The 141,812-nt window shown below is 44.2% G+C and overlaps 4 protein-coding genes across 22 annotated transcripts; 3 read left to right on the top strand and 1 right to left on the bottom strand.

Moving 5' to 3' along the window:
* Window positions 1-31,820: 31,820 nt before the first annotated feature.
* On the top strand, window positions 31,821-79,241 carry LOC115339998 (ubiquitin-conjugating enzyme E2 E1). 5 transcript variants are annotated; one of them, XM_030010749.1, is made up of 7 exons: window positions 31,821-31,876; window positions 32,434-32,578; window positions 34,810-34,898; window positions 37,044-37,094; window positions 70,881-71,013; window positions 77,145-77,292; window positions 78,319-79,241. In XM_030010749.1, the coding sequence occupies exons 1-7, from the start codon at window positions 31,836-31,838 to the stop codon at window positions 78,414-78,416; spliced, it is 705 nt and encodes a 234-aa protein (XP_029866609.1). In that variant the 5' UTR covers window positions 31,821-31,835; the 3' UTR covers window positions 78,417-79,241. The 5 variants fall into 5 exon arrangements, with proteins under 5 accessions (XP_029866609.1, XP_029866608.2, XP_040978341.1 ...); XM_041122407.1 differs by lacking the exon at window positions 31,821-31,876 and adding an exon at window positions 33,252-33,336 and having other exon boundaries at window positions 32,457-32,578; XM_030010748.2 differs by lacking the exon at window positions 31,821-31,876 and having other exon boundaries at window positions 32,384-32,578; window positions 34,720-34,898.
* A 3,694-nt stretch (window positions 79,242-82,935) lies between these two features.
* On the bottom strand, window positions 82,936-95,716 carry NKIRAS1 (NFKB inhibitor interacting Ras like 1). Of its 13 annotated transcripts, XM_041122410.1 has the most exons (6): window positions 95,610-95,716; window positions 95,349-95,428; window positions 94,999-95,114; window positions 94,528-94,654; window positions 86,134-86,375; window positions 82,936-83,304 (listed from the first exon to the last, which is right to left on the bottom strand). In XM_041122410.1, exons 4-6 carry the CDS (start codon window positions 94,619-94,621, stop codon window positions 83,065-83,067), a joined length of 576 nt encoding a protein of 191 aa, XP_040978344.1. In that variant the 5' UTR covers window positions 94,622-94,654; window positions 94,999-95,114; window positions 95,349-95,428; window positions 95,610-95,716; the 3' UTR covers window positions 82,936-83,064. The 13 variants fall into 13 exon arrangements, with proteins under 13 accessions (XP_040978344.1, XP_040978342.1, XP_029866621.1 ...); XM_041122408.1 differs by having other exon boundaries at window positions 94,999-95,428; XM_030010761.2 differs by lacking the exon at window positions 94,999-95,114.
* A 58-nt stretch (window positions 95,717-95,774) lies between these two features.
* RPL15 (ribosomal protein L15) lies at window positions 95,775-100,723 on the top strand. Of its 2 annotated transcripts, none has more exons than XM_030010766.2 (4): window positions 95,775-95,861; window positions 96,860-97,041; window positions 98,090-98,226; window positions 100,368-100,723. In XM_030010766.2, the coding sequence occupies exons 2-4, from the start codon at window positions 96,870-96,872 to the stop codon at window positions 100,671-100,673; spliced, it is 615 nt and encodes a 204-aa protein (XP_029866626.1). In that variant the 5' UTR covers window positions 95,775-95,861; window positions 96,860-96,869; the 3' UTR covers window positions 100,674-100,723. The 2 variants fall into 2 exon arrangements, with proteins under 2 accessions (XP_029866626.1, XP_029866625.1); XM_030010765.2 differs by having other exon boundaries at window positions 95,782-95,861; window positions 96,857-97,041.
* A 15,764-nt stretch (window positions 100,724-116,487) lies between these two features.
* NR1D2 (nuclear receptor subfamily 1 group D member 2) lies at window positions 116,488-141,355 on the top strand. Of its 2 annotated transcripts, none has more exons than XM_030008052.2 (8): window positions 116,488-116,797; window positions 120,201-120,461; window positions 122,476-122,564; window positions 123,514-123,658; window positions 125,294-125,910; window positions 129,493-129,678; window positions 133,525-133,735; window positions 138,250-141,355. In XM_030008052.2, the coding sequence occupies exons 1-8, from the start codon at window positions 116,782-116,784 to the stop codon at window positions 138,444-138,446; spliced, it is 1,722 nt and encodes a 573-aa protein (XP_029863912.1). In that variant the 5' UTR covers window positions 116,488-116,781; the 3' UTR covers window positions 138,447-141,355. The 2 variants fall into 2 exon arrangements, with proteins under 2 accessions (XP_029863912.1, XP_029863911.1); XM_030008051.2 differs by lacking the exon at window positions 116,488-116,797 and adding an exon at window positions 119,013-119,321.
* Window positions 141,356-141,812: the final 457 nt, after the last annotated feature.

The following is a 141,812-nucleotide window of genomic DNA, read 5'->3' as shown; positions in this document are numbered from 1 at the left end:
AGGTAGCAGATAAGTGACTTCCTGGAGAGGCTGGGTGCTGCCATGCGTGGCTGTGTCCTTGTGTTAAGCTGCCATCTGCTCAGGACAGGAGAGCCCTCACTGAGCCCCAGGGCTGGCACTGCCACAGTTCATAGCATAGCACTGTTTAGCCCTCATCATCTACATCTTCTTACCTGCAGGCTGCCCATAAACTACTGGAGAAGCAATCTTACTATTTTTCTCCTAAAATTGCTCCCTGAAAGGGCTCTTCTTATGACACTTTCCCAAAAAACTCAGTCCAAACTCGTTTGTGGTTGAGCTGCTGCAGCACCAATACTGCTCCTTGCTGCTTGTGACACCATCTATCCTTCTTTTAAACTTCTTCAGCCAAAAGGCACCCTTTTCTTCCTCTTTTTCCTTTTGTTTTCTGTTCACATGTTACCTAGCAGAGTTATATTCTGTAGTAGAGTGGGACTGGCACACAAGCTTTGTGGTAATGAGAATAGCATTATTATTTTTTAGATGGAGCTTCTTTTTCATTCTGTGGTAAGGCAGCAAGAGCAACCACAGCCATGAGTTACTTCATGTCTCTATGCTAAGTTGCTTGTGACTGAAGTTAGTTGGTTTGTTACTTGTGCCCTTTAACGGGAAGAAGTATTCTCCCCAAAACTGTGTTGGCATAACTGAAATTCTCTGTGGTGCCTTCTTGCTTTTGGATCACCGGGCTTTCAGCAAGAAATCAGGTTCCTTCAGAAAACAGGAGCAGGAGGGACCGTCTTACAGGGAATGCAGAAAGCAAGTCTGCTGCAGACACTGCATGGCTCTTTTTTGATCACTACTACACCACCTGATGCAGACACAGCGTTGCTGCTGGGGATGTGTGATACCTGTCTCCATCTCATTACTGCTTTCTGGGACTTTCCCTGACCCTTTGCCTCAGTACCTGCATTTGGAGGGCCTGTCCTCCACTGCATCTCAAAGCCACTGGCTTTAAGACCTTGTTTGTGCATTTTGACTATAGGAGCTCATTAAATGAGCTGATTAAAGCCTAGATCCTCCAAGGTATTTAGGCACCTAAATCTGGTTAAGCCTATTTGATTCTGAGTGGGGTTAGGTATCCCCATGTTTTTAGGGAGCTGGGTGTAGTGTCCTGGTTTTGGGGGAGGAGGAAGAGGGGGCAAGGAGCAAGAGGCATTTTTCTGTAAAATGTGCATAAAAGGACTGAATACTGGAAACAAAGGATGTTAGACCCAGAATTACAGACCTGAAGGTTATAGAACTAATAAAGAATAAATAGTGGCAAGAAAATTAATGTTTCCCGCATTTCTTCCAGCTTCTCAGAATATACTGGGGCAAACCACACACTTTCCAACTCTCACATGCCTTTTTCTTCTGTCTTATTTGTTCCTTTTCCTCACTGCTAGTCTGCCACTGGCCATCAGCCCCTTCAGGCAAGGACTATGCTGTCCTTCATGTCCGGAAAGTGTTTGGCAGACCCTGGGCAGTAAGAACGTGCCTTTCAAAACCGGCCAGGCGGTGCAAGGATTTACGCTGCTCTGAAGCCCCACACAATAGGAAGAGCACAGTGTGTTGACTCTTTGGTATTTGTTATTGTTGGTCTTATGTGCTGGTAAGCTGGTCTCAGCTCGTTTTCCTGACGACTGCTGTGGAATAATCCAGCTTCAGTTGTGATAGGCCCTGATGAACATCTGAATTTCAGGGGGAATGCTGTGGCTGTGCCCGGGCATGACTCCTACACCAGAGTTCATTTCTTCATGTATGAACCAGGCTACTTCCCAGGCACAATCACATGTTAGAAAACCACTTCTCTTGTCGGGAAGGAGCTGAGCCGCTAATGGTGGTGGTTTGTCCCCAGGACCCCTTCGCTGCAGTTCAGAGGGCTGCTGGTGCTGGCCGCTGGAGGACGCAGCGCGGTGTGTGTTTGTGCTGGGAGCTGTCGCTCACCTGCATGGCTGGACGCCTACACAGCCTCCCCGTGCAATCGCTCTGACAAAGCTCAGCGGTTAAGAGGGTGCATAGTATACCTCTGGCAGACATAAGTATGTGCCGGTGCTTATCTTTTATGAAAACAAATGAACAGAGATATCTGTTGCTGCAGCCTCTGAGTGTGCATGGAAGTGAAGTCTGCAGGCAGAAACAACTGCTTCCAGCTCCCTGCAGACACGTTTCCTCCCTTTGCCAGGCCATGTCTGACCAAAACCAGCCTCTCGCCCTCCGCTATGAGAAGGCAAGGCAGTGTCCACGGAGCCTGTTGAAGAGGAGCCGGAGGAAGGACTGATTAAGATGTAAGCGAGGAAGCTCTGCTCACGAGGCATTCCCGGCAGGGGTGCCGGTGGGACGTCTGCCTGCGAACCCCGCGGCAGCAGCCCCCTTCCCCGGACCTCCGGAGACACTGGGAGAATTTCCTCTTCAGCTATTTTCAGGCGGCATCTGCGTCTCTCACCAGCCATGGATGCCACAAGGCATGGTGCCAAAAAATCAGCAGCTTGGCAGCTTCTCTACATGGACTCAAGAAATATATTCTGGATTATCTGTACCATCTGTCTCTCACAGGTGTTCATCTGGGAGGAGGGGGGAGGAGAAGGGCACCTGAGGGCACCAGAATTGAACAGAAAGTGTTTTATAGGGCAATATGCATTGTAGCAGCTGGTGCTGATGGAGGTGGAAGAAGAAGGAAGAACAGATACTAATTCTTACCTTGAAAGGATTAATGAAGTTTACTGCACGGTTTCACTGAAACTGGGCAAACCTCTGAGTCCTTACCCCTTGGTCTGCCAGGGGGACAGGGGAGGTTCAGGGTAAGAATCCCCAGGTTTATGTACTTGAGGGGGGAGGCAATTTTCTGGGTAAGTTTGGAGAGGAACTATGTGGTGCGTGCCTTGTTTGTGGGTAAGCGGAAGTTTGGAGTAAGCATCCACAGGCCATGGGCTTGGGTTTTTTGTCAGCTATGGCAAAATACTGCTATCTCTCAGCAGACACCAGAAAGGTCTCATCCTACTTTACTTATTCATGGTTAATCATTAATATTTTCCTGAAAGTGAAACTTTACCGGTTCTCACAGAACTACAAAGCCACATTTATGAACAAAGCTCTTATTTGCGAGAAGATGAAACCCTGACTGGCAGTGAATGATTTGCTTTCCACTGCGCTACAGAAATGCCGTTTCCTGCCCCTCCCATGAAAAGAATTTGCTGCGGCGGTCCCAGCACAGACTGCACACCTACAGAAACCACGGGCTGCCCACGCTGGCAGCACCGGCCCCTGCCACTCACCTCACCTCCAGCAACAGCCGCAGGGCAGCAGAAGCTGGAGCTGCTACACCTGCGAGGCTCCTGCTGAAGGAGGGCGACTGGCCTGCGTTACATCTTCTTTTAATCATCTGCTGCAATGAATTGATTTGTCTCCACGCTAAAGCAGGAAAACTGAGGCAGGAGTGTATTTCTGCTATTTGGAGACAACCTTGGACCAACGCTAGGTAGACCTGGCCCACATCTTGCCTGGTAGGTGCTCCTGCTGTCACCCTTGCTGTGGGTCTTGGAGAAGTCGTGAAATAACTGGGGAAGGCTGTCACCACTCCTTTCTCTGCCCCTTATGTAACCATTGGTCCAGCATCTCCTTTAAAGCCTACAGAAGGTGCAGGGCACCTCCACTCCCGTTGCCTTCAGAAGTGTTCATGGGAATGGACCAACTTTGCAGCTACTTTTCAAGACAAAAGGCTCTGCACATCGTGAAAGAGTTGCACGGAGGGGAAGAAAAATAAAACGACTCTCAGTCTCTCATCTGCAAGCTGTTGCTGCACAAGAAGGCAGTGCAGCGCTGGTGTGAGGAAAGAGATTGTTGTTTCATGTGGTTTCCAGATAACCACTGATAACATATATGATTGCAGCTGACCTTGTGATACCATATTGCTACTTGTATTTTGTTTAAAAGTACAAAGAGCTGTGTTCCCTAATGCAAATGAGACTGATGGTGGAGAAACAAGCTCACAGCACCTCTGGTAGCAAGGCTGATGACTAGAGTATCACCTTTCAGCCACAGCTCTCCTCTTGTCTTCCTGTTGTGTCCATCATCATCTGGAGCACATACTGTCTATGTCATTTGGCTGTAAAATACGGCCCTTCATCATTAGCCACACAGTTTTCTAATCCCCTGGCCTGAACCACTGGGCTTTCTTTTGCTTCGCAACACTCCTGCTACCACGCAGGCTCTCAGGAGGTGTACAATGCCCGCCTTTTTGGTGGTTCCCTACCACCATGCTTCAGGCCTAATGGCAAGTTAGAGCTTCTCCATCAATGGCACTGCAAACAAACCAGAGTTCTGATCCAAGCAATTTTAATTGAATACTCATGGGAATAAAGATAAGTAATAAGAGAAAAGGAAGTTTTGCTCCTTCCAACTAGACCAGGAAAACCCTGACTGAGCTCAGGGAGGCTCACAATGTACTCTTGGTACATCAGCTATCCATATTGTATAGGGCTCCAAAGAGTTCTGGTTTTATTCAATATACTAAACAACATCAGCGTTTATTTCCTAGTGTGGATTTTCTATTTTTATCACTACATTTTTGTTCTCAAGCGCAGAATAAAAATACCCCAGATGCCAATGGCTGTTTATCGGGAATGTAGAAAGTGGGGAAACTGAGACTCAGAAATAAAATTGCAATCACTTATAGATAGGACAGGGCAACAGATATTGTCATTTGCCTATGAGTACTGCTCGTATGTCTTATGGAGTGTATAAAGTTTCATAAAGGCATTGATGTCTTTGGGCACCTTGTCACTTTTAATGTTAAATTTTTGTGTCACTTGTTTTGGGGATGAAGGAGAGAGAGACCAAACATGATATTAGTCCTTGTGAAAAGTGCCAGACTGACAGCCCTGAAAACAAGTACTTAGTACCTCTCTGTGTCAAGCAGTACAGAGGCAGAAAAAGCCACCCAAGGTGTACTGAGAGGAGCTGCACAAGACTTCTTGCCTATGGGAAGAGAGAGCTACCTGAATGCTCCCCTGGTCTTGCCTGCTTCGGATGCTGGAGAGGGTCCTAGTGTAACATAGGAGAGTCTGACTCAGTTGCAGCATGAGCCAGTGCTAGCTACTGCAAGCATCCCAAGACCATATAAGCCACAGTCCTGGCTGACTCCCCAAACATTTGTATCAATACCTTGTGTCCTCAGGTATTTTAAGGTAAGCTGTGCCTGATCTTCAGGAGCACCTCTAAGTTCAATTGCTACAGAGCTGAATGTTACAGAAGTTTTATGAATACCTTTTATAAATGAGATTTGCCCTTTATTATGTTTGCACGTATCAGACAATAAATTGCATAGCTGCTGTGCTGGTCATTAGCAGATGTCTCCCCAAGGTTGCTGGGTCACCACGTGATGTACAGACTGGTTGGGCTGATTTCAATCCCCGGGGAAAAAAGAAAAGAGAAAAAGAAAGTGATGTCACAAGGTTCAATTAATAATAAATTGGAGGACCAAAATATAATTATTGCCAGTCAGCAGATGTTGCGGAAAAAAGGTCAAACAACCTGAATGTATTACATCTACATAGTTATTTTTACCAGCTGATACGTTTGACATAGTACTTCATGCTGTTTTGTTTGCATTTAGCACTATAGAATTTACACAGAGTATGCCTACAGTGGACCGGAAAACACATTACCAAGCTTTCAAAAAGTAGTAGTAACTGTATGACATGGTACGGGGGGGCTTCTACCGGGTTTCTGTAAGCATCAACAGAAGGATCAAGGGCATTCAATATCTCAAATGAATGCCCTGGAAATGAATATAAAATCACTGCTAATAAAATTTGCAGATGACATAAAGACAATGATGAGGACACAGCACCCATACAAACTGACCAGGAGCTTAGCAATACTGGATCATTCTAACAAAATGTGTTTTTATGCAGTGAAATGTAAAGTAATTCATTTAGCAGCATGGAATCAAGCCAAAGTTACAGACTTCATCCTGTTGAAGAATGGATCTGAAAAAACTTATAGCAGAAAAGCAATTCAACATGGACTCCAAAGGCGATTCTGTGATAAAACATGAGCAGTCTTACCCTGGGACTTCTAAACTGATGATTAGTAAGTAAGAGTAAGGAAGTGATTTTACTGGGTAGAACACTGCGGCAAGTTATATTGGAATACAACATCTGGTCTCAGTGTCCACATGTTTAAAGGATATTTGAAACAGGAAAGAGCCACCAAAAGGAGAGAAATCTTTGCAGCAAGACATGCAAGAGCTTAGTACTTGTGCCTATCAAAAAGCATGTTGAAGGGACTGAATTATAGCACAGAAGTACCTTTGTTGTAGGCAGAAAATAGAAGAGCTCCCCAGCCTAGTGGAGAAAACTGTAATAAGGACTAATGGCTGGAAACTAAGGCCAGGCAAATTCAAATTAAAAAACTGAGGATTTTTTTTTTTTTTTTTTTTTTTTTTTTTAATACTGAAGGTGATCAGCCACTGGAACACATGACCAAAGGAACAAGTCATTCTCCATCTCATGGCATCTTCAATTCAGACTGTGCCTTAGCCAAATGCAGATTATTGGCTTCATTACAGACATAACTGCAAGGAATTATTGGCCTGTGATGCACAGGAGGCTATACCAGATTATCTAACCATCCCTTTTCACCTTAATCTCTGTGCATCAATGCATAAAAGGAATGAATTCTGATACTATAAAGAGATATTGTCAACTGGAAAAGGATGAACTGGTGCTTTTGGCATCCAGAGAGGAGTGGAGCGTGCTTCTAACAACCAGAAGCTTGTTACTTTAGTTACTTTAGTTTACTCCTTAGTAACATTGTTAGAGGGCAAGAAATTAATTTATTTCTGTGGGGATTCCCATTACTAAATTCTTTCTTACCAGCAGGCTTGGAAAACAAAATTTCTTTATTTCCTTCCCTCTAAATTTATGCTTTCAGTACATTCATTTAAGCAAATGCATGTCTTCATTTGCTAAGCAAATGAAGCAAATCATGTGGAGGTTCCTATTATTATCTGTAACAAATAGTTAATACTAAGCCCAATCCAAAAACCATTGAAATTAAAGGGAGTGTCCACAGAGTTTTCCGGCGGAAGCTTTATCAGGTTCACTGACTTTCAGACAGTCATTATGCAGTTTTCTGGTATCCACATCCAGTCAGCAGAATAGACTTCAGCTACATTGGAGTAGATCTGGATGCACACCTGCGGAGCCCATCTTCATTGGTTCAAACTTCACACTCTGTAGGCTTCCACCCCCCCCCCCCCCCCCCCCCCCCCCATAAAACCACCCAGAATCTTCTTAAAATGACATAAAAGATTCTGTTACTCATTTCTGGACCAAATTATATTTTGCCAAGATTCAGGTTATTCTGTAGATGTAGTACCTTTTCCACAAGTAGGAGACTGTTGACTTCCATCATAAGGTTCAGTTTCACAATATCAGTAATAATAATTTGGTTTCTGAACTTCCCTGTTTCCCCCAAAAGCAAGGGACAATATTCTAGAAGACCTGAAGGGAATTCACCCCAATAGTTTTCATTTAGCTCCTACAATAAAAGCACCCATTTCTGAAACGTTTGGTTTTGTCTGTCATACTTGCCTCTCTGCTTCATGAAACCTCCTTGAAAACTTGGTCTTTATGTGTATTTGAAAAAAATGTGTTTAAGCAAAGATCTTGGATGTGGAATGTTAGAGCCAGCTCTTCTACTTCTGATTTCACTGGGAACTGTCAGTCAAATTTTCTATTACTATCAGTAAGAATTTTTTCAATGTAAATAGCAGCAATACTGAATACTGTACATTAAATGAGATAGAAAACATATAATAAGGCCCTATTGTAGCAGTGCTACATATCAAGGTGCCGCGATTAGATCACTGGTCGGCCTGGACCAGGGAAGAGACAGATAACACACATGGTGTGAGTGCCAACTCCGTCCTTTATTGCGCAGTTAATTCCTTTTATACTAACAACGGTAGGTGGGATTACTGATATGTCATAGGGAGGCGACGACTAGCCTTCTACCTTTCCGTGACATCGCGAGATCTTCCGAACGGTGTTCCCTACACCCTATTCCTCAGCAGTTGTTTTCTATTACCTGGCTGTTTTTATTATGATGTTCTTGCCTATAGCTTATGTGTAAAAAGATGTATCTACTGTTCTACGTACATTACTCCAGCACAGTGCAGGTTCATACTTATGTCTCCTAGCCAGCACATTATTATTATTATTATTATTATTATTATTATTATTATTATTATTATTAATTATTATTATTATCACATTAATAATAACACTTGATATACTCCACAGGCAGAAGAATATGTACCAGTGTTAAGATGAAGAAGGGATTTACCTAACAGGAGGTTAACTGTCTGACAAGAAAAGAGAATAAGATGAGAACAGGTGGATCCAGGGCACTTGGAGACTGTATATTATAATAAAGTCTCTAGATAAAAATGTTTTAAATATTTAACTGGTTTATGAAATTATACATACCTATATATATTTTTAATACACATGGAAACTTTGCCCATTCAGAAAGCCTGACACTACTTATTTTATTCTGCGATTAAGAAAATCCTGTAATATTGCTATGTTCAGATCCATTGTAAGTAGACCAGCTATGCTTTTGTTCTCTGTCTCCAAAAAAAAAGAAAGACCTATAGAAATGCATCACTGATGCACTAACTCCTACTGGAAATATTTTCTCAGCTGGGAATGACGAAATGTCAGTAGAGAGTAGATACGTTGGCGGGGGGGTGGAGATGCAGCGGAAAGGAAGGAGAGTCCACGAAGTGGGAAGCTCCTCATGAATTAGAAAACCTGTGATGGGCTCCCTGTCCTGCCACTGATACCTCTGTGCGTTGAGGCCACGCAGAGAATGTCTCTTCAGTGTCTCTGGTCCCTCTCTGGTAGTTGTTCACCACACGGCCATGTTGTGAGTCTCTCAGATCTGATTGTACTGAGGAACCATATTGAGAGCGAGCTGAGTTAGCTATGAGAGGCAGCGGGATAATATCTGCCTTTATTAGGGGACAGATACTGCCTTGAAAAGCCAGAACATGGATCCCTGCCGTTAGGATATGAACACAAGGATTATTAAATGAATGGGTGTCATAACAGAAATAATAACACTGACCTCTAGTTTTCATCAGTCTTAATGTTGTTCCCTCATTATAACAAACTATTTACCCTTTGGCCTCATTTTATGCACATGGGAATCAGTATTGCCTCATAAAACAAAGGAGCAGTGAGATTATCACTTAAGTAATGGCCCCAAACATACTGTTAGCACAGTGTCACGGACCGTGTCTGCACAGCAGAGTAGCGCAACTCCTTTCTTTAGGGCTCAGTCCCCGTGACACGGGCAGGGGAGCAGGTAGAAATGTCACCGGCCAAGCGAGCACAGCGTCCCGTTCACCCCCAGAGCAGTCAATCCCCAGAATTTTTATCCCTGCGACTTGTTAAACCTCAGAAAGCTCATCCCCATTTCGAAGTGATAGCTGCTGCCTCCCTGCCAAATTGCTTTATCAGTTTCAGATAGCCCATCTTCCCCCCCTCCCCCCAGTTTTTGCTGATAAAATGTTTGCACACTGTTAGATAGGGGAAATACAGAGCACTGGGGGAGGGGGGGGGCAGGGGGGAAGGCCTTGATAATTTAAGAGCTGGCATTTCAGAACGAGAATGTCAAGCAGTTTAGATCTTGTTGACGTTGAACCCTGGGGTTCTTCCTCCTTCCTTCTTTTTCGTCGCGTTTAAAGCAGGCAGAGTGATCCTGCGTTAAGGACTGGTAGTGGGATACCTCTGCTGGGGATTCTTCCGACCGGCCTCAAGCACACAGCGGTGACTGAAGTCTGGGGAGACAAGGATCTGTGGATATAATGCCGGCATTGTCTACACTTTCATTTCTGCTGCACGCTGGCCTCTCTCCTCCTCTGCATTCATTGTCGCTATTACATTTATCTTGGGAGAGAGGCCATCGTAGGCTGCATATTTATTAATCATTCTTACCTGCTTCCCTTTTTGTTCTTTGCTCTTGTTCTTTCCTGTACAGGGAGACAGAGAGGCAGTAGCATATCATAGCAGAAGTACTTACACAGCACTTTTTCTATTCACAGATCTGAAAGTGCTCTACAAAGGTAAGTGCTAATAAAACAATTATCATCCCTGTTTGTCAAATCAGAGAAACGAGGCTAAGAGAGAAACCCAAGGGCACACAGCAGGCCAGTGATACAGGGTGGAAGGGACCTTGCAGCTTCCATACAGCATGTTGGGGTTTATGCTATGTGCTTCTTAAGCCAAGTAGCCTGGTGGAAAGGCCTCTCTTGTCCATAATCAGAGACATTTTGACCAGCAGAAGACATCCTTGTAAACAGCAGTTCTGAGAGCTGCAGTGCTGCATGTTTTAGCGGCAAAGCCAGTGCAGTGTAATATTATCTGCACTGTAGCAATAGAGTTACCTTCGGCTCAGGACTCCGGAAAACTCCTTCCCAACCACTGCTTCCCATAGAGATTACTACACTGGCTGGGTAAGCAGGCTGCAAAGGGTGCGTAGGGATCAGGAAATGAATATATGCACCAGGAGATTTAGCAGAGGTGGCTAAACCCCTGATTATTAGCAGCTACCTCTAAACACCCCTCCCTCCCGGAGCCAGAGTCCGACCACCCTAGGTAGGCAGAGCTTTCCCCGATTACACAGACACAGCAGCAAAATTTTGATTTCCCTGAAAGCAATGGTGTCTGCATAATATCACACTGCTGATTTTTGTATCTTGATTTCAGCTTTGTTTATCTTCTGAGAACAGTTATAAAAATAAAATCCAGATTTATTTTTTTTAAGTGCTGATGAGGATGGGAGTCTGGATGTCTCAGGGATTAGGTAATGGGAGAGACAGTCTTTGGCTTGAAGTCACCCATTCAGCTGTGGTCAGGTCAGCCGTGTGTTAGCATTTATATTGTCCTCTATCCCAAGTACTGAGAAGTTGGTGGTCTTATTCTGATGTGTAGCTCAAAAGGAACATTTTACTTGCAATGTGAAGAGGATTTATTAGCAGCAAGGCTGAGGAGTACATACATGAGCATGGAAAATTAAGCTGACCTGAAACTTCTGGCCTGTGTCAGGATTTCAGTACACTGGGAGTGCTGTGGATAATGCTGACCATACTGCACATCTCTTGCAGGTAATGGATCTAGGGAAAAGCCTTCAGTGCAATCAATCCAGCACCTTCTCTAAGGTGGTATCATCACTTTAAAAGAGGCTGAACATTAGTATTGTTTTCCTTTGATAATTGAAAGTTTCAGCAGATTCAAGATTTAACTGACCCCTTTTTGGCTCATACCAGCATATGAACTCCATGTAATTTTGTATATTATTATCTCCACTGAAAATATTCTGTGGTTTCTTTTTCCCTCCTGGTACAAGTACAATATCTATAACGCAGTACTTGCAGCCACTGCCAGGGCCTTGGACAGTTGTGGGGGGAAACGTGAATTAAATGTGGATTTGAAAAAAAAAATCCCTTCCTTAATGGTACCTTTGTAACTGATTAGATTTGGTAATGGACTTGCAAATGAAGTTTAAACATTAATCTAAGAGCTCAATTAGGTAAGATATTATGGTGCAGCAGAGATTTCCTCCATTCCCCAAGCAAGTGAAAAAAACCTTGGAAATTAAGACAAAATCAGCTTCTTTTCTTTCTTGTCTTTTGAGAGGTTTAGCAGAGGTTGTTACTGAATTAATGAAATACTATTGATTCATATATCCTTTCTAATAAGTGAAACAGAAAGCGATATCACTTACGTTTCCCTGCAGCAGTTTCATACGGCAACTGGCAACACCATCGAACCCCCATAGGCCTGAAAATCCCAAAGGAAATCAGACCTCTCTGGGGGTCACCTGCTGACTGGAGATACATTAGCAAGCCATCTGACTTTTTTGAATAAACTCTTAAGATTTTATTTTGCACTGGGAGTCATAAAGTACACTTTTCAGTATGACCAAGTTACTGGACCCATAGTGTTTGCTCACAAAGGTTCAAACTCAAAGTCACACTTAACTGCATGTTTACATGGGAATTAAGCATATTATTACAGTTAAGTGTGTGCTTAAGTACTGCTCTAAATAGAAATGCTTTCCTGAATCCGGAATAGCAGCAAAGAGTAATTCCCTCCACTGCAGGCCTTGCAGAGTGGAATGCCATAACCTACATTATGCAGGAGGTCAGACGGGATGGTTGGCTGTAGTTGTTCTGTTTGGACCTCCAGTCTGTGAATAGGACACATCGTTGATCAAATACCAACTTTCCAACTGGACTATGTCCAGCACAAGCGAACCATGTTTAGAATTATAAGAAGGAAATAAAGACAGGCTGGGGTAATTAAACACAGGGGAGATATTTTCCATTCACAAGCCCCAGCCATCGGTGTTTTGGATAACTTGTTCTATTAAAAAGCTATCTTGCTACAATGTATTTGAACAATCCTTTATTCTGCTCATTCTATTAAGGTTGCTCTAAAATTATTCCACTGAGTATTGCCAGCAGCTTTGAGACCTTTAGCACACAGCATTAAGTAGAAATGAATAAAGACTTGGCTAAAATAACACATGGCGACTCACTTAAAAGGTACTGTCAAGACATTTTATACACTTTTCCTTTTACTCTGCTTTGTTTATAATATTCCTCTGAGAAGCCTGAAAATATTTGATTCTTCCCACTGGCATTTGGTCCCTTACATTGTGCAAATAGAGGTTGTCTTCAATGGCAGTGTGAGTGAGCCTGGCTCTTTCCTCTTAAGAGTCTCAGTTTGCATAGTCCACTGCTCTGCTGAACCATCTTCCTTGTGGATCAACAGTAGAGGTGTCCCAATAATTGCTCCTAAGCAGCCATGTGATGAAGGGAGCATCTGAAATGCAGAACTGGTAGTCCATATAAACTAATGACCGCGAGACTTTTAAATAGAAACTCTTGGCAAGTAATACCTAATACTTGCATTCAGGCATAAAAACATCCTCACAGTACACAAACCCAGGAGATGCTGAGTTTGATAAGGAACTCAGCAGTCCACTGTGGTTTCCCACCACAAGAGCCATGTTCAGTGAGGGACACTCACCCCACATGTACCTAGTGATGCCTTACAACAACAGACGTCCCTTCAGCTACTGCAGGGAGGACAACCTGAGCGGGAGAACAATTCTGCTGGCTGGGACCGTTCATCAGTGGGATGACAGCACTGACGATGCCTCAGGTATTATAAGCCTCATAGTGTCAGCTGGGGTCATGTAGTGGGGTGAGCACTGAGCAACTCAGTGTAGCCATCCAAACCATCTCCTTCAGAGGTGGACTGACAGCCTCAGCTGCACCACTTTGTGTGAGCTAGAAGTCTTCTCTTGGTAGTGCTTTGAAGCAGGGAATTGCTTGCCTCTTCCCCCATCTTCTTGTGCTCTGGTGCTTTTGCAACAGATTCGTCACAGTTCTTCCCTTCCCCTCTCACTGTCATTTGGCTGCCTCAGGAGCAGCAGGAACGTGGAGCCAAGTGACTGCGTACCGATTCAGTTCTCTCCGAGGTAGCACCAGCGCTCTGCCAGCTTTAATTACACACAAAAAATTGTTCAGAATTGTGGGGGCTTTTTATAAGCCCTAAGGTCAGATTCTTTTCTCATCTATGCTGGCGTCAGTCAGGAGGATGTCAACAAGAGCCAGTGAGATCAGATTTAAAGTACAGTCTTAATTCCTTTCCAAGTATCCTAACAGAGTGTAGATGCCACTACAGAACTGTTGCCTGTTGGCAGCCAAACAAAACCATGCAGGAAGTAGTTGGTAGGACCAGCTATTAAAAAGCTGCTTCCATTAGTCCAAGGGCTATCTCCTCTCCTGCCATCCTCTTTCCTGTTTCTCCACTGCCTCCTCACCCAGACCTGGAACCATCCAAATTGACAGTCATTGGTGACGGCACCCATCTCTGTGAGAAAAATACTAAAATACAGCCCAGGAACATCCCAGGGAACAAAACTGGAATTTCTTGAATTCAGGAAGAAAAACCATCCAGGGCAACTAAGATTTCACAGTATTGTGAGGTGGGGGTGAAGGGGATATCCATCACACTTCATGGATCTACTGAGAGCAAGGCTCTCTACCAGCGTTACTTCATCTGTCTTTAAGGAGGAAGGCAACAGCTGTTTAATAGCACTGTGTAACACTTCCTGACAGCTTATGACAAAATGGGAAGTGGAAATTGGACCTTTTTTTCAAAGATCATTGCCACTACTTTACCCACCAATTCTCTCTAACGAATTGTGTGGATACAGCCCCAAAAGACCTTGCCTGAAGAACAGTTCTCCCAAAGAAAGCTACTGTGAAAGCCCTTTTTGACAGATTTTTCCTGATTTGACAATTTCCTTGGCATGAGACCCCCTCCCTCACCCTTTCACAAACCCATGCATGAGTATTGCTTGCTCTCTACTTTTCTTTCACCCTCTTTCCATGAGAATTAAAATAGTCTGTGCAAAGATTTCTCTGGAAGTTTTTTACCTCAAACACAGTCCTACTAAGATGAATATTCAGGGTAAGCCTGACTTTTGCAATCTTTGTCCCTTAGTTGCATTTTGAAGTGCTCATTGAATCTGACCTGTAGCAGGTAACAGACATTTAAAGAGAAGAGAGCCCGTGTTTCACTAAGGCTCTGGGTTCTCAAAGTACATCAGCCCTTGTCTTGAGCTGGTGCAAATTTCCATTTTGATATACTTACAGTGACTTGGCCCCACGAGGGTCTTGTCCTTTATGTTTCCTTTGAATTAGACTCGTGTCAGCTCTTTCGCTCAGAAATAGAGCTCAGACACCTGCCTGCATTATGGGACCCGACAAATAGCCACCCATGAGATGGGAGATTGTGCCCATCCCTTGGCCCATGGTAAAAGGGAGGTAGCACGTCTGACAAGTCAGATACTTCAAGTAAGGTATTACAGAGCAGCTGATGCATGGCACGTTGCTAGCGGGGTCAAACGTGTCTGAGCACTTTTCTATTTATGGCATGCTTTTGAGACAACGTAGCAGAGATTTATTTTAGCATATTTGATTCAGGGCACACTTATGGAGTTGAATTTTGTCTCCATACCTGTATTGTTTATGTGCGTGTGCGCCTGTGTATTTTTATACGTGTATATATATATTGTAGGCACATTGCTTTGGTTGGCTGCTCCGCAGATTCAGTACACAAAAAATCAACAGTTTCATAATTGACTACTAACATTCACAGACCTTTCCAGCCTCCTAAACCATAACTGCTCTCTATGTTTTGTAAGATCAGACGACAAGGACCACTGCCTCGTAATGGTGCCTCATAACAGTGAGTATTGAAGTCGGACATCGCATTACACTGCAAAATTGCAGCCAATAATCACGGCTCAAAGCATATCTCCGACATAAGCATAAATATTGCTCATTAAATATTATGGGAGAGGAATATAAAAATCTTACTTGGTCTCTCATTGAAGCAGTAAACAGCACAGCCAAAGCACCTGCTACAAACAGCTCTGTAAATCTTTCTATAAGGTATGGCATCCAGCATTGAAGAATTAGTTTGTCATCATGTTCATCTACATTTTGAGGAAAGAAATAGGTTCCTGGGGAACCACATCTAAACCTTCCTGGAGTTGCTCAGCCATGGGAACCTCAGCACCGTGTTTGAGACCTCAGTAATTCTCCATATGACTGGAAAGCACAGCTGCTTCCAGTAGCCAACTTAGTGATATAAAACATGACACCTCCATCCTTTCCGAGGCAAATCCACTGCTAAAGACAATGAGAATTTGGCATTTGTACCAGCAGTCAGTTTGGCCCTTCAAAATAAAGTATCGGTATGCAGTTTTCAAGTCAGTTGCCAGCAGGGATTTGCTTCTGTGGGAGATGTCCTTGGATTAAAAAAAAAATAAATCATGCTAGCACTTTTGTTAGTTACATCAGTACAAAACCTGTGTGTGGACCAAGCCAAAGGTTTAGGATTCAAAATATTCCTATTGGATGGTGTTAGTTTGCTGGAAGCAAATTAATATATTAAAAACTCTAGTCCAGGCAAGATAAACTGTACTTTAGCACTCACTAAGCTGATGAAACTGAAGCCTTGCAGGCACAGCTAGGCTTCAGTTCAGGATTCGTCTCCATGAAAGAGGGCAGACAGTCATGTGCGGCTCTGCCTGCGCTCCAAGCCAGCCAGATGTGAGGCAGCCAAGAAGTCCTAGTGAAGCATGTGTATTGGATCCAGTGTGTCATATGTACTCTTGATTAGTTTTCCATTTCCAGCCTTGGAAGACATCCTTATCCGTATGTGGATTAATTGTGTCACATGTTCCTTTTGCAATCAAGAAGTAATACCAGCATTTTCCTGCAGCTACAGAAACACCTTAACATTGAAGGTCTTGTAGGTTGGCATCTTTTCCGACAGCTAAGTTGGAAAGGTAGGGGAAAGGGTGAGGAGAAATAAACTTACTAGAAATGTTTCTTAGATTTAATTTTCTTACTGTGAGCTATGGACTTACATTTAAAATAATTAAACCAAAAATACACCATAGGTAGCTCACGCGGGGCACCTAATTTTATACTGACCACATAAAAATGACCAGGTAGTAAGAGATGCTAAGTATCTACTACAGCTCAGTACTCAGCACTTTTGAAAATCAGGCCACTTGATTTAGGCAGCTAAGCAGGCACACTGGAAGTGGTTTGCCTTAATTAGTTCCCCAAAGTTACATAGATTATTAGAAAAATAACTAAAGAAGCATTTTTATTCAGGAGGCAAAATATAATGCAGTGTTAAACTATTAAGCGTAATTTGCATGAAACGTGGTGTGCACACACAACTCCCTCTATTTGAACTTTACAGCCTTTCTATATAATATACCAGTAATAATTTTCCCCTTGTAATACTCAGTAGGTTTCTCTTGCTTTGGGGGATATTAGGTGAACTCTTTTGTAGGTAAAATGACAACTGCAAATGAATGGTAAGATTGTGTAGCTGAGTGGATAAAATACTTTAAATTATGGCACTATGATAAAGACACCTCTGCAAAGGTTGCAAATCATTTTTCATTTTAAGGTCAGTGTTCATGCTTCCACTAACATTTTTAGATGGGTTTAAGAACGAGGTTCATTCTGTTTAAATGTATCACGGGGCTGTATCTGTAGAAAGCTTTCTGTGCCTGCAGAGAACCCTGCTCCTATTCCATAGCAAGGGAAGATACAACCCTCTATCATGGAGAGCTCCTCAAGAAATTCTTCAATTTGGCACTAAATATTTTGAATCCAATCTAGATTTTTTCTCCTCCAGCTCAAGTGGTAGGCTTTTTTTTCCTAATCATAGGCCCAGCTCGCACTAATAATGAGGGTCACGAGCTTACACATAGGGAGGAGGATACTTTACTTTAGAAAGATATCTCATGAGAGATTTCTGGATTTCAAATTTGGTAATTTTCATGGAATTTATAGAGAAGAGTTATGCAAGCACTTAGGGGACTGTAAAATAAATCTCTCTCAAATGTATCACTACAATATTAGGAGATTAGCTTTCTACAGGGCTGTCTGCCCTAGGAAAAATAATGCCCATTTTGAAGACTAGCTCAGCTGTAGTACTGCACCAGTAGGCTGTGCACAAGGGTAGGCAGGACTTGATCTTAGAATTCTGTCATGAAAACCTGCTCTCACTACTGCTGTGAAACCAATACAAGTTTTCCTTATGGCTTAGCTCCATAGAAGCTGATGTTAGTTTTGTCTTGATGGACGCAATCTGAAAGCTGTGATTTCCTCTGCATCCTTAGGGAGAAATTACTTCAGGAAGGTGCTTTGTCGGGTTGGGAATTTTTCCCAGATTCTGCACTCAGTTGAATTCTCAGAGAAAAGAGTAAAAAAAGCAAAAGCAAAAAAAAAAAGCATGGTGCCTCCAAGTTCCAGAGGAATTTTTCAGGCAAGCATGAAGCTTGATGTTAACTTGGGCTGAGTCTTGTGTCAGATCTAAAGGTGTGGCAGAAAGTTTGTGCAATGAGGCCGAATTCTGCCCCTACTGCTCCATGTAACAGCACAGACTTGAATATCCTTCTCCTGAACTTGCACTGAAGAAGAGAGCTCGGTCCTTTGGTCTTGTGATTTTGTGATGAGACCGGTAGCTGATGCTTTTCTGTCTCAATTTTGGAAACAAAGACTTTTCCTCTGGCACGGCATGGGTCTGCTAGCAGATCTACAGCTAGATTCAGTGCCAACGTAAGCAGGCACAACCCTTTATACCTCAGCTGAATTGAGGAGCCTACACCAGGAGTGAACATGCCCTAGTCTATCAGAGCAAAGGTGTCATTTATTACTGGAAGCATCTTACTCGTCGCTGCTAGCGCCGCAAATAGGTATTAAGATCCACCCGCTCCATCACTTCCCGGCAGCCGCATCGCCCCTCAGGTCCCCTTTAGTTTAGTTTAATTCTCCATCCTAGCCTCAACCCCCAAATAAAACCCCCCTTTTCCCTTTGAGGCGGGGGGTGGGACGACTTGAGGAGGGCCCTATGGGCACTTTCAGCCGCAGCGGTGATTTTGCAGCGTTGCTGAATTAAATCCCCGATTAAAGCCTGCGCGCTGCGAGCTCCCCCTCCTGTTGCCGAGCCGGAGCCGAGCCGCGCCGAGCCGAGCCGTACGGCTCGGCTCGGCGCGGCTCGGCTCCGGCTCGGCATCGGCGGTACCCTGAAGGAAGGCAGAAGGATGCCGAAAGTGTGTGTGGGGGGAGCTAATTTTGAAGGAAGAAAACTCCGCAGAGGTACAGGGCACTGCCAAGAGAGGTCTGGCATTGAAAAATTGGCGTGTCGGAAAGCAAAGCAGCTTTATGTTGTACACTAGAGCCTTCGTGGGCTGGGATGATAAAATTGTCTGGCACGGTATAAGGCTAGCCTTTGCCAGGACATCACTTATTTTAAACAACTGCATCTTTAAGAAGGAAATAAATGCTAAAATTACAAGAAAATCCCTTGTTCCTTTGCTATCTCTGTATCTTCCCTTGTAATGGTTTAACTCAAAGGGCTTGGGATCTAAGAAAGAGAAAACAGAATTTTTCAGAGACTGTAAGCCTGCCCCTGAGGCACAGAGGAAAAGTGAATACAGAGTAGTGTTGAGAGAGGGCACCACAGGCATTGTAGTCAGAACAATTTTGTTCAGGCTCTCCCCGCCTATGTTTTATAGATGCGGCGTGTATTTATACAGCAGGACGATGGGCAGAACCTTGCACAGCATGCGCCAGGCATGAGGGATGGGAGAGCCACATCCAGAAGCACATTTGCTGTGGGTGCTACTGAAGCTCATCTTCACACACAGCGTCTTGAGAGCAGTTTAAGAAGGAATGAGGTTTTCTCAGCTCTGCTGAGAAATCATCACCAGCTAGCGTTGCCAGACAGCAGGCAATCACTGTAGGTCTCCCCCTGGGTCCAATGTGGTTTAGAGCCCAATCACATGGGGAAGCTGAGCAGAACAAGTCCAGGAGTTTCCTCTCACTCTTTCTCAGAGGCAGGGTATACTCCGGAGCAACTGTGAACCAGCTGCTCAAGGTGTGTAGCTGTTCCCTTGTTTACAAACACTTACTTGGAGGGAGGGGGAAAAGGGAGAAATTGGATTCAGGCCCTTCTTGAATGTGGGCTAAGAGCTGTAGCTATAATGGAACAAGAGGAGCATCGTTTGGGGTGAAAGTGAACCCAGGCACAGGAGAATTTCACCTGCGTCCTTCTGCCACTTCCCACTCCTGGCAGGCCCTGGAAGTTCCTGGAGGATGGTCTAAGCTGTTGGGCTGGGGTGAGGAGGAGGCAGGGGTGTTGACACACAGGGAAGGAGGCTGGGGAGAGTGGCTCACCCCTGGAGCTGGTCATTCATTAAAGCTGCGCATAGGGTACAATGAGTCAAGAAGCTATTCATTTAAGACTGGAGGTGGGAGTAAAGAATTTAGTACCTTACTTGTGGGCTTTCACCAAAGCCTAAGCAAAAGTCTGAGAGAAAGCAATGTGTGTTTGCACAGTTTGCAGCCCAGCCAGGGAAATCTGGCACAGCTCAGGTACCACAGGTTAGAAGTTTTCCAAAAAATCCTACTTCCATCCTCTCCCCTCCCGTCTCTAAAATCCATCAAGGCGATTCATAGGGCCCTATAGACTGTGGAGCACAGTTAGACCATCAGACAAAACACATTTGTTCTTCTGAGCAGAGACTGTGTATGTGTGCCTGGATGCAAAGTACTGCGGGCTGGAGCTGCGAGCTGAGAAATGCCTATATGAAACAGGGCAGAAGGAGACCACCATACAGGCAGAGAAGAATAGAGCTTTACACCTAGTGTAAAGGCTTTAACCCTTCCCAGACCAGGGGACCAGGTGGTGCAGTTTAGAACAGCCATAACCTCCATTGGGCAGCTGTGGGTGGAGGTGCTTGTGAGTACCCCATACACCTTCTTCCTTCCTCCTCCCCAATCTTTCCACCCCTGATGCAAGCGCATCCCATACGCCAGGAGCCAGGAGGGACTGACAGATTAAAATCTCACCTGTGAGCTGCTTCAAAACACCTTGATGCCACAAGGCCATTGAGAAGTAATAATAGTGAGAGCCAGACCCTTCCTCTTAGTCAGAACTCTACACGAGGTAACTTTGTTGGCTTCAGTTGGACGCTTGTTTTACTTATTATACTTTCCAAAAGTAAACTGGAGTTTTAATCTTAGAAATAAGTGATGGGGAAACCTTCCAGCCATCAAAGCGAGGTTTGACTCAAAAGGGAGGAAAGAACCCGGTTGTTCATAGGCAGCCTCAGAAATCAAAGAAGCCAGAATCTCCACTTCCCCAGTCACCACCTTCGCCAGCGCTGCCTTGGCACCAGCCTCCTCTCCTGAAAATGTGGGTGGTGGAGTTGTATTTGCAGGCTGGAGGGAGTTCCCAAGCTGACAGGCTGCCAGATTCAGGCTTTGTTAACTGTTGCTTTTGCTGTCAGCTGCTGAGATTATAACAGGAGGATTTTTAATAACGTGGGGGGGGGAATTAAAAAGAGGCCATTAGATTAAGCAGCAACCCTGGGACAATTTGTAAGTCACAGTTAAGAGAGAGATATCTGGAAGATTTGCCAAGTTCAAAGGTCTTCATTATTAATGATCCAGTAGCTGACTTGATGGATTGTCTCTAGTCTGTGTCCCCTTATTCCTTACACTTTCTCTCCTAATGACAAATGCTGAAGACAAATCTCTAGATGGAGGGATAGACTTTGTAATAGATTATTTCTTATTACTTAGAAATTGGTTAATAATTTACTAATTCAATTTCAGTGTTTCATCCCCCACTTCAATTAATCTTTAGAATATAAAATAAATGCTGTTCTTTGTTCTTCCAATGCTAATGAAGAAAGACACTAGTGAGGAGACCTGGCCTTGATACCTTTCTAAAGATGATTTAGCTGCATAGGAGCTAATTTTCTTTTTTTTTTTTTCTCCTTTTATTTACTTCTACTTCTTAAACACAAAATCCACCCATAAAACTGAAAGCTGTACAAGCTGGTTATGAGCCCAATTTTAAACATGTTACACAACTCTTACTCTAGTAAAATTCCATTTCTTGGCAGACTGTTACAAAAATCGTGCATACCTATACTCTTTCATTCTGTAGATAAATATTTTATACAGATACTTTACACACACTCAAATAAAACAAGATATAGGAACTTTTGTACAGTGATTCAAACTGCTGTCTACCACTCTGGAATGGTGCTTTAAGATTTAGCAGATGTAGAGAGTGATTTGTTTCTAACAAATTGTATCTGTGGCTCTGTGGCCATAATGCATTTCAAAGAGATTTTTTTTAATTGCATCTGTCAGGAATTACACAAGTATGGTCAATCCAGCCTCCTGACATCTCTTCCAGCCCTGTTTCCTGTAATTCTCTTACCTTTTGTTTCTTACTTTTCTTCAATTGTTTTTTCTTGCCCTATCCATCCCTTCCATCAGCACTCTGAGAAATATTTTCAGCCCTGCCTGTAGCACTGTACCCAGGATGCATGGGAATCCGGGATTGATGGCTGCTTGTCTGCCAATGCACAGGTGCAAATTAGGAAACCAGTTCAGATTCCAGCCAACAGACTTTTGTTCTTGCTGCATGTTGTGTCATCAGTGGCAGGGGTTTGGACGTAAACACTTAGGGCACTAAATGACATGCTCTAGTGTTCAGATGCTTTTTGCCAAGTGTGATTTCACACCTTGGGGAGCACAAAAAAAATCTGTCAACAAAGCTCCAAACAGCAACATTTCTGTATTTTTACTTACCAGAGAGTCCTTTTTCTTAAAAGAAAAATTACGGTAGTAGCGTGTGGTCAAAGATGATAAGCTTACTTCATGTAATTGCCACTGATACAGGAAGAAAACAGCCTTTTTCCCCACACCTACAAGCTTGCTTAAGCCTGTCTCATTACAGAACAAGGGTAGTACATTAAGTCATTTAATAGCAGGACCAGAATCCTGTCCATGCAATGAAGGGGAGCAAAGAAGGTGCTGTTCAGCGTCGGCTCTGCTATGAGAAATCCTACCAGTCAGGACAGGACGCCTCACAGCAGGCTGTTGGCATCCTTTTCCCCGTGAACAAGAGCACTGAGATCTGCGTCTAGCTGGAGTTTGCTTCTGAGGGCTGCGTAAGCGATCGCTGGCTGGAAGGCTATATCCAGGTCTGCTACAGCCCAGCACTCATGAGCTTTTTGTCTTTGTACAGGGGCAGGAAATTCCCTGTGCTTCTGATTCTCTACTTTGCCCTCCAGCACAAGAGAGGGCAGGGTTTGCTGTAAGAAGTTTACTTTACAGATTCCTAATTCTATTAAGCAAACACAACTACACACCACAGAGCAGACCCCCAAATATATTAGAATTGTGAATTTTCCCAGATCTTTGGCAGTAGGGGAGTGAGATTTTCCAAGTGACTGAGTAAATTGATGCCTCCAAAAGCATTGTAAACTGATCCATTGGGCTTGACTCTGAACTCCCTTTATTCCAGCGTAAATCTGGAGTAAGCCTGCTGAACTCAATAGAGTTATGCCAAGGCAAAATCAGAATCCTCCTCTGCTTTTTTCCTTTTACTGTGCGAGCTAATCCCATAGCTGCAACGAAACTGAAAAATCTATATATACAAACTCCGTTGGCCAGGCTATCTTATTGTGAAACCTACAGTATATCCCAACCTTATAAAAAATCATTCAAGTGTGACACTGTCCTCTCTCTTGCTTTTCTGATAAGCAGAGAGGAAGGGCTGCCAGTAGCACAGAAACTAGAAGACAGGAAAATAGTATTTCATAGCAGGGGAAAAAACATAACTGAATGGAGATCAAGGCAGCTAAATTAAAGAAACCCACAATACCTGGGTAACATGGCCACGACACAGCACATGGCTGCAGTGGAGACATTAAGGCAACTAAAGGATTCTCCCGATGGCAGTCTTGGAGTTGCAGAAAGCAGCAGCATCTCCACTAATGAGTTCCTTCCAAAAATCTGCTCCTATCCATTGCCTTGGTTTGAAACAAATTAAACTAGTGAAAAGAATCTTATTGACTTTATCAGTTGGTGCGTGAGGCCTGACGAGTTTAAATAAAAGGTAAACTGGTGAAATAGTGTCATGATAAATGAACCGACAGTTTCCCAGATTGCAGATGATGGTACTGCATTTTTTGTCCTGTGTGACACTGTATGTTTAGAAGGGTGAGTGTCGTCTTTCTATGACATCAGCAAGAAATAGATGGGCATCTTTTGAGGTTAGCAGATGTTTAAAACAAAAATAATGGCAGAATTTAGAAGCGGCATTGGAAAGGTGTTAGCCCTGTCTCTGCTATTTGAAAAATCTCCAAATTCCCTGCCAAAAAATTCCTAGAAAAAACAGCAATATTCCATTTCATTATTAGCTGTTTTTTAAAAAATCTTATGAATATGCCTTTCAGATCAGCCCACCCTGTAAAAACTGCCTGTAGTTTGTAGTTTCAGTACATAAATTCTGAGATTTGAAATGCAAATCTCATTTTTGAGGATACAGCAATTTGTGTGCAAATCTTCAAAGAGCAACTGAAAAGATTTTTCTCTGTCCTCCTGACTGTACCTGGTGGAGGAAGTACTCTTGACATCCGTTGTTCGGTGTCCCTTTTTTTGAAACCTCAGTTTTGCAAACAAACCCTTCCAGGGTGTGGTACGATTGCCACCCAAAATGCCACAGAGCTGTGCAGTTTTACTGACACCTTGAACATCATATTCTTTATAGGAGGCATGTCCTTCTGATTTGCTTTAAGCATTACACTTGACTGGATTCTTACCAGCCATGTGTCTCTGTCATACTAAATTAGGTTCTATAAAATTTTTTTTTTACTTGGGGTATTGTTCAAAAAAAGAAGTTAAAACTCTCAAAACAGGAATTAGATTTCTGCTTTTATGTTATTGTGTCCTGTTCATGTCGTGGTAATGCCTAAAACCCAGTTATGCTATAAGTTCATGCCCAGAGAGCTCCTATTTTTATCATGCCAGCTGATGCAATAGGTAGTGGCTCCCAAACTACAGGCCACTGTGGACCAGTGAGGCTATAGAGCATTTGCTGTGTTACTGGTCTATTGAAAGAAAGCTGGTTCCATAGCCATTTGCAAGGCACTTCCAGGAGCAGGCTGTAAGCCTGGAAGAAGTAGGAGATAAGGAGAAGGAACGAATGCAGTGGCATTTGCCTGCAAAGTAGTCACCGTACCACCTGGAAGGAAGGGGGAGAAGTCCATGTTGTATACTCGGAGGAGATGGGAGAAAAAAACTTGGCTGACTGGACACACTGGCCAAAATTCAGGGAATCACTTGCAGGGTGTTAAGAAAAGCCAGAAACAAGGAAGGGTGTAAAGAAAAAAAAAGTGGAAAAGGTTAAAAAGAATCAGAGAATCATGGCCAGACAAATATGGAGAAAGACTGCTTCAGGCTATGGGGAGAGGGAAAGAAAAGAAAAAGCCAAAGGGGGAGAAAAGGTGCAATGAATTCTTCGAGAAAGGATCGCAAACACAGCATCAAAGCAAGGTCCTCCTGTTTCAGTTCTAACTCAAGGGAAATGTTGAATGAAAAGGTTGGCAGAGCAACTTTGTTACACCATGAATAAAGTTTCCCAAAGCATGTCTGTGCAACAAAAGAGGTGATTATATTATATAATGTTATATAATTATACTGGTATCGTTCCTCATGTGAACACTCTAGAAGTGAGTCTTTTTCCAATTTTGATGTATATTGCTCTGGAAAGGGTTTTAGTTGAACTGCAGATAGTATTTTTATGTTGGCACAGGAGTTCACAGGTAGGGTTATGCTTGTTTAACTACAACTATACAGTTGTATTGATGTGAAGGGTGAAATGTGCCTGTGTGGACAAAGCCTGAAATATCTAGCTGTCCTTCAGGCCATAGACATGACATTCTTTAGCTTTGCAAGAAGCCACATTTCAAAGACACCTTTTATGATTGTATGGGAACAGAGCAGAGCAACACAAGGTTATTTAACATAAAAAAGCCTTTTACAGGTATTCAGAAATGTTTAGGTTTCCTAAGCTTATACTTTCATATAACCAATTGCTGAAGATGCTACATGGAAGTTTTGTGATTGTGAATGTGAGAATGGATAACGAGAAAATATTATGTGTGAAATTTTAGTCCATGCTGTGAACACTTCTAGAACCTTTGGCATAATCTGAGAGTTACCATGGCCTATATCAGGAAGAAAAAAATAGACAATGGCATTTAAGAAGTCTTGAAATGAAGGGCTCTCTAATGCTGGAGATTTAAGAGCATACACCTTTTTGTTTTAACTATGGACTTTACGTGGGAAATGAAGAATGCTTTATCCCTCAATAAATATGAAAAGTATATGATTCAAGTGTTAAATATAAGTAATGGTTAACAATCAGATGCATGCTCTATTCTTTGCTTCCGTGTGCTGGTCAGACAAAAAAGAAGAAAAGAAGTGCTATACACTGGTTTCTCAAGAATGCAGCATCAGGGATCTGTAAAAGTCTGAGTGATTCTATTGCTTCCTTTTGAAGGGCTCTAATAATAAGGAGGCCTAGGGAGAAAAATTGCAGTTGAAGACCATTGAAGTCTTGAACTGTAGTCAAGCCACAGAGTGAAATTACTGAGCCCTGAACACCTCTCCTGATCCTTCTCTGTTGAGAAGAACCTTTGTTAGATGAGGAGGCAGAGGTTGAAAGACTCAATTGAAATCCTCACTAAATACATTTTCTGAGAAGTTAGGACATGTGGATTTTTTCCCCACATGGATTTACAAATCCACAGAATTGGAACAGAGGGGGAATCACTCATTTTTTTAGTAGAAAGAATAAACTAGAATAAGAATATTAGCAATTCAGCGTATGAGCAAGCAAAGCAGATTTTCTTGTACTAACCCATCTGAGCCAGAGTGACACATACTGTGACACTGAGAAATATTTGAAAGGGCAGAAAGAAAGGACTGTAGGTGTAAGTATTATTTATATGGTGAGAAACCCTTTTGTCTCGGATACTAGGAAAATTACTTTGTCCGCTTATTGCTGAGTTCTTAAATAGTCCATTCAGTAAAATTGACTGATATTTTATATGTCTTATTGCAGATCTGCATCTCCACAATGAGTGATTTTCCAGGGTACATCTTCGGAGTCTGTGGTCAACCTGTAACATTCTGGTGACTGTATGAAAAATACTGTCCTTTTCATCTGAATTTATCAAAGCACCCTACAAAGGCAGAGGCATAAACTGTGAGTGTACACTATTAATAAGCCATCCCCAGCGCTTCTCCTCTCTGACTATTCTGTTGCAAGTCAGAGACACTGTGAGGTTAAGCTTACACCAGAAAAAGATCTCTTGGGATAGCTGTGCAGGCAAGACAGTTGTACAGGCAAAACGCAACATCAGGAGGTACAGTTTGTTCTGGCAAAACGGTCTTTTGGACTGGCTTTTCCTGGGCTACACCTGGCATTATGCTAGCATAGGAATGTCACAATCTCACCATTTATTACTCTAGTGGCAATCTTCAACTACGGATTTGGTCCAGCAGTGGCCATTACCATTGGCCATTCAGTGGTGACAAATAAAAAGTAAACACAAGTTTAAATGTCAAGTTGGAATTTCCTGCAAGTTAGCAGGAGAAGAGTGGCAAAAATAGCACATTTGCTGCTGTTTGACCCATTGCCTCCAGGAGTCCTTTTGTCTGGGTCATGTTGGCCAACACCTTTCACCTCTCCCAGGGCTCTTGCCAACAGGAATGCCATTGCCCTGGGAGCTTTCCTAGGGCAGGACTGATTCATGATAGTTCATCTACTGCTTAATCTAGTATAATCACTCCATTTTCTGAGTTTCTTCAGGACCTGAGCACTGCTGCCAAGGAAAAGTGGTATGTAGAAATGGAGAGCTGATGATGATCAATAAAGCAGCACTTTCTGTAAACTGAAAGAGGCAGAAACACGAAAACCATCTGAACTAGGGGAGCATGCAGTGCCAGAAGAGAAAAAGTCAAGGAGTCTGGAATACAGCAATCCAGGGAGCCTGTGTGCTGCAGAGACGGAGAAGAAAAGCAGAGCCAGCTACTGCAAAGCCCAAAGGAAGCAGAGACCACTGGGGAGGCAGCATTCTGCAGAAAAGCAGATCCATCAGGCACAAGAAGGAAGTGACAGGAAAGTCTAATGAGCGGCTAGGGGTGAAGTCTGTATGTGCACCTTTATTTACATTTTCAGTCTAACTCCTGATTAACATCATTCTCTTCTTTTACAGGGGGAAAATGAGGATCAGAAATATGGAGTGACTGCTAGAGACATAAATAGGGAAAGCATCGTGTATCTCTCAGTCCTGATTGCTGAGTACTAGCTACAGATAGGGCAAACTGAGAAAGCAATGAATCATTGTATCTTCAAGGTAAAGCAATTTTAAGGCTCAATCTCATCACCTGGAAGCAAGGCAGAAAACTCTGGAAATATATCTCATGAAACTTCTTATGATGCTGTGAAACTCGATTGATCTAAGCATCTTCAGTTTTTCAGTTACCAAAATGAACCAGACCATACACCAGGAAAGGCACAAAAGAAGCACAGTAGAGGTAGAAGATATGTATACATACATGCAGCTATACTTCTCTGCTTAAGCTTTTGGAATTAATTGCTAGCCACTCTTCTGGTCTGTGGGGATTTGGCCAGGACTTTAAGAAGGCCAAAACATGTAACAGGTCTCAAGTCTTTCTGCCCACACGTCAGTCTCTCAGCAAGGCCTTCAGAGAGCTCCCAGGACTAGTCTCAAACAAAACCAAAACCAAGTAGCAAATAGCAGGGGTCTGACAATGAGACCTAAACTTTTCCTTCCACAACTAAGTCCTCTTTGGCACTGGAATAAAAGGAGAGGAAACAAGCCTTTTTCTGCTTGTGGACCCCTTCATTCTTCTGTAAGGAATTGGAAAAGATATAACTCTAAGGACTAAGAGCTGTATTGTGTGAGAAAATTACAGCAAGGGAAGTTGGACTACATCATTAAGTTATGGCAAGATAGTTGTGAGCAGGAAACTGAAGGGTAAGCCTGTAAATTCACTACACTTATGTCACAAAAATGAGTCACGTGTGTTTTCTCTGTTACATTTTCTCTCATTTGAATGCAGCTCCTTCCTCTTTTGGCCCAATTCAGAGCTTCTGCCTAGCTTTATTCAAATAGCTGTGTCGTAAGACCTGAGCTTATTGTAGCTTTTCCTTGCTACCTCACCTTGTATCACAGGGTCACACAAAAAGGACAAAGTGTGTCATCACAGGACTGTGTGAGATATCAGCATGTTTCTGGCTTTGCCGCTGTCACTTGCAAGCGTGACATTACCAGCGAGGTGACATTAGGAGAGCCAAACAGATGATCATTTCTTTTCTGCTCCCCACAAAAGGCCTAACGCAAAACTCACTGGAATTGGTGGAAATATAAGGGGCTTTGGCTCAGACCCAAACAGACCAGCCAGGAATAATGCTGAAAATGTATCTGGAGCTGAGATGGTACAAAGGGACTAATCCCAGTCACCTTCCTTTAGCAGGAGGCTCAGAGTGATTTGAATTGGCTAGCTTCTGTTGTGAATTAAGCTCAAAGCCCCAAAGGCAACTCGATTCTAGTCATCTAGCTTTGCAGCCTCCTCCAAACTTGATCCAGAGGGAAAAGTGACTAATCCTATTCAGTTGCTACACTGAGCTAGTGCCATCGATTAAAAAAGCTTGGGGCACAGGGAAAATGAATAATCTGGGTCAGTTTTCCTCTGCAAGTCCTTTGCACAACTCAGCCAAAAAAAACCACAACACAACCCACACAAGTAAGGAGACAGTGAGAGGAAGCACTGATAAGAAGGAAACCTCGCCCGATAAAGTGCACACAGAAAAGAAATAGAAGCAGATCAGTGAGGTTTTGTCAAAATTCACAAGATGGGAAGAGACTAGATTAGAGGAGCTAGTTCTCCTATTTGCTGGAAAAAGGACCATGTTGTACACTCTTTTCCGGTTCTTTGGTGTCCATGCAGGGCTGAGAGGACAATCACAGGTGGGAGCAAGGCAAGGTGCAAAAACGTGTCTGGGCATAGAAGTCAGCTTCTTGGCTCCCTCTCTCTCCAGGGCTATGGGTATGGCATGGCTAGCACAGGAGAACAGCCCTTGCCTGGTGCTAGCCATGACCTAGGAAGTGAGTCATAAAATGGGAGCTGCCACTGTAACAGCTACTCAAGCGATGACATTAGTAGGTGCTTTCAGCAAGTGCATTTTTGGGTAGGCTTGAAAGTAAATAACTGCTGCTGCTGGTTATCATATTATTACTTTGAACAGGGTTACCAAGGATTGTGTGCTGCAGAAAAGGTTAGTCTACAGATAACCCGCTACCAAGGTTATTAACATAATAAAGGAAAAGGCCATGTGTGATTTTGTAACAATCTTTACCTTTTCCCTGCCCCTTATTACAGAAGTGGAGGGCTTGCTTTCTTAACATCAGTTGTCTCATTTGACTTTGGTGCAGGTTTCCCGTGATGACAGGAAAGGGCTGGAGGTTTGTTTGTGGTGAAAGTGAAGATTTTCTGTTTTAAAAAAGTTGTTCCATAAGCAGTGAAATTTGTGAAGCCTGGTCACCTTGCTTTGTGTCTTCTCATCTCCTGCATTTTTCACCTGGCCTGTACCACCATACTGCCAGCCCCATCCTCCACAGCCCCCCAGGGTTAGTCTGGAGAATGCTGACAGAGCGACTGGTTGCTGTTAACTACATATGAGCTGAATTCTGCCCCCCTTTCGTCAATGAGGGGCATGAGATGATCAGATCACCCGCCTTTACCTAAATGCCAGTTTTCATGAAATTTATTATGTGTCTTCAAGGCTGTTGTCAATGGTGGAGATGCCAAAGCTCCACAGTTACTGGAGGGAAGGATGACCATGGCTTCCCAAGTGTCATTCCCACAGGTCAAACTAGACAGGTGGGCTGTGCTAGCAAGCTGCTTTTGGAGGACAATTCACCAAGGAAGGCCCAATACATGGTACCACAGGTAATAAAGATGAAACAGGAGGGTTAGCAAGAAAAAACCCCAAAACCCAAACCCCCACCCAGAGACCAGGAAGCGTGACACTGCGGTGGAATTTCTCCTTTTGTCAGGCTGACTCTCACAGTGTCACTGGTGTAGCTATCTAACCCACTGCACGGCTCAACCACACAGGAGGCTGGGCAGCAAGTTTGTGGGGAGCGTAGGTAGTTTTGGGGTTGACCTAGGTGAAATGAGGTGCTGCCCAGACATGTGCAGAAAATGGGGAAGGAGAAAGGGAGAGGATGAGGAGAGATAAGCAGCAGATGCAGAGGTCCAGGGAAACAGAGGGGGGGGTGACAAAGGGAAGGGCTGCCCCTGCCCGGGTGTGCCCTCCGGGGATGCCTCTGCCTCCGGGGTTGCTGGATATAAATGGTGAAGGATCAGCACCACCACCAGATCCTCGTGGTGAGTCACCAAAGTGCGAAGCTGCTGTCCCACGGAGGGGAGGCTCAGCATCCCCAGGCAGTCCTGCTTACAGCTGGCCCAAACACCCCCTTCCTTCAGGTCCCAGGTGTCCCCAAAAGAAGCCACAGGCACCCATTACCCGGCCCAACCTTTCGGGTTTTGTCCCCGCTCAAGCCTGCGCCCTTGCTAAGGGACGGCGTCCCACCGGAGAGGTTCGCCTCGGGGGCCAGCTTCACACCACCCGTCCCACCGCTGGGCAGCCAGCCAGGTCCCGCGGGAGCCCGAGGGCAGCACCTGGGCAAGGCCGCTGGGCGCGGCGGGCTCGGCAAGGCTTCCCCCGCCTGCACCCGGGCCCGCCGCCCGGCGAGCCCCTCAGGGCGCCGGGCGGCCGCGGGGCAGGCCCGCCGCGCCCCCAGCCGCCAGCCGCCGCCGCCCGCTGGGGCCATCTTGGCGTGCGGGGCCGGGCGCAGCGCCGCCCGGCCGGAGGGAGCGCCGGCCCCGGGCCCCGCCGCGGCTCCCGGGAGCGGGTAGCGCCTGGCAGCGTGAGGCGGGAAGGCTGGGCTGCAGAGGGAGCCGGCCTCGGCTGCCCACCCCCCGCCCCGCAGTCGCTGTGAAGCGGAGGCGTCCAGCCCCGGGATGTCCCGTCCCCGTGGTCCCCCAGCCCCGGCGCGGGGCCGTGTCCCCGCTCCGTCCCCCGCCGCTCCGGCTGCCTCGCTTTTGTAACTGAAGCCCCGGGAGTCCCGAGGCGTCGCGTCGTAAGAGCGCTCTGTCGAGGCAGCAGCCGCCTGTGCCCGCGGATCACCTCGGGGCCCTCCCGCGGGAGGAGGGGTGAAAATGCAAACTCCTGTTCGTTATCGTGATGCGCGGCGGTGACAGGCATTGTATTTTCGGCCACCGAAGGTACCGAGTAATTGGAGAGGCGATCCCTCGATAGGCTGTGGAAACTGGTGGCACCGAGCCAAATTTGCCCCGGGTGAGGGCGGTGGGAGTGCGGGTCCCTATTGTCCCTTCGCGAGTGGGTCCGGCACCCCCGGGAAGAGCCGCGGCAGCCCACCGGGGCGGCCCGCGGGGGCGGCGGGCTGATCCCTGCGCCCACGCGTGGGCTGGGGGTGGCGGGTCGCTCCAGCCGAAGCACTTTTCTCCGTTGGGTGGACAGGGAGAGCGGGAGATCGACAGCAAAGATTTCGGGGAGAGGAGTAAAACGCCTCGCAAATACAATACGCTAGCAGCCCAGGCGGCTGAACGCCGCTGCGCCTTTCCCGCAGACGGGCTCCCCATCAGGGCACTCGGGGGAAAGAAAAAAAAAAAAAAAAGGAGGAAAAAAAAAATCCCTAATACTTTTACCTTTGGAAAATGGAAGGGGGGTTTTTCGTGCTGTCGCTGCCAAGCCTAGGATTTTGTTTTCTCTCCCAGCATGCGTTGATGACATCACGAAGTGCCCCTTCTTTGTGTGTCAGTGATGTCACCAAGTGCAGTGTGGGGGACAATGGAATCCTGAACTCCGGGCGAGGGCGAGTGGGAAGCGGCTGCTGCTGCTGCTGGTTCAGGGCTGAGCCGGGGGAGGGAAGGGAGGACACAGCTGCTGCTTTGGGGCTGAAACAGGTGAGAGACGGGAAAGCTGCCGGGGGATCTCTTTTGGCTTGCTGGGGGGGGCTTTGGGCTGGGCTTTTTTTTTTTCCCTTCTTTTTCTCACACACACCCCCCCCCCCGCTTTCCAACTGAGACAGGTGAGAAGTTGCTGCTGCTGCCGGAGGGACAAAGCAGGTGAGGCAGGGGAGAAGCTTTGGGGTTGAAACAGTTGTAGGAATAGGAGGAAAGCGAGCAGCCCCCCCGCCGCCAAGCCTAACAGCCCCCTCTCGGCCTTAAAAAAGCAGCCCCGGGAGCTCGCCCCCTCTCCCAGCCACCTGCCTCGACCGCGTTCCCTGTGGGGCTCTCGCACGGAAGCAGACGCGGAGCCGGAGAGGGCGTTATCCCTCCCCCCTTGACACCCCCGCAGATTACTTTCCAGAGGGTCTCCATTAAAAACTCAACGTCCCCCTCCGAGCGCCCCTTTCTTCCTTCCCCAGCACCCGCCGGAGCGGGGGGGACGGGGGGACCCTGGCTGCCGGGATCCCCCCCCTCCAGCCCCGGAGCGGGGGCTCCGCCGCCTGTCCCCCCGGCCCCCGCTCCGCGCGAGGCGGCGGGTGGCGCCCCGGCCCCGCCGCCCCCCAGCCCCGCTCGGCGGTGGGGGAGGCAGCCAGGGAAGCCATTGCCTGTTTAATAGTTGCTGTTGCAGCACTTCCGCTTCTCTCCCAGCGAGAGAGACACGAGTGGCCAGGCCCAGCCGCACCGAGGAGGAGCAGCCAGACACAAAGGGAGAGGTAGGGGGACGGGGCACCCCCCGCCGCCCTCCCCGCCGGCCCTGGGGGCAGGGGCGAGGGGCAGGGCCGGCCGCGGCCCGGCGATGGGGCGGGAGGCGGCGGAGCCGGCGGGGCAGGGGGGGATCGCGCTCGGGGCTGTCAGGTACCGCTGTCCCCCCGGCCCCTCGTCGCCCGGCCCTGCGGGCCCGGGGCCGGGGGAGCCCGCCCGGGCCCCCCCTGCCCCCGGCTCTCGCCCGGCGGAGGGGCGGCAGCGGGGGGCGGCCCGGCGGGGGCAGGGGAGCTCCCCGGGGGCCGGTGGCCCTGGGAGGGAGGCGGCCGTGGGCCGGCCCCCCGGGCCGCTGCTGCCCCGCCGCCGCTCGTCCCGGGCCAGCGGCTGCCCCCTTCGCTCCCACCCTAACTCTGCCGGGGTCCCCTGCCCGCTCCCTCCCCCTCCCCCCGCATCCCTCCCGACGGCTTCTCGCCCCTCTCGGCTGCGGACCTGCCCTCGGTAGCCCCCCGTGCTCGCCCTCCTCCCCTTTGCCCCCGAGGTGCCCGCGTGAAACCGGGCTGCCTCCCGCCCCCCGGCACCCCGCTGCCCCCTTCCCTGCCCCCGGCCTCCCCGGGCCCTCCGATCTCACCCCTTGTAGGCCGTGGCCCTTCTTTTCCTAACACCCCCCCCCCCCCCCGTGTTCCCTTCCACCTTTGCTGGCATGCCCCTCAGTGCAGCGGGCCTCGGTGGGTCCCCTCCGTGCACCCCACTCCCTGCTTAGCCGTTCCCCCTCGTTCCCCCCCCCCCCCACCTCGTCCCCCCTGCTCCCAAGACCCAATCCAGCAGGCAGGGGGTTATCCAGCAGGCAGGGGTTTCTCCACTGCAGGTCACAGATCCTCCTTCGGGGTCTCCCCCCTGTTGCCAGTGATGCCCCACTTCCATTTTAGTGCTGGCGACGGTCGCCCCCCCAGCCCCGTCCCTTCCTGCCTCCCCCACGTGCCTCCCGGGAACCCAAGGGACCGGAGCTGTTCCATTTTTATCTTCTACACCCCTAGGCTAGATAGTGGTGGGTGGTGATGGCTCCTCTTGTGTGTGCAGTTTGGGGGAGATTAGAAGGATTTGCTATGAGCTTCCCCGATCCCAGTCGTCCTCGTTCCAGTCTCTTCTCTCATTTCGCACTTGCTTTCTGAGAGGAAGCTTTAAAAGTCCCTTTCCCCCTGCTCCTCGGTGTTACTAGTGCAGGGGAGGCTACTGCTTCTCCTGCTTCGACTGTAGGGCCTGAAGAGGAGAGGGAGACACAAGGACTCTTTAAAAGGAGCGTGACCCAAACACAGAGCGAGATCGTCAGCAGCCTTTCTCTGTGTGTGTTTGTGTTCACTGTTTGTTCCCCACGCCCCATGGTGTCTCCTCTCCAGGTTGGGGTGTGTGGTGGGGGGGTCGCTATGTCGGATGACGATTCGAGGGCCAGCACCAGCTCCTCCTCATCTTCATCCTCCAACCAACAGACAGAGAAAGAGACAAGCACGCCTAAGAAGAAGGAAAGCAAAGTCAGCATGAGTAAAAACTCTAAGCTGCTATCTACCAGTGCCAAGAGGTGAGGTTGCAGTCAGTTTTCTCACTGATTTGCTGCATCTTCTCTCCTTCCTCGTTTTATTTTGCTCCGTTCCCCCACTGCTCCCTTGCTGCTTCCATTCTTCATCTCTAGCCCTTATGCTCAACCTTTTCACATGAAGCTGCCATTGTCTCACTTTTCTCAGCGTCTCGGTGCAGTGTCTGTCCAACTTCACTGCTCTGTGGTCTCTCTCCGGCTTCTTCCTCTGTTCCATCCCAAATATTTTCCTGTCTTTTCTTTCTCTGGGCTGTTATTCTGTCCCTCAATTATTTCCACTGTCTTTGCCTTTTCCCTTATTAGCATCAGTTGTAGGGATGGTGTAGGATTGGCATGTAGGACCTTAATTCTTTCTCTGCTACTGGAAGCTGTGTGGTCCTGATTAAGGCATAGCATTTCAATGTCAGTTTCCCTCTCTGTAGGCTGGGATTGATCTAGAGTGGCTTTTTTCTTTCCAGGACTGGTTTGGGCATCAGTTAATGTTTGTGAAGAGTTTTGACTTTGCTTGCACTGGGGGAGTGTGCTCCAGTGCAAGTGGTGTAATACAGCCCCAAACCTTTTCCACCAAATACATTTACTGTTTTTCTGTCTGGTCATCACTTATATTGAATTTTCTGTGTATGGTTGGATGTTGACTAGAATAAGTAATCCACAGCAGGTCCACTTGTGGACATCCTGCTCTAACATAGTCTTTGCTCACAGCACAGACAGCACAGGGTTGGGTGGGTTTTTTTGAGAATGAAATAATTTTTATTCCAGAATAACGTCTACATGGGGGAGAGAAGCCTGCATAGAATAGTAATTCCAGAACAGCTCTTTCAGTCAGTTTTCTTCACCTGGACAGATGCTTGGAGCCACTCAGTTTAAAAAAACTCCAAACTTATTTATTCTGTGTTTCACCTGAATTCAGCGCCATTCTGCTCCAGGGAGCTAAGCTGATAAATGGAAGTTTTCAAGCAAACTTGCAGTACTTCAGTAAGAATAATAAACCATCTCACTGAACAGCTTTGCCAGGCAGCAGAGAGAGGTTGTATCTGTAGGTGTCAAAAGTGACTGGGGCTTTATGCAAACGCCCTTTCGTCGCAACTTAGTTCTCTGTGGCTTTGTAGAATTTAGGCAGTTTGGTTATTCCAGATCTCCACTCAGCAGGTTTCCATGGCAAACTGACATAGATAGTGGCAAGCGGTGTTTACGTGTCGTGCCCTTAACTATTTTAAAAAGAAGATCATAAACTGCCTCATATGAAAAGGCTGTGGTTCTCATGTACGACAAATGGAAGAGAGGCAGAAGATGCTGGCTGAGTTTAAAGGAGAAGGGAGACAGACTGAGTGCTGGGTGGGGAAATCTGGAGGAGAAGCCTGAGTGACAGCAATGGGACTCCAGGGAAGGGGATGATAGCTGGTTGGGCGTTCTGTGGCAAAAGCAGTGTGAGCCCAGAATAGTCTGGGCAGGGAGGAGAGGGTGTTGTCCGAACGCGGTGAAGAGAGGGAGCGTCTGGAGCCCTGAGGGAGGGGACGTGGGGATGTTGTGTGGCTCTTGAGGGTGAAGAGAGGGGAGGATTGAAGGTGGCAGGAATGCGCAGGAGCCTCAGAAATAGATATTCACCTTCCTTTAAGTGTCCTTGGGAATGGCGGAGTTATTCACTCCCTTGGGGCTGGTGTTTTTTCTCAGGATGGTGATGGGAAGCTGGGGGGGAGAGAGGGGGAGCCAATTTGGCAATGACTGTTTCTCTCAATCCAGCAAGACAAAGTTCCTTTTCAGACTGCAGTTTCCTCCTAGCACTTGGTGCATCACATTTGCAGAGGTTTTCCCTCGTTTACAGGCTTGTTGGCAGAGTAAAGCGGACAGTCTTTTCCACTGCCCCTTTGTGGTTGGCATCTTTATGGGAGCATAGAACAGTGCACCTGTCTGGGTTCAGTGCACGGTGCCTGTCTGCTTTTCTGGCCATCTCTGTAACAGGGCGCCTGTCCTGCTTGGTGTGTTCGGACTGGTGGGAGGCTGCAGTTGAGAGTGCCTCTCTCTTATGTAGTGTTGCAAACTCACAGTGACAGTATGTCTGTAAGGCGTATGTGTTAACTGCTATCCCGCACAGTGACTTACCTTTGTTCCTTCTCTCTTTTATTGCCACAGGATTCAGAAGGAATTGGCTGACATCACCTTAGATCCACCTCCCAACTGCAGGTTGGTGTCGATTCCTTACCTGAGAAGGGTGGGGGAAGGTGAGGGGCTGAAGTGTGCCTGTGTGTGACTGTCCTCAGAGGCTCTGAATAGAGCAGAGAAACGGCTGTTTAGGTGACCAGCAGTACTTTTGTGAATGCTTGGATAATATTAAATAGTTTCCAGGTGGGGGGACCTCCAGAGATTATATGTGTTTTGATACGAGTTTTCTGTTTGTTTTGGGGGTTGTTTTGTTGTTTGTTTTTGGTTTGGTTTTTTTTAACAATTGCATTTCAATCTGTTATACTGCTTTGTGTGTATGTTTCTAAAACTGGCCTATAAAGAAGAGTGAAAACTTTCTCCTTGTTTTTTCTGGTTTATAAATCTTAATGCCTGACTGCACTAATCTTACATAAATAAGAGTCCTGCCAAGGAAGCAGAGAATAGTAAAACGCTATGAGCTTTTTAGCTCAGAGTTCTGTTGTGAACAGTAACTTACAGTGGAAAAGAAGCGCGAATTTGTCACTCAGTGGGTGCCCTACAGGAGCACACATGTTAGCTGATGAAATAAAAAGCAGGGATAGTCTGTTGCCCTTTATAGAGCAGCTTGTTTTTAAGTATGTTTTGGAAACTTGTACCGTTTGTTTAAAACATCTAGCAGGTTGATTTGGTTGATTGCATGGTGGCCTGAGCCTCTTTGCATTTGGAGAGAAGACAGTAGTAGTGTAACATCTTTGGTTGTGCTTGTTCATTCAAGAGGAAAGTGGCTTTCGGTCTGGTCTGTGTTCGCTGTAGTTGCCAAAGCACAACTCTGTTCCTATCTTCTTGCTGTGGCTGAGGTTTGAGGCCTTTTGATGTTGGTGAAAGCAAAAATCAGAGAAAATTCTGCTTATAAATAACTATTTAAGTTGGTCTTTTTAGTATTGAGTTGCCATCCACAAATGCACATGAAGCTTTTTATTGAAGCTTTTTATTGCTGTTAGTCTGCAGGGAGGCATTAGCAAAAGAGTTAGCCTGACAGGTCCAGAACAACTTTTTCGGTACCAGTCCCAAGGATCATAATTAATTAAAGGAGGGATGGGATGAGGCATGTGAGTAGAGGTCTAGGCTGATACTAAGATTTTTGAGCTATTTGGATGATAACTGATGAGCTCTGAAATCTTTAGCTGTGACGATATTGTTTTAGCGACAATAACGACAACCTGAATATTACAAGAGCTTCCAGCTCTTGGGCTGGAGTTGTCTGGCCTGTTTGCATCCTGGCTCTGTGTCAGGATGGAGTCCACATGTTTTCCCCTCCTCCTCCCACCATAATGTGATTTTCGTGGGAAAGAAAGACAGAAGCACAGCTCAGCATGGCACTGTGGCTTGCTCTCCAGATAACTTAGTCTGGGTGATCAAGGTGCTGGTACTGCAGTCTGAAGTTTGCAAATCTATCCAGAAGTAGTGATAGTATACAAGTATGTCAGATTGCAGGTTTCATCTGAAGGTTTGTGTAAATAATAGTAGAGCCCTAATTTGTCCTTGTTTCAACTGGCATCATTCACAGGTACAGATGAGCTAGCAGAGTACCTGTCAAAATAGAATACGCTTTTGTTTTTTCTTTTTTTAATTACATAGACCACTGAGGATAATGCACTTCAAGACCCACATAGTAAATTTGTGCTGTTTCAGCCTTTATAAATATTTCTAATGGTAAAAATGAGTTCATAGTACAAATAGTGATGATTAATCTTTGCCCATAATGCAATTACAGGTATTCTGCATTCCTTCCGACCTTCAAATGAATGACAGTGAAGGCTGGCAACTCTTGCAAATAATACATGAAACTGTTGTAATTGTTACTGTCTCTTAATATGTTGATAGGTAGGAAAATGTGAACGGAGGGGTTTATGTGTGTGTGTGACCAAAGGAGTTTTGGTATTGCTCATCTTGGGGTGAAGTCATCCTACTTCAGTAAAGATAGTGCTGAGAGTGAAGGAAAGCAGCTCTCCTTATGGCTAACGAGGTTTCAATTGCAGTCAAACACTGGGAGTTTGCTTCTGTAGCAGCTGGTTTGTAAAAGGATAGGCAGGTGCCAATTGCCACAACAGTGAGATGAGTTTCAGCTATTGCAGTTACGGAGAAAGTTCACCTCTTGTGGAAAAAGAAATAGAAATAGTTGATTTGTGAGTGTGAGGAGATTAAGCAAGTGAGAGACTCTGGTTGCTGCGTGATGTTTAAGGTTGCCAAAATTTGTTCTGGGGAAGCCTGCTGACAGTGTCACTCCTTTCCCCCCCCTTTTTTTTTTCTTCATATGAACATTATTAGCATGCTGAGAGGGAGTTATTAAATACATAGTTCCAGAATTTAGTTTCAATTTCCTGCCTTCATGACTTTGCCTGTCCTTACCTTTCCTCTGACCTCCAGCCCCTCATCTCTCTGCTGCCTTTGTGCCTCTACAGACTTTTTTCAGGTGTCACTGAAGGGGAGAGCAGGGCAGTCCTCTCCTTTTAGGCATCTCACTCTCTCCTGGAAGACTAATCTCAAAACTTACATATTCAGGGAGCTGTATATGATACCAGGTACTACCTATTCTGCTGTCAACTTTAGGGGTGCCAAAGTCTCAGAAATCACATTTGAAAATGTGCATCCACAACTGTATCCTGTGTTATGTTGGAAATGTCATATTCCTTTTTTCTACTGAACATTTGTTCTTACACCCCTCACCACCATCTTTGTATTTTCCCCTGTTCTGTGCTGTGCCTGGTGTTTGATAGCAGTTCATTATTGGCCATGCTTTAATTTTTGGCCTCGTTGCAAAGTGCTGTTCTTCTTCCAGTCTTATTGCAGTAATGGGAGTTCAAGATATTTAACACATCCCAGAGCAGCTCTGCATATTGAAAGAAAAAGCTTTAGGTTGTAAATGATTTTTAGTAAGAACCGTTTTATTTTTCTTCTTATAAAACACCACATATAAGATGCAATTACAAATAATGAAAACCACTTGATACTTAAAAAAAAAAATTGCTTAAAAACAAATGAGTTTCATTTTTATTTCTGTAGCTTGCAGTGACCGTATTTTCATGTGTGTAACCCACAGATCGTCTGTTTAAAAAAAAAAAAACAAAAAACCCAAAACAAAACCAACAACAAACAAAAAAACCCGAAACCCCAAGCACAGTCAACACCCAGTGATTGAGCAGCTGTGTGGGTTTTACACATATGTGGGTAATATGAGGGGAAGTTTATCCCAGAACTTCCTCTCCCCTCAGTAGTTTCCTTGTTTCTGGTTTTCCATAGCTTGCCTGTGTCCCCCAAATGCTTACCTGTGCTCGTCTCTTGGCTGCTTCATCATCTCTTGTAGTCCCTTCGCCCCTCATGTCTCCCTCCCCAGGCTGTGATTTTGCTTTTATGCAGGCTAGTAAAAGTTACTTGTACAGAGGTGGAGAATATGTGTATGGAAATGCAATCTGTGTTTGGCCTGCATTCAGAAAATAGATTTTTGGACTTGAAGATATTTTCTAAAAAGATATATTTAATTCATGTCACAAATTTGTGGGTCCCTGATGGAGGCAATGCTGTCCTCATAAGTGTCCTAGTGTAGTGTATGTGTAGAGTTCGGCTACTTATGAATGGTTCTCACTCCTCTTCATCACTTTTGGTAGGCTGTCCCTCTAGAGGTCTTCAATTTCTGTTGTCCACAAGATGATTTGACTTCTGATATTAATACTGAGTTATGAAAGTTAAATGTGGCTTTCAAGTTCAAAAGGTGGTTAGTGGTTAGTATGAATTGGAGAATAACTGGTTGGACCTAAAGTGTTTTAAATCTTTTGAGAGAGTACCTGGTGGTTTCTTCTCCTACTTTGTATTATATCAGAAAGTTACAACTCTTGTTTTAGAACTCAAAGGAGGTACCTAGAGACTTTGGACTTGTGGTCTTCTGTATATGTTGATGACAGAGGACTGTGTTGTGTCTTTGCTTTGGGTCATGGAAGTCTGTGTCCGTGACTGTCTGCACATGTCAAAATAGAGTTCCATCTTGCTACGTAGGCAGACCTGATCTTTGTTTGTAGATAACACTTGTGAGTATTGTGCCAAAACTTTCCTTCTCTCATTGTGATGAAGTTGCCAAAGCTTTAACAGAAGTTAATTGAAGCTTTACATACTGTTTATTCTCTTTGTGTCATTTATTTGACCTCTGTATCTAAGCATCTCCTGATAGTAAATCTGCTTATTGCTGTGAGCTTATGAAATAAATGGTTTTCCCCATTTTAGGGATGGGGAGTTGCAGCACACAAAAACCAAGTGACTTGTCCAAGGTCACACAGGAAGTCTGTGGCAAAGTGGAGAAATGAATGTAAATCTCCTTTGTTTCAGGCTAACTTGCAGCTGAGCTGTTTTGCTGGAACTGTGTGCATCAGTTGCGTTATGACCAGGGCATTGAATTTGTGCTTTATTGGGTGTCTGGTATTGACTGTATGTAAGCATGGTAATTTAATGTTATTTTTCCCATCTGTGTAGAGGGACCAAAATGGATATTAACTATAATTAACGTTTTTTAATCTTTCTTACCCAAACTGAAACAAGTTTGTCTCCACATAGCTCATTTAAGTCCATATAGGCAGGACCAGCTGTTATTTAAACAAAAGTAATTTTCAAACCTTTACTGAAGGAGGCTTTTGCCTGCAAGGCTTACCATCGCTTCAGAGTAAAATGCTATCACAAATTCATTATTTAAACAATAATAAAATACACTTGTGTTTCCTGGCTCCTTCAGCCCAGTTTTTGTAAATTCACAGAATAAGGACCAGATCTCTCTGAGAGTCTTGTGAAAGTTAACTGTCAGCACTTAATAAATATACATCTCAGTATAGATGGTGTGGAGAAGTACTCTCCATTATAATGTGTGGAATATTAATAGTTTTCAAAACTTTGCAATGTAGAATTAAAATTTCTTGGCTAGAGAGGAGTCTGCAGAAAATGTGTGGCTCAAAGGCAGTTTTGAACTCAATAGTTTCATATTATAATTAATATATTTCATCTACATACCATGAAAGTCTGGCATTTGTTTTGATTGCATCTGGTTTTATGGTGCTTGTAATTTTTTGCAAATGTATTTTCTCAATACCTCCAACTCCAATAATGCTTTAAGTGTTTTTGCTTTTAAATCTAGTGTATTATCTAAGGATGGATTGTCACTGTTAAACTAGTATCAGTGTTGTTTTTATTAATTTCATGCTTGAAGTAGTTCTCCCTGAACATAGCTATATTCTGGCATAAACTTTCTGGTCTTATGTTTTGTATTTAAAAAACTTAATTTCGGTATGAGTTTTTTTTTTTTTTTAATGTGCACACTCAAATTATTAGATCAAGAATGACATGAATGCTGGATTTTACTTCCTTGTAGAAATAAAAAATGCAGATCATGTTTAATGAAAATTAGCAGCTTACAAAAGTGCTTTTAGCACTTCTTTTTTTCTCCCCGCCCCCCCCCCCCCCCCCCAAGTTGTTTCTCTGAAATGGGATTGTTTTCTGTGAGAAGTTTCCAGCTGTAGGATAGGAAGGACCTTCGTAATTAGTGCTGTGTGTGGTTGAAAAATATCTTTTGTCATATAAACTACCAGTGGTTCAGCATTCCCTCCCCGCTTTGTTTGGCACATGATCCCTGGAGAAATAACTCTTCCTTTTGAAATGGTGTATTAACTAATTTAGAGATTCTCCGCAGCTGTGTATGGTCTCGCTTGCAAACCATAAAAATAATACCATTTCTACACTCTGTGAATTTGAAGTATACGTAGGTAGCAGCTCCTCCAGGCAAAGTCCTCTGCCTGACGTACTCAGACAATAGCTGCACAGGAACAGCTTCTTTACTGTGGATTGATTAGTTAATATTACAGGAATTCACCTTTCTGAAGATATTCTTGTTTGGTTTTTATTGGCTCCCTTTAAAAATCAAATGTTTTGATGGCCGGGCTGCTCGGACACTGTGGCAGGAGCTGGCTGATGCTGTGGTAGATTTTGTTTGGCACATCCTGGCTCAGTAATTCCCAAATGAACTGCATTCTGTGCTCTTGCATGCCAAACATCAGAACGATGAATCTTGAGAGTGGCTGTGAAATTGTATCATGGCTAAGAACAAAGAGGATTGAAATCCCTTCTGTGCACACTCTCTTGTACACCACTTAATTTTATTATTTGACTTTCAGCTTTGCTGCCCTTGGAGGGCACTGTGCAACTGTGTTTATGATGCTGAGTATATGTTTTATCTGACAAATTCTAATACTTCCTCTTGGTTATGCCGTCTTTAATTTGGTTTCATTTCTGTTGTATTCAAGCTCTACTTGTCCAGATTTTTATATTGGATATGTGTATAGCAGCGGGTTACATGTCTGGTTTTGTTTTAAGAAATATTCATGATATGTGTATGGTACTTTATAAACATAAATGGGAAACACTGTGTGTGGAGTATTTATATTTTAAGGGCTTGAATCTATCTTGTCTTTTTATATGAAGACAAAATTATCCACGGAGAATGGGTGAGTCTAGGGGATTGAGAAAGTGATAGGGGATGGTTTTGTGTTTGAGGATTTCAACAAGGGCAGGTTGCTAGTGACAGAGAGCTTTGTGGTTTCTGAAGAATGGGTTGGTCTTGAGAGCCGATAAGATGCCATCTGACAAGACATTAACTTTGGCCCCACTGTCGAAGGGGGTTGTTCTGGGAACGGAGACAGAGCTCACCTGCACCAGTACAAGTTATATGGGTGGATTAAGGTTATTGTTAGTGCATAGCGAAACTTCTGCAGCCTGTGCCTGCACTCTTCTGCAATTGTACATGACAGACTGGCCTTCCATACAGCACCTCTCTAAAAGTATTTAACGTACTAAACAAAAAAGATATCATTTTATGTGAATGGGTTAAGAGATTATTGCACATCTGTGCAGACTTGCACACCACATACAAATTTAAGGGCTATGCTTTCTCCACCAAAGAAAGTGCTTTAAACTAAGTTAAATTAATGATGTAATTTAGTCATTATAGTAGAATCTTGCCAATCTGTACGTTTATTTGAATGAAATAAGTTTATACTTGGTTTTCCCTCTGAGGCTTAACAGTGGAGGTCGAAATACTGACTTAGTTATTTTACAAGATGAACTAGAGAACGTGTATCGTCAAGTACTATAAATAAACTACAACTGTCAAAATAAACACTGTACACTCTGGAATTCAGAGAGGTTTTCTTGTTTCTCTTGCTAATTTGCAAATTTCAGCAACGTGCAATTGGTCTTCCAAGGCATTTGTGGAAAGTGTAATGGTTACTACAGTGCATTTAATACATGTTTTCTGTGCATGAGGGGCTCACTGATGTTACCAGGAGAATATATCACAGATCTGTATGCTTAACTGCAACATCCAAAGTGCAATGTTCTTTTCTTTATTAATCTGGACTCCCTGGGATGGGAGGTGGAGGAGAAGAGGAGAGTGGGGTATGCAGACTGTAGCCCAGGGCAGATGTGGTGTTTGATTCCCCACACTCTCTCCAATCTCTTCCATGATTTTACAACTGAAAATACAGATCAGGTAAGTTGAAGTTGAGCTGTCTTGAGAACTGGGTCCAGGCCAAGTCTTGGCGGTTCATTTGTTTAAGAGAAAATACAAAGTAATTGGATTAAAGAAGCTGTATGATTAATGATGTAGAGTCCTGTTAAATTTCTTCTGTATTTCTGTGAAACAGTGCAGAATTCAGGGTTTGATTCCTCCAGGGGTTTCAACTTTTAGAGTCAAAAGCAAGTGTAAACCAAATCAGCACGTTAGATATATTTTGCACTTTCTTTGTATCAGTGTAAATGATTATTTAAGAGATTAGAGAATTGCGTTTCTCATCTTTCCCTCTGGAGCTGCTGGACTTGCTGGAAGTTGAGAATCTTGAACTGGTACTGAGAATTGTAAAGGCAGTAGTAAATGCTGAGGGCTAGGGGGGAAGTGCTTCCAGGGGCAGGTGGACTGCTAATATTTAATGCTATTTCTGCTATGGGTGTCTGAGGAATAGATTTTTGCCATTGAAGCTAATTCCAGTGTCTATTAAGGCGAAACCAGGAGAGGGGTCTTGGGGTCTTTTTTTTTTTGTTTCTTTCTTTTGATGCCTAGGATCCTACAGAGAGTTGCACACAGGAGTGAAAAGGCCCGGAAACATTAAAAATTAATTCTGAAGTCAAAGGTGTCTTTTCACAATAGAAGAATTGATGAAAAGAAGAAAGATAGCTCTAGTTTGGACTGAAAACATTGTCAGAGTTTTTGGAGACAACAGCAAAGCTTCAGGGCAGTAGCTATTGTTATACAAGGAAGCCTGTCAGGGTAACTGTCTCAAAGGTTTTACCTGCAGCTTGAATATCTTCACTGAAATTTTAAGGTGCTAATTTAGGTGATGACTGTTACAGATCTGTCATATGTTTGAAATCTTCAAGAGGACAACTTTTAGAAAGTTTCAGTGTGTTATTTTGTATTCTGAACAAGTGTAGACTGCTCTGAGAAGTGGCCTATAAATGGTGGAGAAAGTGCAATATATTTAATTAAAGCAGTGTTTAACTGTTGCAGATGGTTTTGAAAGATTGCTAAAATGCACACGGTTGTAACATAGTTTTAAAGCAATTATGTCAATACTGTAGTACACCATAAAAGGTCATTTCATCAGAAGTTTCTGATCAATCAAACTGATTGTTGTAATACTATATTTGCACATTATCTCCTGTATGTCTTGGTAACCTTTTTAAAGGAGATAAATTAGGTGATGCATGTAAGCATTTATAGTTGGTGTCCTCCTTGACTTGCTTGTAAGTAGTTTATCAATGAGAATTGTCTGGTTTTGTTTTTGATGGGGTAATTCTCAATTTGAGAATCTCATATTTTGTAGTGCTCTGGCTTCTGATAAAAGTATTTGTGCTTACTTACACTTGGGGCTTTGTGGGAGAGGGGAAAAAGACTGAAGGCTTTAAACAGCTGTGCCAAATAAAATCTCAAAATATCATTAATCTGACTAGAGTTCTCCATTGCATTAAAGCTGTGGTGATGCTTTCCTTCCTACTTCAAATTGAACTTGAACAGCACCCTCATGATCTAGGAAGTCAGGCAAGAAGATGTATAGTAGTGACAAGAGTGACCTAGGAGATCTATGTTTTGAGTGTAACTAGAGTCAGGCCTTCAGATGCCCTACTGCTTGTCTTTTAGTTGCATCCCAGGATTGAAGTCTCTAGTGAAATTTTAATACTTTCTTTGGAATAGCATTTTTCCAATTTTTTCCAGCCCCTCACTCACCTTATGAGGTTAATCAGATTGCAGGCATTGATAAGACTGAGAGAGTGAGTTGCAAGTGAGCAATGGAAAAGTACGTACAAACACTCGAGGCAGAAAGGTGTTACTTGAGGACAGCAAGATTGTGCAAGGCATTAGTGGTGACTGTAAGAGGTAGCAGAGAGAGAGATGGCCCATCAGGACAGCAGAGGCAATTTTGCACTGGTTGCTGAAACAGTTGGCAGCAAAGGTGGAAGCAGAGACAGACTGATTATTTGTCTGCTCCAGCAATATAGGTCCACTTTCTTATTGCCTTCTCTTAAGGAGCAGAAGACGTGGGGCATCCTCCTCTTGAATGAATGGGGAGGGCCATCCATGGGCCAACCTCTTCTTGGGCATGAGTGAATTTTTAAAACAGGCAAGCATGCAAGCTGCAACAATAGTTTTTGCTGTGCTGCTTGTATTACACCCCAGCTGGGAGGCAAAATATTCATATAGCAATAAAGTCAATGCGTTTATACAGTCTTACACTGTTTACAATGCTCTGTAAATCAAGAAGGCACAACCTACTATACCTTGAAGAATACATGTAACAAGTGCCCAAATGTATCTTTGCAGGCCTACCTGAACTGCTGAATGAGTTGCACATGGCTCTTGACCCATGGATTGTCCTCCTATATCTTTAGAAGTGCATGAGCAAGATGTGAGGAGTGGGAGAAGAAAACTGGAGGAGTGATAGCAAGAAAGGAGCAGAGGGAGAGAAAGGCAGAGGTAGAAATGGAGGGAGGAGGCAGAAGGGGGAGAGAGAAACAAGTAAGCAAACAAAAAAGAGTAGGAAAGTTCAAAAATCACTTGAAACTCTGTCAATCCCAATCAAGTAGACTATTATTAAAGATAGGAAGTTGCAAATTTAATTTGTTGAATGCCCTGTGAACCTGCATCTCCCAAAGGAGCACACCTTGCTTTTGTAGCAGCTGGTAGAGAAGTATGACAAGAACTGTTATTCAGTAAATTCCATAGTACTAAATACAGAGATATTCACTGAAACTGTTAAGAGATCATTTTAGAACAGATTAAGTCCTTCTACCCGGTAGGCAGTGGAGTTCTGGAAGCTGTTCCTGCAGGAGGTCGTGGAGGCAGATAGTATCAGCATCCTCAAAAATGGGCTGAACAAATTCATGGGCAACAGGTCCATAAACAGACTCAAAAAGTCAGGGATGTACCCTTCAGCACCCCTGACCCAGTGGCGTGGATGCTGCGGGAGTACAGGGGGAATGGACTGCAGATAGTGGCCACAGTCACCTATTCTGAGGAGTATCTGCTCTTACCACTGCCAGGAGTAGGATATTGAATTAGGTGACCCCAGACGGTCTTTTCGCATTCTGTGTGGAGTACCCACAAAATGACCTCCTTCCCCGACCCTGTTTTCCCTCATTCCAGTCCACTAGCTACAGTCTCTTTTCTGTTTCCTTGTTCCACTTGACATTGCTTTTAGCCGCATAAAATGTTCAACTTCCGCCCTTTATGGAACTGTTCTTGCCTCTTTTCTTTTTATGCTTTGCATAAAATCCTGTCACTCAGCCACTTCTTGCTTTTGTGAAGGGTTAACCTTCATGCGTTTGTCTTGCCGAATTTAGACTGTAAAATTTTCAGGGCAAAGGACTTCTTCCATTTTTGTCTGTGTTTGCAAAGTGGTATGTAAATTTCTGGCTATGTTTAAATGTTCTTTAATATTAAAGTAGGTTTAGTCCTTGGGCTTGTAGATGTCTCCCTATTCCCCCTTCCCCAAAAAATGAAGTTCTGCTTATGTTGCAACATTGCATTTTTTTTCCTTATCTGATTGATGTAAATAAGCGAGTTGTTTTATTCAGCAGCTATTGCATTATCTTGAATATGTGATTTGGTTATTTTCCGGTTTTATGCACATCAAGGTTATCACAGCTGTTACTTTGTGATACTACTACATTGTAATAGGATAATGTGTTTTGAGATATTAGTGTTGGGGTTTTTTTTTTCTTCCTGGATAGTGGCAGAGAAAATAATAAAGGTGTCCAATAGCTAATCTCTTTCTTTGCTGTCTTTGTGCTCCTGTTTCACCTTCCACCTCAATAACTAGGAGGACTGTAACTATTTGTTAGCGAAATATTAGTTAAATTGCAGAGCTATTACATGTGCTGAGACATTCCACTTTAAAGTACTTACTATTCAGTGTGTGTACTCCTAATGACTATAAATATTATGTTACATTGGAGGTTTTGTAATGTATCGGGTATGTCTTGTATATTGTTTTTTCCACAGAAAATGCAAATTTTCTAACCCATAGACTTTCTACATTGCTTTATAAGGATTTTTGCTTTGCTTTTCATAGTAGAGTCTTATTTATGAGGAGGTGTAAAGTTCAGACAAATAATTCAGCGTTGAGATTGTTCGGGTGCATGTTTCACTGCAGTGCTAAGTAGCACGGAACTAGCCATTTAGGACATGTTAAATAACTAGTACTGGATTTTGTCAGGAAAGACTGAAAAATAGGTATTGGATAGTGGAGCCTTTGTATGGTAATACTTTGCAGCAGGGATGCGATGAACTGGCAGGGTCCAGCCGTAAGCTGTAGCAGCAGAGTAAAGGGCTGAGGGTAAGTGGGGATGTGCTGTGACCTCTCTCATGGCCGGCTGAACAGCTGGATGGGATTTGTTAGTGATTCATGGCTTGGCTTAAAGAGAGATAAGGAAGGAGTGCTGATTGGGGTCTGGATCTGGCAAGGAGACTTGTCTGTTACCTAGTGAAGTCTGTTCTATTTGCAGTGGTCTTTATTGATTCAGAACAAATAGGGGAAAAAAAAGACGGAGCTGAAGTTGATGGCTGAGCTATGACACGCTAGGAAAGAGTGAAATTATAGGGTGGGGTTAGATATGACCCTTAAAAGCAGAGAACAGGGAAAAAAATGCATTTTACCAGATCCCTTTCCAGTAGTAAACCTGCCAGTCCCCTGCACAGATTGTCAGCTCTCTCTGTACTTCTTTCCTAGCCTCTCTCTTCATTACAATCCAATGTGTCCCAAATCACTGGTGTGGTCTAAGTTCTGCAAAAGAGAGCTAGTGTGCCTGTTTTGGCCCACGGAGCTGGGCCTCTTTCTGCAAACCATCACAGGCTTGTAAGGAACGATGCTAGTGTCTTTGGCCTCCTTATCCTGCCAATCTGAGCAGGTTCTGGCCCCTTCTCTTTCCTGATGGCTCCAGTGATCCTTCAGCAGTAAGCCTGAAGGATACATCTGTCAAAGTCTGCAGCCCATGCCTACAGAGAACAGAAGAGTCAAGGTTGTGCTGTTGACAGAAAGAAAATGTTTGTGAGGAATTAAAAAATAAACAGACAAAACCGCTCTTGTTTTATTAATTTACTTGCAAATGAAGTAGCAGTGATTGGCTAAACCACTGAATGTGTATATGGATTGTTTTATTTTATTGTTTTTTAAATGGCTTAAGTATTTGGGTCACAAATCAGAGGAGCTTGATGAAAGAGGAAAGTGTTCTTAAAGTACTTAAATGGGCAATTGGGATAATCCTGAGTGCAAGGTAACATAAGAATTGACATTTGTCATCTTTCTTTATGTAGTACTCTTTGGCCATTGGAAAAGTGTATTTTATTATCTTGAAAGGTTTCTAGTCAAGAGGATGCATCTAAACTTCACTTTGGGGTTATAAGGACATTTGACATGCAGTAGGTGAGCCTGTATGAGCATTTACACAGCTGTATGCCAGCCAAATGAAAGATTCTTTGGTCAGTATTTTTACTAATCTTTCTCTCATGTACGCATTGAATGACACGTCTGGAAAGTCATCTAGTTGCTGTTTTAGCAAATGGTTTCTTTTCAGAGGAAGAATCTCATTTTCTGGATATTAAAATAGTAATGGAACTGTGATGTTTGCTTAGGTTGGCTTTCCTGGAAGATAATGTGTCACATCCTAATGACACACTAGGTCAAGTGCTAAATTTCAGTCCTTGCTGGAGACAGTGAATGAACTGTGTCCAGAAATAAGTGGGTTTGTATGTCCCTGTTCATATTACTAGAGTTCAAGGTCACTAGAAGAGTTGTGGGTTTTAATGTACAATATGTATGATGTATACATTCATTCTTAAAAAGTGCCAGACTCTTTACTGAACTACATGAGCACCTTACTGTTTCATGTATAGCCAGTGATTTTCTTTTTCTCAGCTGGTTATACATAAAGAGGGTAAGCATTTCTTTTTTTCTTCCTTTTTTAAGTTATTAATTATGCTGAGACAGCTGGATGGAAGACTGCATCTTGCTTTTGGCTTCTGAAGGAAAGATCTCTCTTTTTGTTTGGTGTGCTGGGTTTTATATGGGGTTATTCTCTATTAGGGATTATATAATATGAATATGAAGTTACCCTGTCTTCCAAAGGCTCGTATATATGATCTCTGGTCAGTAGGGAGAAACTCATGCTTTTGACCTTTCTGTCTCTTTGGACCCATTAGTTGTTGGACATAGTGGTGCTTCTAAAATTGCTTAATTGTTCCAAAGAGATCATTTCTGCTTACTTCGTTATGGCCATTTGATGCAGTCTCTCTACACACTGCCAAAACCCCATGGTATATTACATTTTTATTGTTATGTAAAGCAGCTGTAAAACAAACAGTGTGGTTGTGTAAGTGTATTTGAAATCTTTGCTATTGGCTACTTCATTTTTTCCCTTTATGTCTCTAACTTTTACATTTATACTTTTGCCACCACAGGGAGCTAATGAAAAGCAAACATATAGACTGTTTGTTTTAAAAATAATAATAATAATGCAGTGCACAGATTCATGTTGCTTCCTCATTCGTATTTATTATCCTGTTTCACAGTATAAGAAAAGCTAGGGCATGCTGTGCTGGGGTAGTTTTCTGGTGGGAGGACTGGGTTTTTTTGTATTCTCCGTGCCTCCGTGCATTGGTTTGACTGTTACAGTCCTCTGATTTTAGGCAACTTCAACAATTGTAGAGCAAGTGAGCATATAGCAAACAAAGAAAGGAAGAAGATAAATGCATGTGCAGTAAGACATTGATCTAGATGAGGGGAGGTCTGTTGAACTGTTTTGTTTTTTTTAATACTTGCATGCCTGTAGGGAATCAGTCCCATGTGCATCCTTAGCATGCTGACAGGATTATGAAAGGTGATGTATTTTGTGTTCAAGTTTCTCTTTACAAGTAGTACTGAAGAAAACAAGGGCTTGAATTATCCTATATTTTTGATTCTTTCTGTACCTCTTTCAGTATGTAGTAGAACTGAATGTCTCAAGAGTAAAATTATGAAATGCATATATTTATTAAGGGGCTGACTTTCAACACTAGCTGTTTACAGTAAGAGAACTTGTTGAGATGATGAGTCTCTTGATCATTCTTTGCCCTAGTGGGAAAAGTGTGTAAAAACAGCACAACAGCCACTGGGCAGCCTCTCTCACAACTTTTCATCCATGTTGGTCACAGCTGCTAAGACATTTTTAATAGATAGACTTTTTCTTAGTTTAAGCTATTTTTCTACTTTAATTGGAGCTTGCATAGCTTAGATCTTTCTTTCCACTCTATTCAGAAAGATACCTGCACGCAGTTGCCACTGAGCCAGAGCTGCCTTCCTCCTGCAGCCTGTGCTGGGCAGGCATACCTACTTGTTGGGGGTCTGCTCTACTTGGATTTAAGGAACAGAAACAAACTATAAAGATTAAAGGATGCTCAGAAGGGGAATGTGTACTTGGATTTTGCTGGCAGTTAAAGGTAAATCCCTTACAGTAAGGAAGGCTCTAAAGAGTGCCTCTTGATATGTGTTTTGCAGTAGGTGTATTGCTCAAGAAGAATGAGAATATAATACAGCTGTCAGACTTCAACTTTGAAATAAATGATGTAGATTTCAACTTTGTTTTTATTTGGCCAACCATTTCATTTTGCAAATGATGAGGTAATTAATAATAATTTACAAATTTTAAAACCTCTAGATATTATCTGTACAACAGCTCTAAGGGAACATCAGATCTGCTTTTTGTTGGTGGTGTGTTTAGAGTGTGCATGTGTGTGCAAACACCCCTTTTGTACTCACTCACCAGAGTGCAGTTGTATTTCTGTGAAAGTAAGGGGTTATTTTTTCTTTACTCTTCCCATCCCAAATGCGCAAAAATAACTGTATGGAAAAGAATTCTTGTAATATCAACTTTCCTTTTCTTCAGCATTTAACTTGACTTGCAGAAGTTGACAGAATACACGTTTTCCTAAACTCTGAACATCGCATCACCCAGGAGAAGCACACGTGGGGAGGTCTCTTTAAGTGCAGGCAAAACAGACTCCAATGATAATGCTGACTTGCCACAGTTAATTCCAGTGGTATAAAGGGTAAGGCCAAACTTCTTGTCGTGACTGAGAGCAAAAGGTGTTTGCTGGGATCAGTGCTGCAATATTGTATATTCTTGTCATCATTTTGTAGCAAAAATGATAATAGAATTCTAGATATGCCATTATGGAAGACTATATAAGAGTGTGTGTGTTCTGAAAAATATCTAAGCAAAGGGGCTGAAGTGGGCTAATTCTCTTTTATCAATCCTGGATGGTCTTTCTGCACTTCTACAGTATTATTACAGTAGCAGTAGCTGTTCATTTTAACTGCTGCTGAACTGAGTTAGTACAACTGTGGAGGTGTAGATTTTGTCTGTGTTTGTGTGTATTCACATGTGCATGTTTATACACACATGCCTATATACTCGGATTTTATATATGAAATAGTGTACTTATGATCAGAACTAGGTATGACTGTACCTTTATCACCCAAGTTTGTTAAAAGATGTATGGCATTTTTAGAAAACTCAATCTGAATGTCATCACACTCAATTAGGACACCTCATTTTGTATTTCACCCACCTGGGTTTTCTTTTTCCATCCAATCCTTCTGTCAGCAAGTAAGAGCTAATTGTGCTTTTGTGCCCTTGACTAATCGTAGCAGACTGGTGGCTTTCCCCCAGTCTTTGCAGAGTTTTGACGTGGAAAAATGAACTTTGTAACTGTGTAAGAACACTTCATTTGTTTCATAAACTGTTCATTGTTGAAAATATACCTTTAAAAATAAAAACATCTGATCCAAATGACGTGTATTGTCGGAAAGAGTTTCTCTGCTCCAGAAATTTGTTTTCAAGTCCTCAAAGCTGGTCACATATAGCTGATGCCTTTTCACGTGTAACTAATGTATATTAATGATGCTGGTGTAAAGATCAAGGATCTCATGATACTGCAAAATTAAGCATTGCGATGTAAGCATATTTTTCCTCAAGTACAGTGTCGTTTCCATTAAACATAAGAACAACCAGATTATTCAAAATAAAGAGGCTGTAGTCCTCATTTAAGTAGCATAACATAAAAGGACTGTGATCTTGGACTTCTCAGATCTATGGGTTTTGTATTTGTCCTTCTGAATTACTATCTTGTGATTTTCAGTGCCTAGCCTGGGGAGAGAGGTTGAGCCAAAGTCACACAAATATCTTTCAAGCATGCTCTATGCATACATGACAGGTGGCTAAGATTTCATACAGAAACTGCCAGAATTCTGAAGTTGAATTTTTCCTGCATTCTGTGGTTTTATTTGGATGATTTGATGCCAGTTTGGATGCAGCTAACTGCAGCAGTGTCTCAGTCATTGAAAGGTGAGGGAGGCTGAAACTGGGCTCAGTAAGCCACAGTGCAGCCTGATATTGGATCTGAGGGTAGGTAACCTTTGTATTTCGGGATCAGTCCTATAGCTGAGGTAATACAAAAGCTCTGTAGTTTCTCTGAATTGTCCTTTTCTGACCCACAATAACTAAATCAAGCAAGGTTTCCACTGAAATTGTAACACCAATGTCATCAGTCTGTAATCTGGTGAAGTCCCTCTGAAATCTATTTCCACTGCTTTTATAAATTGAATGCCTCTATATAGAGATCCCTATTTTATGAAATATTTTTGTTCAAGTCATGCTTGTCTTTGGTGCAGCTTTCACCCAGATAATGGTAGTTACATACAAATATAGAGGTACACCCTTCCTGCAAGTGCCCAGAAATGTCATTGCAAAACTGTGGCATCGGTCTCTTTTTAAGCCATTCATCCGTGACACTGGTGATGGCACCTGAGAACTTGCTTATGCTCACAAAGTAAGTTGGAACTGTTGGCTGTAACTGCTTCTGCAATGAGGTTTAAAATAGCATGCTGAGTATGTGTGATATCAGAGTTTGGGTGACATTACATGATAGGTTATCTTCTGCTTTGTTATTGTTCTGCTCCCTCACTAGCATCTTCAGCCATACGTGCTATATTTCACTTGGTTAGAATTTGTGGTTTGTTGGGTTTTTTTCTTCTTCAAATATAGGTGTACCAGCATCAAACGGGACCATTTTTTAATACTTGTAGTATTTGTTTTAGAATCATAGAGTGGTTTGGGTTGGAAAGGACCTTAAAGATCATCTAGTTCCAACCCCCTGCCATGGGCAGGGACACCTTCCACTAGACCAGGTTGCTCAAAGCCCCATCCAACCTGGCCTTGAACACTCCCAGGGATGAGGCCTCCACAGCTTCTCTGGGCAATCTGTTCCAGTGCCTCACCACCCTCACAGTAAAGAATTTTTTCCTAATATCTAATCTAAATCTACCCTTTTTCAGTTTAAAACTGTTACCCCTCCTCCTATCACTATACTCCCTGTTAAAAAGTGCCTCCCCATCTTTCCTGTAGGACCCCTTTAAGTACTGGCAGGCTGCTATAAGGTCTCCCTGGAGCCTTCTCTTCTCCAGGCTAAGCAACCTCAACTCTCTCAGCCCGTACTCTTAGGGGAGGTACTCCAGCCCTCAGATCATCTTCATGGCCCTCCTCTAGACCCGCTCAAGAAGGTCCATGTCCTTCTTATGTTGGGGCCCCAGAGCTGGATGCAGTACTCCAGGTGGGGTCTCACCAGAGCGGAGTAGAGGGGCAGAATCACATCCCTTGACCTGCTGGTCACGCTTCTTTTGATGCAGCCCAGAACGAGATTGGCTTTCTGGGCTATGCGCGCACATGACTGGCTCATATTCAGTTTTTCATCTGCTAGTACCCCCAAGTCCTTCTCTGCAGGTCTGCTCTAAATCCAGTCATCACCCAGCCTGTATTTGTGCTTGGGATAGCCCCGACCCATGTGCAGGACCTTGCACTTGGCCTTGTTGAACTTCATGAGGTTCACACAGGCCCACCTCTCAAGACTGTCAAGGTCCCTCTGGATGGCATCCCTTCCCTCCAGCGTGCTGACCACATGACACAGCTTGGTGTGTATGGTTTTCTCATGTTCTCTCATAAGCCTCTTGCTCAGAGTTCATAAGTTTGAGTTTCTTTACTTCCTTTACTTGTTCATCTTTCTCTGATTTTCCTAGTAGGCAGGCAAGTTTATTCTGTTTGGAAGAACACAGTCAGAATGAAATATTTCAGTCATTTATTTAACCGTTAGCTTCATGCTGCACTGAATACTAGTGTAAAAGAAAATAAATTGGAAACATCTGTTTTCTTTTTCTCATAGCAGAAGAACAAAGAGATATGTTCTATTGAAATCAAAGGTGGCAAATATAAGAGTAATAAAAGGAAGGTATTATATGTGTCTTTCACACATATAATTAGTCTATGGAACTTACTGTCACAGGAAATTATTGAGGCCAAGAACATAACAGAATTTGAAATAGAATTGGGCAGGCATGTGGCTATCGTGAATGTTCAAAGCCTGTCTTATTAATTATGGTGATTTTGGAGCAATATTAAACCCATGCTCCTAGGCTTAAGCACGTTTATCTTGAGATGTTGTATCAGAAGAGTGTGCTTTTCTTGTGTTCCTTTGAATTAAACTTGCCTATAGACTAAAATTTACCTGAATTCTGGGCATTGCATGGAAATCTTTTTCTCCAATCCCAGCTTGTACACATGCAAGTGTTTTTCTCCCTCCCTTCTTCCACATACACATGTACGCACTTGTCTTATATCTCTTTGGGAGTGGATATCCTCCTCACATATTTTCTTTGTCTCTTTCCATGCCCTTTTTCCACATCCCTTTCCATATCAGCTCATCCCAGGAATTACCATTATGCATCATGTCTGATCAGGTTGCAAGGGAATGCCTGTGGAAATGACCTACAAAGGGAGCAATAGAATCCAAAGACTTATGAATGATTAATACCTACGCAGAGCAAGAACCACAACATTGATTAAACTTGAGTATGCTATGATGAGTGAAATCACTATATTTCTGTGAAGGAAGTGATGATGGTAGCAGGCTCTTTACCATGTCTTGGCTTTTTAATAAGTGGCACTTCAAGTTATGGAATTAATTCCACAGAGTGGAAAAATATCAGGAGTGAAGTAATAAATATGTTAAAAGGTTTGACTATTGTAGTTGACATTTATGCCTGCAAATCTCGACAGGGCTTTAAATGACACAGTTCCTACACATTGGAGCCAGGGAGGAGAAATATCATCTTGATATGCTAAAGCTTATTTAAAAAACAACAATAATAGCAAAAACCAAAAACCCAATCAAAAAAACAACAAACCCACATCTGTAGTATCAAAAAGAAAAGAAAAAAAGTAGTTGAGCAAAAGCGTAATAGAAACAATAATTAGAAATCCCTGGGCATTAGCCAAAATATTCCTGGTCTTCCGATTCTCTTATTGGGAGTTTATGAAAGGCAACTTGAGTAAAACATGTGGCTTCAAAGAAAAGAACCTTAAAATGTCTCCTGTAGAGGAGTTCAGCTCTCCACAGAGCTGTATGCATTCCTTTGTAAGGTTCTGCTCTTCTGTAATTATCTAAAAACTAGTCAGATTAATGACAGAAGCAACGCTTGTTGCTTGTTTCTAAGATGCTCAGCAGCAGCACTGATTGATAACAGACACTTAGAGATTATTCTTCCATAAAGAATACAATATCCTGTCTTTTTACAGGATGCAGAAGTGACAAGGATGCTTTCAAAAGTGTTCTTTGCTGACAGTAAGAATGAGGAATGCCATAATTACTGACTGGGCTAAGTGTGATGAAGCAAACCCCCAATCAAAGTCCTTTGCAGCAATCTGGCTTTTGCAGTCACTGCTGGTTTTTTTCCAGGTTCCCAAAAGAGATTTCTCTGTCCTGCATTGCATATGAATTTGTTTTGCTGAATTTGATGGAAGTTTCTCATTGACTTCAACAAGCCCAGACTGATACAGAAGTACTGGCTTCTAGAAAGACACTTGACAAATGTATTTGCTAACACGACAGATCTTTAACAACGCGTGGCCTGCTGCAAAGGTCTTACTTTGAAAGTAGGGAAGAAACTTATTCTTTACTGGCTTAGTGCTCATTAAGGGCATACCTATGGTAGCTAAGTCTTCCCATTTTGAAAAAGGAAGGGCAGTAGGTTTTTCTGGCATGTGAATGAGAAAAAGGCTTAATATAGATACATACAAAGTAATGCCTTGTTCATCAACTTCTGTGTAATGCTGTCCACTTTATCTCAAAAAGAATATTGGAGAAGTATTCTGTAATACTAAGTGGATTTTGCAGAGGAGAGATTGAAATTATTAAAAAAGAAACTGGAGGAGTTCTCATGTGAAGACACAGGGATTGCTTCCTTCACAGAATAGACTGAATGTTTATTTTCCTTGTTTTCATTCTCTGGAGAAAATAGACTGGAAGATTATTTTCCTCTGTGATGCACAAGAACAAAGGCATATGGAATGAGATTAAAAGATAGAGAAATTTAATTTATTTAATTTTTACAGAATGAAATTAGACACAGGGATTCCATGCTGTATTACATTGCTGAAGCCAGGAATTTAGCAAGCTTCAAAAAGACTCAGGCTTCTATGGAGGGCAAAATCAGACAGAATTACTGCAGCTTATTCATCATACTGATTTCAGAAGGGAAACATAGATGCCTGGTTTTGACACTCAATCAGTTAGCGTCGAGGATGTTGCTAAGGTAGGGGAAAGCAGAAGACCGGGCAGGAGCCTTCCAGTGCCCATCTCTGCCCCATTTGACACTGGAAACCAGTGAAAGAAAGGGCATTGGAACAGGTGGACTTCAGATCAGATCCAGCCTGGTGATTTCCTATATTTCTTTTGATAAGCTAGTAGAGGAACAAAGTTCTGTGGCAAAATTTGTATTTGGCTGTGAACAAAGTCTTTGCAGTAATACTACTTCTGTTATAGTAATGGGTGGACTGAGCTTTATTTTAACATTGTTTTATAGGGGAAAACTGTTTAGAAAAAATCTTTGCAAGTCGTGTTATAAAAAGGTTTGTGTATTATGAAACACCCACACACATATGTATCTATATATATGTGCGACAAAAGCACCTTTAAGAGTAATTTCCAAAACTATTTCCCGTAATGTTTTGTCAAATTAATATCTCTCTCAGAGAATTGAGTCTTAAAGCTGAAAACGAGTGCACACATACTTTGGTGTCTTAGTCCAGTACTTAATCTTAAGGTTGACTCTGCCTGATCAAATTTCAAGTTTGTAGTATCATTATCTCATGGCTTGAAAGTTACATTTGTGACATGGAGTTTTACTTATATTTATACAGAGTAAATAAAAAAATCGTTTTAGGCTTGGTTAGTTTGCTACTCTGTTACTGATATTACCATTGGGATGATTTTTTTTGTGTGATCTGTTTTATTCTTCTGTGACAGGCACTAGCTCAGCAGAAGAGAACTATTTTTGGTTAGTTTGCCTTAATTGGAAAAAAGGAGTTGTCTCATCATAACTTTTAATTACATTTGATTAAAAACCCAATATAAAATAAAAAATTATTAGAAGTCCTTTTTAATGATGGTAGTGTCAGCTGTCTTTGGAATTTGTCTATTCTTACTGATTTATTAAGGCGGCTATTTGTGTGTACTCTAAGGGGTTTATTTACTGGCCTTTCTGAACTGAGATCTTCACATAGAAACTTAAAGGAAGAAATATCTCTTATTTTATCTCGAAAGTTCAGGTGGGATTGCCTAGATTGGCTGAGGAATTTTCTAACATAGTGTAAATAGTGTAAATATATTTACATTGTAAACGTATTGCTGTTAGAACATCTTTATTTCACTAAAAGGAATATTTGAAATGCCTTTTAGTGAGAAAATCAAAGCGAATGAAGCTGTAGTGACTGGAAACAAGTAAGTTCTTTTGTTCTTACAGTGCTTTTCCCTACCTTCATACCCCAAATCCCTGTGATTTGTAGCTAATGATAGATTTATTCCCTCCTCTTATGTTGTTATGTATGTAAAACTACATCAAGCATGGGTGTTAAGGCTGTCAGTTCTTCTACATGTTTTGCCATACTACTGTTATGCTATTATGTCAGTTTCATATTCATAATATTTGTGCCTAATTAGAAGTAGCGTGTTCAGTTTTTCTTCAAAAAATTAATAGTATAAAATTAAGTGCAAACTGTATATCTATCTCTGTGTCAGTTTTACAGTTTTGTAGGCATGCCTCTTTATTTCTGTTGCCATATGTATGGAAGTGGTTACAGCATAACAAAAGTGATGCACAACTCTCAAAACATACCTCCTAATCTTGTCACTCTTCCTTTAAGGTGTTACTTGTAACAATGCTCAGGTTAAAAGGTTAGAAAATGTAAACTGCTGTCTCTAAAACACTTGCATGTGCCTGTAAGGCGTGCTTTCCTCCTTCTGTCTCTATGAAATGTAACAGAAAAATCTCACGCTAGTACTACTACCAATGAAAATGTTTTCACCAGCCAATAAAGAAATGTGAATTTTTACTAAATGCCACTAAAGATCCTTCTCTGTGAACTTAATGGGTTGTGCAGGAAGTTTGAGGAGAACATTTATTTTTTTTTAATGACTAGAAAAGCCTCCAGACCATGGGAACATACCTGAAGCATTATTTAACATCAGTGTTTTCAGCCAATTACAGTGTAAACTTAGCATGATGGGGATTTTTTTCATGACAGTGAAAGGTTGAAACGTAGTTTAAGCTAAGAATGCCAGTGGTCAGCTGAAGGAACAAAGTTTCCAGACGGTGTGGGACCAGGACTGATGTTGACGAGGATGCCTGGACTTCTTGTGCTCCCTGGCAGTTGCCTTTTACATGCCTGCTGTGGACCTCTGTCAGCAGAACGTAACTGCCACCCGTGGTGTTGTCTTTCCAGCTTATTAAATTGTGGCTAAGTCTTCTCTCTTTGGTGGAACTCAGGGAGGAGCAGACACCCATGTTGGCTTTTATGTGTGTAAATGTGCCATGCTTTTTATAAAAGGTGTGAGTGATGTAATGCCCTGAGTTGAAACTCTTATTGCCTGGCACTTCATTGTCTTTAATGTTTCCTTACATTCAGGAGATATTCCAGACAAAAATGTCGTGAATTGAAGGCATTGGGAAGTTTGAAAGTCAATGATGTGGGCTTTTTTTTGCTTTGGGGGAAGTTGCTTAACATCAATTGCCAAATAGGGTTCTGGAGAAAAAAGGTAATTTGTGAAGGACTATATCTGTCCTTCAAGTTAAGGCATGCACATTGGCGCCAAAACTGCATATATTATTTAAGAGCACTGCTTAATCCTCTTGTGGCTCCTTATGTGGATTAAATTTAATGTTCCTAATACTTTGAAAACAAAAAAATAAACAAAACTTTAGGAAGCCACTACAAATGCCTATTCAGGCTATCCTTATGCATGTGACTATGCTGTCAAAAAATCAAAAACCTATTTTTGTTTTTAAATCCCTTGACAGATTTTTTGTTTTTCAAGCTTTTGCTCTCATGTCAGCTTCACAATAATATTTGTGTATGTATCTGCTACAATAAATGCTGATTAGCTATTGTGACTGGCTCGTGTTTGCAACTGTTATTAATGAGAACAACTTGCAGTGGTATATAAACAATTTTTAGTGACTGCTATGTAGTCGGCTGGCAGCTGTCCTGTACTGAAGTGTAGGTAATCTTGTTTTACTTAAAAAATAGTAAACTCTCAGATCTCAGATAAAATTTCTAGTCTGTGCATGTCACTGTTTCAAAACTCAAAGGCAGTGTTTTCAAATTACTTTTCTGCTAGGCAACTTTAATAGTAGTTCAGAATTGTGAAAATCGGGAAAGAGATGCACTGGGTAGTGCAGCATAATTGAGAATATTTTGTTGTTGTTTTGAGAATAGTAACCAAATCTTGTTTTGGTATTGGGTGGTTTGTGTAATTTTGCTGTTATCGCCTGCAGTAAAATAGGTTAATCCAAATGCAGTGATTTTGATTTATTTAGTGAATGGCAAGGAAAGGAAGTTAATATAAAGAGTTTAATGTCGGTAAAGGAGAAGGGGAAGACATCCAGATTAGATTTTCTTTTTTTTTTTTTTTTTCTTTCTAGGTTTCATGTATCATTAAGATATGTCCTTCAAAACATAACATTATGTTGCTAATCAAAGTATATTATCAGTATCAGCATTGGTATGCTGATGGAAAGCAATATAATGATGTGAAGACAAGGTAATGGAATGACCTCATTCTCTAGTTAAGTGGTATTGACTCTACCTATCCTTGATCTAATGCGAAAGGGAGTCTGTTGGTGTTGACTGGCTGATGAATTTGTTTTAATTTGTAGCATGTTTTTAGGGCAAGTTGGTAGGTAGGTAGGTGGTGGGACAGGCGGATCAGTTTCGGAGCATGTGGTACATGAGCATGTTTTTTTTTTTTCCTTAGGTTATGTTCTCTTGAAAACTTAAAGTTGCATATAAACTAGCAATCTTAAAATACTGCATCATCTGTTCTGAGTACAGACTTTAAACAGAATTCGTGTAGTTCAGTGCAAGAGAGATGATAGCTACCAGTCTGGCAATTTATTGTCTGCCCTCTTTAAAATAGACCTTTTCCTCCCCATGCTTCGAAGTAAGAAAGCTAGCTGGAGGGGACAGTTGGGTGAAGCCACAAGAACCATGTCCTTATTAGTTTGAGGAAGTTCGAGAGTCTTGTCTGCTTTCAATTTTCAGCATAGCAGGGGCGACTTGCCAAGTGTTACACATCATCTTTAACTTTCTGGGGCCAGTTTTTCCAAGCTGATTTGTAGCTGCTGTTGCCCTTTCAGTCCAAGTTACTTAGCATATGCATTTCTTGATCTACAGAATTACTAGTTATAACGAAATCAATAGGGCAAACTGATGATAAAGTCCGAGATCACCAGTCCACTGTGTTATCTCAATGCTGGATAGGTAGACTTATGAAATAGGTGGGATCTTTCTTTCTTTTTTTTTTTTTTTTTTTTTTCTTTCCCCCAAACAGGGCAAGTGACTTGTGAAGACAGATGCCTCCAGATCATGTGGGTCCAAACTTAGCAGTTTTACAGTTGATGTACTACAGGATGCCTAAATATTTATGACATGCTGGGGTTTTTTTATCTGTTTATTGAGACCACCTTTCATATTCCCACACTGATAGGAAGAGGACAGGAGATGGGCATGGAGGACAGAAACACAGATGTAGGTCCCAGCTTGATTCTGGAATGGCAGGTTATTTGTGGTGGATTTCTATTTTCCCTAATGGATAAAGCATGGTATTTAGGGGAGAACGCTCTCATCATTTAATGTAGCACAGTTAGGGCTGCTTATGGGGGGCAAGGGGGCATTATTGAACTGTTTTGCTGTCCAAGGGGGTAGTTTCTTTTCCATGTGTGAAGAACCTACTATGTCCCAGTAAGTGCCAGGAGGAAGTAGAGCTTTTGTTCTCTTTTGAGGGGTGCGCCACATTTGAGATTAGTGACACAAGAACTTTCATATTTATTAATAGTATTGATTCTCTTTTATTGTCTTTAAATACAGGACTGTAAATTTGATGCTGGGCAACCACTTTAAGAGTATGTTTACTTTATGAAAGCATTACAATTACAGAAACAAATAGGTTTACTGGATATGTTTCTATACCAACTTCCAAAAACCTGTTGGAAGGTGAAAAGGCCCCAAGCAAATGATGTAGTTGCAAAAATGGTGCATTTGTGAAACTGCCTAATTTTGCTTACCAAATGTAAATTACACATCTGTGTCATAAATACTAAATTTGGAAATGAGGTCTGATGATGTGAAGGAATTTCTGTCCCCATGTTGGCAGCTAATAGTCCAGTTGACAAATGGCAGGAAGGAAACTGATGTAAAAATAACACAAGGTTAAGCTGGCAGAGCAGAGTTTCTACCATCACATCTTCTTGTCATAAGCCGTTGCTAATTGTTAGGCGAGTCAGATTCTCTTCTACTCTTTCCCAATTTGTTTTATTGTTTCTTGTGCAGGGTATTATTTAATGGGAGATGCAAGGTCAAATATAAGCCAGTACATTTTAATTTATTTAATTTTTGGTCACAGTGTCAAGCTATAACTATGAGGAGAAAAGGAAAACAGATGTGCATACAATGAAAATAATTTCATTGACTACTTCATTTAACATTTTCTGTATTTGCATCCTGTACATACTAAAGCCACAGACTTGCTGCAACAGCCTCTCTGCAGTCATGTTGGATGCTGAAAATGTTCCTACATGTGGTGGGACAAACTTCCAGTGCTTTGAGGTGGAGAAGGCTAGGAAGAAGCCACTGCAATGGAAAACGGGAGCAATTGAGAGCTGAGCAGGCTGGATTTATTTTCAATTTTGGAACCAATGCTAAATGGATTAATTTCTCTTGAACCTTTTTATGAGGACTTGCTCCTAAATTGAAGTGGTTATTGTTAAACTAAATAGAGCTGCAGCACACTCCTGAGAATATCATAAGTCTCCTTCTGACCTCCCTGTTAACTGAGATTTTATTTTAAATCTTTGAAGCCTGGTTTAAAAATCAAACTCTGCAGTGAAATTATTCAAGAGGGTTGGCCTTTTCACCAAGTAGTTTAGTAGTAACTTCACAGTAATATTTTGCAGAGACTGAAATATTTCAGGTGAAGGTCCTAGATTTGCAAGTACTCCTGGGCATTTCTCTTCCTGTTGTAATTGAAAAGAGTGAGATCTTGGCAACAGTAAGGCTCTTGGTTGTTGTGTGATCTTATTGCCAAGTATTTTTTATATAAACTGGAAAACCTAGTCTTTTTTTTTTTTTCTTTCCCACAAAGAAATCCCCCTGAAACAGTTTTCCTTGAAGTCCCATAAATCCCTGCATAACACCTTATCAGCTCCATTATCAGAGCTATTTAGTTATTTAGTTCCTTTTTTAACCTCGTAAGAATGTAATTCGCTGCACCGTTTATCCTCCAGTTTAAGCTTTGTGCAATTTATGTGCAATTCTTCAAACCTCCCCTCCCCAATTTTACATTAGCCTGATACTTAAGGGAAAAGCTTTCCCAGATGCTAAAACAGAAATTTAGTGCATGCTCTTCTCTCTTAGAAATGTGGTGGGATTTGTAAGGTACTTACCATTGTGCAATAATATTGTGACTGCCATTTTAAATTTAAGACAGAAAATACAGTACCTTCAATGAGTTACAAGAAAAATAATAATATTTACTGCTTTGTACTTGAAAACCATGCCCCTGAACATGCATTAGAAGGAGAGTTAAGTTCTGTTTTCACAATTTTATAGTTTGGATTGCTGTAGCGATATAATGTTCCATCTTTGCTCACTTACCTCTCCTTTCCCTCCTTTGCTCCCTTCTTATGCTTTAATTAAAGCCAGCTGCAACTTTTTCTCTTGCTGTCTTTTCCCTGTGTCTCTCCTTGAGCTTGTAGGCATTTCACCTATGGTCAATCCATCATTTTTAACTAGTGTTAACACAGAGGACCAGCTTGGCTGTGTATAATGACAGTGGGCAAAAAATACCACTCTGATTCATGTAGTCACATGGTAATTCAGTATATTACCTTTAACTTTCCACGGTTGCCCAGGAGGAGTTTCGTTGTGTTGTGATTTTTTTTTTTTTTTTCCTTTTCCTTTCATTTCCATTCTCTGACTAAAAATGGGAGGCAAAAAAAATTATATCCCACTTTTAAACTACTTGACCGGAAAATGGCAATTAAATGGATGGCCCAGGGTATCCTTTTAACTACTTCTGTCTTGTCTGGTTGAATTTCTTCCTAATAATTGTGTAATGTTTTAATGCTTATTTGATAATTGAAAAACCTGTGTGAGTTGTGTACATGAGTTTTTTGATTGCATTGTAGCATGCCTAGCATAGTGGGGTTCCGTCTGTGAATGGAGTGTCTCAGTACTATAGTAATAAAAATAATAATACATTTTGGTAGCTAAAGCATGTACAGGAGGTGACAATTTATTTCTAAAACTAGAGCTATGCATTAATACAAAGTTTTGGAAGTGACATGGTGGCCAAAGAGTTAGCTGCTTTTTTGTTTGGTTGGTTTTAACTCTGTTCTTTGACATTCCCATTTTTAACACAGCTTGCTTAGAGATCCATAGAGCAAAATTTCTTTGAATGAAGGGTTTTGCAGGTGTGTGTGTAGCTAAGCTAGATGAGCTGTCCTGCTTTGTTGTAGACCCTGCACCTGCCTCGCCCAGTGATCTAGGACTTCTGGGGTACTTTTGCAATCTTTGCACCAGATTCAGTCTGACAATGTAGGTGGGCAAGCTCAGCATGGACCCACTTGGTGGACTACCAGGAAAGAAAGCATATTTACCCTGAGGTCGGGAGTGGGGTGGATTAGGAGGGAAAATCAAGGTGCACCAGAACTTTATGCTGCCTCCCTGCCAGTCAAAATGTCTAATGCATTTCGGGCTTGCATCTTTTAAAAAAAAAAAAAGGAGGAAAGAAAAGAAAAGAAAAAGGGTGGGGGGAGAGAAGGAAAAAAGAGACCTCCTAACAGTCAAGTAATATTTCCTAAAGCTGCCTAGTAAGGTGATGTATACATGGCCAAGATGCAATTCCATGTTCAGTCATTCACTGTTTCTTACTACAAAATAAAACAACAACAACAACAAAAAAATGTTGCTATCAGTTTGTAACAGCGCAGTTTTACGTTGGAGATCATCAGATTCTCTGCCACCTTGGAATTCCCATGCACTGTTAGTATGTTGTTTGCTTTCTGATTTGAGCTATGTCCCTTGGAAAAGGTCATGTCTGCAGTGTTTTTGGAAATTATTTTCCACAAGTGTGCAGCTTCAAAACAGCTTAGGTACTTGCATCAGAGTCTTCCTGTTCAGGGCAAAATAGCCTCAAAAATAGAATCTAGGGGTATGGAGTAGTCAGAGTATGAGTTCGTGGTTTTGTCACTTGTGGTTTTAAATGAAACATATTGTAGTTTTTCATTAGGTGTTATTTACTTCAACATACCATGAAATTGCCCTCCTTCTCACCACCCTGGCAGATAGCTGTCTGGCATTTTTAAACTACTCTGCTAAATTAGTTAGCTTTTAAAAGGAATATATGCCTCTGTGGTATAGCAGGGTATTAACCTAGTGTCTGTAGCATCGACTAATTTTTGATTCATTTATCACTACTGTGACCTGCTATTGCGTGCTTTCCATATCTCAAAGAAGAGGAACTGAAGTATTCACTGGCCTGTATTTTCACTAGAGGAAAAGCTTATGTTAGCATTTGGTCAACTCCTAGAGAGGACTAGGTAGTTTCCAAATGTACTAGCAACTTGACATAATCAGTGGACTCTTTCTGAGTCATTCTCCTGGAAAGTACCAGCAGTGTGTTCCCAGGGATTTTCATACATTAGCTGCATGTGGTGAACACCAGAAAATCCTGCCTCCCCTCCATGGCATAGGCATACTTTGAGTGATTTCCCCAGGGATGCACAGGCAGAGGAGGGAGGAGGGAGCTGGGAGCTGAGTTTGTGCACCAAAAACATGAGAGTGGTATCATGTAACGTATGCCTGGGGTGGAGGTTGTACCTGGCTGGCTTAAACACGAAAAAGCCACAGGCTGGCTGTTCTTGCAGACTATCTGTCGTTTCAGCCTTTTCAGTACATGAAAAGGTGTATGTGTGTCTTCTCCATGAACACTTAATCTCTGTGACAGTCTTATGTTTACAACCGCTCAGTACTGCAAGGCATCTGAGCATGCAGCCAATTTACATAGGCATCATTCTGGTCCCCAGCCTCTGCTGTGGGCATTTCTAATTTAGCTGTTTGGTTTTTAAGTTGAGAAAGAACATGACCCCTGCCAGCAGTGGGAGGCAAAGCAAGGTGAGGTTTTGCTAAAGCGACACAACATTGGTTGGGACTTGGTCCAGGCAGAACTTTTGAGTCTCACCTGTGCCAAGACTTTCTCTCTGCATTGCATTTACCAGGAGGATTCAGACCGCTGCTTCTGGACTTGGAAAGTTAGATAGTCCTTGAACAAAAACTACCTTGGTACTGGGCACTTTCCAAAGGGTGTTACTGTCATAACATCTGTCCAGAGGATAAGCCAGCAGCAACCTGGGAATGATCAGAAACAGTTGTTACAGTGGGTGCAGGGCATCTTCGCTGAGTATATCACTGTTTTTCCAGGGAAGAAAGATCTCAGTTGCACTGCTGTGTAACATATGCTGCCTAATATGATAATGATGGGTTGGGATTTTCTCATTTTTCTTTCGGATGTCGTCTTTCACTCTGCATTACTGGTCTTTGTCTCATTTCTTTTTTTTGGAAGTGAAGAGCTTGTAGGCTATTGAGTTAAATACAGAAGGTTTTTGCTCTCATACTCTTGTCTTGCAATGAAAACAGTTTCTATTTTAATTGGTTAAAATTGTCTTCCCAGTGGTCATATGTTGGACAGCTTCAAAATGTTGTGTTAGTAGATCTAGACACTTAATTTGAGCAGTGGTGACACACATCAGGCAAGGTGGCAGCTGTGCCTGTGAGCCCTGTATCTATGCATCAGTGAATTTCTTTTTGAAGCAGATAATTGCAAGGGTTTTAAACAAAGAATGTAATCTTTAACCTTTGACAGTTTTTATATATCCACCAGAAGCTAATGCCACTGCACTTTATGCTGTGGTCCAGCGTCGTCACTTTTCTATTAAGCACTAGGTCTTCTTGATTTGCTTGATATTACCTAATCCTAATTTAAATCGGAGCAATATTGCACTCTGAAGCTGACTTGCATCTTCCTCTTTCAGTCTTTCCTTTATAAGAAATCAATGTTAATATGTAAAATTGGACATCTACAGCTATTTCACTCTGTTAATTGAATTATGAAAAGCTTAAAAGGTAAGCTTAGTACATCACTGTTAAAGCCTACTGATGTCGTACAAAGATGTTGCACTCTTTTAATACAGAGGTCTAGCAGTATATTACTTGCATGCAGTGATAGCTCTAATTGGAAACCTGATGGGATACAAGAGATTTCTAAGACTATTACAAATAATAATATATTATTTGTTAAGTCTGTGGGATTTTTTTATTGACAGTCCTTTGGGTTGAAGCTGGAAATAAAATGCAAAATGTTGAAATATTTCTCGTTGGTTCAGAGGGCTGTATTCAGTGCTAATCGCACATCACATTTCTTGAGTGCTGAAGTGCTCCCAGTTGGCAGTTCTCGTGATATAAATTTCAACAGTAAATCGGTGCTAACAAAGCTCAAGTACCTGTTCCATTCAGTAGCTCCATCTTTAGGGGAGGGAGGGGAGGATGATCACCGGTGCAACTTGCAGTAATGACAGTGTGTCAGTAGGTTGCTAATACGTACATAAAGAGGTGATTCCTTGGAGTGCTGGCTAAGGGTGCCCCAGAGTCCTTTTCAGGAAGTTTGCACAGTTAAGCTGGTGTCTTTCAAGAGGTAGAGCTTCCTGTCTAAATACAACGCTCTTCCAGTCTAATGCACAAGTGGTAGCTGGAGAGTACTGAGTGCCCAGATATATAGACCTGCATAGGACAGGGACAAGTCATTAAGGTGGAGCAGGATGCCAGGAGTGTTCAGGATGGAATGGCTTTTACTTTAATTTAGTACCGATCTTAAGCTGCGTGGGATTTTGTGTTCTGTGGAGAGAAATCTTTCCCTAGTGGCTGGTGCATCACTTTGCAGAGAACCTGTCTTCCTTTACTGGTTTCTTACATGCTTTCCTTCCCCTGGAAGCATGCTTTTAGTCATAGCTTTGCTATTGTTGAACTATTTAGCACCAACGTATTGTGAACTTCTGTTTTTAGCTTAATATGAAAATAAAACTTTAGGTTTGATAACAGAATTAACTCCATTTGTCTCCCCTGATTCCCCTGCTGTCAGGAACATGTTCACTGGTACTGCAAGAGCAGGGGAAAAAAGACTGTCTCTGATCACTGCCGTTACATTGAGAATTTATGTTTTCGTAGTTGTATTTCTATTTCTAGCACTTACTAACACCTAACAATTACTCTGGTTCCCTTCACATTACTCAAACGCATATTGTCATGTATATATCGAATTTATTGGATTGCCTTCCCTCAAGTAATACTACTCCATGATTGTTATAATATGAAAAGAGCCTTTTTTTTATCCTTCTGTCTTACATTAGCCTTGTTAAAAGAATGGGGAAAGAAGAGCAAGGCTGGTTTTCCTTGTATTGGGGATGTTAAAATCCAGCCCCTTACAGAACAAGGGGAGAAGAGATTTCCAAAGTCATAGCACATCCATGATGGAAAAAGCTGTGTCAGCACCTCCCCTTATGCAGAGGGAGTTTTCAGCTCTGGCATCTTACAGATAAAATACTACCATAGCAGCACAGAAAGAAAGAGGTAGCAATGGAGTCCTAAACCATTAATGGCTTTATAGGTTGAGCTGTACTTAGAAATACTCAGTGACATATGGCACGCTACAGAATACAAGTGTCTGAGGATCTCAGTAGAACTAATTTTCAACGAACAGACATTTGTGTTCTGCAACACCTTTAGTTTGTACTGCTCTTGGTGAGCTGCTGGCAGGTTAGGGAGAATCTAGAATTAGACAAAGCTGATTTGAGAAAGCGCTGTTTTAATTTGACACAGTGATTTTAATTCCCCTTACAAAAGCAGTTCACAATACAAACAATATCAATGGTATGAGTTCTTATGGCCTCGTTCTAGAAATCACTGTTGCAAAATCGTAAAAGTGTAGAAAATTTTGACATTTAAGAGTATCATCATGTATTTGGCTTCCTTCAGTTATACCATGAGCCTTGGTTTAGCAATAATATGGGAATATATTTTAATTTTAAAGATCACACAAGATTAATAAAATCAACATAAGTTCTTAATTTATTTAGTATGGTCTTTCATGTAGTACAGCATTATTAAGGCTGAGCTGGAAGAGCCTTTTCTGAAATCCAGTAGGAAATTCTTCTTTGAAACTTAACTTTTCTGTTGTTTTGAGATTGTGTAGCATGTTTAGGAGTAGTTCTGGGCAGTGCTACTCTTATAAATGTCAGGTGAGAGAAGCTGAAAACCATACCCCACCCTAGTTTCTCAGCTTTGCTGAGCAGTCTGAACACTGGTAAGTCCAGGTAAGATCTCTGAAATTTTTGGAAGGATTCAATCTACTTTTAATCCCTGTCTTTACTTCAGGTGGTGTATGAAGTATAACACTGAAAACTTTCTTCCATATCATACTTGAAGAATGTAAGAGGTCATATTTATTTGAACTGTGGTAATATTCCTAAACCATTTGGTTTTTTCATCTCGTAGCGCTGGCCCCAAAGGTGATAACATCTATGAATGGAGATCAACCATTCTAGGACCTCCAGGTTCAGTCTATGAGGGAGGTGTTTTCTTCCTTGACATCACATTCACACCAGAATATCCCTTCAAGCCTCCAAAGGTAAGAGACCTGTAGCTGACGTCTTAAGTCATGAATGCTCAACAGACCATCAAGTAGCAAGAAGCAGTGTTAATGGAATGCAGCCCATTTGAAAACTACTCTGTTTAAGAACAAGCTTAAGCTCATTTCGGACATTGCATTGGTTTCTATTAGCTAAATGTTAACAGCTTTTCAAGTCCTCTTGATCGCTATTTTAGAGCTTATTTTCTTTTTCTCTGCTTCTGTTTATAAGAGGTCCTAAGCAATTAGTGCAAGCATCAGGACAGGCCTGAGAAACTGAAAAGTAAATAAACTTTGGGAGAGGAGAAAGGATACAAGTATTTGTTTCTCAAACCACTCAGTTACCACAAGCATAACAGTTACGTGTGTTTTGGCCACTAAAGTCGTATTTAATTTTTCAGTTTTGTTGGGTACTTGTGTTGTTCACCTGCTTGTACAGTAACAAACTTTTTCTGTAGGTGTGTTATATCTGTGAAGCTCTTATATTCCAGTCTTGTTGTGTTCCAATGCCACAAGGCAAATACCAGTGCAAGTGAATGTTATCTTGTGGTTCACATACTTAGCTGGAGGAAGAGTGTTGGGTTACAAGAAAAGGTGGTTGTGTGTACACTTCATGTTTGCCTTGTATCTGAAAGCATTTATGTGCGTGTTTAACTTTCTACTTTAAAAGTTGTTGCATTGATGAGATAAACACCAATGACTGCCCCATCTTCAGACTTTGGTCTAGTCTGCAGTAGAAAGGACTTGCCATAGTTCAGGCCATCAGTCCATCTCAGTGGAGACAATGCTAATTGGTCATACCAGACAAATTAATACAAGCTACCCAAATTAAAGAAACTGACCTTGCTAGCATAACTTCAGGGTTTCTGGTAATATCAACAGGACCTTAAATTCTACCCCTAAGCTAGGGCTCCAGTTCACAAGCAGCATGGTCTACCTTGGGACATCTCTAGTGATTTCGTGCTGGCACCTGTCCATCCCTGTTTGGAGGTTCTCTTGCAGCACAGATGATTCTCTTGTGTCTTGTGGTAGAGTTTAATTCAGTTCAGAATAGTTTTTCATTATTTTGGTTTAATTAATTTGCATTGGAAAATTTATTGTCCAACCGACTATATGCAGTATCTTCTGTCGTGACCCCAGTAAGCATTTAAAGAGGGAGCTTTTACCTTCCCATCTGTGCTTTGCTACACCTTTGCTTTCTATGCTACAAGTCAGAAGCATTTATCGTCCCAGGCTTATCCAGCATGATGCCTTACAAGACAATATTAAAACTACCAATAGTATTGAGACAGCCCTATATGCCAAGTTCCCTGATGCAGAACCAAAGATACAGTTTTGTCATTCCAGCTCAGCCCTGCTTTCTGCTCTGTGCTTCTGACAGGGATCTCTCTGCCTTTATCTTTGGATGTAAACCCTCACCCAGATGAAAAGAAAGGTGGGATTAAAAAAAAAAAAGCAGGCACCACTTAGCGAGGCCTTAAAAGAGTAGTTTAGTGGAGATTCACTGTATTGTAGCAGAGTTGCATTTAAATGGAGTCTTCCATCTAGCAGAGTCCAAGCTGGTTTACAAACCATATATATGTATGGAAAAAAAACCACATATAGCTTCAGTCACATTGAGATGGGATATAGGAGAAAGCATAGCAGTGCTCTAATAGAACATACTTGTGCTACTTGGGTACTTCAGGTTTAAACTTTCCTTTACTAAGAACCCAAGACTCTTATAGCGGCTCCTGTGTTAACACCTACACTAGTGTTAGTGATAATGTGGAAAATATAATTATAATATTGCTCCTGCTTTATTCCCACTAATTTTTTGATTTCAGATGCCCAACTGCTTGCAGTGACTGATAAATACTGTTTGTGGGTCATCTGGAAGTGGTGGGACTAATGTAATTACCATAGCCTTCCTATATTTGTCTTTTAGGGCAAGAAATAAAGAAACAGCTATTTGAAACAAAACCTAGTGTATCCTTTTGATAATAAGCACTAGTAGAGCAGTAGAGTGGTTGAAGGTCATTTCAAAAGCCTTGACCTCTGAAAAGATTGAGCTCTCTAGAGTGAAAGGACCAGTTTCCCTTGACTTTTCCTTGGTAAGCCTTGCAAGATGAGTGGAAGAAAACCCCTACTGCCTCTTTGAGTCCTCGGTAATTCTTATGAGGACAGTCTCTGCTGTGGGCTGCCCTGTAGTGAAGTGCCTATAGTAGAACACATTTCCTAAGTTGAAAATGAAATGTCATTAAAGGATTTACCTTCTTAAATAAAGTGAGGTGAAACTGGTCACCCTGGCAGGCTTCCAAGCCCTTAGGAATATGTGTGAGAGAAGGTATTGAGGCATAGCCACTATTGACAAATGCTGTGTGGTTGACAAGCATCCTAGAGATGTGTGATGAAGGATATACAGATTCAGCCTTTGAGGACTGGGTCTAGCGGGTCTGATTCAGTATGTTGGAGCAAGCTTTTGGGTGGAGGATGTTGCTATCGGAGAGCCAGAGGACTGTGCTGGAAGTGATGTTAACAGATTCCTGGAAGGATGTAAAGAGGGACTGCACTACTGTACTTGAGGGTGGAGAAATTAAGAGTCTTAAAATTTGACTTGGAAATGCATTGCACAGTACAAGAACTTCAGTGGGAGAAATCTGGTACAGGGACAGATACTCTCTCTCCTGTCCTAAATATGTATAATGGAGTTCTTTTGCATTTATTGGGCATTCCGTACAACACTTTGAAGATACTAGTGTTAATCTGTTCTCTGCTTTTATGTTTTCTAATTTTGTGTGGTATTCTGGTTTTGCCTTTGTTTCAGATAGCAATTGAGTCAGGCACATGCTGGGTGGGCCTGGATTCAGGAGAATCCAATAAACAAGCATAATTAGAATTTAAGAGTTCGGTAGTTAGTGCTCAAGATGATTGCTATTCTTTTGTACTATTACAATGGACGTTTTCCCAAGAGTTACATTATAGTTGGGTTAGATTTCATTTATTGAGGTGAAAACAGTAGCTTGTGTTGACCTGGTGTGTGCTTTGATCGTTTGTATTAATAACCTCTAACCACTTCCTTCCCCCCACTCCCATTTTGCTGCTTGTGTAAATTAACCTCTTCTATCACTTCAGGGTAAGGTTCAGATTAGCTTCTTTTATGTCTTTTCAAAAGCTGTGCTTAACTCTGTGTAGCTACTGCATTAATGTAATCTCAGGTGGGACATTTCCAAAGGATTGTTCAGTTACACTATGTTTTTCCGCTATTCCACGTGCTGTTCTCTTGACCCTGAATACATTGTACTACCTTTGAAATAACTCAGTTTCTCTTGGTTTTGGTCTGAATCTGCTAGATTTATGTGAATTATTTTTTTTATTTATTTTTTCCTTTTTAAGGTGTAATGAACATTTACTTTAAATACTTTGGTTTTAAGTGGGCCTCCAATTCCTCCCCCTCTCCCAGCTTCATTTGGATTCCCTGCACAGCTGGCTTTTGTACCATCAGCAAAAATTGTAAATGGCAAACACCTGGACTACATGTGTCTAACACCATCCCAGTTCTGACTTGCTGCTTAAGTGAAAACAAATTTAGATTTTTCCCACAGTGCTTTGGTTAGGTAGAGCTCCTCTAACTGGAGAAAACTGCTTTTGGTGTCATGGATATGACTAAGGATTGTATCTTAAGGTTTCTTAAGGAACCAGGCTGTTCTGCAAATGTATGAGTCTTCTTTCTTTCTCTCTTTCCCTTCCTTCACAAATAATAATTAAAAAGTAAGTCTTATTCTTAAAGGCAAACAGAATTCATGCTTTGTTACCAGTTATTAGTCAACTGGACTGGGAGACTGCCTACAGAGTACTTAGCTTTTGTGCTCAGAATCAGGATTAACAACTTTCTATCTTTACAAATTAGAACTCTTGACCTCTCTGTTAATTTGGTCCTTATTGTATCAACTTGGAAATACTCTACGCTTCCCCTTCTGGAAGTGTTTAATCTGTTAAAATTATTACCTCACCTACATTTAGAAGCCTTCTTGGAAGGAGACCAATGCTGCAGGTCAAGTAGAGAAATACTGAGCAAGCAGTGGGGCTGGGCTGAGGGCTGCTTGGGAACCCAAGCCATTGCCAGCAACTGCAAATGCCACAACCTGCTGGTTTGCCCTAAACAGTACGGGTTGGGGCAAATGCCACAGAGTCAGATCTGCCTTCTGCTCAGGCTGATGTACGTGGACTTCCACATGACTGTAGAGAGTCATTGCAGCTTTTCCTCTGAGGATTAGATGACCTGGGAAACAAAGGTCATTTTGGTTTCTTACCTGCTATACCTCTAAGGTTCCCTAGGTAGAAAGCAGTAGGGGTTCTTGGTTTTGGGAGTTGCAGCTTATTGCAGAAGGTGTGCAAGGGGGACACATCTCCACTCTCTTGCAGACGTTTTGCTATTCCCACCCATAATGTGCAAAAGTGTGGGGATTTGGTGGGGTTTTTTTGTTTGTTTGCTTGCTTGCTTGCTTCCTATTTTAATCTAAAATCCAAGCAGCTTACAAGGAACAAAGCAGAAAGTCTCCCCAGGCATACAGTGTGGGCGTCTCCTGTGTGACAAGTAGCTGCTTTTGCGAGTCCGAAAATAGCCCGTGTGCTTCGTGCATCAGGAGTGTTCTTGGGAACACCGCACGGATGCAGTGCACAGGCACACGCCAGGCACTGGGCTTTTGTAGCTGTGTCACCCTACCCCATGCCTGCTCCCGAGCCTGTGAGAGGGAGGGTCACAGGCAAAATTTTTGCATCAGAAAGACAGTAGAAAAAAATGAGGGCTGGCTGGGAAGTTTTATGTGTGGGCTGGTCTCATCTTGAGAGAAAGCACTAGTGTGTTCTTGTCATACTGCACGCTTACCGAGCATGTTTCGCAAATACCCCTGTGACCTATAAACAGACAATAAAATTTGTGGGTGTGGATAGCTGACAAATTCCGAGGATTTAGGGCATGAACCCGCCAACCTTTATTCATGCAGATAATCCTAATCCATGCAAGTTCCACCAAATTTTTTGTTGCTGTTCATCCAGTGAGTCAGAGTGAGGCCTTTCTGCAGGTCACATTGTATTCTCCTGAAAACGGCTCGTGGTGCTTTTGTTTCCCTTTCGGATAACTTCTGTGGCAAGCTGCCCGGCTCATTCACATCTCCCAAATTTGAAAATAATAAAATCCAACCAACTCCCCCAACTGCTGAGCTCTTAATAGTGATGGGAGCCACGTTTCCAAGTACCCTGGCCTGTCCGGGAGATTTTACAAGGCTGTGGGAGCCCAGTGGGAGAAAAATGCTGGTGTTAAAGCCCTGGGCCCCTTTGCTGCTGTGAGCAAAAAGAGAAAAGGTAATTAAAAAAATAAAATAAAATAAAAAAATTAAAAACCCTACAACGTGGGTTTCACGGTGACCATCAGCACCCAAGCTTGGCCGTTGTTTTGCAGGGAGACGGTGAATGTGTTGTCAGGCATGAGCCGGTGCTGAGGCCGCAGTGGTTCTCTCCGATAAGTCACCCACGTTCTGTGTTTCGGTTCCCTGTCCTTCGGATGGGAAGCCCGTGCCGTCAGCCCTCACGGCGTGTCTAGCGCTGCTCAGGTGTACGCAGAGGGGCTAGGAACCGTGCTGCCAGCCACGCGCCCGTGAGACCTTGATTTATTTTTTAGGTTGCATCAAGGCTCTTTCTGATTTGCCTCTGGCATCAGAAGATGCACGCGGGCTGTATCTTTTCTTTTACCCTGGAACGACCGGCGGGAAGTGCCGTTTTTAGTGCAAGGCGGCTGCCGTCGGCCGAGGTGGGGCTGTCGGGGACCCCCCGGGGAGCCCGGCCGTTCCCTGCCCGCCGCAGAGCGGCCCGGCCCGGCGTGGGGCGGGGGCCGTGGGGCCGTGGGGCGGGTGTGCTCCCGCCAACGGCCGCGAGAGGGCGGCGGCGGCCCGGGGAGCCGGCCCCGGCCCCGGCCCCGGCGCGGGTGCTGGCCTGCCGGCCCCGGCTGGGTCGGTCTCCCTGCGCCCCCTTCGTGCCCCCTTCTCCGCCAGCGCGCGTGGGCTCTTCTCCTTTCCCTTCGCTTTTTGCTGCCCGTCACTTCACCGCCTGGTGCATGGGACCCCAGCACGCCAGCTAATACCCGTTTCTTGCAGGTAACGTTTCGGACAAGAATCTACCACTGTAATATTAACAGCCAAGGCGTCATCTGCCTGGACATTTTAAAAGACAACTGGAGTCCAGCGTTAACCATTTCGAAAGTTCTCCTCTCCATCTGCTCCCTCCTCACAGACTGCAACCCGGGTAAGTCCCCTGCGCGGCCACGCAGGCCGCCTGCCCCCTTGCACCCCACCTGGCACCCAAATGACGTGGCCCCCGTCTCATCCCGCTGGCTTCGGCCAGCGCAGCTCTGGGCTCCGGCCTCCAGCACGGCACGTTTCCCTCTCCAGGGCAGCCGGAGAGGGGCTGGAGGTGGTGGAGGTGATATACCCTACCTGCCTGCTGTTCACCGCTCCTCAGGCTGACCCACGAGGAAAGCGGCCAGTCCTCCTCCTGCACATGAAAACTCCTTCCCCTTCCAAACCAACTCTGGTTTTGGGTAAGGGTTAAATGCTCTTTGCTGGTCTGTAGGGCTGTAGTCATTCAGTAACGGAGCGCAGTTCTGAAAACAAGGGGATTAGCCTTTTGCTTTCCATCATCTGTTTAAAACTGGTGACCAACTATGCCACAGGTAGTCCTCGCTGCTTATCTAACCCACCCGTTATCCACCAGTTAAGAGGAATATGTCTTGGCTTCCAAAGTCAGTTTTACGGGTTGTATTTCTATATGTGTCTAAAGATGAGAGAAACACCAGATTTCACACTATATTATGTATAATAAACTTGTTGAAAAAAATAAAACCTTTCCTTGAGATCCGATCTTTCCTAGAAGGCAGCTTTATATTGATACAAGTACACTTAGCAATGAGTATGTCCCAGCCACTTTTAGAAGGGGTAAAATGAACCTGAAACGCATAAATCGGTGAAGGTCCTCAGTAATGCAAAATATGACTGTTGGATTGTTGTCTTTTAAACTCCTTAAAACTTTAATTTGTATTTTGCTCCTTATTAAGCAATAGATTAGTGCGTCACCATAAATACACACAAATCAGTGAAGATACAGACCATCAATTCAGTATATTTAGATTGTTGCAATGTACCTTTACCCTTTGTGATTCCCTTGTATTAAAGGGTGTGATTCCCTTGTATTAAATTCACACTTCCGCTTTAATTTTAAGTTTTTATTCGGTAACTTGTCTGAAGTAAGTGGTTTGTTTTCTTTTCTTTTCAGCTGACCCCCTGGTTGGAAGTATTGCCACTCAGTATATGACTAACAGAGCAGAGCATGACAGAATGGCCAGACAATGGACCAAAAGATATGCTACATAAATTGGATTTTCGTCAAACTCTTACATTATTCGTCTGTGATGGAAAGAGCTGCTTATGATTTTGAAGGGGGTGGGGGGAGGGAGGGTGCTGGTAAAGAGTAGGGTATTTCTATAACAGATTTTATTCAGTCTTTTATTTCCTAAGATTTTGTTGTTGTAACTTAAGGTATCTTGCTACAGTAGACAGCTAGGATTGGGAATAGCATATTTTAAGACTGTAATTAGTTCAGCAATATTAGCTCACATATAGTACCGAGAAGAATGTAAACTTCTTAGACTTCTTTGGTTTTCAGTTTGCTTGCAATATGTAAAAGATTAAAACAGCTTAATTTTGTACAGGTACATATGTTGACATTTATGTAAAAGTCCTTTCAAGACTCTACACACTGTTTTTGCTTTTTGTTTTGTTTTGGGTTTAGGGGTTTATTTTGTTCTCGGGGTTTTTTTGTTTTGTTTTTTTGTTTTGGGTTGGTTTTTTTTGTAAAAAGATGTCGGGATTGTTTTCCCCTATGGAGGGCACATTGGTATTTAACAAATCCTTTTTAAAGACTGTCATCTCATGATCTGTGATACGGAGAGGTGGATATATGGCCTCATATATGAATGAGAAGTAGTTAATGTATTATTTTATAAGCCAATCTATCTTTGTGAAAAGAATAAAGGGTTTAATCAGGACTGACGGTAACCTGTAGTGAAATACCTTAAGCTGTTTAACTGTAAGGCGTGGAATAGGAGTCACTCAGTGGATTGGTTGTATGTTGTGGGCTACTTAAGTCTGCATTTGTTACTGTGCTAATAAAAAGATGTTTAAAAAAAAGAAGAAGAAAAGATTTCTGCTTAGTGCCTTGCTTTGTCATTTTGCCAGAACAGTGTCTCCCAGTATGCTTTGAGGATTACAGTATCGATAAGGACAACGGAGATCTGCAGGTGAGTGCACTGACTGCTGCTATTTTGGGAAGACACTTCTGGACAAGCATACAATGAATGACAGCGTAAGACTTTTTAAACTGTTTACTGTGTAAGAGTTGCGCAGGCTGGCAGGGCCCCTGAGGAGGTCACCTGCCACAGACAGAGTCCACGCTAGTTACTTTTTAGCTTAAGTTTTCACGGCATTGGCTTTTCAGGACTGGCACATTATTTGAATGAGAGTGCAACCGGAAAAGTGTAAGAGGTCTGGAAGGGAAACAGGCAGGACGTAAAAGGAAGAAGAGAGTATCTTCATGGTTTTCTGATGGAATGGTCTGTTCCCACTTGGAAGAGGAGAAGGAATCGTGTCCTGGTAAGCTAGCAGAAGACACCTTAAAGGAGAGTAAAGGAGACTTAATCTGTAGATCCTTTAACTACCTACAAAGATTATCTCCTAGAGACATGGTGTTTACACTAAGGTGTGTAGCAACAGGGCAGTTAGTTGGGGATATGGCATTTTTGACCACTCCCTTAAGGTAAAGGCCGGAAGCACAGATTCATTTTCACATGGCAAGTACTTAACCTTGCGACATTCTTCTGAGTGCTATGTGGTCATCTGCGCTCTCAGATTTGTTCTGGTACTTTAAAATGAATTCTGTATATGTTTTACTTATATACTTCTCTTCCTATCTATATATAGATCAAATCTACCTTGGTCCAAAGTAATCTGTTAACTAGAGGTACCCTTCCTTTGCTGGGTGGTTGTGGGTAGTAGTATGTTAGCCTCATCTGCTGAACTGCCTTCTTTTGACACAATGTATGTTTTGGTGTATGAGCTCCCTCAGCTGTTTGGTTCAGCCTAGGAAAATTAATGGTATATAGCTACATCACACCAGGAGCATCTCTGGTAATCGTTTTCTCCTCTCCTTTACTGAGTGAGGAGGTAAATGGGTGTACCTATTGGTACATGAGTACCAGTATTGGTAAATGAGTGACCTAGGACAGGTTTCGAGTCAGTGGAATGGTAAGAAGAAACATGTGTTCTGCCCTTTAGCTGCTATGTTATACTCTGTACTTCTCTTATTAACCCTATGTAAAACTGTACTGCAGTGAGTTTCATTTTTACTCAGTACCAGCCACTCTGTGTAGATTGTTTGCAGAGGAGACACTACATTTTCCATCACTTGTCAATAAAATACTGCGGTATTTAGAAAAGACAATTGATTTGAGTGCTTAAGAAGCATCAGAATAAGCTTATAAAAGAAAACGGTGGTGGTTGTTTATGTGAATGCCCAAAATGATCTAAACTTGTTTCTAATTAATTTAACGAAATCAAAGATAACGTGTTTGCCTTTACGTAACCTGTTTGGAAAAATGGCTGTAATCATTCAGAAGATTCCTTTTCCTCTTGCCTTTCTTAAAACATTGTCAAGTCCTGAGTGTCCAGGGGAGCAAGTGAGCAAGCTGATCTTGCATGACATGGCTCTGGCAGCCTACAGGTCACATCAGTCTTGGCGGTGGAATTGGCACCGAGACTGCAGGGTGCAGAACTGGACAGGAACCAGTCATCTCTGTTCCTTCCATCTCCACACATTTTACATTAATTCTCACTTGTTAACCTGCACTCTCTGGGCTCAAGGGTCAGCTTCAGTGACAATGTGCGGTTAGCAAAGGTCTTGGCTTATTTTGATTCATCCAAAGCTGAATCAAGTCCATTCTAGAAGAAGGGTTCTGCAGAGCCGAAGAGGAGGAACATAACCAATTCCTTGGTGAGCGGTTGCAGCAAGGAGGTGAACTGCTGCTGCTCTGCAGTCACCCCCACTTTGCACGCATGCAGGCAGATGTGGAGTCTTCTGGGTAGGGAGAAGCCTTGAGGACACGTGTGTTTGGTAGGAAATGAGTGAGGAGGGAGTGTTGTTCTGCAGCATCACTGGGGACAATGACTATTACTAGCCAGGTTGGGGGAGGTCATGCTATAGTACTTACTCAGCTGCAGTGTTGCAATGGAAACAATTGTATGTTTCTAGCACTACATTACAAGAGCTTGCTCATTGGTAATTGCTCTCTTATCTTACTCCTTGGCCACAGCAATCCAAACTATATTGAGCAAAGCACACAAGCAGTTTCGTCTACCTTCATTATAAAGGTAGGAATACCTGCTTAGTTTTTAGTGAATTGTACTGCTGCTCTAACATTAGTAATGCTGACGGACTTTATTTGTCAGTATTCAGGAAGAGCAATGCTATAAGCACACAGCTTAATTGTGATCATTAAGCACGCTTACTATTTAACTGTTATGACAGTGCAAATACTGCTTGTGGTTTTGCTGACTCACAGTAAAATTCTCAATATTTGTTCAAAGCAACATTAATTTAGTGGAAAATGAGGGAACTGGGTACTTCAGTTCACTCCCTCTTCCCACTCTTGTCTTCAAATAGAAAGAAAAGCTAGTATCAATTAATATAAGAGGTTATCAGAGGCCAAAAGCTGGCCACTCTCTCTGGGAACGGTTGCTCATTCTGTCCCTCTATATCCAATTTTGTTTAGTTTACTGACAGGCTGACCTAGGACAGCAGATTCCTGCAGCACAGGTTTACCAGTGTGGAGAGTCAAATACAGCACGTACAGTTGTGCTCCTGCCGCTGGACAATGTGTGGCATATTAAGACCAAGGCCATTTGTACAGGTATTTCTGGGTGTTTGCCATGGGGATGTTCCCAAAAGGCAGCCTCCTACACTCCCTAGCTGCCTCTCACAAAGTAGTGCAGCACTTTGTACCGGTTGTTATCTGGCCTGTAGCTTCATACCGAGGGTGGATTACTGCAGCTTGGCTGAACAGCTGGGTAGGAGTATTATGCAATGCACTGAGCAGAGCCCGGCCAGTACCTCCAGCATACAAAATTGCTGTGCATAATTTCTCAGTAAAATTATCACCTATGTGAATGTGACTGATTTGTACTGGACGTGCTGGAACAAAACCATGTACAGCTATGTTGTCCTTCAGGTTGCAGTTAAATTAATAAGTGCTCTGAGAGCTTTTCTGGTTTGTACAAATAAATTCCTGAGCTGAAAGCACTACTTGCCAAACGCTGCTGACAAGCTTCATGTCGGGGTAGATCTGTTCTAGTATATCCCACAAAATTCTTTTTTCTTTTTTTTCTTTTTTTTTTTTTTCTCTTCCAGACACTAGCAGAACTTCAGTGGCTAAATCTTCTGGTAGTTGTTCCTCCTGCCCCAAACCCTTCTCCTGCAGCAACACACTGACCTGAGCCTCCTGCAGCATCAGAAAGCCCTGTGGCCCTGTTTAAGGTCAAGGTAAAAGGACTGTTGCCATTTCAGACATATCCTCTCTCCAAATTGAACGCTTTATTGCAGCTAGTACTATTTGTAGCTAGAGGCTATAGATCTGCAGGGGGATTGCTTAATGATAAGCTTCTTGATTTGTCCCTCAACATGGCTGTATCCAGGCATAGTCAAAGCCCCCACTAGAGAGGTATCCACCTGTCCCTCCCTCCTCCATAACCCTTGTTGCAAGGTAACTCCTCTCATGAAGCGCTTTTTAAGGCTTTTACCACCAGTGACGTTCTCAAGCCAAGTCTGTGAGAGGGAAGGATATCTCTTAGCCATAAGCTTGCTGATTTTATTGCTGAATGAGATTATTGCTTTAAGTTAAACTGTGAGAAGCAAATGGCACAGAAAGGACTTAGGCTGTGACCTGGCAGCAGCAGACAATGCTAAGGTAGCTTAGTTATCACAGTTATTCCCTTTGCTCTTCCTTCCAGGCAAGGGAAATGTTGATTTGTTCTGGGACTGGGAGAGTTTGCTAGCTAAGAAGGTGAAGGGCTCAAGCACTGTTTTCCGATCTGTCACAGTCACTTCCCACAGTCTCACTTTCTCGGCTCTTGCCCATTGCTGTGCTGCTTCTGTTTCCACTTGCCTTTGGTCCAGGAGGTCAGTTTTGTTTCCCAAGACAATAACTGTTACCTACAAACAAAAGGAAAGGGAGAGCTTTATATAAAAAGCATCCACCACTCACAATGCTTTTAAACAGCAGGCAAGTAGCAACACAGTTCAGACCTGTTCTTGAACTTAGCACTGGCACAAGGTAAGCTGTGTGTAGTTTGGAAGATCAGGGTCTGGGATTTGAATTAGCCTCACCTACCTGTGGGCTGGGAGTTGGTTTTAATCATAGGATATGCAGGACTTCCCCTTCTCCCTCTGATTGCTTAGAGGGAGACAATACCCAAGAAAGCCAAAGTTAAACAGCCCTATTCTCCATTTACTTGGCAATTGAGCTGCCCTAGACAAATGACAGGAGCATGACGTCTGAGTACGTCAGAGCAGCGGATGCTTGAGTGATGAAAAAATGCAGGCAGCAGAGAAAGCCTGGACCCCACAGCTGTGGATTTTGCCCAGCTTGTTTTTTCCCCCAGCCCCAACCCGCAACATAAGTAAAGCCAAACCTGCCAGAAGGCAGCCTGTGTGAGCAGCCTGGGCATGCTGAGCTGCTGTGCCCCTCGCCCAGGCCAGCTGGCCGCCCGCTCCTGCAGGCAGGGTAAGCCACGAGAGGGACCTCAGGGGACAGCCTGCTGTCCCTGACAGGGTCAGGTAAGCACCAGCACCAGCCTCTCCAAAGCAGTTTTGAGAGCAGCTGGTTAGCTAACAAGAGCAGCATGGCTGTATCCGTTCAGACCCTTGGCTGTAAGGATCCATCAAGTGACTTCTATATCACCGAGACAGTACCGTGTGGCTGAGCTCAGTGGCCTGCCCGGTACTTCAGTTCTAGGAAGTGCTGAAGATAGTGCTGACCACTTAAAGTTGCTGCTCCTGCTTATTTTAAGTTAACCATTTTCTAAAGATGTTTTACCAGCATGAGCTCTTAGGGGAAAACCATGTATTTATAGTTCAAGGTCCTTAGTCAAACTCTGGTCTCATCTCTACACTAGTGGTTTGACAAAGATCAAGTGATAAAGTCCTCTCTTGCTGATGATTTGGGGTTTTTGCTGTGGCCCCACCTGCTTGCTCTTTCCTGTTCATTTGGCTAACTCCAGGATGTCTTCTGTCTCTTTCCAGCTAGAGATGTTTGTCCTGTTCCTGTGAGGTCTGAGCCTTCCTTTCTTTTCTATAGCAGCCCAGGGTGTTTGGAAAAATGTTTTTTCCCTCTGCAAAGGCTTTGAAAGAAGCTATAGTCTTCATATGTATTTACCACATGCTCCAACTGAATTTTACCTATGGTTAAGCTCTGTCAGTACGAGAGAACACAACCTCTATTTAGTATAACGTTTGGCCGGGCTTTAAGGTACGTGCTGGATGGCCCCCACAGCCAGCAGAGGCAAGGAACCAGCCAACAGTGTTTTCTGTCATCTGCCACACAACAGGGGACCGTGCTACTCAACAAGGTGAAGTTCTGCCAGCTCAGAAACACCATTTGTGGAGATACATCCCTAATTCAGTTAAGGATGCATTCTAGCAGAGCCCAGACTTTAAGTCTGCTGATGCTATCTTAAGGTAGGGGTCCTGATCTCACCTTCTATGCTTCAAAGCCTATTTTATATGGACTAGAAATCACAGGAATAAAACTAATTTATCCAGCTTATTGTGGGCACCACTCTTTCAATTATGTTATCCTCATTCAAGATCACAACTTTAACCTTTCCCAGAAGATAAGCAAATTGGCTGTTTTCTAAAATACCTGCATGCCACAAGAGAGAAGAGTTCTGGCAGGTAACACAGAACAGAGGGACACAGACCCTGTGGGGTTGCAACTCTCTCTCTGCATTACAACATGCTGTAAAGTAACAACTCGGGGCCCTCACAAAACACAGCGCCTGGGAAAAATTTCCTGCTTGTCCACCTTTTCTTGCCCTGCAGGGGAGTTATGATTGACTCCCATATCCCTGATATACGTGACAGTCTGCAGCTCACACCAGCCCTACCAGCTAACATACCTCTCCTATGACTGCACGTTCAGCTGCTGTCAAACTTGCAGCCTGCCTTCCTCCACCACCCTATGTGCTGTCAGTACTAAACAAGTTACATTTTTGAAAACTCTCTCCCTACCATTATCCAATTAATTCTTCGTGCACGTTTTTTTTTTTTTTTTTAACAGCATAAAACAGACATTTGGAAAGCTGTAGGCTAAAGACATTTAACAGGGAAAACTACTCGAGAATATAAAGATACTGTAGGAAAAGCCATAATGCTAATGCCACGTGCAAGTTATATTTGTTTAGCTAAGCTGGAACACTGTCAGCTGAAAACACTAGCTGCTTTCTAAGGGAAAATAGAGCAGTCATTTCACACAATTGAATTGATTCAATATGGTTGTTAAAATACATTAAAGCTGCTTTGCCAATTGACTAATGTCTGGGAGACCCATTGTCAATTACACTAGTTTGTAAGCCATCAAGTACATGAATACAAAACAAACAAAGATAATGCCCTTCGTTATATTATTCTATGCACTTGACTTCCCGTGTACAATACCTAAAAAAAACATATGAACTGCACTGCTGTAGACCATATGTTTTATTAGTCATAAGTGTCCTGGCTGGTGCACTCAGCTAACAATTTTAGCTGTAGTAGAGAAAGTAAGGAGAGAAAAAAAAAGCATTCTTTTGCATGACCTGCATGGCATGTGAATTAGGCTTCCCAGCATGAGAAAGCTTCCTTTTGCTGGATTGCCCAAGGCTGTGGGTACATTCGTTTTCTTTTGTGTGCAAGTTTTACAGAAACAAAATCTATGCTTTGCAACCTTAACTTCCTATCACTGATACAGCGATAAGCCAAGCAGTTATGGCACTATGCATTTACCTCCTTTTTGTCTCTAAAGACGTCGATCTCCTTTTTGAGTAGTTCAACTCTTTGGAAAGCTTCGAGGCTGGTCACAGCATACACGAGAACGAAGCCATCAGCAACAGAGAAATAGTGCTTTGGCAATTCTATGCCCTCCTGCAGACCCCTGGTGTCATAAAGCCTTAACTGTTCCTTCACACCTCGGTCTGTCTCCACCGATGCCAAATACACATCTTCCATTGTGGCACCTTCATCTAAGCCTGTTTTAAAAGAAGCAGGAAAGTTCAGCTGGTGTAAGTACAGCACCACTATAAGAAGTATTTGCAGTACTGCAGAATTTTACTCCACAATAGCTTTCACTGCATGTTTTCCAGAGTGACTTGACCTGGACTCGACCTTGCCTGACATCCCCATGAAGGGCTGTATTCATAGGTCACCGCACCAGCTATTTACAATAGTGACACTGCGTAAATACAGCCATCTAATATATGAGCACATGGTTATGCTTGTAAAATTGATCTATACAATGTGCATATTCAGGATAGGATAAGATATACAGCTCTTCCCCCAGGTTTCCCAAACTCCAACCACCCAGTGTACCAATTCTGTGCCAAACATGCTGCAAGTGGGCCTGCCCAAACATATCCTTTTGGAAGAACAGCCAAGGAACACCAGATAGTCAAGTACTAACATCTTGAGCCTACTTCTTTGCTTCATACTGAGCTGGATCATATGGCAGAAGCAGGAGCCAAAGGAATAATTCTGGAAATGAATGTGTATTGGTGGTACAACTAACCAACAAGTGAAATCAAGCCAGAAAGGGAAGGGGATGTTTGCATGCAAGCAAAGTTGCATGCTATATTTACTCAAATACACAGTGAGCTTTTTCCATCCCTTAGGGATTTAAAGTGACTCAGATTTGCTAATGGGAGCAAGCTCATTTACTGCAAGGTAAGAGCATGCATAAGGTAACAAGCTTTCATATATATATATCACCTGCTCCATGGTAACTATCTGCACATTGGCTCTCCTTCCTTCCTCTCCCTGTGGTAAATGTGAGGTAATTCAAGGCAGCTTACTTTGAACTAATTAAAATTATTTTTTCCAAGCCAAGCCTGAGAACACATAGATCACCTTAGCTCTGTGTTCCCCCTGGATGCAGGTGCATAAGGTTACAGGTCCCAACAAACTATGTATAGTGTAGCTGGGCCACTTTCAGACTTGGTTTTAAGTATTCGTATAAACCCTCTGCAATCCATGTTTTTGCCTCCACTGCACTCCTATATACATGAATTGTTTGCTGTTGCAGGGCTACGATAATGAGTGCTGCATTATTCTCTTTGTCTGCCAAAAAGGGACCATATTACAGCATTGTCTAAGAAAACACGAGGGATTATCTGGCCTGTGAAAATAAGGATTTTGCTATATTCAATGACACTATTCAAAATACTTCACATTGACAAACAAACTAAAGCATTCCACCCACGCGGATGGTTTTCCATGATGTATGCAGCATTCCTGTGCAAGAAAGTGGCACAAGCTGTTCTTTTTGCCCCTCTCTGTGCAGTCTTCATAGATCAAACTCTTATTAGATTTGCAGTGAATTAATTTATCTTGCCTCCAAATATAGCCATGCTAAAGTGTGGGAGCAAAAGTAAGAGCAGAAGGACAAAACAAAGGTTAATAAAAAGAGGAAGCACAAACGCGTTCCATATGGTTGGAGAATGTGTTACAAGGGCGTTTTTAAAGACTGAAGTAGGTAACAGCCCTTTCTGGATTTAGTACTGTATTTTTTCTTGCTCTGCCTCATTGCATTGTGCAGACAGGTCAAGGAAATATCTAGCATCAGTAAATACTACTTTGGCAAGAAGGAATGAACCATAAGTACCTAAGTTTTCTTTTTAGAAAGCAATGAATAATGTTGTACAGGTTTTTACCATCTAAATGCTGCACTGTAGTTCGACAGTCTTTGATATATCCACACTCTCTTGTGACAGCCTCTTCTTAATGGCATTAAAAGTAGCAGTGAAAATTATGTCTTTTAACATCCTACTTGAAAACGAAGAGGAAAAATTAAGACCTGGGACTTAAGTCAGCACAACAGAGCAACAAATTTTGATGTGAAATGGTGGGGGGAGGCACTTTGGAGGCAGCTAGAATTTATGCATCAGTATCAGATTCCAGAGGTGAAATTTCACCTATGTACATTGGGGAAGGGAGTATATGCAAGCGGATTCCTAAGCAAACACAGATAATTTTTAGATATATCTGTGTCACCTTATTCTAGGCCCTGCTTCTAAAGCCCAGACCACATGCTAGCCCCATCTTCCTGACAACGATATTTACACTTCTTGTTAGTACCGTCCCATTCAAACATGTGCCAGGCAAGTTGTTGTACGAGCGGCAAAACTAGTCAGGAAAGCCCAGTGTCCTAGGAAGGTGTCTGGCACCATCCCATCCTCCCTGTCATAATGACCCCGGTTCTCCTTTCCTTCACTGGCACCCCCAGGCATCCTCCCACCTTCGCTACCTGGGTGGGCAAGGGCAGCTTGTGCTGGGGAGTTACTGCCCTGCAAACTGCTGCCAGCTCAAGTAGGTGTTGCTTGGAGGAGAGCATTATCATGGGCCTTTTCTCTCTTTCCTGCTACCAGTTTTTCTAAATTTACAGAAACATGTTTTGAGATATCTACTGCTGTGACACAGATGAATGGGCAGATGGAACCAGCTTTCAGGTTCAGAAGCTATGGGGGGAAAGGGGACCTAACAAGACTGAACAATCTCATGGTTTCTTTGGAAACTAAAGATGAAAAAAGTTAGGGAGGGAAAGGAGGAATAGAAAGGAGATTGATGCCGTTCTCTAGCGCCTACTTAGCTGGTGCAAGTCTTGGGAGAGGCAGAAAGGTCTTTGTCTATGTTACCAACTGCTGCCACAGAGGAACTGCAAGGGGAAGCCTCAGTCATAAATTGAATGGTGTTTCAACCCCTGGTGGTTTCCCAAAGAGGAAAAGAAAAGGCTCAATATACTAATGAATACTGCACACTCAGACTAGGCAAGGCAGAAATATTGCAAATACCAAAATAAAGCCAGATTTCAAGATGGATGGAATTTCAGAATTTCCCAAGTGACTCTTGAATATAAAGGCAGTGCAAATTTTGTGTCTTCTTGAGTCCTTCTGAAGATCTCCTGTGTAATCTCTCTTTCCCTCTTTCCAGCAGGAATTTAGCAAAGAGCTCCTAAAGCCTGCTATTCCTTGTGTTTGTAAACTGCAGGATAACAGGCTTTGCTTACTTAGATCTCAAATGACAGCGTATCGGAGGATCCCTGACTCAGAGAAGAGCTGGACAGGCCTCAATGGGAGCTGGGCTCTTTAGATTTAGCTGCTAGTTAAGTACTGGTCCCACCAACCAGTAGCCATGGTTGTGACACTCAGCTGCATACATTCAGCTCCATTTTCATCTATTTCTAAAATGCAAAGCTGACTGCAGGTCTATCAGGAGGTAGTTTTGATTTAAGAAACAAAGATGCAAGAATGCATAATTTGGTTAATTAATTTCCACATCTTTGGAGCTGTGAAAGCCAAAACCCCAAATCCCTCCAGCTGAGACCAAGCGAGGCAAATTCTCTTGTTATGAGTTCTAGCACAGTAATATATGGAGTTTTCATTTCTAGCTAGCAAGGTGATTTGAAGTAGCTGCTTATGAATAACCTGACCATACCAGCTATTTACACAGCCAGGAGGCAGAGATAAGGAAAATCGTGTTTTCTACAGGAAGAGTTCTCATCTCCTGTTGAGCTGATAAGCTGTACTGGGTTTGTGTGGCAAGGTTTTGGTAGCGGGGGGGGGGTTACAGGGGTGGCTTCTGTGAGAAGCTGCTAGAAGCTTCTCCCATGTCCGACAGAGCCAATGCCAGCCGGCTCCAAGACGGACCCACCGCTGGCCAAGACCAAGCCCATCAGCGACAGTGGTAGCGCCTCTGGCATAATGTATTTAAGAAGGGGAAAAAAAGTTGCTGTGGGCATAGAAACTGCAGCCGGAGAGAGGAGTGAGAACATGTGAGAGAAACAACCCTGCAGACACCAAGGTCAGTGAAGAAGGAGGGGGAGGAGATGCTCCATGCGCCAGAGCAGAGATTCCCCTGCAGCCCGTGGGGAAGACCATGGTGAGGCAGGCTGTCCCCCTGCAGCCCATGGAGGTCCACGGTGGAGCAGATATTCACCAGATATCCGTGGAGGATCCCACACCGGAGCAGGTGGGTGCCCGAAGGAGGCTGTGACCCTGTGGGAAGCCCGCGCTGTAGCAGGCTCCTGGCAGGACCTGCGGATCTGTGGAGAGAGTAGCCCATGCTGGAGCAGGTTTTCTGGCAGGACTTGTGACCCCACGGGGGACCCACGCTGGAGCAGTCTGTGCCTGAAGGACTGTAGCCCGTGGGAGGGACGCACGCTGGAGCAGTTCATGGGAGACTGTCTCCCATGGGAAGGACGCATGCTGGAGCAGGGGAAGAGTGTGAGGAGTCCTGCCCCTGAGGAGGAAGGAGCGGCAGAGACAACGTGTGATGAACTGACCCCAACCCCCATTCCCCATCCCCCTGTGCTGCTTGGGGGGGGTAGGTAGAGAATCTGGGAGTGAAGCTGTGCCCGGGAAGAAGGGAGGGGTGGGGGGAAGGTGTTTTAAGATTTGGTTTTATTTCTTTTTACCCTACTCTGGTTGATTGGCAATAAATTAAGTTAATTTTCCGAAAGTCAAGTCTGTTTTGCCCGTGATGGTAATTGGTTGAGTGATCTCTTCCTGTCCTTATCTCAACCCATGAGCCTTTTGTTATATTTTCTCTCCCCTGTCCAGCTGAGGAAGGGAATGATAGAGCGGCTTTGGTGGGCACCTGGCATCCAGCCAGGGTCAACCCACCACATAAGCGTTACCATAGGTTCAGGGGCCAGAGATATTTTAAAGGCAGATGGAAGACTCCTTTCTGCACCGTCACTGAACAGGGACACTGTTTAAGGAAAAATACCTATCCTCTTTACAGACACGTCCTGTGCCAAAGTTAAGCCAGCAACTCTCCTGTTAGCCCTCTCAAGAGAGCTAAGGCCAAGCAGTGCCAGGTACCACAGGTATTTAGTGGGACAATCTTCTACTGCCAGTCAAGGACCCATTTCATGACTGAGGAGGAAAGACTGGCCCCTCTTTCTTCCTTTCTTCAGGAGTGCAAGAGAAGGTGGAGGATTTAGACAAAAACAACACTGAAGCCACAAAAAGAGAGATCATCCCAGGTATCAGGCAACTGTATACATATGTGCAAGCCTTAACAACTATTTGGCCTGACCTATAGCAATAAAATCCCTACGTGACTCAAAGCTAAATCTGCACCCGTTTCAAACATCTCCTTTCAGGTTTTGTCTGATTCCTCATATCAGTTTAGCCAGAGAGGCTGCTATGCAATACGTACGTTACTTTATGTGGCTCATCTTTTTGCCCTCTCCTTTCTCATCCTAGTGCCCAAAGCAAACAGCCCCTCTTGCAGTTTTAAAGCCTAGCACAAAACCCAGTACCACACGTTGTTGCTCACAGGTTCTAGGGACACAGATATTTCTTTTTGGGGGGTATTCCTCCATCCCAAGTACTCTCTCCTCTTTGACTTCAAGCAATCTTAGTGCCTTTGCAAGAGTGCTAGCTGCTGACCATGTAAGCAACAGCCGCACTTAGGGACTTCATCCATGACAAGCCAGGGAGAGCTGAAGGTGCACATTTTTCTAGGAAAAGAAACACTGTGCAACTGGGCTTACAGCACCATCGCTAAGCCCACAGCCAGAAGCATGGGCTCAAAGCCAAGGGCTTTATATAGCAGCGTGAAACCTCCAAGGACACTAATCACTTCCCTGATAGCAGCTGTTCCACTACTTTTTACAGGAAAGTCAACAGGAGGCACGTGAGTACTGATATAGACTCATGGCTGATTTACAGCCAGGAGGAGACCCCATGTCAGTGGCTAGGATGCCTCGGAGGATGGCACCAGACCTTGTGCTTTGAACCTACAACCAAGTTTGAGCACGCTTCTTGTCACTGGGAGGAGGATGGGGATGCCGTTAGGAATGGAGAGACTCCGTGCATTGGCTCGGCAGTCCTCCCCACGGCTCCCTAGCCCTTGGACTGGCCGCAGAGCTGCTCCTGACGTCAGTCAGGAAGCACAGGTTTTGAAACAGCTTGTGTCCATGTTGCCATACCCGGTGAGCTGCCTTGCTGGTTGGCTCTGAACAGACAGGCTTTCAGCAAACACACTAGTCCTTTTTGCCTCCTGCCAAAGAGGCCAGCAGCCAAGATGTACATGTCAGCTTGCTGGAGCTTGCAAGCTTTAGGAAAGGAGGATCAAGATTCAGTAATCATGTTTTAAGCGTGGATGGGCCACCCCTGCAACGGTAGCATCAGCAACGGCTCTGTGCAGTTTAAAGCAGCTCAGCTAAGAGGCAATCAAACACTTGCCATTCCTCAAACTCTGTCCTTGCCCAGTGAGACCCTCACAGTGGTGTCCTGCCTCTGCAGTTTAAGGGTTAAATCAATACAGATTGGAGCAGTAGCTAAAGATCTTCTGGGGACCATTTTCACCAGCCTATACTTTAGGCACTCTCTGCCAGAACTGCCTGTGGGCTGAGGAAGCAGCAGGGAGGACAGTGACCACTCAGCAGGACAGCCAGAAACACCAACCTATCAGTCCATCCCCCAAAACGTGCCTGATGGCACACACGGGTGATACCAAAAGTGCTGGGCCATAGCCGCTCATCCCTTGGGGCTGCTGTGGCTCCGTATGAGCTCTCTCCATACGCTGATCTTGACTCTGCTATTTGCCCTCTTTCTCCGAATGTCTTGGGAGTAAGATTTGACCAAAATCATAGAAAACAGGAGACTACATTCTTCCTTCTCCCCTTGCACCGCGCCCCCCTCCGCTATCAGCTGCTCCCTCCCTTACTGTTAACTCCAAAAAATAAGAGCAGAGCTGCGGGAAAGAAAAACTGATCTTTTTAAGGGGTGGGGGGGTGGGAAGTCTGCGTTGCGCAGTGGCCGAGCTAGAGCGGAGCATTTGGGAGCGACGGAGGGACACCCATAGCTAAACCCCGGGCACGAGGCCTCCCTCCGGTTATGTCAGCTAGTATCCATGACGTTGTATAATCGTGTGCATGGCTGGCTCCATAAATAGCTCCTCCGATCAGCAACACCCGAATATCCTTCCTGCCTGGCTCACTAATAGGAGCTTGGGGCAGGAAGTAATGCAAGGCAATACGATTTAAGTAACGTGGCCTTGCTCATGCTGCTCGGGTGTCTCTGACAATCACCCAGGCCAGTGCAGAGGAGAAGCAGGTCGGTAGCAAAGGGAAAAACCTTCAGCCTGCAGGTTTTGCAACCTTCTCGCTGAAAGCTACACGGGACTACGTGCATAGGGCTCGGTAGGATGCTGGAAACAGATGTTGCTGCAACATTAGAGGAAATCCTCCTTTTAGACAAGGGTATTAGCATGCAGTTCTATATCACGCTTTGCCAGCAAATTCCTCCCATCTCCACATTTTAAAGGCATAGTGCCTGCAAAACACTATTCTAGAAATCCTAGGGTTTATCCAGTAATTTACCCCAACATTTAATTTACCGGCCCAAGGAAAAGATACAAACTGACTAGACTTCTTTGGTCAAAGCCCTGAGATTCACCCCTGGTGCCACCCCTTGTTTCTGGGTGAGGCAGGAATAATTTGTCAGCTGCTGATCGTTGCCCTTCCTCTCAAAGCTAAGTCATGTGGAAAAAGAGGGAAACAAGCCGGCTTTGCCTTCGTTCCCTTTCTTTTGTGCACAGCAAGTCTCAGACATCCCATGGTCCTCTCTGAAGTCCATTTTCCAAAGGAGTATTTCTTTTGAGACCCGAGAAGCTTGGCCCTTGAAGTTCAGTACAGAACGTGGGCCTAAAGCTGAGCTGTTTTTCTTTCTAGTGCTTTGATTAAATATTAGCCAAAACCAAGCAAAATAAAGCTTTAAGAAGACGGAACAAAAGTCTAAACAGTCTCTCCACTCATCATGTGACATCTATTTATTTTTCAGGCATCTACAGCATCTTTCAGGGAATGAGATATTACATAAATAGGCAGCAAGCACATCACCTGCTTCCTGCATTTGTTTCTTTTTAAACATTCACCTATTTTGTAACTGGGAACATCACGGAAAGGGTTCTTCTCCAAGCCTCTTTTAAAAATTGGTAAGTAAGGGACTACAGATTTCAAGAACTGCCCAGAGATGCAACAAAACCACATTAATTTCTTCCTTCACCTCAGTGCAGTTTGCGGTCCTCGGTTACTGGGTTTTTTTGGGCCCACACATAACAAGATGCTGGAAAAGGAAACAATCCCCCTCCCCCCCCCCAAAAGTAAAAATATCTCACCAACGGTATGCTTTCCATAGAGAAGCTGCTCCAAAATCGCAGTCTTTCCCACCGAGGCCATTCCACAAACCACCACCTTGTAGCCCTTTCCCATCTTTCCCAAGACGGCCGAGTCAGCAGGCGAGCCCTGTGCAGACACAGGAGTCTGTGAGCCCGGCGAGGTGGCAGAGCTCGGCACCAGACAGAAGCGAAGCCCACGAAAAGGCGAGAGGCAAAACGCGAAGCAGCGGGTGACTCGCAGGCACAGCTCCCTCCCAGGCGCTCACCAGCGACCGATATTTTTAGGACTAGGGCTTCCTCCCACACCATGTTTTAAGGTTTTAGGCTGCTGCCATTGGTGCCGATGCTTGCCCGCAGCCTCGACGCTTGACCCGTCGGGCTCGGGGAGACTGTGAGCCCTGAAGTGTGTAAACCCTCTGGGGCAGGGGCCGTGTTTGTCGGCGTGTGCGTACACTGCAAGACTGGCGTTACCGGGCTTCGTGGTTTTGCCGCGGGCCCGGCGGTATCTGGTGGTATCAGGACGGCTTCTGGAAACGCGACAAAATGGCGGTTCCTTCCCTCTTACTTCACGCACAGAAAGTTCCTAGCTTTTACGGACCAGGTGATAGAAAACAGGAGGGTTATAAAGCAGAAGCACAGGAAAGCAAATGCAAAAGCAGGTTTTCCGGTCTGCTTTAAACCAGTGTGGATGGGTGGGGGTTGGTTTTAGCGGGAGGCCTCCAGAAGCCAGGGGCAGTTCCCTCTGCCAGCGGAGCCAGGGCAGGGCGGCAGGCCCGAACTCTCCGCCCGCAGTTCGGAGCAGCCTGCGGGCTGCAGAGTACCCTTTCGGGACCGGGAGGGGCTGGCGTCGTCCTCCGCCGATTCCAGTTTAACCGGGTAACGCCTCACACGCCAGGGCGCTCTGCAAAGCATACGCTGAAAAGCGGGGAGGTCACCCCGCCGCCGCAGAGAAGCCAACTCCCCCCCCCCCCCCCCCCGGGGACACCCCCCCCCCCCCGGGGACCCCCCCCAGACCTGCAGCTCCGCGCGCCCCCGGCCCCGCGCGCGCCCCCGGGCCCCCCCGCCCCAGCGCGAGCGCGCACCTGGGCAGAGCTTCCCACAGGACCCCATGGAGCCGCGCCGGCCGGGCGGGCAGAGCCCCGCCTCCTGCCGCCCATTGGCGGGCGCGGGGGCCGGGCAGGGCGGGGCGGGGCGAGGAGGGCGGCCCCGCTCTCCCGCGCCCCCCTCCGGACTACATTACCCATGAGGCGCCGCTGCCGCCGCCGGAAGCGCGATGCCGCCGCAAGGGGGTGTGGGAAGCAGGCTTCTTCCTTTCCGGTGCTGGGTGCCATCAGGTGAGGGATTGTGTGTGCTCGGCCTTTCCCTCAATCTGGTTCCATCCCGGGCCCGAGGCGGCCATCCGCTCGCCCCGCTGCCGCATCCGCCCGCCGCCACCCTAGCGGGACGGGACGGGGCTGCTCCCGCGGCGCGGGGCCTCTGCGGCCCGCCGGGAACGCGGCCTGGGCGGGCCGCGGGCCTCGGGAGGCCGGTGGAGGGCCCGTGGGCTGCGCTTCGTCGGGGCGGTCTGGGCGCCTGGGGTGTGGGGCGGGGAGGGGAGGGGGACACTCGCTTGGACCCAGGGTTGCCCGGTGTGAGCGGAGGGCCGCGCACTGCAGCGTAGCGGGTGCAGGGTGATTACAGGCCGCACGTCCTGGTTGGGCTCCGGGTCTGCAGTTGGTTTGTGGTGTTTTATGCCACAATGCGATCGTAGAGGCGGGGGAGCTGGGGATGGCAAGAGCTAGGCCGTAGGTGGGCAGACTCGAAAAATCACACGTGAACTGGGGTTTTTTTTGTGCAAATAAAATGAGCTGCCGTTTTCTGGTGGTGATTTGGGTGGGGGTTTGATGGAGTTCACTTAAATCTGCTAATTGCTGCAGGTGTGTGAGAGCTCAAAGGCTTTTAGGGGTAATTAAACCATGTTAAGAACGAATACCACACCACTCACAGTCACGTCCTTCTTTAGATTAATATTTACAACTTGTTTTGGATGTTAACTATCGATTTGGGTAGTATCTGACGTACATGTCTGAAAATTCCTCAGCTGAGGAGTTCAGCACTTGAGAACACATGAAAAGGAAGAAAATTGCCAAGAATGGTAACTGCCATGTGTTCTGTTGGAGGCCGCCAAGTGTGAGCTGTGTTACCAGGTGAGGCAGTGGTACAAAGAAGCTTGAGAGCATCCTGTGTTTCAGTGGTGTTATGTGTATGGTTTTATGCAGTGTCTCTGTTGGAAGCTGTTCAAATTTGGAATCGGATTTGGTGCACATTTTTCATTGACTTCTCGATTCAGCAGGTAGACCAACATGGGTGCCTACAAGTACATCCAGGAGCTATGGAGGAAAAAGCAGTCGGATGTGATGCGATTCCTCCTCCGTGTCCGCTGTTGGCAGTATCGCCAGCTGTCTGCCTTGCACCGAGCTCCCCGGCCAACCAGACCAGACAAAGCTCGCAGGCTGGGATATAAGGCCAAGCAAGGTAATGAGACATAGAGGTGAAGTCCATGTGCTTCGTGATGGCGTGGCCGAGTTTTTATGTCAGCTTCCTTCCTTCCTTACGTGATAGTAGAGCAGCAACACCTGGAACTTAAATATTCCACAAGAAACTGAAGTGTCTTGCATGAAACGAACTTTAATATTACGTTAAATTGGTAGTAGCGCCCACTGCCCAAAACCTTACTTCATGGAGTTTTGAGTTCATGCCTTCTGTGGCTGTTCTGGCAGATGGAGATCAAGCGGGCTTTGGCTTTAATTCTTGTTCTTGTGCTGTGTCACTACTGCAGAGCTGACCAGTGCTTTTAGTATCCTAGGTTTTGGGGGGTGTCCTTTGTCTGCCCAGATTTTGTCATGTGTTACTTTGACTGTATTACAGCTGCGTGCACTTGAGTAAGCAAGATGATGTAGTTTGTACTGTCATTAGAAAACAGTTACTGCTCAATGAAAGAAACTTGGGGAAAGTGGCCATCCCTCTGTAACTTGAGCAAATCCTTGAAACAGTTTGTTCACTATGAAAATACTAAGAGTCTACATTTCTGTTACTGTTTGTGAAGTTTGTCTAGCTTCCTCCTTTTTCAGGGATCAGATTTCAGCAAGGTTTGTGGATGGTTGGTGCTTCAGTGCTTTATGAATGTTACGATCAGAATATGGGATTTTAGGTTTGGGGTGGTTGTTTTGTTGGGTGTTTTGGGGTGGGTTTTTTTGTGTTACAACGTAGCTGTAGCTGTTCTTACTGTATTTGGAACTGGGTAGTGGAAAGGTGCCATGAGCTCTGGTTTGCAACTGAAAAATAGTTGTGACAGGACATCACTTCCCTTACTCACTTGTAATGGAAATAACAAAAACATCTTGTGCTAGCCACCCCCAGTTGTAGATTTTGGTGAAGATTGGTATAGTGACCTAATTTTGCAGGATTTCCTGTAAAGTTTTGGGGTTTGGAAATGCAGTGTGGGCATCAAAATTGTGTTGCTGTGATCTGCTCTTGCTACATGACAGAATTCTTCTAGTTCCTAAGTCACCATTTCTTTTAGGTTACGTTATCTACCGTGTCCGTGTTCGCCGTGGTGGTCGTAAACGCCCAGTTCCGAAAGGTGCAACCTATGGTAAACCTGTGCATCATGGTGTTAATCAGCTGAAGTTTGCCCGGAGTCTTCAGTCTGTAGCAGAGGTGACTATTCTGGTTATTGCTCAGAAACTTGGTGGTAGGAAGGTTGTAGTCTATAGACTAGAGACAAAAAAAAGCGCCCCAAACAACTGTTTTGTTGATGTGTTGGGTAAGAGATCTTGAATACAGATGGCAGGAAAGCACCAGAATGTCTTGAAAAGCTGTATTGAGACAAATGAAAAAACTGTTCAGACTTTACAAATTGGGTCTGGGGGAAGTACTGCTTAGGTGGTTTATTGAAGTTCATAGTGTATGCTTAGTTCTAAAGTATGCCACAGTATTTGTAATGAAAATTAGACATACAACTAGTATAAACCCCAGTAAAAATAAAGGGTTAGGCATGAGAAATAAAAATTCAAATACACTAAGGTGTCTGACTTCACTCATCACTAAATCCCACCGCTGTGTTCCCTGCCATGTTGTATTTATTACCAACTTTAGGTAATGGTCCTTTCACAAAGTATGGATGAGTTCCTGTCTTAAAGTCTGTAGCACCTGTTTGTGTAGTAGCAGTGCTGCACAGTGTACTTAGCTATGTCATCGGATCTGAAAGCAGCGTGCCAGAGACAACCTGGTTCTTTGTAAAATACTTTGGTACCTCACAAGCACAAAGATTCGTGGTTGACTTGTTTTTAGGTGAGATGTTGTTACCCACTGAAATACTCAAAATGGAAACTTTGATGAGATCTTTTAAGTTTCATAACGTCACAGTAGTAGTGTTGAAGAGATGTAGTTCTCGCCTTTCGAAAAAACTCTTTCAGTGGGTTAGAATTAATACCAGTCTGCAGTCTCAAAAAAGAGACATTGTGAAAAAATGGAGACTGCTCATTGCCTTTCCATCTTGAAGCAGAAGACTTTTTTTTTTCTGTTCCCAGGACTTCAAAAATATTCATAAGTGACTTCAGCAAGTTGAATATGTTGGGGGTTTTTAAAAGGAGGAAAAACCCTGTATATGGGACATGGTAATTTAAAAGAAACGCAGATGATGAGTTTAAATTAAAAATGCAGTTCTGTGTTTTCAGTGCTCATGGCATGCTCTTCATAAATGCTATTCCCAGATACCTGATGGCTAATCACATGCTCACTTGTAGTGACAGCTCATGGGCCCTCAGTTTTAGTTTGAAATTTTTTGATTCTAACACACTTTTTCCTGGAAGACTTAGATTTTTCAGACAGAAATATTATAGAAATACAAAACCTTGATTGTAGCTTCTGTCTGCACATAGAAGCTGGTTGGGGGTGGTTGGTGTTTTAATGTTTAATATACGTGTTGCTCTCACATGGTAGAATAAAACAAGGACTTGAAAGAATTTTATTACATATGCAGAAAATAGTCAAGTAAACTAGCAATAGTTTGGGATTGCATTGGGATAGAAGATGGGTGGGCTCCATTGGTTCATACTTTCCCACGGTGATGATAAAGTCCTACGATTAAACACGCTTTTAGTTTTTTAAATAAGGAGCATTCTTGACGGGAGAGGCAGATGGAGTTGCATAATTGTTATTTTCTGCTTTGTTTTGTTTTCTAAACTAAGACTGCTTCTTCCCAACCACAAGTGAGGGTAGGAATAGCAAGCACTAATATGCCAGCAGTGGAACAAAGACTTGTTACATCAGCTCTTTCTTTTCTTCTATCAGTATGGGCTTATTCTCTGCAGAAATGTCTTTCTCCCCTGTAGCTTTGGATGTGCAAATTGATCAGTCTTTCATAACTTCCCACAAAAGATTGTTCCATGGCCCCAAGTGCAGTTTGTGCTCTTCATCTTCATGTTACAATTGTTTTTAACTCTGTATTTACTGATAGGGTGCTTGTGTGTACAAAGTAGTTCTTTCTTTTGTCAATCAAGCACCTTCCTCCTTACGTTATTTAAAACCCATTTCATGTGGGAATCCAAACAGCCTTTTTTTCTTTTTTTCTTTTTTCTTTTTTTTTTTTTTTTTTAATACAGCATTCCTTTCAACTATTACTTTTTCTTGCATCTTTGCAACTGGAAGGGGAACAGTTCTTTTAGGAAGAGAAGGTCTCTCAGGGCAAATTGAAATTTCTAGCACCTACAAAATCTTGAGCTATTCGTACCTCTCTGCATGAATAGTGCCCTGCATCCATGGGTTTACAGCCTTTTGCATTTATTTTTTTCCTCTAGGAACGTGCTGGCCGTCATTGTGGGGCTCTGAGAGTCTTGAACTCGTATTGGGTCGGTGAAGATTCCACTTACAAGTTTTTTGAAGTGATCCTGATTGATCCCTTCCATAAGACCATCAGGCGCAACCCTGATACCCAGTGGATCACCAAGCCCGTCCACAAGCACAGAGAGATGCGTGGGCTGACGTCGGCCGGGCGGAAGAGTCGTGGTCTTGGCAAGGGCCACAAATTCCACCACACCATTGGTGGCTCACGTCGTGCTGCCTGGAGAAGACGCAATACCCTGCAGCTGCACCGTTACCGTTAATTCTTGTAAATGTAATGATCTAATAAAGCTGATGCGGGTTGTTGAATTTACCAAGTGCTTCTGCTGCTTCTTGGTTTATGTGGAGAAGTGTAGAATTCTCCAGGATTTCAGTTGTTTCCATATTTTCAAAGGCTTTTGAAAATGTAATTTGATATTTGTGAAGATTGTAGGCCCCAAGCATAGAGTTCCGTGGTGGATTTCACTTTTGATAAGACTGAAAAGACATGTGCCGTGTGAATTGAAAGCCTAATGGCTAGTCCATGTTTTTTCTGTTGGTCTGAGTACACTTCTTCACTGTCTGTAGGTCAGGGTCTCTGTCTCCTGTGCTTAGACTGAAGACCAGCTTTGATCTTGTGCAATGAGATGTAAACTGAAAGTGCTAGTTTATTTTTTTTTATAGGTGATTAAATACTAATGGCAATTTTATTTTTCAAGTTCTGTTTTTTTGTATGTCTTCAGTGTGAAACCAGCTCTTGAGCCTGTGCTATCTGCAAACGTTGGCTAAATTGACTAAGGACAGAATAGAAAAGTAAGGCTTGCTCTGACCATTAAAGTGCACAGTATTTTAAGTACAGACACTTCACAAAGAACTATACAATGTTTTAGGTTGAATAATAAAACATTGACTGTAGAGTAGGTATTAATTTGTGCAAGATTGCAGGCTGTTTGTTTTTCAGCAAAGACTGTTTCTTGGATCTGTCTTTTAATACTGAACAGAGCATTTCTGTCATGTTGAAGAGCTGCGCTCTTGATTTACTCTGCATGGTTAGGTGGTAGAAATAATCACATTTGGATGACAGACAGTTATAGATGCATGTATTTTAGGCTATATTTTATGAAATTACAGTGTGACCTTTCAGCATGAAGTCAACTTGCATGTAAACAGTGAGAGGAGAATAACTGCAACTTCTGGTAAATTAGCTGCACGGCTGTCGTAGCTTCCACAGATTTCGTACAACGTCCATCGGATAGTGATAGGAAAAGGTATTGATTGAAGGCCCAAGAAGTGGCTGTGTCTTCCTGAAGCTTCAACATGGGATGTGGAAAGATTAAAAAAAAAAAAAAAAAAGTGCTGGGACTGAAATGTCCAAGATTTGCCCTTCAACTGAGAAATGAACTTACTTATTTTGCTGTTTAAGTTCTTAGAGGAGGATGGTAGTCTGAAGAAGAAACTTTTTGGCAGTGTGTTCTTCAAGCCAAGAGGAACAGCTCAAGGAGGCAGTCCTTTCATGACATGTTTTGTTTGGCTCAAACAAGAAAAAATTCAAAAGGAATCTTCTCTTAAAAAGTGCTATCTGCTCCTCTGATGAAGGGAGATTTTTTTTTTTTTTTTTAACCTTCCCTGTGAAGTATCACTAGTATCCTTGAAAGCAGCTCCTGTGATGGTGTAGGACAGGAAGTTCCTAGGAGCAAATTTGGTGAATGAGGCCTCCCTGGAGCATGGAGGGGGTTACGGTGGAGAGGGGACTGATGTTTCCCGTTTCTAGATTTAAGGGCTTAAGGTGGTGCCAGTATAGCCAATGTGTCCATTTCTTTTAAGGTACCAACTTTGATGATGCTGTACCAGGTTTTGTTAAGCTGTCTAGGACCCTTGCCATTGATGGGGGAAGGTGATAGCAGGTGACAGGGCCGTCAGCACTAATGCTGTGTCATTTGCCAGGGTTCAAAACTTCTAGCATGTGGGGGTTGTCTCGAGTGAGACTTGCCTAAGGTTTCCCCTCGTGGTCCTGTATATAGCTTTTTGAACTTTAAAACAGGGAGAGGGAAATACTGTCCCCTCCAAAGTTTATTGAAAGCTACTGATGAAAGTGTATCTAAGAAGGCATGGTATGTATCAGACTAGCTAAGGAAGTTGAAGCAGATGGTACTGTCTTCAAGGGGAGTTGTGGGCATGTACGGCTCATCTCAAGTCTGGGAAATCAGATTGCCTTAGCATCTTCTCACACTGGAAGGGTCTTACACTTCCAAACTGTTTTGGGTTGGAAGGAGGGGAAATGACAGTGCAGTATTTGTGTGAAGAGGAAAGGCAAATGATCTTTATTAAAATCTATTTTTAAAAGACAAAACATTGAGGAAAAACTTCTTTCTTTGGGGTTGTTAGCTTGGGAAACCAGGGTTAGAGAGAGGTTGTGTGACCTGCTTTTCGTACTTGATTTTTGAACCTGTTGTGCAAGGTCAACAGATTGCAAGTCTGTTCCTTATGAGTTTGGTGAAAATCGGTCATCTGAGACCGTGGTCCTAGTGAGAGGCTGTTACTTGAATTCAACCCTCCTTGTACACCAAGTCTGCCTGAAACACAGATACTAAGCTATAGCTGAAGGAGGGCAGGGGGAGGGAAGAGGAAGCATCAGGAATTTCACTAGTGAAGTTTATTAAGACATGAAGGAATCCAGTAATCTGTTTCCAAGGCATCTACTTGGCTCTGCTTGCAGGACTGATTATTCCTCAGTCTGAACGGCTATGTTTTAGATGTAATTAAAAGAGCTATCTGGTTCCTAGGCAAGGCAAAATGAGTACCACAGTTAAACTGCAGAGAAACGGGGTTGTACAGTACCAGCCTATTTCAGCCTGGTATCAGGTGCTGTTGAAAATAGTTGATTGTAAGCTTTTACTAGGCTGGACTTCACTTTTGTGTAAACTGCCTAGATTAACTAACCGCTTAGCCTTTGGTAGAAGGTGAGGGCCTGGCAAGTAACTTGGCCCCTGTTAGAAACTAACTCTGTCCTGGGGGGTGGGATGTGTAAAAACAGATTGTGTGATTTAGCATGTTCTTTAAATAAGCAAGTAGTAAACTCCCTTCCCCCGTAGCTAATAGAAGTGCTCATTACTTGGCAGCACTAGCTAAGCTGAAAAGTACAGACTTGCTAATCAACAGCAAGTGTAATTGTTTCCTTACATTGTCTCCGAAGCATTGGGAGTTTCTGCAAGGCAGCTGTGTGCTGCTGGGCGAGGGATGCTGGTGTGCTGCCTGTGGTAGGCACAGATGCTGATGGAGGGGGCAGTTTGCTCCCTCCTTGCAGCAGAAGGTCACTGAATGTCACTGGTGATTTGGGGGGGGTCTTAGAATGAAGTAATTGGCAATGGAGGAGAGTAATAGTTTGACTTGCTCACTTATCTCTGTCCTTGTAATGCAGCAGTTGTTTGCTAGCCTTGACCTAGTGAGGAAAGTGACTGCATGTGAACAGCCCTGTCCAGCTAATGAATTAAAAAGCTAGACTCTAAAAATAGAGCCTGATTCCTACTCTTTCATCTACTCGCTCTCCAAGATGGGAAAAACCACCATCTTTTTTGCCCTTGTATGGCTCTCTTCTTTTGCAGCACACACAGGTCTAGTTCTGAGAGTATCAAGCCAAAATACTCAGAGTGATGGAAACACTGCTTCAGCCACAAAAAAGCAATTTGGATTTGAATTGGGCACTCTTTTCTGGGGCTTTGAGCAAGCACCAACTTTTTGATCCAGTCCTTTTCAAGTAATTGTTTGAAATGTGAAGCTGTATAAAAGGATGGAGAGCCTGTGGGTACTTCTCTTCATGTGTCAAGGTTCTGAATCAGCCTCAATTTAATAATTACACACGGAGTGTTTAGATTGCAAAGTCTAGCTCCCTAAAGTTAAGAAGTGCCTGAGCCTGCTTACACAACCTTTAATTCAGCGGCTATCCTGCTCTTACCCAACATGCCAGAAGAGGCCTGTGGCAAAGCCAGGATTGGAACCCAGTTCTTCTGGACCCCTTGTCACTGCCTGAAATTTAAGAAAGCATGCTTTTCTTTGGTATCGAGTGATGTTCAATGATATCGTGTAATTAAAGGCTCTTATGTAATGAAGATGACAGTTAATCTCATTAAATACTGTCAAGTCTCCATCATTCAGGGGAACGGAGAGCTGGGGTATCCTGGAGATCAGGGAGCTCAGTGGGAGCAGATGAGTGATTAAATTAAGCCTGACTCTGTTAAGATCAATGCTGGCTGAGATCGCTCTCTCGGAGGGAAGGTAGCCCCCTTCTGAGCCTGCTCAGGTCTCCTTGTGTTGCCTTCCTGGTACCAGGCTTTAGAAAGACCCTTGCTAGTTTGTATGTTGGACCCTAGCTGGCTCCTTAGGGGTTGTGCAGCCTGTGTCTTGTTGCGAAAGGGCTCTGGAGGCACACGTCTGGACCCGAGCTGACTGTCCGTGTGCAAGCTGAGAAGTTCCCTTGGAAACACAAGAATCAAGAGGCGCACTGAAGGAAAAAAGGAGAAGAAAAAAGAAGAGGACAAGTCAGCTGACTTCCAGCGGGGCTTGTTAGTACCCTGGTGCTGCCCGGTGACAGGAACGTGTTGCGGGGGAGCCGGCTGCAGCTAGCCAGGGTTCATCGGCCACGTCTGCGTGGCACAGTCCCCGCGGCATAAACCTGGCGGGACCCGAGTCCCCTCAGCACACAGCTAGCTCCGCGTGCCCGTGTCTGCGGAGTCAATCTGCAACCCCAACAGACAGGGGAGCGGCCACGCTTCCCCAAACCCAGAGCAGAAGGGCCGTTCTCGGTTGGTGCTGCGAACAGTGGGCTGGGAACGGCACCACGTCCAATGCTCAAGCCCCCCATCTTCCAGGCCTCATCACCAGGCTGCGTGTCCATAGCCGGAACAGCAGGCAGAAACCAAGACCCTGTTATGCTCTGCGTTGTGTTCACGCGTGTAACGAAAATGAGTCGCCATCCCCAGAGAGCTCATATGCCAAGTGGAGGAAGTAGCTCATTAGTCTGGTGTTCGCTCATTCATTTATTCATACATTTTTCTTCCAGCATTGTTCTTCTCTGACTAACAAGCAATTATTTGAACCCTTTCCTTGTATGAGAATCGCTGCCCTTCAACTCATCTGCTGTTACGATCCACCTGCCTCTCTCATGGGTTTCGTGATTAGTCAGATGAGTTTAGATAGCAAGTTACGCAACCTTTATAAAGAACATGTTCTGAGCTTTGTGTTTTCAGTTCATTCAGAGCTACGTATAAAAATGTTGTCTTACAAGTTGCTATGTTGTTTGCAACTATTTGGAAAGCAGTTTTGTCAATGCATAGTTAAGCAAAGTCATAGTAAAGCTTTTAAGTAAAACAGAACATTTCTTTTTTTCACTTTGTTTACAAGTTACTGCTACAGGTGTTGACGGAGAACATAGAACATCTGCTTACAACCTTTTTAAGAGAAGAAGACACAAAGTAAGATTCAGCTACACAAGAAAAGTCAAGGACAGATATAGACCAGTTTAAATATTTATAAATTTAGAAAAAGGTGGGAATAAAAGGATTCTTGATTTTTTTTTTAATAGATTAATACATACATTATTTATACAAAGTACATGATTCAGTTGGTTCTATTAAATCTGGAGAATCTAGTTCCCAATCCTAGTGCAGGTAGTTTTATTTTTGATAGATGCCTGGTTGTCCATTCTTGACAGAGGGAGACTAAAAACTCATATGAACTGATAGTGGGATACTAAGTTTTTCATGTTAACACCAATGATTTGTACGGGGAAGATGATTGCTGCCCTTTATGTGTGATACACGTTTTAGATTATACTTGCTGTTTAGGTTTTGGGCCCTGTTTTACCCAAACAGCAATTTTAAAGCAACAGTTATACCATAGCCATGGCAAACACAAAATAAATTAATTGCTATAATGGGTTGCACTGGAAACCCAATTCTTAGATTTATGATTTATATTGCTGAGAAGGAAAAAAGGAGAAAAGAAAACACTGTGAACAACTGAATCACTGTTCTGACCCCTGAGGCTAAATAAAAAACTCCACTATAGTTATTATTTTCACTAGCTAGTTTAATAAAAAATACAAGAATCATAAAACTATGGAAAACATGTGGCAAACACGAGTTCTATTTTCTCCAGTGATGGTCCCATCTGTTTAGAGCGGAAAACTTTAAAATACCTCTCTGATAAACGATCTTGCCTTCTAGTAGGTGCCATTCTGGCAATATTCTGAAATTTTAATTTATTTTAAGAAAGATAATTTTAAAATAAGGAAATAAGAGATTTGTTTCGAACCTGAATAATTATTTTAGCCAAATTATGACTGCGGAAATGAATGCAGAACTGGAATTCTGTCCAGATCATAATGAATACTGAAACTTGATGGGTTTTGCAGGTTTTGCAAATTGTCCTAAAATCATATGAATGGCATTTAAGTTTGAATATTGAATTGTATGGTCCTTTCATAGAAACTTTGTAATAGTAGTAAAGGCTGAAGCAATTTTGTCATATGCAGAGGAGTGAGACAGAGAACCAGGGAAGTGATTACCTTCCATCTTTCCCCCCTTTGGCCCCTGAAGTGGTAACCCTGGACCAGCTCTTTTGGCACCTACTGGCCAACCCAAGCTGACCCATCTCGTTTCTCCTGGTTTTATTACAGCCCTGTGCAACAGGCTACTGCTTGCTGCTGACTCGGTTCTTTTTGTTGTTGCTGTTGTTCAATAGGAGTGAGATTGCCAAAGTTGTAGTCATTTGGGTTTGTGAAAAAAGAGCTTCTCAGCTTCGCGTGCCAACACTGTTGTCAGAAGAGCTGACTCCAGCTGTCTGTCGGGCACGGTGGGGAGGAGGAGAGGTGGGAGAGCAGTAGGTCTAAGCTGGCCAGCTCTGAGGTGGGAAACTTCCTAATTCAAAGATAGCTCTAGTGTAATGTGTCCTGCTGAGATCCGTGACCGAGGACCGGATTAAGACTTGGCATTGCCTCAAAGGGGGAAAAATTTTTTTAAAGTGTGAGCTAATCAAGCCCCTGGCTCTGGTGACAGGAGCAGGGATATGGCATTCGGCAGTGCCTGCCTCCCACCGCATGAATGGCCGAGCAGGGCCAGCCCAGAGGTCTAATGGGCACGGCATCCACTTTTGACAGGAACCAGCGATGGGTGTTTGGAGAAAGGCTGCTGAGCACGGAGCAAGTCCAGCCCGCATGTAGCATCTCCAGTTCTCTGAAGAGCAGGGTAAGGATTTCCTCGCACCGTGGTTGCCCTCGGACCGTCCTGCTCAGTAACTGCAGCGGGACCTGTGTGCCAACAGCCACCCCGGACAGCTGCAAGCTGTGACATCCAGAGCTAGCTGGGAACTCCCACGGGGCTTCTGGCTCCGCAGGAACGCGGGCTGGATCCGTACGCGGGATGGCATCTGAAAGTAGATAAAGAGAAAATGATTGCCTTGACTCATAGGTGCCTCCTGTAATTTGAAATGGGAAGTGGAAATAGAACCTGTTGTGATGGTTGATGCTCCTGGAAGCTCACTGAACCAGAGACTTTCCAGATGACTCAGAGCAAGACGGTTGTTCACCGAGAACTGCTGTATCAAGGATTTGGCAGGATTATATAACAAGCAGTTGTCCTTCACCGCCGATAGCGTGCCTTCTCTGCAAGATTGATGCTTACAATTGACCAGTTTTGAGGAACTGCAATAAAACAAAATGGCAAGTGCCTGGAGGCATTTTCAGGATGCAGCTGAGCTCCTGCCAGGAACAGACCTATTATTTGTTTCTAGACATTGTGCTACAGTTGTTCAGGAAGAGAAGATAAAATTTCACTGCTAGCCTCAGAATGCCACTCATTCCTTTGCAGTGGTCCCGTTTAAGTTGTGTTTAGCATGGCGTACCTTGGTCTATTTAGCAAAAACACTAAAACTAGTTGTGGAGAATGTGCCTCTTCGCAGTTAAAATGTCTAAGGTTCAGAGAGTGATCTTTTTGCTTTTTGGGAGCTGGGGCAAAGCTGGCTTCTTTTGTGTGCTTGAATTTTGCTATGTCTCTTTCAGTGCCCCTCCTGGAAAAGTTTGTACTGGATTGAGCGTTAGTGAAAATTGTCAGTGTTTGTAGCTGGAGGTTAAGAAGATCCTTTCTATCCTCAAAAAAAGTGTTTGCATTCTCCCAGTTCAGAAAAAAAACCCGGAAGAAACAGGAATGCTCCTTTTTCTTAATGTCCAATATCACCTTTTGGAGAAGATAATTGATTGTGGCAGGGAGTTCCAAGAGTATTTTCAGTCCTTGGAGCTGTGTCTGACACCCTAGCTGGGAGTCGCATGCATTCACTGACGTTCATGTAACAACAGATGAAGTGACCAGGATGATTTTGATAAAATTTTAAGTGCCTCAGCAGGAGGTTTTGTTGGTTTGCCCATGACCACTAGAAGGAATGAAAGAATTTGCTTCATTCCTTCTTAATTGTAATGGTTTAGAGCTGAAAGTTCTTACCCTGACTTACTCTAGAGAGCCAGTTTTGCTGCGTGTGAAGCTGGCAGCTGAATCTGACTAAATGCATGTCTGTCTTTATTCACGAGGCTGATAATATCCAGCTCTGTTTCCATCACATCAAATATGAATGGTCCCTTAATAGGAATATCATTGTGTCAGGAGTAATCTGGGCAAGTCACTGAGGCATAACACAGGCCCAAGATTCAGGACAGCCGGAGAGGTCAGTATTTCCACCGCTTGTACAGTGCCAAAACAACAAGCGTAGATTAGTTTGCATCCACAGCAATGTTTGTATCCCGAGATATCCCACAAACATGTTTCTAAGACCCTATGAACATAATTTGGATCTTACACTGATGTTACAGGATTATAACCCTTTTGCTTTCAATCAAGTTATTCCAGATTTATCTGGAATCTGAGTTATTTTAAGAAGCATTGCGTATTTGCAAAATAGTTTGAATACCTCGGGTTTGTTTCTAGCAAGCTTTCATTCTTGCTGCCAATGCCTTGCATACGATTTTGTGAGAGAAACTACATTTGTTTTAACAGTTAAATTTTTATAGCTGGAAGCAATTTTCTTTAGTGTAACATTTCAGAAGCCCTTTATGGCTAGCGATATTTCATTGAATGCCTGAAGATTGAGACCTACTGCATGACTTTATCATGTATAAAGCTTATTATCTGACATAATTTGGTGCATAGCAGGCTTATTTATTTAAAAGGTCACACAACCATATTTCACTACTGGTAATGGCATTTTTATCCATTTAATAGGTTTATTCTAAAGCATATTTATTCCTAATGCATTTTATTCTGCAGCCAGTTAATAACTTTAACTCTTTGGGTTCTTAGCAGAATAGAGAAGCCAGCATTTCGGAACAAGAAGTTTCCCACCTGGGCCTAATCCAGGAGGACACAAGGTCTGATACGGTGTTCCACGCATCATCTCCTGATACAATTCCGCACCTTGAAGCATTAGGCCTTAAATCAGCTTTTGACCTCCAAGTCAGCCAGGGTGAGACAACAATTGGGGAAAAAAACACTGTGTTATATAGAGCTGCTGAAAGTCTGAGGCTGTCCTGGCCCTTAAATTGCTAGCTATCCTTTGGGTAGTTACAGGTAATAATCCTTAGGGCCAAAATATGTTTTGGTTTATTACCCAGAGAAATTTTACTGATTTGAATATAGTTGCCTTTGTTTTGCCTGGATGTAAAAAGACGGTCCTCTCTCTTGGGGCCAATGCACAGGGACCAATGGCATCTGTAAGGAAAGGCTGTTCATTTTCTACCATCTTGGGCTATTTAGGGCCCAGATGCAGGTGGCATTTGCCTCTGTTCATGACCAAGCTGAGTTTTCCCTGGGATTTTCCTTGTAAAATATGCCAGTAATCACTATAAGCTTGTGGTGCTCCAGAGGAGAAAAGCAAGGGCGATACGCAAAACCTTGCAAGAGCTGTGGGTGACATTTCTGACTTTGTGTCCCCTCCATACAACCTGCAGAGTTTTCCCAAGATGAGGAGAAGGTGTCATTTGCATCTCAGCTCTGCCCAGGACTGAGCTTTGTGTTTGTGTCACACTACATCCCTCCAAGGATTAACTTAGTTGACAAAGAGAAAAAGCAAACTGGATATTTATGTTTTGGTGGCCCGGAGGGTTCAGAAGGGAAATGGTGGAGCCGAGCTACATGACTTCTGAAGCAATGGGTTTGATCCGGTGGCAGCAATGCCCGCCACACTGGGAATGTCCTGGCCAGCACCGTGCCAGTGTCACACAATGCCAACATGATCGCTGGCAGCCTGCAGCTTAGCTAACTTCCTAGTGAGCATCAGTGCTTTGAAATAAGATGCTCTGTAGGACGCTGTAATATAAGAGAGTTTGAAAAAGGCAGAAGAAAATCAAGTCTTAGAAGGATGTTTATTACAAAAGACACCAGAAGGAGAAAGGCGGTTGCCCCTGGAGAGGATTGGGTGGTGGGGAGAAGGGACTGGCAGCTGCCAAGAGCGAAAGGCAGCAGTTGTCTGCTGACTGTGCCTTCAATACAACACTGCTGATGTCTTCTCTGAGACAGTACAACGTGTCGTTAGAAATCACCTGTAGTTAAGTCATGTCAGTCTCGGTGTTTCAGTGAAAGGAAAGGGTAGCTCTTGGTGCATCCTTTGCACAATCCATTCTGCTTCTCTCCCCAAAATCACGATTGGCCCGATCAAGAAATAAATATTCTCATCTTTGTTTCATTAACTGATGATTTTATTTCTGGATAAATAGATGATGTACCAGCAGATTAAGTAACTTCTAGCACAAAAAGGAAAAGGTGGGCAGTGATATTACTGCCATATAATATAGGCTTAATTAATGCAAGATTAATGCTTTGTCTTTCCGGACCAAAGGTCCAAGTCCTCACCTTCCATTCATTAAAATCTGCAAGGGCAGCTGAGGCTAGTTGTAATATGTCACTATTGCATGAGGTTATTGCCCATCATTTTGACCAGCCTAGAAGGCCACTTTTATTACCAATTTATGTGAATAAAAAGCACACCTGCAATAACACTGGGTAAGAGAGAAAAGCAGAGGTGTTACGTGCTTCAGGCCATAAACTGACTGCTAAAGAGCTGAATCAGGAAGCAAGTTACCCTATGGGCAAGTTAGTATATAACTGTCTGTTATGAGCTTTTATATCTTCCTCCACGGCTCTGATACTTGGCACTGAGAGACAGGATGTGAGCGGGGGGGAACGGTTTGTGAGCCAGCTCCTCTGTTTCGGTTATACTTAGCTCTGTGACTGCACCGCTCCCGGTACCTAAGCTAGTTGCATTCATGTCATGTAGGCATGCCCTTAATGGGTAGGCTTTAAATGATTCTATATTTAGCTTTTGCTTCTCCCTAAAGCGTTCTGCACGCATTCAGCCTATGAAGGGATGTGATGACAAGCTAAAGACCTCTGGGACCTCCTTATCAGGATTTCTCTTCAACAGAGAGAAAAAAAAAAGTGCAACAATCTGAAGAGTTAGATACATATGTGAAATAGAAATGGAGAATAAGTAGGGCAAGGGGTCAGAAAACACCGTGTAGGGCTTGACCCAAGCCGACTCTGATCGATAGAAAAATTTCCACTGGCTTCCAGAGGCTGAGATTAGTTAGATGAGTTATTGCTATTTATATCATGTAATGTAGGAAAGAAGTCACGGTTATAGCTATCATTATAATGACTTTTAGAGGGCAATATTTAAGCTAGCAACTGAAGATAGCAAGTAAATCTTTGCTTTAAAGAAGCTGGAAATGCAAGGATATGTTTGGAATCAGTTGCCTCACCTAAGAGAAGTGTACTTGTATGAACTAGTTCCACCTGCAGTTGTGGAGCACAAATTATTCAGGACAGAGAGATTCCTGAGGGTTTTGGAAGGATCTCTTCAAACAGGCTGACTGGACAGAAAAACAGTGACAAAGTATTTTATATGGGGGGAAAATAACTTCCATTATATGTAAACCATCGTAAGCTGTAAATGACCAGGGAAGAGAACTTGGACTCACTGTAGATCTGTGCAAATGCCAGCGTTGTTCTGAGCATCAGTCAAACAGACAAATAAGATGTTGGGAATTTTTTCCTGAGGTAATAAGGAACAAAGAACCAGAAAACATGAGGAGCTGTTGGGGCATGAAAAGATGCTGCTCCTTGGCACTCTTCACGTAAACAAATTTTTTCTCTTTGCAAAGTATATGTTTGAGGGTCAAATTAAAATTATTGTAAATGTGCCAGGCGCTGAAGAAATCCAACTCGTCCAAAAGCAGACAAATGCCTGCTGGTGGAAACTCCTACGTTCCTGGCTGGTGTGTGGATGTTTACCGGGATTAGGAGGGCCTCTCTGCAGGGACAGACAGGTGCAGGCATTCTGTCCCGACCTGAGCAACCACCAGCATTTCAGGCCTGAGGAAAAAGAGTCATCGGTCTCCACATACCTCTGGTGAGGTGGCCAAAGTGCATCCTGTCCCACCATGCAGCTATCAACTGCGCTTAACAGTTAAGTCAGCATTAGTTGCTGCAACATTTGTGCCGTCTCCCATCCAGAGGAGGAGAGTCTGTAGCACAGGTGGGAGTCAGTTTGCAACCTCTGGAATTTAAACATGCAGATTTAGCTGCTCCACTTGTGTCGGGTGGGAGGAAAGCGGGGGGGGGGAATATTTGTGTACCTTCCCAGGAGTGGGAAGGGGGTTGTAGAAGCTTTCTGTCCCATCTTCTGTGCTTTTTCCCCTCTTCTGCCCCTTCACACAAGTCTTCTGCAGAGAGCAGCACCCTCAGTGAACAGGGGCTGAAGGATTCAGAGGACTGACCAAACATATGGATTCCCAATTGCTCTTCAGGTGGTCATCCTAGTGCCTGTCCGACCGTCAGGTTGGAGACGTGCCATGCCACTGTGAATGCCAGCAGCACACTGCCTCTCCATAATGCCAGGGTTGGTTTTGCCCTTCATGGAGGGGTGAACAACACATAGGGAATCACATGTCCTCATGGGCATCAGGGATTACCCACTGAGCATCACATCTTGAAGGGAATGTTACTTGCAGCTCGGCAAGTAACACTAGAGCTTTAGCAGCCAAGCTAGGGTCAAAGAGAAGCCCCTCAAGAAGGAGCCCAGGCACCACGACTTGGTTAGCACCCAGAGTCACAGGTTATTATGCCAGCTGTTTTTTTGTATGGGTTTGGAAGAGGTAGGTGGAAAGAGGCTCCAAGAAAAAATTGGCTCCCATATTGCAACCCATAGGCAGAGCGTTGTCTTCCCCCAGGCTACAGGGCAGAATAAAAACCTTGACGCTTGCTGAGAAAGTTTTCTCCTCCAAACACTGAAGTGCCTCTCATGGACTACTGTGGCAGTCCATACCTTTGTGCTTGCGAGCAGACCTACAGCACAGGAGTGGACAGGGCCATTTCTGAGATCTTCTGCATTAGGAACTCCAGGATGGGAGTTATACTGGTTGCACCGCCCCATGGCTACCCACAGCCAGCTCTACCTGCTGGACCTTCTCAGGAAACACACCTTTTGGCTTCCTCTGATGTTGTGGACAAGGAGCCTGAGTGGAAGGCTGGGTAGTGGGCCCATTACTTGCTTTTGCCATACTCCATTCCTAACAGAAGTGCTTGGCTCTTGCAACCCACGTGTGTGTGTGTAGCCACCTCAGGGGAGGACCCAGAGAGGACGTAGTATTGGAGCACAGGGAGCCGTCCAAGGTCATTAAGGAAGGGGTTGATCTGAGATATGAGAGAGAAACAAAATAAAGGCATTCTTGAAGATGGGTGGGAGGTGGCTCCAGGGCTGCAAAGTGCAGCTCCAGGGGCAAGAGCAGGCTGAAACTGCTATAATGATCCCCGGGAGTCTCAAAAGCAAATGGTAGAAGATACTAGAGGCTAGAATCCACCTGGGAGGGGCAAAGTCCTGTCCTGGTGGTAAATAGGAGAGACTGAGACTGGGAGCAATAGCATGATGGCCTCTCCCTACAGCATCCTACGAAGCTGTGTACGTTGCCTTTCCCATTTGTCCCGCCAGGCAGGAGCAGCAGCATTTGTTCTTGCCCACAAAGGAAGTGGAGGAGCAGTCCTTCCCTTTATTGGCCACTCTCAGGAATGGAGTCCATGGACCTGAAGAACCTGGAGCCTCCCTTGAGCACCACAGACTGCCTGCAGGCCAGGTGGACCTTTGGTCTGAGTGCCAGTGCCTGCATACTCATCTCCGAGCGCTCCCACCGCTACCTGCAGATTGAAGTCTCCTCCCGCCTTATACAACAGCAAGAGCTCGAGTTCTGCAGGTTTTTTTAGCAGTCGCAGTGAACATCTAGGGTTGGTAACCCACTGGTTAGTAAATACCACATAAGCATCGTGTCTAAACCTTAATGCCTTGCCAAAATCCAAAAATAACAAAACAAAAAAAAATATCCCAGACAGAGAATGCACGGGCAGAGAGTACTTGCTCTGCTGTTGTCCCTGATGTTTAGCTTGGTTTCCTAGGAGAATTTGATTTATACACTACCTTCTCCTTTGGGTTTGTTGGCCAGTTTCAGCTGTCGAGAGGCTTGACATGGCAGGACAGGCTAATCTCAAATATGCCAGATTTGTGCTCGGTCCACAAAGACCAGCAGCCACGTGGAGGAGCAAGACAGAGACCCAGCCAGGTGCCCTGAGCATGGGAAGGAAGGGTGGGACGTTGTGGCCCGTACCTGGCCATCCCCAGGGCAGGCAGCACTGCTTGGCCGCCAGCCGAGCAGGCAGGGGCAGTGCGAGAGAGCCAGAGGGCAACGTGGCAGGGCTTAGGAAACGTGGTTTGGAGTCGGTACGACGAGGACAACCGGGAACGTGAGGAGAACAAGAAAGTTTTGCTGTAGGAAACGAGGGCTGGGGGGATGGAGGGCCTGGAGATGGCGGTGGGGGCTGCCTGTGGACCAAGAGGAAAGCTGGATGCTTCCCGGCCGCTTGGCCACAGGCGGAAAAACAGGAAAACTCACCCGTTTACCTTATTCAAGAAGTGAGGAAGCTTGCCCAAACTGACCTGTTTACCTCATTCGAGAAGAGAGGAAACTCACCCAAATTAGGAGGTGGTAAACTACATTTAGCTGCGTTTAACCTCCGCTTGTTAGCCTCATTTAACCCCGCTGCCTCCCTCTCATCCTGGAGGTCGAAATACACCGTGACGCGATGCGTCTCCTTCTGCCTCCCGGAGGGCTGAGGCAGGACGGAGCTTCATTTTGGGCTCTGCCTTCACTTAACGGAGAGCGTACCCCCCCCCTTTTATTGTTGTGGTGGGTTTTTTTTGTGGGTTGCGTTCTGGGAGCGGGAGATGGGGCAGGGTGCGGCCCCCTCCCCCGGGCGGGGACACCCCTGCTTTACCCCCCCCGGTGCAGTAGGTCCTCTGGGGGCTATTGGCGGGGGGGGGGGGGGGGGCTGTGCCCGGAGACTTGGCTGCGTTTATTTCGGCTGAACTGGCGTGTGCACGCCAGCGAAGGGCTCTCTCCCGGATTTTCCTGCAATGAGGAAATAAGGGGCTGAGAGGGGACGGAGCACCCGTGCTCGGAACTGCCCGATGTCCTGCTCGGGAGGGGAGAGAGCTCATTAGCCGCGGCCATCAGAGCAGTGGCATTTCCTGCCGATGCTCGGCGGCGGAGGAGCCCGCCGGCGGATGCTGACACCGCCGCCCGTCACCGTGCCCCGCGGCGCCGCGGGCGCGGGCACGGGCACAGACTTGTGCTGCAGCCGCGGTGGGCAAGCGCCGCGCCGACTGCAGCAGCGGCGCGGCCCGGCCGACGGCGGTGGCTTCACCGGGGCTCCCCCCGCCGCGCCCGGCTAAAGTAGGGGGGGGGGGTCGGGCAGCGACGCCGCGGCGGGGGCCTCCGCGCACCCTCCCCCCCCTCCGCCTCGCGAGTAGGTCCCGCCGCCCCCGCGAGCCCGCCGCCGCAGTGCCCGTGCCAGCCCCGCCACCGCGGCAATCCCCGCCGCCGCAGTGCCCCCGCCGCCCCACGCGCCGCCCGCCCGCACGCGCCCGCCGCACGTGAGCGCTCCCGCCCGCGGCCCGGGCGGCGCGGAAAGTGTGTCACTGGGTGAGGGGGGCGGTCGGGGGCGGGGCCGGCCGGCGGGGCGGGGCGGGGCGGGGCGGGCGGCCGGCGGTGCCGCACTCTGCGCGGCTCCCGATCGCTTTTGTTGTAAAGGGGCAGCCGCCGCTCTGACAGGCGGCAGCGTGGCCGCCTCCCGCCCGCTCGCTGCATGTAGGGCTGCGGCGGGGACGGAGCCGTGGAGACAGCGACCGAGCGCAGCCGTGCCTTGCCGAGCGGAGCGGAGCGGAGCGGAGCCCAGCCCAGCCGTGCCGTGCCCTGCCCTGCCGGCGCCCAGCGCGGCGCCGCCCCTGCCCCTGCGGGAGGAGGCCGCCATGGAAGTCAGCGCGGGTAAGCGGCGGGGCGGCCGCTGCGGGCCGGGGCCGGGGCGGGGGAGGGGGCTCTGCGCGGTCGTCCCGGCGGGCCGGGCGGGTGGGGGGGTACAGGCGGGGGCCGGCCGGGGCGCCGCGGGGCGGGGGGAGCGCGGCGGGCGGCGGCGGCGCCCGGCCCCGGCCCCGCTGGTGGCCGGGACGGCCGCGCGCTGCCTCACATGGACCCGCCGGGCGAGCCATGTGCGCCCTGTGTTTACGTTCCGCGCGGCGTGCCCGCTCATTGGCCGTGCGGGGCGGTGACGCGCGGATTGCATAATAGTGCCGGGGCGGCGGCGCGGGGCGCCTGGCGGCGCGGACACGTGAGGCGGGCGGGCGGCCGCTGTTTTGGTGACCTACATTCGGGGCGGCGGCGGAGGGGCGCGCCGGGGACACGTAGGGCCGCGCCGCTGCGGCGCCGCGGCCCCGCCCCCCCCGGCGCCCGTCCCCGCCCCCCCGCGAGGCCGCGGTGGAGCCGGCGGTGGGGGGCGGGCCGTTGGCAGTGGCGGACGCGCTGCTCTGGTGGCGCGGGGCCGGCACGCGCGCGGCCGTGTGCGGCGGCGGCGGCGGGGCTGCCCGGGCGCCCCGCACGTGGACCGGCCCGGTGCGCGGGGGCGGCGTTGTGTAACGGGGAGGGGGCGGCCGGGGGCAGGGCAGGGCAGCGCGGCGCAGCGCAGGGCCTTTCCAACCCAGCCCCGCCTGACGGCAGGGAAAGCCGCAGCCCCGGCCCCGCGGGGCGGCAGGAGATGGGCAGGGCGGGCGGGGCGGCCCCGCTGCCCCCCTCCCCGCTTTGCTTTCCTGCTTTGTTAATGAGGGCGACAGGCGATGTCGGGGGTGCCGGCCGGGGGAGCCCCCGCTGCGGCGGCGGCGGCGTCCTCGGCGCCGGGTGAAACGATTCGTACCGTATCTGCTTCGCCTCCTCCTTGGCGCCTCCGCGCCGTTACAACTTCCTAAATCTCTGTGGAAATCAAGTACCTGCACGTTACGGGGCTCCCCCCCCCCGCCTTAAGTAAATCCCCGCCAGGTAGGACCCGAAGGCCCGGGGGTCCTCGCAGCTCCGCCCAGCGTGGCCCCGCCGCGGCGCCGTGGCCGAGAGGCCTTGCTTCAGCACCCTCCGCCCGGTGCCCTGCGCAAAGCCCCATCGGTTTACGGACCCAGGGCCGTCTTCTCCACCGAGCCTGGGGGTCCCTTCCTGCGGGGTACCGGCGTGGGTGGGTGCGCGGAGATCGCCGTTACCCGGGCTCTTTGTCTGGAGCTGTCGCCCCGTGCCGTGTATGAGATTCGGCTTTTAACCGCGGGTCAAACAAAAACAGGGCCCGTAGGGAGATGTAACTTGTAAAATAGCGAAAGTATCAGGAACCTTGACTGCAGCGCGGACAAGACTGCCAGGCTCTCTAGGGTGCGGGAGCAGCCCAGCCACCTGGGGCTCCCCAGGCTTTCAGAAGACAAGGGGCGCACACCCCCACAGACGTACCCTTGCCGTGCTCCCCTCTGACACTGGTGTGTTGTCCTTGAGGGAAAAGAGCCTCTCTTTTTACGAGGCAGGGTTTAAAGGCGGCGGGGCCAGGCGGCAGTGTGGAGTTCGCCACAGGGGCCGTGTTCGCGTGCCCTGCTCTGCCCCTTGCAGATAAGGATGGCGCCTGCTGAGGAGCCGGGTGCCTCCCTTGGAGCAGGCGGACTGTGAGCTTCGACCCGGCACCGGGCAGAGGCGCGTGCGGCGCCGGGGGACGGCAGGACCCCTGTCAAACAGGCGGTGGTGTCTTACACGAGCGCGGGCGTTTGACGCCGTCTTTTTCTCATGCTGTTGCGGGACCTGCGTGTCCATTGCAACCCTCCTTTCTCCAGAAAAATGATCCCGAACGCGTGCTACGCTGCGTGGAGGATTTTTTTTTTTAAAAATCCATCCAGGAACGACTGCTCTGGTGGGGCATAGGGTCGCCTGTGTCCAGGAACGTGAGGAGCAGTTTGTGTGTAGCGCACGTGTCACACAACCCTTGGTCTGACTTCTGCTCCGCGGCGACTCCGCCGGGGGCTCCTCAGCTGCACGCTCTTCGGGGTGTTGGCGGCGGTTTCCTTAGTAGAAAAAATTAAATGCTAAAGAGGAAATGGGCCAGTAAAGCCACCGCAGAAATGCTAAGAGGACCGTTACAGCTGATCAAAGTAATGAAAGCTTGTAAGTCAGAATTTCTACCTGCGAGCAGTGATACTTCGAGGGTTGTATAACACTGCTGCCTAATAGGTGTAACAGCCTTTATCTGTGAGGAGGTGATGTCTGATGTAAGGGGCTACAGCCCCGACCTGCCGTGCCAACTCAGTTGATCAAGGACTCAACTGACACCAATGCTTTTTTCCTCCAGAAGAAGCCAATGCATGGCCGTTTTAAAGTTTTTAATTCTTACTGGTGTGTGGAGTTCCTTGCTGCAATCTCCTGAGTTGTCTGTGAAGAGATTTTACACAGCAATACAGGCATAAAACAGAAAAGATGCTAAGTGGAGTTTATTTAAACAGTTGCGTGGCTTTCGCTGTTGAAATTTTTGTGTGAAATATCAAATGTTTTTATATTGACTTTTGAAATGCCGAGTCTTGGAGACAAACTCAAATGAAGTGAAAACAATTTTTCTTGCTTAAGAGCAAGAAAAAGGAGCCTGTGAAAAGCCAGAACTGCTCCCAGGTCTGCCTGAGGACAAAAAGCTGTTTCATCTGAGGGATTCTCAAGTGTGTCAGATTGCAGGACAGAGACTGTTTGCAAATAGCAGCCTGGCAGTCGGAGTTTAGCTGCTACTAGAAACGCTACAAAGGCTTGCAGTCGGACAAATGGCGTTCAGTAGGCTAACCAGGCTGCAGTGCTATTTCTTTCCCTTGCCCCCTTCCCTTCTGCATCGTGAGCACCTCCCAGCCTTTCCTTTCTGTGCCTCTGGCGCGTAGCCTGCATGAAGTCTTTCTCTCTGCCCTATTTCTGTCCCTAACCTAGCTTGTTTGCATTCTGGCTCCACAGCGCTGTAAGATCCTGTCTTTGCTGTGGCTCCAGATGAGCTCTGCTCAGAGGGTGGCCAGAGAAACCCTCCCTGGGCCGCCCCGTGCCCTCTCCCCGCTGCCCCGTCCTGCCAGCACCATGGCTTGTTGCTCCATCTTTTGCTTTTGCTGTTTCATCTCAACTTGGATCGGAGGAATTCTGATAAATTGGGAGAAGGGGATGGGGCAGATTGAGAGGTCAGCCGTTGAAAACGAATGGAGAGAAGCAAGCTGGAGGGAGCGAGGGAAAGGAGGGTGTCCAGGAACACGTGATGGCTGGGTCTGGTGGTGCTGGGTCATGGCGTGGCTCACATGGCAGCGGTGCATGTCTGCTTGTTATGTCACTACATGCAGCCTTTTTTTTCTTGCCTTAGGGGGTGTGATAGCTTACATCAGCTCTTCAAGCTCGGCATCTAGCCCAGCCTCATGTCACAGCGAGAGCTCAGACAGCGGTTTCCAGTCGTCCTCTTCGCCTGTACCATCTTCTCCGAACAGCTCCTCCTCGGAAGGCGGCTGCAACAGTCGGAGCAGTGAGGGCTCTGACGGGGCACCGAAGAGCGATCGGCTGGAGGAGACTATTAAAACAAACCAGTCGAGTGTTGCTGGTTTGACAAAAGGCCATAATGGAGTCACAAGTATGTTTGGTGCTGGTTCCTGAAACCACCATTTTCCCCTTATATATTACAACCCCCTATATTACAAGCAGGTCCTCTGTGTAGCTTGCTGTGAAGGCACATAGCAAAGCCTCCATTTTTATCTTTTTTTGCATTCTATGTATAGTAATATGTATAGTATTGCCATGCAAATGCTAATAGATAGAGGTCCCATTGCTGCTAACTTCAAACAGTCCATAAATACAGTCCAGCTTTACTTCAGATTTTCACTAGTGAAAACTGATCTTAATAAAAATCAAACACTTGGTTAAAAAGATGCAATGAAATAAAGGTAATAGTAATCAGAAATTGCCTTCAGGAGTATTTATGGAGCTGTCTTGCAAATCTAGTTTCTCTGTTTTTCATACTCCCTCCCTTTCCCCTCCACCTTTCCTCCCCCCAGATTTCTTTGAGGAACAAAATAAATAGATTACCAAAACATTGTATTATATTTACATAGCTGTAGCTGGGACCTTTATCTTTTTGGTTCCAAGTTTTAATTTGTGGATGTAGCAAACAAAAGTACTCGTAAGGTGGAACTAACAGATAGCCTTTTATAATGCATTTAACCATCTAGCTCCAGCTATTTGCTTCACACTTTTTTTGGTAATCAGAAAAGATCGACAGTAAAGAACTATATTTGAACAGTTTTGGAAGGGTAGGAATCAAACTAAGTGCTGGAATGAGTGTTTCAATAAACACTTAGCTGGAATTTACACTAGTCTTTTGAAGGCTGAATTCTTTTATTGGCAGAATTGTTTTATTGTTTTGAATTGTTATGAAGCTAGAATAAGTATCTAACAGTTCTACCTTAAAAGGTTGTTTTTTCATTTTCTTTCTTTTTTTTTTTTAAATGTGTTCCTACCCTAAGTTCTTAGTAAGAACCTTTACTTCCTCTTAAAAATTTGCTAGCAACTAGGTTTTCGGTATCAGGGCAGAGGTTCCTGAAGATGAAAACTGTTCAGATGTATAGATAGATAGATAACATTTTTAGCTCAGTACTAGCTCTGTTTAAAAAAAAAAAAAAAAAAAAAAAAAAAAAAAGAAAAGGAAATTTTGTGGTTTGGTTCTTTTTCAAAACCTTAAAAAAAAAAAAGTTTTAGTTCCTCTTTACAAATGAAACCCAAATGTCAAATAAATTACTCTTCTGGTAGAATATGGTTCTGTGGGAGTATTTCCAGCTGTCTCTGTTGCTCACTATTAAGGTAACTTTGCGGTTACTGAAGTCACTAGTAAAATTCCCATTGGCTTCAATGAAACCAATGTTAGACCAGCACTTAAGACTTCCAAAAAAAATCTTTTTTTGCAAGCTGAAATAAAATGGGTGGGGAAAAACTTAAAAAACCCAAACCATGAGTGTCTTTACAGGGCTGAGAAGGTATTGTCAAGGTCAAGTGTATAAGTATGGCATTGTGGATATGCCCTCAAATGAGTAGTCTTTACATATGTAGATGTGGCTGAGTTACCAGTCCTAAATTGTTATCAAATAGGTAGAGTGTATGGCTTGTTTACAATATATAATAAAAGAAAGTGTCCTTTAATATTTCTGTTTTTAAGAAAAGATGTTTATTCTCTGTTGGGGAAACAGTAGCCTTTATATGGGCATACTTGTCCTGATGGAAAAACGGATTGAGCCCGAACTTTGGTGGCCTAGTTAACTAAATGGGCCTTTTAAAAGTGCGTAAATGTAAGCAGACTTTCTTTTTCTACAGTTGAGTACAATGCTACCGTGATTGACAGTCCAGTGAATACGTGCTTTCTCCCTATTCTGTTGAGTGCTTCATGTTTTGTCTTTTTTTCCCTCTCCCTTGTACTGGTACCTTCTGAACTGTTCAGGGTTTTTGTACATTCTTGTTGTCTGTTCCTCTGCTGTATTTTTTGTATGTTGAGCTGACCTGACGTAATTTGCTTTTAGTCCAGGTTTTAAAAGCTGGAAACATGTTCCTGCAGTTGTCATTGGTTTTCTATATCCTTGACTTTTCTGTTCTGATTCTAGAATTTAATGGCATGGTTCTTCTTTGCAAAGTCTGTGGAGATGTCGCTTCAGGATTTCATTATGGTGTTCATGCCTGTGAGGGCTGCAAGGTGAGCTATATTTCTGCTCACCTTTCTGTTGGTGAAATGCTCAAGTTCCCCACATGGGGGAAGAGGGGTGATACTTCTGAAAAAATACCAAGATGCTTCTCTGTTAAACCTGAGAAATTTCAGACAGTGTGTAAGTTGTAGGAAAAGGCAAACCACTTAGCAATACACAGCATTTTAAAAACTCTGAATGCTTTTTGTTCTTGCCCGTTGTCCGATCCTCCCTGACCTGGAGTGCACAGCAGAGAACCAGAACTGGAGACAGAGGTGGTAAGGACCACGTCACGCAAGACATGTGAATGTTAATTGCATTAAGAGATAGTGGGTGTGAGTTGTCACCTGGGCTGGGACACAGAACAAAACAGCTTTGGAAAAAGCAATTCTTTACCGTGGGGGAAGCCAGAACTGGGTGCTTGCATGTTCGCGCATCAGTAGATCTGTATTTTCTGATATTGTAAACATTGCAGATTTTATGTTCTGTGAAGGAGTTTATCAACTTAAGGGTTATGTGAAAGAACCGCCTTTGAAGGTCATATGGTGCAACAGGATGGTTTTGTTGCCAAATGGTGGAGATCGAAGTCAAAAGACCTGATTTTGACTTTCACCTTTGCACTTAGGAGATTGAGGGCATATCTTATAAACTGTCAGTACAGCGATAGAGGTAATTCTGGAGATACTTTGCTCTTAGGTGCTGACTAGGCAGGGAACAACTTAGCATCTTCTATAGTTAGAAATCATAACTAGTTTGTTATACACGGATCACACATGAAGGGGAAGTAAGTCATGAGGAGTAGCACGTTCTTTAAAATCACTTGGGGCTGATGGCTCTGAAGCAGCTGATGAGATGCAGTGAGGCTTTCTGTGCTTGTGGAGAGGTGAATCTTGGCAGGAGGATTTGACATGTGCTGTAATAATAGTTGTGGGGTTTTTTTGTTTGCTTGTTTGTTTACAGGGTTTTTTCAGAAGAAGCATTCAGCAAAACATCCAGTATAAGAAGTGCTTGAAGAATAACAACTGCTCTATAATGAGAATGAATAGGAACAGATGCCAGCAGTGTCGTTTCAAAAAATGCCTGTCTGTTGGGATGTCAAGAGATGGTACGTTCCTCTACTAAGCAGTGATCCTCTGAGAGGGAATCCGCTGCCCACCTCAAAACCGATTGCTAAGGGTCTTAACGGCAGAAAACGCAGCCAGCCCTATTGTCAGGGACAGGTTCCCTGTCCAAGAGCATTTAGATCAGCTTGCCTTCTTGCTCTGTGGCTCTCCTGAACTGGTAACGTAATACTGGCCGCAGAGGTGTCCTCCCATCTCTGGAGGCTAATGCAGTGGGATGCGCTGCGGTGGTCTGTTAGGGGGACGGTTGTAAGAAGAGTCTCAATTTTGTTTTAATGAGTTAATATTTATAGCTGTATCCTGCCTGAATCTGAACAAGACTCTATTCTTTTTTGTTTGTTTTGTTTTGTTAATGTTGCTTTTTCAATGAAAGGGAATTCTGCCCAAGCTGATAGCCTTAGAGTAATCATTATAGAGCCTAAAGAGTTAGGTTTGGGTGCATGGGGAGAACGTATATCTGCTCTTCTTTTTTCTTTTTTTTCTTTCTTTTTTTTTTTTTTTTTTTCTTGGAGGGAGAGGGGAGGCAAGGAGGAAAGGGTAATACTGAGCTGTGTCTCTGACCACCTTGCTGGCTATCCACTCTTTGTGACTTTTTTTAAAACGTGATGCTGAAAGTGTAGTTCATTAGTCTGCTACAACTTACTGTCATGAACCAGAACTCTTCCTTCTGTTTCACTTTTTAATTTTCTCTGGGTGTTTATTTCACAAGAACTAGGAATCTTGGGCTGTTAATAATTTAGTGGGTGGAGTGTTAAAACTTATTTTAAATAATTGTTCCGAGTTCTTGTCGTGCATAGGAGTTATTTCATCCCCTAGGCGCTTGTTTGCGCGTAAGGTTGCACCTGCTTTAATGAAAGAGATTTAGTTACATTAATGATGGACTACTGCATGAACATAATTACATCAGTCGAAACTGGTTATAAGCCCTTGTAAGGCTGTGGTTGGACAGGATAGTAGAGGCAGTTGTAGATTCCCTAGGACAGGGTCAAAAGGGCTGCAGCCACAATGATGCCCCTCCCCTTGCCAGCAGAAAATGGCCTTGTCAAGGCAAAGTTATCAGGAAAACGTGCTGAGGTAAGCTTCATTCAGCATTGTTGCTCTTAATTGTTTTGGCAAGTTATATAATTGGTCCATGAGGAGCTGTCTTGTAGGACTTATATTCAAATATGATACGAACTGTGTTTAAATTCAGCTAATTGTCAGCTCACAAAGTTGTACTGTTTTAATTGATCCAATCTTAAGGCCTGACACTTAATTAACTAACACAACTGCGTGTATAGTCCATAGCCAGGTTTGTAGCAAAAGGGGAAAAAGCTTTAGAGATTATGTGCTTTAGAGCTGCCTTCTCTTTGTCTGTAAACAGCAGCATGTAATTTGTATCTTGTGCCTATCCTATGCTCAGGAAGCTCCTTGACTTCAGTGGTAATACCTCTGCTGTAGTATTGGTGAGAGCAGTTAAAGTCTTCCCTTAAAAGGCAAGATTATTGTTTGGGGTGTGTATTTTGTGTGTGTTCTTGTTGGTTTTTCACTTTGGTTTGTTGCCTATGTCTGCTGCTAACACTTTCAGGATTGACTTTTTTCTTCCCCCCCGCCCCCTTTTCGTTTCTCCACCTTGGTAGCTGTTCGATTTGGCCGTATTCCCAAACGTGAAAAACAGAGGATGCTGATTGAAATGCAGAGTGCCATGAAAACCATGATGAACAGCCAGTTCAGCGGTCACTTACCCAATGAAGCATTAACAGAACATCAAGATCAAGCACCTCAAGAAGACCTTTCCTCCAAGCCCAAACAAGAGCGGGAAACCATCAAAAGCCCTTCTCCCCCTCCTAGCACTGACATGGCTAAGGAAGAAGTGATCGGTATGGTCACTAGGGCCCACAAAGACACTTTCATGTACAACCAAGAACAGTCCCAAAACCCAGCGGAGATGATGCAGTCCCAGAGTGGGGAGAGAGTGTCAAAGAACACTGAGCAGTACATCTTGAGCAGTGAGCACTGTGTTGGTGGGCTCGGTGGCCCTCAGTACCCTGAAAGTGAGCACCACCTTGGTGGACAGTACAAAGGGAGAAGCGCAATGCATTATCCAAGTGGGCACGCCATGTGTTTCACAAATGGCCACTGTATGAACTTCACCAGTGGTTATACTCAGCGACTTTGTGATAGGATCCCAGAAGACAGCTTTTCTCCAAACAAGAATACCACTTATTCTTGCAGCACTGGAGGACGAATGCATCTGGTATATTGATGTCGATTGTTTGCTTTAACTTAGTGAAAGGCTTAGTGATGCACGTGATCCAGCTGTGTCTCTTAGTCAGTGAAGCTGCACGCAATTGGCACAACTGCTGAAACTTTTCATGGTGACACAAGTTTGATAGCACAAATTGTGATGAAGGAGAATAATGGTGCGAGTTGTGTGGAGCATTTGAAATCATACAAGTGATGGGGTTTCTTGGCTTGTTTTTTAGCAAACTGGAAGTAGACTGATGTCAAAGAGCATTGGTTGAAGAAAACTCATGGCTTTTTTAACTGGCTTGACTTAAAAATGAAAATAGATGTTAGGAGTTCATAAATTCCCTTCTTCACTCAATCCTCTTGAAGACTTCACTTTAAAATAATCTACACAGTCAGATATGCTGTATTTTCCTTAAAGGTATTCAGAGCAAATTTCTGGGGTGAGACCCCAGAGCTAGGATTTTAAGCCAGTCTGTTTGCACGTCTTGCTACTGTGTTCTAAAATCTCTCTTGCTGGGTAGGCTGGTGTTTTTGAGGGGAGGGGGGCAGTTTTGTTTTAATGGGGATAGGTTGATTCTGTTACAGGCAGTGTGAAATATCGGCTCAATGGGACCCACAGGCTATGCATCCTTCTCCCCTAGAACATCTTCAGATCTGAACAGAGGCAGGAGGAAGATGCACAGCTAAACCACTTGAGAGAAGTTCAGGGTCTTTTCTATAGTACTTACACAAGCGAGGCTCTGCACACACTTACGGGTACCTTAGATGACTTTGCTAGAGCATTTTCTCACTGAATTCTTAACAAGGATGCTTCCCGTTTTCTTGCATATGGGTTTTGTGTTTTGTTTTTGGTTTTTTTTTTTCCCTTTCCTTAACAGGTCCCTCCCATTTGCCTTGCACCCACTGTTTCTCTGCCATTCAGGCAACCGGTTCTGTAAGCCCCTTAAAATAGATTGTCCTTTATCACTGGAACCGCCTGGGATGAGAGAACATAACATCCTCGTTCTCATTCTGCACTCCTGTCGAGAAGTGCAAGCCCCTGACCTTTCTGAAGTACTTGAGCTGCCGATGTTTTCCTTCCTCCTAGTTTGTAAAGATTCTTCACAGGTTCTTGAAGGCCCCTGAAAGTCTCTGCACAGTGAAGTCTGTTTGTTTTGATGTTGGATTTCTTCTGTTGTTGTTGGGTTTTTTTTTGGTTAGTTCGTTGTTTTTTTTCTTCTTCAGCTACGGCATATGCGGACCATGCCATCCCTAGCAGGCTCTGACCTTAATTGCAGACTCTGGGCACTACACCATGGCAAATAATAATCATTGCCAACCTTTCTTCCTTGCAGGGAAAGTATATGGAGTCACTACAGCAGCATTCTTGGCACTCCTGAGAAGCAGAGGTTAAACCTGTCAGTATGGGCAGGCAGGGAGTGGCGCTGCCTGCAGAGGCCCAACCAGTCAGTTTGACCTGTGCATAGCAGCTGCAGGGAGGTTTCACACAGCCAGCGGTGAAGGAAACAAAACCGAATCCGACAGAGCACTGCAGGACCGCCCCCCCCCCCCCCCGCCCCGCGTCCCTGACGTGAATGGGGGTTTTGCCAGAGAACTTGATGAGAGCAGAATCCAACCAAAATGAGTCAGTAGCAGTAAGGGAGTGTAATTAGGCTCTGAACCAGTACAGAGACAGATGTTCAGGGTTTTTTTTTTTTTTCACTCATACCCCCACAACCAGAAAAGCAGAGCAGGTCATTCCTGAAGAGGTTCCTCTAAAGAGAGCTAGTGACTGCACAAGCTGACAACTGCTTCCACAGGAAGCCTGTCAGAGTTCAGGGAGTGTCTGCATGATGCTCTTAGTCATATGGTTTAGTTTTAGGTAGTCCTGCAAGGAGCAGGGAGTTGGACTTGATGATCCTTATGGGTCCCTTCCAACTTGACATGTTGTATGGTTCTATGACTCTTGGGCAGAGGTCTCTCAAGAGAGCTTAGACAAAATACACAGCGGGTGAAAGTGGCAGTTTCCCCTTGGGACTGAGTCCCTGGGGGTTAGGGTAAACCATTGTGGGATGAGTTGAGATGCTTTTTGTGTCCAGTTAGAGCGGGGTGCCGAACCAGAGATTCCTTATTTTCAGAGAGTGCTGTACTTTTCACAATACCTGTGTGAACCGTTGCAGTATTGTGGACAGAGCAGTGGATAGTGTCTGCTGTGCTTCTGGTTGTGTGCCTAGACCTTTCCTTTTGCCAAAATATTTCATGATTTTCAGTTTATGGAAAAGGTCCCCCTCTATCCCACAAGTAATGATTTGGTTTTGGGCATTGTCCTCAGACACACAAATGATGTTGTGTTTCACAGCTGAACCAAGAAATCTGCAATTCTGTTTTTTTGTCTTTTGGGGAGAGCTTTCTGCATATTGACTGCCCAGTTAGTAACTGATACTTGGGAAAAAAAAAAAACCACAAAAACTCCAGAAATGCGTATCTGTATCTCGTTTTCCCTAGCTGTTGCCAAATTCATACACATGCACATGCATATATACCTGTTGACTATATTCTTGTAATGGATCTTGGGACCTTCCATGCAAAGAATTGCTAGGCAATTATCAGTCAAGATGGCCTGCAAAAGCAGCATAGCTCTGAGGAATTACTAATCTATTTCGCTGCTTTCTATTTGCTTTGCTGACATTATGTAGGATTACATACACCGTAATAGTATACTTGTGAGGAATACTTAAAGGAGTTCTTGTCCTTGATGATGATAGGTGAAATGAATATTAAAAGATTTAAACTTCATTAAAAGATGTAAATTTTAGAAAGCAGAACTGAAAGTATCTCAGAATGTCTGGTTGGGTTTTACAGAGGGAATTTATCAGCAGTCAGCCTTGACTGATACGCCTCATCTCATTGTAGTGGATTCAGACTTTCCTACAAAAAATTGCTGTATGTATAAAAGAAAGAGCATTTTGTTGTCTTGTGACTGAGCAAAATCGGAATACCAGTTCCTTGGTCCTCCTTCAGTGATACAAATAAAAGCAAACACGTAGGAGAGGAAGGTTGTTCTGGTAACGAGAGTGTAAACTTGTGACTCAGGAAAACAAGGCTCAGTTCCTTGGTCTGGTGTTGACACCTTTGTCACCTTGACTGAATCACTTTAGCTGCCTGCAAAACAAGAAAGATATATGAGAATGAACGTAGTAGTGACTGTGAGATTACAATTGATTGATTGCGAAATCATGATTAACTGTGAGATTACAGGGATAATACAAGTAAGAGAAATCCAGATGTCAGCCATGAGTGACATCAGGGAAGAGTAGCATAACCCGGGTTCTCTCAAGTCTTTTGCTATAAACAATGTTGGTGTTGCCAAGGTCAGCAAATTTAGAAACAGACTGCTTAATGGACTGCCATGGATTTTTTATTGTTTGTTTGTTTTAAAGGGAGGGAGAGAAATCTAGTTGCTTTGGGAGCTGACTGAGGAATACTGATACTTTTTCTCTATTTGTCATTATTACAAAGTTTTCGTGAAGAATAAATGTGCTTCTTTCAAGTATTTGGAATTATATCTTTTAAGAGTTATCTTCTGCTTACATTTTGTAAACATTAGGTCTGCCCAATGAGTAAGACTCCCCACGTGGACCCAAACAAGTCTGGCCATGAAGTCTGGGAAGAGTTTTCCCTGAGTTTTACCCCTGCGGTGAAGGAAGTGGTGGAATTTGCCAAGCGCATCCCAGGTTTCCGGGATCTCTCCCAGCATGACCAGGTTAATCTTCTGAAGGCTGGGACCTTTGAGGTGAGACCACTGTGTGTATAGTGCGGACCTGAAAAGCTGTGCATCAGTCCGACCCCCTTAAGAACAAAAATAAATAGAACTGGGTTATATTGGGCAAAACCAGCTTGTTTGTGGATGCTAGCTCTGAGCTTTCCTTAAGCTGATGGTGTCCAGTGCTTCTGTTTGGTCAAATCTTGGTGAGCTGTCCCTCTTCCAAGTAGCTCAAAAGTGCTCAGCCCTTTTACTCTTTCCTCTTCCCTGGGCATTAATAAATGACTCATGAGGAGTTTCTTCGTTTTGTATAGCAGCGGTTACTTTGATAGCTACCTTTGCTTAGCCTGGAGAGAAGCAGACTGCATCTGGAAGGGTGGATAGTTTAGAAAGCTATCTGTTGCCTTACAAGTTTTGTAGAGGAATGTGTTTGTCGCTCTGTATGTCCTTCCTTCTGCCACTGTGCTCCCTGCCAAAGCCAGAGTATCCATCCTGACCAGTCACCACTAGCCTTTCTTGGGAACTGGGGGTTGCTGAAGCCTCCATCTCCAAAGCAGTAACACTGATAACTAGCTGTACTGCTGCAGCTCTGTAGATACTGTGTACCAGCTGCAGCCTGACTTACTCTAGGCTAATCCCACCAGGTCCTCGTGGTTAATTTCACCCACTTGCGAGCATGACATATATGTGAATTAGTGGTGTTAAACTGGGAATGATACCAGAGCCTGGTGCTGTTTTATAATTAGTGACCTTCACCAGGGGACCTTTACTTAAGATTTTAGTTGCTCTTCCAGACTCGTGTCTATTGGGGACCATGCACATTTGATAAGTATTCGGATGTGAAGTTTAAACATAGAGGGACAGAGGAGCTGAAGTCTCAAGTATGCAATGTTACTGTGGTTTTCTGGGGTGGGCAGGGTTGGTGATGCTTTTGCTGTTGTTTACTTGATTTACTCTTTCAAAGAGGGATGCTGGATTTCAAATTTACCTGAACTGAAGACATTTCTCATGTAATGTGTTGGGTCTTTTATCTGTATTTATATACAGCCCAGTTCTAAAATGGATAATTGTTGGGTTGGAAGGTACAAGTTATACTGGAAGACTTGGTGCCTGAAGCGTGTCAGTTTCCACGTTGCTCCCATTTTGCTGTCATGTATTTTTTGCCATTATACTTATTCTTGACCTTTTAATATTCATCTACAACTGCTGTAGCTAAGGGCTGTATTTTCACTTCTTCAGCTACAGCCTCTTACATTGCTGTTCACATTACACAAAAATGTCGGTTCCTTCCTCTGCAAAGTGGTATACTGTCCAGTGCCCTCAAGGAGGGTGGAAAATCAGGCTTGAACTGTTCCTGTAACGTAAAGCCAAACCTTCATGTTTTGCAAGAAAATGTTTTGTCTTGGCCTTTCTTCACCTCAAGCTTTTCTGAAACCTCATTCGTATGCCTTTTTGCCAGTTACAAGCACTGCTGATAAAAGGTTTCTATATCCAGGGAAATTAATAATCATGTATGGCTGCATGCTTATCCCTATTCACTTATTTATAAGAAACATAAATGATTTCTGTTAGTGAGCTGTACCTGTAGTTAAAGGCCTATGTGGCACCTTAGGAACAGAAAAAAACCAAAAAAACAATGCTGCAGAGCAGTGGGAAAAAAACCACCAAAACAGGATTAAAGAAACCATTGCAATAGAGGCAGAAGCATCTTGAAACCCTGGTGCATACAAGGTTGCTTCTGTCTGCTGCGTAACTAAATTAGGATATCCCAACCTCTGCATGTTAATAGAAGAACCTGACTAAAAGTACTGCCTCCGAGCCTGTTTTGGCTCCCTTGGGCACCAGCGTGTGGCTGTCTTGGCACTGTGCTTGCCAGCAGCTCATATTCAAGGAGTGTTTGTTTGGGGGCAAGAAGACGCATGGAGACAATGTTGGTGCAGAAGCAGCATAGCTATACATATTCACACACATGTAAGCTAAAAAGCCCTCTTAGAAGTGAGAGTACTGGGGACCTCAGTATATCGTGGTGGTATTTGCATGGCTTTGTATGGGAGCCAGCTTAGAAACAGCGGTGACTATACTCCACAAGCCCCCACTCCAAATGTAGTTGATGGTAGAGCTAATGAGCCCCTTGGATCTATTGGGGTAGTGACTCAATTTCTCTACAGACTCACAAACTTGGTAATTTGGCTGCAGGTGGTGAGGAAGTGAGCAAGCACTTGCCTGTGTGGAGGTTTTTGTCTGCTTACAGTGCCATGGTCAGGTGATAGGGTTGATCAGGTATATCCTCAGCGTGCACAAATAGCAGTCTGGCTTGAAGTGAAATCGGATGAGTCAATCATGTGCTATACCATAGTCTAAACTGCTCTTCCTTGGGTTAGAATGGTGACATTGAAATCTATAGGCGAGGTCTTTGCCTTAGTATTAAGTCAGCACAGCTTCATGGGCTTCAGTTTTGAATACCAGCGTTAATACTGGTTGCTCATTGTTTAAAGTTCATGTTTCTAAAGCCCAGTTCTGTAAGGGGAATACCATTTTGAACTGAAAGGTTGTTGAGCACCTGGTGGGTCCCTGCTAATGCAGAAGTTCAGCATTGTCTGTCTGCCCTTTGTCTCCTTTTGTTGTATTCTGGGGGCTTCTGCACCTAGGTTTCTGCACTCTGTAGTTAATGTCGTCAAAGGACATATAGCTTAGCTGACAAAGGTGAATAATACATAGTGCTCATGTGTCCATCAAGATTGCTGCATGTCATTTGGCTGTTAAAATTTAGGAGCAGGTCATGTAACGTGCATGAATGGTGTTTGAATTCTCAAACATTTTCATTTTTTTTTTTGAACCCTCCTTTTTTAAGCTTGTCAAAGGCACTAGTCTTTGCTGAAAACCTGGTTCTCCTCTCATCTGTAGTAAACACTTAAATTAATGCAGTTATGTAGGGTAAGTGAGAAGAGACGACTGTCACACCAAGAGATTGCAGCAAGTCTGAAGTTTTAACCAATGCCAGTTGGTTCATTTTCTCCAAATAAGAAGGCTGTTCTGTGCAACTTAAACCTTGAAAATGTAAATAAGGTTGTTGAACATGAGCAAATGAAACTTTACAAGCCATTCCAGAGGGAAACATTTCACAGTACGACTGAGAAACCACAAGAGAAATTTCAGCCCAGAGGGGTAAGTTCAGCACATGTCAACCTGCTCCAGTCCAGGTGCTTATACCAAAGGGGTATTCCCAGCTGCAGCTACAGACCAGGTGCCGTTTCAAGCCCTGCTTCCCTAGCCTTTTGAAGGCTGTACATGTGGCTCCTTTTACCAGAGCTCATTAACATTCCTGTGGGTACAGCAATGCGGCATGGTACTTTCCCAAAGAATGCCTAGTGGGCCAGATCATCAGGTGGTGTAAAGCAGCACTGTTTCAATGGAGCTGCTCTAGTTTACGCCAAGCGAGAGTCTGGTTCAATACCTTCATTTTGCTCCTCATAAGTGTGGCCAAGAAAACATTTCTTTTAATGCTGTGTATGCCTTTGGCTGTTTGGTGGCTTAAGCAAGTTGTTCTACTGGCATATTTATGAATGACAGTGTCTTTGTGGCTCAGGCTGTCTGAGGCTTAAATTTTAATTTTCTTCCCTTTCATGTGCTATAGCCCCTCCCCTGCATCCACTCACTAATTTTTTCACTTGTTTGTTTCCCTCAGACTACTGGGCCAGAGCTTGCACTGTTTTTTACAGCTCAATAGCATGCTGACAGTTTTTGTATAGAATGCTTGTACAGTTGTTAATGAGACAGTTTGAATGATGTTAAAAGGTTTAATTTTTTTCTTCTGCTTTTCTAGAAATCCACCTATATTTACCTGTTTTTGTTATTCTTTTTTTTTTCTTTCACCAGGTTTTAATGGTACGATTTGCATCTTTGTTTGATGCAAAGGAACGTACTGTCACCTTCCTGAGTGGAAAGAAGTACAGTGTGGATGACTTGCATTCGATGGGAGCTGGTGATCTGCTCAACTCAATGTTTGAGTTTAGTGAGAAACTAAATGCCCTGCAACTTAGTGATGAGGAAATGAGTTTGTTTACAGCGGTTGTCCTGGTATCTGCTGGTAAGGAGAGAAAGTTAACTTGCACCTTTGCCAAATTTTGAATATGGCTCTCTATTAAAAGATTTCTGTAAAATGTATACCCTGTTATTTCACGTCTAAGTGCAATTTAGTAGGTTTTAAGCTACGAGCAGCCTGTAATTTACTTTTTTACATACCTGCTCTTTCTAATACTGCCTTTTGGAAAAATGTGACAATGGGCTTATATTTTCCTACTACTTTCTATAGAATGCAAAAATACATCTCATAGCTGCCCGATGGCCATTTAGAAGCTATTTGTCTGACTCATCTAAGTTTCACAGGACAGCATCAGTGAAATTACTCCTGACTTGCACAGCCTAAATCTTGGGATAAGGTGGTATTTTTACTTCCAAGTGTTGTCACTGAAGTCAATTGCGTATCTTACTTAAGTCTAAATCCAACAGTTTGATCTCTGCCTATGTCAGCAAGAAAGCCCTATTCATCTGCATTGTGACTTCTTACCACTAAAGGTCTGCCAATCCACTAACATCTTCACCGGCCTCATATCTTGTTTCAGTCCCTGGATATACAGAACACCCTGGCCCAGATTCAAAGAAGGATTAAGCACCTACTTCTGTAGTATTATCTAAAGCCTCAAATTAGGCACATTAGCTCTGCATATAATGCCTGGAATACAAGATGCAGAATCGCTGCTTGCTGGGTAAGGAGCTCTCTAGAGGTAGCAAGCAAGAATACTAGTAGTGTCCACTTACACAACAAGCCAGCATTTGGGGCCACTCACTTCTTGAACAAGTACACCTCTTCCACATGAGTGGGTTAAACCCACATCTTTCTTATCAGGGAGAGGCATCCCAGCCATGGCACTGTAGGCACACGAAGCCTCTGTAAACAGGGTAGGACAGTTCGGTCTAATAGCTTTGTGTATGGCCTAACTGAAATGTGATGGCACAGGGTGGGGCAGCTGTAGCCTCTTCAGTTTGTAAGTGGTGGTAACGAGCAGAGGGTGGTACAGAGTTTGCAAGCTTCAAAAGCCAGAATGAATGGTAGTGTGAAGGAAGCATGGCACTGTAGTCTGTCAGTGAAAATGTTCAGGTAGCAGAGAGAAACCTGGGGTTTTAGTTGCTTTTTCCAGACTCTGCTTTACATATTTTATTTTTGAAAAGCTAAATTGACGAGAACTGAAGACAGCCTTTAAAATAAGGGCTGAGAACCAGGCCTCTTCCCTCCTTGTGCAATGTCATAATTAGGCTACAGCCGCTCTTCTTGCTTGCTCAGCTGCTGGGCCCTAGAATATCACCATCTCTGTGCCACCTGTTTTGAATGTAAGAGGCTGTATCTGTTCTGTTAAATGTGCTTCTAGCACAGAGGCAGCCCCTCCCCCCCCAGCCTTTTGAGTACTCCTCCATGCTGTTGCCAGCTCCCAGTAGGGCTTAGCTTAGGCATGGTATGTAACATGTACAGCATGTAATGTCAGAGCCATGCAACAGGACAAGAAGAGGAGGTGTTTGGTATTCTGGCTTCTTGCAGCTGCTGAGGATTTTTCAGATCATAGTTTTGGACATTATTACTACCTATCTTGGCTACCTTGTGATCTGATCTGTAGTTTGATCACAGCCTTCCTGGACATCTTCACAAAATACTTCCAGGGTTTTATAAAGTACAACTTCATTAGTCTTTTAATGTTTGGGCCTGAACTTGCATTCTTACTGTATTCCAGACACAATAGTAACCTTGATGGTCACTGAGAGTCCAGCAATTTTCAGATCAGCTTCACTCTGCAGCTTGTAACTGAATTGAAATGCTGCAGTCATTACTTGCACAAGTGAGTAACTGAGCAAGCTTCATGCTTGAGCAGGTACCTAAGAAGAACAGAAGTGCCCCCAACAGAGCTCCTGGGGAAGATGCTTGCAATGTGAGGGCTTGACAGGAGGAGAAGGTGTCTGTAGAACTGAAGGATTGTGGGCACCTGTTGGTTAAACTGATCTTGAAAGACAGATCCCCTGCACCCCACCCCTCAAGGAGGAGTGTGACCCAGAGAGTCATTTCCCATAAGGTGGAGGTGGAGCTCAATTAGAGAAGGAGGAAGAGTTGAGGAAAAGCATCAGAGAGAATGACATGGAGATGCAGGCAAAGGCAAAAGATGCCATAACTGGAAGAAGAACTGAAGGTGGAAGAATAAAGCCAATTAAGACTTCTTCATCTCAGAATGAAAGTTACTCAAGAGAAGATTGAAAGGAAGGTGGTACAGTAATCAAGTTTTACATCAGTTCCAGAAGCAGACAGGAGTGTGTGGCCTGTTGAATCCTGATTGTGTGATCCAGAATATAAAATACCATGCTGCACTAGTTAAAAAGCTTTTAAAAAGACTTTCAGTTGTTTAAAATTTTTGAAAAAACACCAGTGGAAAAAAAGAAATGTTCCTAAGTCTCTAAATAGTGCTAGTGGGGAGAACACTTGTCAGAAGCATCTCCACGTAACACTGGATGAATAACCACTCTTACAAGGGATATTTAGAACGTGCAGAAAGAAGAAGCAGGGGTAGTAGCAAGGAATGTGTGTAACTGTGTACATCCTCTTGTTTTGGTGTCACATGGCAAAGAAAGAAGAAGCAGGGCCATACAGTGAGGATGTGGGAGTGTTTCTGGTGGTGCTGAGGAATTACCTTGGTACCATTCCAAAACTAAAAGAATGCTTCACCTCTGGCTTCAGTTAGCTGGATGTGTTGAAGATGGAGGGAAGATAGCAAGATGGATCATGGGCACTGAAGAAGGAAGAAGCAAGGTGGAAACAAAGCTGAATGTGGTTTGTGCAAGTCTAGAGAGCAGATAATCTCTTAACTGAGGGTGATGCCTTGTGGTAGAAGAACATAAAATACACACCCTCTATTATTCTCTCTTACTGGGATAGTACTTACAAAAACTTCTGCTGTCCACTGGGAGAAACTGGGAAGTAGACTGAGAGGGAGAAGAAAGATTTGGACTCATTGAGGAGAGGAGGCTACAGTCACTCACCCAAGGCAGCCAGGAAAGACTGGACTGCATTCTTCTACTTTCAGAAGCAAGGTAGTAAGTACTGCTGTCACTGTACAGAGCTCTTGAGAAACCTTCTGTGGCATATTCTGTGCAAATGTCATCGTCCCTGTTCAGGATAGAGCAAACCTAAATTTTTTGCAAAGCAGGGGGGCAAGTGGGATAGATATTAACAAATAAAGGCAGAGAGGCATCTCTTTACTCATGATCTCTTGGAGAGCAGCTATCAAACCTAATGGACAATCTACACAGAAGAGTGGAATATGTGCTAATAAACACCGTTTGATATTAATCAAAGTTACTAATTGTTAAAGTAGAAGGTTCTGGAACAATCTTTCTAAAGGAAAAAAACACATTAACTGCTTCAAGATGGATACTTAAGTGGATTATATACTAATTTTTCCCATAGCGGTAGGGAACTGCACTGAATAGTCCAGGAGGACTTCCTAGACTCTGTTCACCTGAGAAGTCCAATTGGATTGACACTGACAGCAGAAGGAAGGGATTCCCACTCTGACTGTACAGTCTGACTCAGTGCTGCTCCAGAAAGCTGTTGTCATTCTGTGTCCCAGTTCTGCAAAGTGCTTAAGTACGTGTATACATCAAAGCACATTTCTGTTCGTGTCTGTCACTCGTGTATGTCTGTGCCCCGCTGAATTTACATAGCATTTAAGAAGAGAGGCTAGCTACAGCTTGCGAAAAACGGCTACTGTGCATGGTTATTAGGTTTTGCTTAAAAATTCATCCTTTTAAGCCGCTTACCTGGGTTCCACCTAAGGACAACAGGCATGTTCTTAAATACAGCTCTCTTGAAAGAGATGCTTCGGGCGTGGGGCGAGTGCAGTATGTGAAAGCATAATATTTTTGTTGACGTTGAAATTCTTCTTTTCTTTCTCAATTGGGAATGTTTGGGTGCATGATGTTTCATTTTGTAAGTGCTTCAGAACACACTCAGAAATAGTGCCCAGTCATGTCAAGGCTTGTACTCCCTTTGCCCCTGGGTTCCCATTGTGCAGATACGAGGGTGGCTTGTCCTGATGAGTGGGATTTCCTCCTGAAATATGAACAGCCAGTTTTAGTTTAGGGTTCTATGTCCAGCCTTGAGAAATGTTTGAAATTCTTACTTCTGTGTGCCCTGTCTCTCTCCTTGTGTTGAAAGTTGTGATTCAGCAAAATAAAATTTAAGTGTGTGCTTCAATCAGTCCTTTTCTGGAAACATGGGTAAGTGATTACAGAAAAGGTGATTGAATGCTGCCAGTTCAGCAGGAGCTTCATACTTTACACAGCTGAATCTAAATAATGTTCGAAAGACTTTTCGTATGTGGGTTTGAAACTTTTGGCATAAGTATTTAATTTTTCTTGTGCTTGTTAATTTAGTGAGTGATTCTTGCAGTGGCTGTATGTTGCAGACTACATCTGTTCAGTCTCTCCCCCTCCCCCCCCCCCCCGTTTTTTCTTTCTCTCCCCCCCCCCCCCCGCCCCCCCTTCCCCCTCTCTTCTCTTTAGATCGCTCCGGAATAGAAAATGTCAATTCTGTGGAGGCACTTCAGGAAACACTAATCCGTGCATTAAGGACCTTAATCATGAAAAATCACCCAAATGAAGCCTCTATTTTCACAAAACTTCTTTTGAAATTACCTGACTTGCGTTCCTTAAACAACATGCACTCTGAAGAACTCTTGGCCTTTAAAGTTCACCCGTAGGCCTTTAGGTCTCATTTGTACTTGGACTTGCCTCGTGTTAAACTGTTTTGTGCTAAAATATGTATTTATACAGTTGTACCACTTGTTGGAGAGAGAGAGTTCACAGACTGTGAACAATCGATAGCTGTCCCATAACCATGCAATAACGCTTCAGCAGGTGCTTTCAGCTAACAGTGGCACAGCATTCAGAGTCCTCCAAGATGTCCAGACCCAGCTGTGCCACACTTCTGCAGAAGAGGTTGCAATGAGCCGGCGTAAATATGGACTGTTCTTTCATTTAGAAAAAATAACCACCACTGCCCTCTCATGTAAACTGAACACAAAATAGCTGTGTATGTGCATACAGAGCATGGAATGGGGTGGGAACAATCCTGCGCTAATAGGAAAATGGAAGAGCTGTTTTAATTGGTCTTTCACTTATCTAATAGATGTATGTCAGTGTCTCTTGATAACTCACTCATGGTTTCACTGTTGTTATTCCATTAAACCCGATGGAATGATTTCAGCCTGCACCAACTCTTCACTGAGCGTGTGTTCATGCCATGTGTATATAATATAAATAGTTAAGTAATGAGTGTTTATGGCTATATAAAGTACAGAGTTGTGTGTATATATGTGTATGTATATAAATAGTTCTATACATAAAGTATACATATAATTTCTTCACAATATTTTAAACTGTGAAGGAATTTAAACTTACAACAGAAGGTGATCTATGGAAAGAACCAAATAGATGCACTTTGCATATTGCTGAACTAATTATCTGAGCATTTCTAATTTTTAGAAAACATCAAATTTGCATTACTATGCTGTGTTTGTTAATTTAAAAAAAAAAAAAAAAAAAAAAAAGGAAACAGAGTGGCACCAAAGGGGCAGAGTCAGATTCAGCTTCCAGAAGGGGTTCGTAAAGAATCTCAAGTGGAGATGGTTGGTTGTGGCACTAATGAGATTGATTGTCAATTGCCACTGAGGTTCTTACATTCTGATAAAGGTTAAAGAAGCACTAGATGCTCTTCAAAAACTTCAGCACAGCCAGAAAGAAACTATCAGATTAGTAACAGCATCTATCAGAAAAAAAAAAAGTGGGAAAAATGTATCCATGGTTGCGTTTGGGTGTATGTGTGTTCTGTGACCGTTTATTTCTTGCAATACATCATTTTGCTGCTTCATTGCTAAACAAGAATTGAAAACAGAAATGTGAGATTCCCCATGTCTCTTCACAATTTGGGCTTTGTGGTTCCCATGCCTGTTCTTCTGGAGCTCTCCATTGGTGCGTGTGCATGTGCGTGTGTGTGTATGTGCAGAGAAGGTGCACTGGATGGTCTGGATTTTTTTCTTAAAAAAACACCACAAAAACCAAACAAACAAATGGGACTTTTTTTGTTGTTTATGCCAGTAGCAAATTACAAAGCAGATCCTCAAGGCTTAAGATTCTGCTGTTTTTTCCATGTAGGAAAGCGGCTCTCTATGGGTTTTCTCCATTTGTAGCAGGACCTGGCACCAGAAAAGAGAGATTAAAAGAAGTCAAAGCAGTTGCGTTAATTAGTTATGTTTATGTTTTGCTAACGTGGGAAGAAGATACTCCATTACCCTTGTGTTTAGTGAACTTACCTTGGGGGGAGCCCTCTGGGTCTCTAGCGTTTGGTTAACACTACTCAGCAGAGGGAGAGACCTCTCGGTTTGTTACTGCGTTTAGATGTATGCGGTAGTTGAGGCCAGGAGCCAGCAAGCCGCCAGACTGCAGAGCTGCTCCTCTCCGTTTCGAAGCATCGCCTGCACAGCAGCGCGTCGATGGGAGCCGGCGTGTGCCTGCCGCTGAGCATCAGGAGCCAAGCAGGGGAGGGGAGGCTTGCACCCTGCCACGGCTCCAGTCACCTTTGGGCTGGGGATTTCCCCTCGGAAAGTGGTCAGGAGCGCGGGCCAGGGGGCCGAGAGCAGGAGGGGGCAGGTGCTCGAGTAAGAGCTGGGGGAAGTCCGGCGTTAGCCTGGGCTAAGGAGCAGCAGAGCCCACCCTTTCCCCTGCTCTGCAGCTGCTGCAGGGAAAGCCGTCCTCCTGCTTCAAGCTACTTTAACCGCTGGATAACGGCCCCTTGATACACGCAGTTCTGCTATCCAAATGTGCTATCGGGGCATAGTGTCCTAATTTCTGTTAACAGTCTGCATCTTACCAGTATTATTTGTTTGAGAGCTTCACTGAATTACGCATTGAACCATTCAGACTTTAGAAAGGACAGTCACATGTTTTGTATTATTTAGGAGCTGAAATGACTTCTCTGTAGACCCCATTTCAAATGTGGAAAGTACGGTTAACCCTTGGTTGTTTTGGGAGGGAAGGAGGCTTCTTGCAGAGATTGCCACCCTACAACTGTGTTTTGTTGTGTTTTATTTTGTTTTTCTTCTTAAAACTGTATTATTAAGCCTTTAGGAATGTATAACCAGGACTGAGTAATTACTGCTTATTAAATTTTTAGTTAGATTGACCATGTATGCCTATAGATAGATATTCTAACTTGTGCAATTTCATTTGAAATAATCTTCCTGTACATAATGGAAAACTCATATAACAGAAAAAAAAGCCCCAAACAGATTGACTGAACAAAAAAGTTGATTAAAGTACGGTTCAAAAGTGACCCACGTATTATAAACTCTAGCTGGACTCTTAGAAGAAAATCTAAACTCATCGTGTTAGCTGTGTATTGTGAGCTCTTCTTTTACTGTGTCACTGGTTATACACTTGTTAAACGCTGAGATAATAGACTTCATGCCAGGCATTTGAGTACTGTAGATTGGGTCATTGCTGAAAGATTAATGTACTGTATGACTTAAATGAAATTTTCATTCTTGATTTTATTCTTGATTTTGTTCTTGTTTTAAAAGATTAAATATGGGCATTATGTCAGCAAGCTAAACTGTGTTTCTGTGTTCTTTGTATTTTTCTGTACAAAATCTGGAGGGGAGGACAGCACGCTGAGATGAACAATGCAGAAGTAACGGATGAGAACATCAGCTGCTGTAAGGTCACAGGGGCTGCGCCGGTGCACAGTGGCTGGGAGCCCACATCTCTGTCCGCCTGAGATACTGGTCCATCTTGCCAGGTGGTTGGATGGGGGCATATGAAGGCCAGAGATCTGTTTGGTTTTTCCCAGCTTGATTTCCTAGTTTGAAGAGTTTACTGTTTTAGGAGATAAGAGAGGCTTCTCCAGGAAATGCTGTATCTATCGGTGTTTAAAAAGAAACAAAAAAACCCCAAATTAAAACAGAAACAAAATTATGACTGCCAGCACTGGAAAAAATAACAGCACAAAAATGCTTTCTTTTTTCTTGGCATGTGTTCTCTGGTGGCATGTTTGCATATGGCTTTCCTTG

Source organism: Aquila chrysaetos, chromosome 3 (assembly GCF_900496995.4).
Source record: "Aquila chrysaetos chrysaetos chromosome 3, bAquChr1.4, whole genome shotgun sequence".
Classification (NCBI taxonomy): domain Eukaryota; kingdom Metazoa; phylum Chordata; class Aves; order Accipitriformes; family Accipitridae; genus Aquila; species Aquila chrysaetos.
Note: the sequence above shows the minus strand (reverse complement) of the source record. Positions and strands in the feature narration are given on the sequence as shown.

Coding starts and splice junctions, on each gene's coding strand:
- NKIRAS1 (XM_030010753.2), bottom strand. CDS start 95,684: ATGGGCGGCAGGAGGCGGGGCTCTGCCCGCCCGGCCGGCGCGGCTCCA. Junction 95,443..95,609: donor CTGTGGGAAGCTCTGCCCAG/GTGCGCGCTCGC, acceptor CCCGCTTTTCAG/CGTATGCTTTGCAGAGCGCC. Junction 86,376..95,348: donor CCCCTCCCGGTCCCGAAAGG/GTACTCTGCAGC, acceptor CTTTTAAAACAG/GCTTAGATGAAGGTGCCACA.
- NR1D2 (XM_030008051.2), top strand. CDS start 119,297: ATGCTAAGTGGAGTTTATTTAAACA. Junction 119,322..120,200: donor AAGTGGAGTTTATTTAAACA/GTTGCGTGGCTT, acceptor TTCTTGCCTTAG/GGGGTGTGATAGCTTACATC. Junction 123,659..125,293: donor TGTTGGGATGTCAAGAGATG/GTACGTTCCTCT, acceptor CCACCTTGGTAG/CTGTTCGATTTGGCCGTATT.
- LOC115339998 (XM_030010748.2), top strand. CDS start 32,399: ATGACATCACGAAGTGCCCCTTCTTTGTGTGTCAGTGATGTCACCAAG. Junction 34,899..37,043: donor CTATCTACCAGTGCCAAGAG/GTGAGGTTGCAG, acceptor TTATTGCCACAG/GATTCAGAAGGAATTGGCTG. Junction 37,095..70,880: donor GATCCACCTCCCAACTGCAG/GTTGGTGTCGAT, acceptor TTCATCTCGTAG/CGCTGGCCCCAAAGGTGATA.
- RPL15 (XM_030010766.2), top strand. CDS start 96,870: ATGGGTGCCTACAAGTACATCCAGGAGCTATGGAGGAAAAAGCAGTCG. Junction 97,042..98,089: donor GGGATATAAGGCCAAGCAAG/GTAATGAGACAT, acceptor CATTTCTTTTAG/GTTACGTTATCTACCGTGTC. Junction 98,227..100,367: donor GTCTTCAGTCTGTAGCAGAG/GTGACTATTCTG, acceptor TTTTTCCTCTAG/GAACGTGCTGGCCGTCATTG.